Source organism: Podarcis erhardii (genome assembly GCF_964252035.2).
Source record: "Podarcis erhardii genome assembly, chromosome: 6".
NCBI classification, from domain to species: domain Eukaryota; kingdom Metazoa; phylum Chordata; class Lepidosauria; order Squamata; family Lacertidae; genus Podarcis; species Podarcis erhardii.
Window position 1 is genome coordinate 54,224,812 of NC_138510.1, and position 116,791 is coordinate 54,341,602.

General features: G+C 42.9%; 3 protein-coding genes and 2 long non-coding RNA genes across 8 annotated transcripts; 2 read left to right on the plus strand and 3 right to left on the minus strand.

Moving 5' to 3' along the window:
• Nucleotides 1-11,365: 11,365 nt before the first annotated feature.
• On the minus strand, nucleotides 11,366-53,296 carry MKNK1 (MAPK interacting serine/threonine kinase 1). Of its 2 annotated transcripts, none has more exons than XM_081868284.1 (13): nucleotides 49,553-53,296; nucleotides 38,002-38,098; nucleotides 31,388-31,486; nucleotides 30,015-30,112; nucleotides 27,847-27,926; nucleotides 27,475-27,548; nucleotides 23,767-23,871; nucleotides 18,233-18,288; nucleotides 18,044-18,139; nucleotides 15,304-15,498; nucleotides 14,771-14,935; nucleotides 14,253-14,296; nucleotides 11,366-13,955 (listed from the first exon to the last, which is right to left on the minus strand). In XM_081868284.1, the coding sequence occupies exons 3-13, from the start codon at nucleotides 31,482-31,484 to the stop codon at nucleotides 13,727-13,729; spliced, it is 1,239 nt and encodes a 412-aa protein (XP_081724410.1). In that variant the 5' UTR covers nucleotides 31,485-31,486; nucleotides 38,002-38,098; nucleotides 49,553-53,296; the 3' UTR covers nucleotides 11,366-13,726. The 2 variants fall into 2 exon arrangements, with proteins under 2 accessions (XP_081724410.1, XP_081724409.1); XM_081868283.1 differs by lacking the exon at nucleotides 49,553-53,296 and adding an exon at nucleotides 46,280-46,355.
• A 1,910-nt stretch (nucleotides 53,297-55,206) lies between these two features.
• Nucleotides 55,207-87,668, minus strand: MOB3C (MOB kinase activator 3C). 2 transcript variants are annotated; one of them, XM_081868310.1, is made up of 4 exons: nucleotides 87,559-87,668; nucleotides 69,045-69,546; nucleotides 62,925-63,127; nucleotides 55,207-56,710 (listed from the first exon to the last, which is right to left on the minus strand). In XM_081868310.1, exons 2-4 carry the CDS (start codon nucleotides 69,460-69,462, stop codon nucleotides 56,681-56,683), a joined length of 651 nt encoding a protein of 216 aa, XP_081724436.1. In that variant the 5' UTR covers nucleotides 69,463-69,546; nucleotides 87,559-87,668; the 3' UTR covers nucleotides 55,207-56,680. The 2 variants fall into 2 exon arrangements, with proteins under 2 accessions (XP_081724436.1, XP_081724435.1); XM_081868309.1 differs by lacking the exon at nucleotides 87,559-87,668 and adding an exon at nucleotides 80,492-80,911.
• Nucleotides 87,669-91,183: 3,515 nt separating this feature from the next.
• On the plus strand, nucleotides 91,184-95,212 carry LOC309344111. Its single transcript, XR_014157624.1, has 3 exons — nucleotides 91,184-92,229; nucleotides 93,290-93,510; nucleotides 94,295-95,212. It is a non-coding gene; the product is annotated as an uncharacterized lncRNA (long non-coding RNA).
• Nucleotides 95,213-98,712: 3,500 nt separating this feature from the next.
• On the minus strand, nucleotides 98,713-110,454 carry ATPAF1 (ATP synthase mitochondrial F1 complex assembly factor 1). The gene is made up of 9 exons (XM_081868296.1): nucleotides 110,213-110,454; nucleotides 109,329-109,437; nucleotides 108,318-108,353; nucleotides 107,675-107,737; nucleotides 105,570-105,620; nucleotides 104,531-104,578; nucleotides 104,180-104,275; nucleotides 102,431-102,538; nucleotides 98,713-100,935 (listed from the first exon to the last, which is right to left on the minus strand). The coding sequence occupies exons 1-9, from the start codon at nucleotides 110,437-110,439 to the stop codon at nucleotides 100,735-100,737; spliced, it is 939 nt and encodes a 312-aa protein (XP_081724422.1). The 5' UTR covers nucleotides 110,440-110,454; the 3' UTR covers nucleotides 98,713-100,734.
• A 1,346-nt stretch (nucleotides 110,455-111,800) lies between these two features.
• On the plus strand, nucleotides 111,801-113,404 carry LOC309345305. Of its 2 annotated transcripts, none has more exons than XR_014158167.1 (3): nucleotides 111,801-112,168; nucleotides 112,332-112,426; nucleotides 113,347-113,404. It is a non-coding gene; the product is annotated as an uncharacterized lncRNA (long non-coding RNA). The 2 variants fall into 2 exon arrangements; XR_014158168.1 differs by having other exon boundaries at nucleotides 112,332-112,436; nucleotides 113,347-113,398.
• Nucleotides 113,405-116,791: the final 3,387 nt, after the last annotated feature.

Genomic DNA, 116,791 nt, shown 5'->3' on the forward strand with positions numbered 1-116,791 from the left:
AAAATGAGTCCATAGAAAAGCAGCGGCTAAGGTGTATGGAGTTCGCACATGGATATTGACATCAAATGGTTATTTACACATTTGAACAAGCTGTCACAGATTTAATCACTACTGGGCATTTGTACCACCCAGTGTTAACTCAAAAACAACTGATGATGGACAGAAAGGTTGTCTTGCAGACCTCTCAAAACTGGTGGGGGCTGAGACTTCCCAAACAGGACTGAACTCCCTACACATTAGGTGATGTGCAGAGAGTTCAGTATTGCTTTGTGTAGGGTCCAGGCATGTCACTTCCCAGCAGTAACTGGCAGGCACCCACAGGCTAAACAGAGTTGAACTTCCCTTGTGGATAGGGGGCAATTCAGTCCTTCTTTCTGCCTGCCCCATACCTGACTTCCCATATTATGCCAGGTGGAGGCAGGTGGCTGTGGTTTCATGAAAATGGTCTGTCAGGCCAAATGCGGAAGCCTGGCAGGCCAGATCTGGTCCACAGCCTAGATTTTCCCTACCCCTGATCTAGACTTAATTAGCCATGAAATCAATGAGGCAAGTTACCCATGATTAACTTAAATCTCATTGATTTCAATGGGACCAAACATGGCTTGGTCTGGATTCAACCCTATGAATATAGTGAAGCAAAGAGAAACATCTGGTTTGCTTTGTTCTCCAAGGGTGAGCACAGCCTGAAATTTTCACACTAAATTACCAAGGTTTTGTGCAAATTAAATAGTACTCTGTTTTCTTTATTAAGACAGGAAGTTTGTTATGGAACCCAGTGTTCCTTACTGCTGTTATCAAGCCTAATTAATAGAATTAGTATGATAATTTTTTCCTGCTCCCACAGCTGTAACAACCAAGTGGCTGAGAATTAAAATCAAGACTCTGTGTCGCACATGCTGAGCTGATCTTACCCTGTTGCTGTTCTCCTTTCAAGTGTGAAAACAGTCGCAAGCATTTTGGGTGGGTTTGATATTCATTAGCGCTTGGGTTCTGAAACTCTGGGCTGGACCACCCTGAGAGGGCATAAGACCCATGGAAGTGGGGAGGCGGAGTAAGAATGCCAGGCACTCCCAGGCCATTGGAGCAATGCTGACTTAGTGTTTAGCATAAGTTCCTGCCCAAGGCAGCCTTTCTCATTTCTTCCTCTGTAGCTCAGCCTGGGAGGAGAGTAAGGGTAAAGAGTATGAATACAAGAGAGTGCAGGTGATGGTCAAAGAGGAGCTGCCCTTCTTGACACACTCTAGTATGCCTTCACCCCAACTAAATGATCTGCAAGAAAGGCCATCAATCACATGCCTTGCATGAGATGAAGGTGGTCTTGGGTTCAGTCCTTGGCATCTCCAGTTAGAGCTGGGGGAAATCCTGAAATCCTAGACATGTGCTGCCAGAAACTGTGGACTGTACTGAGCTAGATGGACCAATGATCTGACTCATTCTCCTCCTTACATGCAGCTGTCCATGTATGCGCACACATGCTCTCAGCAAGGACTTGCACGTACTCAGCCACTACACTAATAGATATGTTCATCTGGAGAAGGGCAGAAACAGAGCAATGTAAATATGGGTGAGAAGCCAAGTGCTACATGTTTAAGAAATGCTACTTCAGCAGCCTCAGGATTCTCTCATGCTGTTTGAAACAGCCATTTTTCATTTGGTTTTTAGTCCCTGAAAACATGGCTGTTTTGTTCTACAGTTCAGGAAGAAGCTAATCTTCCTGCTCTTGCAAATTGTTTCTCTGCCTCCTTTTTGAGAGGTGGGTTAAAGCAGTGGCGTAGCGTGGGGGGTGCAGGGGGGGGGCCGGCCGCACCAGGCACAACATCTGGGGGTTAGGGTTAGGGGGCGCAAATCCACGGGTTAGGGGGTGCAAATCCATGGGTTAGGTGGCGCAAATTACTTGCCTTGCCCCGGGTGCTGACAACCCACGCTACGCCACTGGGTTAAAGTGATACCCGTAATCTACCTACCACACATGGGGATGGGGGAAAAGCGAGAGCACTCTGTCAAACTCTTGTGAATGATATGGCACAATGCATTAGGCCATACGCTTTCATTGTGAATATAAATGCACAACATCTACAACAGTGCTGCATCCACAGTGCAACTGCAAATAAATATCTCTTGAAATATACAGAGTGAGGTCAACAATGTGTTGCCATAGTTCCTAGGTTAGCAATGGAGCAAACTGACAATATAAATCCAAAGTAGAGAATCAAATGGAAAGATGAAAGGTGCAGAAATGATTTTCATTCCTCAGAACACTCAGGTATTCCTCATACATTATGGTGGCAGTGTGGGAGCTGTTTGCATTTGGCTTCATTCCAGGATGCTGCCGTAAATTCAGACTGACATTGTGTGGGAAGATCCTCCGCAAGGACCCCACTCATACAATGTGGGGCCTTTGGTTTCCATAATATATGAAGGATACCCTCACCTTTTCCAGATGCTGAGACATAAACTTTGTCAATAGCTTACCTAAAATGCTTCAGTGCAATGTGCTGAAAATCTTCTAAACAATTCTCAATTCTCAATGGGGTACAGGTCAGTAGTGATGCTGTGGTTTAAGCCACTGAACCTCTTGGGCTTGCCGATCAGAAGGTTGACAGTTTGAATCCCCACGCCGGGGCGAGCTCCCATTGCTCTGTCCCAGCTTCTGGCAACCTAGCAGTTTGAAAGCACACCAAAGTGAGTAGATAAATAGGTACTGCTGTGGCGGGAATCGCCATTTCCATGAGCTCTTGTTTCTGTCACAGTGTCCCGTTGCACCCAAAGCAGTTTAGTCATGCTGGCCACTTGACCTGGAAAGCTGTCTGTGGACAAATGCCGGCTCCCTCGGCCTGAAAGCAAGATGAGAGTTGCACCCCAAAGTCGCCTTTTACTGGACTTAACTGTCCAGGGGTCCTTTACCTTTACCTTACAGGTCCGCATATCCTAGAATAATAGAATCTTAGAATTGTAGAGTTGGAAGGGACCACAAGGGTCATCTAGAACAACCCCCAGCAATGCATGGGACATACAGTTACTGTGGCATAAACCTACCCCAGCCCATATAAGATGATGTCACATGTTGGTTGGTTGTTAGTTAGAATAGCCTTAATAGAAAGAAGTGCAGTCCCCAAACTCCTGTAATACATTCTGGTGGAATGTAATCCTATACATGGCTGCTCAGAATTAGGTTTCATTGAGTTAAATGGGTAGGTATATTAGATTGCAGATTAGATTCTGAAAGTAATTGATTTTGGCAGATTAGATTCTACCTCTGCCATGAGTACACTGTCAGACACAGAATTTAAGAGACATATAGTTTTCTGGACATTCTGAACCAACAGATGAAGTGAGGGAATTAAGTGTTAATCAAATCTGATTGTTTTTAAGGTTTTGCAAATAACTTTTCTTCTTTTTCCCAACCCATAGAAATGAAACTATCTTTCTAATGTCAGGAAAGGGCAGGACTAAAAACTGATAGTTTGGTTCTGATATGTGCCTTTTTTGTTTACTTCCAGTTTATATGTCTGACAGTGCAATCCTACATACACGTCTACTCAGAAGTAAACCCCAATGAGTTCAATGAGGCTTACTCAAAGGTGCACAGAACAGATGGTTAAAAATTACCTCTTAAATTATATTGTTGACCCCCAAAAAATTGTTTGCAAATATTTGTGTCCAAATGCTCAAGTGAGGAGAAAAGTAGATCTCTCTGGCCCTCCCTGTGTGACCCCCCCCCCCCAAAGCAGTCCTACCAGGTTCAGGGATCACCAATCTCCACTGCCCCCGCTATTGCTTGAGATCAAAGTAGTGCAGGGGCTACCTCCCAGTGATTCTATTTGACGCAGAGGTCAGTGTTGCTGTGGCAACACATCTAATGCAACTTTAATTCAGTTTGTAGTGTCAAATGCTACAATAAATAAAAGAAACAGCTCTGACTGCAGCCATTTTTCCCCTGCCTCTCTTTCAGAAACCCATTTCCACTGATTAAAGATACATACACCAGTTTTGTAACATGCAATATACAAAACTTGGGGGTGGGGGTGGGGAGAGAAAAGGGAAACGCACATACAGACAGATCCTACTCAGGGTATCCAGGCCATTATTTCCACATTCCTATTCAGGAAAGCAGTGGGAGATTTGGGGGGGGGGGGAGGGCGTCTTGCAAGCATTTTATACCAGTGTGTTGATCTAGTTGCTGGTTATCATCTAGGCACAATTCAAGGGTTCTCTGATCAACGGTGCTAAAGATGGTGGAATTTTAAGTTACTCTTGGGAACAATCATGCAAAGTATTTAGATAAACATTTAGCATTTTGTACAAATACCCTATCATTAAATACACGTGTCATTTGTGCAGCAGCTGTGAAAAAGAGACATTTCATATTGGGGAATATTAGGAAAGGAATTGAAAATAAAAGTGCCAGTATCCTAAACACTGTAAATGCAATAGTTTCTTTATCAAAAGATTTAATGGATTAATCTAATGAGTTGACTAAACACTGCAGTACAAGGAGCAGAGAGACCTGGTTTCAAATATACCCATGGCCATGGAGTCTATTGGGCAACTTTGGGATAATTAGACAGTGGGAATATAAATATAACCACTGCCTCTGAACTTGCCCTAGGCAGCACTGCTATCAGCTTGCAATTGTTTTAGTAACCCACAATGGAAGCAAAAGTATGAAAATGCTTTTGAATACATGATCCCATACCAAATCTGTGTGTTTTCCCCCAGCCATTCTCAAGAGCATGAACATTACCATGTTTTATTTAACTCCTCTCCCTCATCTCTTAGGATTTTGTGCCAAGCACCTGACCCAACTTTCCTCCAGAGTGAGGTCTTAATGAGGCTCATTTGCAGTCAAGTGTCTGCAGAGTAGGAAGTTGGCAAACAATTCCCCTTGTTAAGCAGCCTGGCTCATGATTGTCTTAATGATGCAGCTAACATGATGATGTGAATGCATTGCCGAGACTGAACACAAAAGGGGGAGCCATCACAAAGAAAAAAGGGAAAGAGAGAAAGATTCACCAAACATTGAAATGAGGGGGGGGGGTCCTTTTCTTTATTTTAGGGGATTATTATCTTCATTAACTCCACCAACCGAGTACCCTGGGCAATTCATAGAAGGAAAAAATTACAGTGTTTACAAATAACTATACAAGAGTTGTTTTGTGTTCTCGCAGCAAAAGACTGCAGTGAGGAAAAAGAAACACAGAAGGGCAACTAATCCTACAAGAAAATTAAGGGAGCCATTTAGAAGATTTCTTTAAGCCATTTTAATTAAAGTTTCAACCCACCCAGCTCTTTCACCACCAATGTTGAGCTCCATTTAGGAACTTTTTTTTTAATCTAAGAGCCACATTCCCTCTTGGCCAACCCTTTGAGGGCCACATGACAGTGACAGGTGTGGCCCTCCATCCAAAGCACATCCATACTCACAGCACACAAACCGACTCCTCCCTGCCCCAGGTATTAGCTTTAAAAAAACCTTTTATAACATTTGAGAGTTTTACTAGGTAGTAAGTATAAACTATCAGTTTCTTCAAAGTTTGGACTGAGCTCATGCTTGAAGAAGAGTGGGACAAAAAGTGTTCAGGATCATCACTTCAAGTCCTGCTGAGAGGCTTTTCCTCCCAAATATTTGTCCCAAATATTTGCACTTTTCTCTGTGACATTTCGCAGTCATAAACTCAGTCATTACAAACTCAAAAAGAAAAAGGAGGGTAGTAGATGCCTTTGGAAATATTGACAGGTCCCTATGCTCAGCTGACAATGCACAAATGACCCTTGAAGTGTTATTGGAAGAATTTTTTATACATCAGACATATGTCTTTTCTTTCCATGATGCACCTGTTTCATTCTTTAGAGTGATTGCCTTCTGCAACAAGCCAGTCTCAAAACAAAATTGAGTGTTTGTGACCCTGACCAGAATCTCATTAACATTTTCTTCAGGCAGCTTTAATGCAATGAACACTTTTACATAGGTAACACACCCAATCTTATAGACTTATCATTATATCGAAGATATTGGCATGGCTGCTGGAGTCCAGCAACTTATACAGGGCAACAGGTCCCCCATCCCTGGAGTAAATGTTGGCATTTAAAAGCACTGCCCTCTGTATAGTTCAGGTTCATTTATATGCAGGGCACTGTAGAAAACTGAGTCATTATAAATCAGGGACAAGTGGAACATGCAGCTGTGGAGTGCTCCTATTCAGAGACCCAAGCATTGAATCAGCCTACCTTTTCCAGGAAACTCCATTCCATTAGACTCTCAGTTGCTCCATTCACAAATAAAGATGGAAATCTGTGACCAAATAGGGCTGCTCCATAGGCCTTTGGGGAGTTCAGGAAGGGCTATGCTGAAGAAGGAGCCTTTAAGACAGAGAGACTGGAAGGAGGCGAAGAAACAGCTTGGCTGATGAAGTGGAAGGCAGTTTTAGATGTAACCAGAAACATAACACAAGGCACCATTGGGAAGTGATAGTTTCACCTCTTGACTACTCCCATCACAGTGATAGTTTCACCTCTTGACTACTCCCATCATAGAATCCAAATACTGAATGAAAGTGTTTTTCTTAGTACCAGAATGCTGAGCTCCTTCACCCACTATATTATGGTCCTACAAAACAGACAATTTCTATAATCAAGTCTTTAAATGAAGTCACACAAGTCTTCAGACAACTGCATCTAAAAATAGTCTCCCATGACTCAAAGCAGTGGGCCTGCAAGTCTTATGTGTTACATGAAGTTAGGGAGGATTACTAGGCTAATTCCACCAGACCTCCTACAACGGATGCTTATTACTACCCTCTGACACCTAAGAGGTCAGAAACCTTTTCCTAGATGATGGATATGAAATAGCAGAGGGACAAAATAACTTGCACTGGTTATACAAGTTGATACCGTAGCCTACTGATGATCTGTAGGGTACTGTGTGATGTTTATGGCAGTGAAGCCTCACCATCAAAAGCGCCTATTTGACATTGGTTAGGAGGGATTTCTGTGCACACCCTCCCTCTAAGAGCAATGCTAGTCTGGGCAGAGAATAATCCCTGCCGCCTTCCTTGAAGTTTGGTTCCATGGTCCTTGGCTTGGATTCCAGGCGGCACTCGCTCCAGACAGGGACAGCAGAAATGGCCAGGCATCATTCCTAGGCTGGCTGGCAGCATCCCCCCCACCTACACCCTGCTGACTCTCCTATCAGATGCCCAGGATCCACGATGAATAATCACAGAGGAGAAGGAACGCCAAGAGTGTGAGTGGCTGAAGCAGCAAATAGCACATGTTTTGAGAAAGTGAGGCATTGGGAGGGGGTGGCTAATGAATGATCTGCACATAGCCAGTCTGGCAAACTACACAGGTTATCTATAAAATCGGATGGTTTGGGCAGAGTTTCATTGAAGCTTGTGCACAGACTGATTGGCCGCAGGGCCGTGCAAACTGAGGCTACCTGGTGGAGTCATTTCGCTACTTCTTGAGGGCTTCCAAGTGGCGGATTGAAGTGCTTGCTTGGTGTGTATACATTGCTTACTGTTTGTGTATTTTGTATCGCTTCTGAATCTCATTTTAAAAGAACCACCTTTCCTTTGGCAAGACACGTGGGAAAGGAGATTGTTGCAGCAGGAGTGGGAGACACCCATGACTCTTCACCAGCCTGACTCAACCCTGGCTCCCTCCTCCCGCTCACTGGTTGGGGCTTCTGCCTCTGATTCTGGCCTTCTCTCTGTCACAGACTCTTCCAGCTCCCTAAGCCCTGTTACTCCTTCAGCTTCCAACACCTCCTCTTCCCAGTCCTCTCCCTCTCACTACTCATCATCATTCCACCACCACTCCCAGGGCTCTGGGCTTCTTCCCCCGGACGTTCCCCAGCTGGTTTCTCCCACCATTCCTCTGCATCCAACCAGTCCACAACACCCACTAAGAATTAATAAATCCTCTTATTTTGGTAGAAGGGTCACATCCTCAATAGGATTTGCTTGTTGCTGCCCAAGAAGCAGGGCATTAAGGGGAGCTTACATGGAGAAGGAAGGAGCTTCTGAGAAGAGGAACTTGTACAATGGAAGTGGAGCTGAAAGAGAATCTCTTGCATGCAGCCCAGGGAAAGGAACCATGGAATGGAGGTACGAAGGAAATTATGGAGGTTGGGAGGTCTATGGGCCAGGGAATCTAAGGAGTAGATTGTAGCTGAATGCAGCAAAGTTTCATAAACTGATGGAAATTTACCAGCCACATCTCTAGCTGCCAGTCTCTACTCCATTTGTGTTTCGGCACATAATACTTCTCTCCCTCCTGGATGCTTAATCCTGCTCAAGCCGTGGCTAGAAAAAGGAAGCTACTTCAATCGAGCAGGAGAACCATAACCTGCACAAATCACCAAATTCCATCCTGAAGGAGAAACCGGTGTTGCAATTATTGAAATTTTAAAGTTCAAACTTGAATTCAGCAGTGACCTCTTTTGACGGATTTATGGTAGTTTTAGCACAGCCTAATTAGAAACAGGTTGGAGGCTATGTGACTTGATTAGCAACAATTCCAGCTATGTCACATCACTTTCTACCCAGTCCCCCTAGGAAAAAAATTGAATCCTCTTTGTCTCTAGGAGAAAAATGCATAAACATAACATGCACGCTTCTTCCACCGGGAGAGAACTGGTTGATTGGCACCAGCACTTTTGAAAGAAAAAAGGTTAAGTACCTTATTCTCAAACAGCCACTCTTTTTATTCACATACCATTACTTGTTTTAAACAGATTTCTCTATGACTTTCAAAGTGAACTGATCTCTCTTTCTGCCTCCATGAGGATTTTAGCTGAATAGGACAATGTATTTTTGCACCTTTCCTGTCCCTACAGATTAGAAGGGGTTCATTTGTTGCCATTGAGTGAACCAAACATATGCATATCCTTCACAATGCTGTATCAACAAAGTGCCCTTACATTCCATATTTGGGTGTATATTGTTCCCAGCTGAACTGGTTAAATGTAATAGTGCTTGAGGACTAAGGCATACTTTACATTGCAAATGTGTAAAACCGTTGGTTCTCTTTGTGAGAAAAATAGAAGAGTTTGAAATCAGCAGGTGATCCGTGGTTATGAGGATGTGGTTAACCATTTTCCCTGCATTTTTAACCTGTAGACCCATGATTACTTTATTCCAATGGTTCACCATGCAGCTATGAACTCATGGACAGAAAAACACATAGACTTGTGAAGTGCTGCAATACTTGAGGGTATTGGAATCTGAGAAAGAGGCTTGATATGAGATAGGAAGCTGCCTTATACTGAAGCAAACCCTTCGACCATCTAGTCTAGCTCGATAACGACAACACTGTTATACTGAATCTGATCAATTGGTCCGTCTAGTTCAGTAATGACTACCTGAAGATGCCAGAGATTAAACCTGGAATTCCCTGTATGCAAAGCAGATGCTCTTCCATTGAGCTACAAGCCTTCCCCATAGCTAAAGTTCAAGAATGCCTTTTACAAGATTAAAAAAGCAAAGCAAAACTCAACAACTCTTGCTACAAGCTGCAGTGGTAGGGAAAATAAACCCCACCAAGGTCCACCATTCAGTGTGACCCAATGATCATGCAGTCAAACTTCCACTGTATAGGCAAGAACACTCCAGGCTTCCTTCTCCCCTTTCCACCTTAGCAAGTACCATAAATACATGCTTACTACTTTTACACCAATCCAATACTGAGCAAGTACCAGATAAAGTGGCTATCACTGATGAGCAACTCTCCTGCTCCCCAAAGCAGTAGGTGTGTGTATTATAAACTGTTAAAACAATAGATCCATGCTGCTGGAGGGGTTTAGTGGATGTCCCTGAGATCCCACTACAGAAGTGTGGCACGGGAAGTGATGTTGCTGGTGGTAGATCCTGAAATGTGTCGTGAGGGGGGTAGAGCAGGGCTGGCCATAGATCTTCTAGATCAGGGTTTCCCAAACTTGGGTCTCCAGTTGTTTTTGGACTACAACTCACATCATCCCTAGCTAGTAGGACCAGTGGTCAGGCATGATAGAAATTGTAGACCAAAACCACCTGGAGGCCCAAGTTTGAGAAACCCTATGCTAGATCCTAGGTTGATCCACACGCTTTTGCTGCTAGCCTGGAAGCTAGTGCAGCAAAAAAGTAAACACTGCCTCTTCTGTCCTGGTCAGCAGGGTTGTGGATGCTGTGGTCCTCGACCCCACTCAAGATTGCTCTGTCATCTGTGAATAATTTATTGTTGTGTTGTTGCTTCTATTGGCAGAAGAGGTAATGCCAAGAGATGGAAGGCTACTCATTTCTAAGGCTGAGCCTTCTTAATCATATACCCAGAACTGCAGTCTCTATTATTGGATTAGTAGCAAATAATAAATGAAAGGAATAAATGAAATAGTAAGCAGTAAAGTGGAAGCTCTGAGAGTGGGCACCAACATATGCTTCTTCAGAATTGTCAAGCCTTCAGTTGCCATGGTAGCAGGTTCCTAAAGAAACCAAAGATGTTTTGTGCCTTACCACAGCAATGGTCCAAAAGAAAAGCCTTGAGAATTAAATAGGCAGATCTTTTCTAAAAAAACTAATTTGCAAAACAGCCCCTTTTCTAATGATCATACACAAAATTAGTGTCTCTGGGGGAAATATACCCACATGGGTCTAAGATCAATAGATTATTTTTATACCAGCAATAGGGGAGAGGAGGAAAGAGAGTTTTCTTAGAGCTTTGTTTAAGCTAAAGGATGAATTATCCAGTTTAAGAATACCGATAGTAAAGAACCCATGCAGACACACTGCAGAATTCTTGCACTGCAGGAATACAAACTCCAATATTTATTTGCTGGATTATTTGCACTTGCTTTCTCTCTCTCACACACAGCAAGAAATGTTTTAGTGGGTGAGTTAGGCAAGAAGAAAGCAATATATAATCAAGTTATTAATTTCATCTGCAGGGCTGAAAATAGTGTTTGAAACTAACAGAAACAGCAGCAAAGTGTTGCAGTGTATCCTCACCTCCTGTTGCTCAAGCTTCTGGCCAGCCAGCCACAACATGCTCCAGGATAGCTTAAAATATAAGGGGTCCAAGGAGGTCAATTCACTCGCAGAGTTTTCCATTTTTCTTTTCCAAATGGCCCATGGTTCCAGGTTGTCACTTAGCATGTTCAGTGCTCCTTGGGCTGCTTGTGAGGAGGTATTATTCCCTTTGTTTAGGCCTCTACTCTACTGTGAGAGAATCTCTGCATTTCTAAGGCAACGTTTCTACACCTAGGATTAAGCTCCACTGAACTAAATGGGGCATACTTCTGTATAGGACTGCAATGTTACATCCAGTTTGAGAAAAGGGGATCTGTAGAGTAATTCAAATAGTAAAAAGGAAACAAACCACAGCAACCCAGTTTAGAGATGAGGTAAGTTTAATTCTCAGTACGCTATTAATTAATGTGTCACATACATAGGGAGATTTCTTCCTGAGTTTTCCAATGCCTTTTAAAAACCATTAGCTATGGAGCACGTTAAAACTGTAACAGCCTAAAGTACATTTAAAAACCACAGTATATAATAATATAATTAATAACCTTCACTAGTGATACAATGTATAAAAGACCTTAAGTGTAGCCATTCTTCATAGGCAGTAATAATAAAAGCATATAAATACATAAATTTTATTTAAAGGCAAAACGTGAAGATAGGCAGGCTGAGTTAGGATAACTGTGATTCAGATCCTTCTAGCATGTTGACTTTGTTTCATCTCCTGCTTCTTCAACATGAACACTGATCGTTTAAAAGTTAGATTCCTCCCACTTTTCACAATTCACTGGCCTAAATTTTCAGCAGCTACAAGCAAATTTAAATAATCTTCTTGAATTTCCTGAGGTGAACAGCCTTAGCACTTCCAATAAAGCAAGGCTTCTTAAGATACTGAAGATGAAATCACTAGCTTTCTGTTAAAATAAGACTACTGTGGAACCGCAGATGATTTTCAAACCACGAACTTAATCCTCAGTGGTATACTTAATTTAAAAAAACAATCTGATGTTACTCCCATCACTTATATTGCCACAAACCCACTCAAAAGCTCATTGCACTGGAGCCTGAAAGGCTTGAGATGATCCAAGCCTATTCCAAACAAATTGTCTTGTCTGAGATAATATGGGAAGGGATGCAGACAGAGCAACAGCTGGCTAAGAAGTCACAGATGACCATGAGAAAATGTGTGCTACAAAAAATGGCATATACAAACCCTGCAGACTCCCCTGCTCCACCTTCAACTATATATCCTTAAATAATTATGGAATGTATATTTCAACAGTGAGAACCCACCATGACCCAAATTAAGGGCAGCCCCATGTTGGTTTACCCATCTCAATGGTATATCTTTCTGCTTGCTAAAAAAAGAATTTTCACCAAAATTGCACTTAGAAATTACGTTGCTAACCTGAAGGACCACTGTCCAAGCAAACAATTAAGTGCTTCTAAGGTGGTTGGAGATGGTGAAAACAATTATGCAAAAAAGGAAGATGACGAAGTTTAAAATCAGAGCATGCTACAACACAAAGCTCATTTGAAACAAACAATCATGGGATTAGTTTAGCCAGCCAGGAGAAATATCTAAGCAAGGAGCTAGGGGAATACCTCATCACTCCCCAAATCAGGACCAGTCCAAATTACGGTCATGATGTGGGCACTGTGAAGGAAGCTCTTCCTAGTGGGGGCACTGCACATAGAAGCTTTGACATCACTACTAACACCTGTCACAAGCAGTGCACTGCCACGGTGCTACATGCCACTAGAGTGCACATGATTACAAGCTTTCAGACATTCCCATTTCTGTGTAGACCACCACCACAGGAAGCTTTGCAGTAGTGCTCACACAGGGGTAGTAACAATTTGATCTTTTCTGTAGGTCATAATGAAAAGGTACATGCCTTGTGGAAATGGTTTATAAAGAATTAAACCCATCGCTTCAAGCAATTGCAAAAGTAGATCACCTGGAAGTAGATCACAACGAAACAGGAAGGAAGGTGTTACTAAGGATAGGAAGTATTTACATCCCGAGGGCTGGTTTCAAAATTCATTTTTGACAACAGTTTTTAAGATGTAACCTGTAACAGGTCAAAACGTTATTTTGATGTGAAATGAAATGACCCAGTTCTGATGATATTATCTCTGCATGAAATAAACATGCTTTGAACCTTCTGAATGTCACATGGACAGACATCCAGGCAAGTATAAGGCCCCTAATAAGTTACAAGTACTACAGAAAGCGACCACCAAAGATAAGTAGTTTGTACATTTAGTTCAAACTCAAAACTTATAGCAAAGAAAGCTAAAAATGCAGATAAGCAAAGCTTCCTAAAGGATGGTCCACATAATTATTTGGTGACTGCAGGTAGAGATCTGGTGTCGTGCAACTATTTTAAGCTCATTCGAGAGCCTGTGAACTCCAAGCCCTATTTCCACTATTCACAGGGCTGGTGGCAAGGATTTATCTTCTGGTTACAGAACACTGTGTGCAAACATTGCCCTATGTGGTTTGTTATGTCAGTAACACAGCAGCAATGTCATTTAAGAACATCATATAATTCAACACATTCATTAAAAAATAAAAATAAAATCCCAACGAAATAGTCCCTTAAATCACTTCATCATAAACTTTGTTGGGAAAAAAGTCTTTTTAAAACACTGATGCACCCATGAGTTCTTTAAAATGACCATACAAAAGCTGACCCCCAACTCTGGCAAGCAGGAAATGTACATCAAAGGGCTGCATGAGGGGCAGGCTGGAAGTCACTGCTTTTCGTGGCCTGAGCCATGGCTCTGCGTTTGGCAAGGCGGGATTTGGAGGGGGGAGAAAGCTTCATGGAGCAGAGGGCCTGGGTGATACTCTCTTGCTCTTCACTGAGCTGATTTTCGTGCTGGGAGAGCTGACGGTTCAGGGCAATGGCCTCAGCTGCAAAGAGAGTCAGCTCTTTTGTGCTGCTGTTCCTGTAGGTGGGGAAGGAAAATTTCAGTTGAGACCTTAAAGCTGGCAGAAAGGTACAGGTTGTCTCTTCACTGCCTCTCTTATACATAACTAAGTTAAGTTCTCTGATTAATTTCCAAATAAAGTAAGAATCACAGTAAGCGGTAGTCCTTCAGACAATGGAAGTCACGTGCTCTTGGCAAAGAGCTCTTCTGACTAATGCAGCCCACTACTTTGTCCCTAAACTCCCCTGATTTGATTGGATCCACCCGACAACCACCCTTTCATCTAGTTGTGTGAGAAGCTCAGGAAAAGGTTACCTTTGGAGGACCTGTGGCGTAGGCAGTCCTCTTTCAGAAGCATGCTGCACACAATGGAAATGATACAAGATTAGTTGAGGAGCCTTAGCAGAAAAATGGATCCTTACGGAGTTCACTATGTGGAATGACCATTTATAAACAGATTAAATTTCAGGGGAATTAGATAGTCAGATACAGGCAATGAACATAGAAATAGAGAGATCACAAGAACAAAATACATAAGACTTTGCATTTTGCCCATATCAACATAAGGAGAACCTGATTCTTCCTAAATTGAACGTAGAATTAGTCTCTCGCTAAAATCCCCGTTCAGGCTATGGTGGAGATATTGAGGATGCATGGAAATAATTTAGGCCTTTACTAGCAGCTGCTAATGAAAAACATGAGCCACATGGCTCAAGGCTCAACCACTATTCACTTTTATAGCCTAGTACATGACAAAGATATATCCTGTGCAGAAACCTGTGCTTATTACTGATGCTATATAAATAAATGTTGAAAGGCACCACTGTACTTACACCTTGTACCCATGGATGCTGCAGCACCTGAGCGGCACTAAGCCTCTCCTTGGCATCCCGGACCAGTAACTTTGAGATGAGATCCTTAGCATCACTGGAAATATGAGACCAGTCCTTTTCCGGAAACTCATACTTGCCTTCCTGGATACTCTCAAACAGCTTGCTCTGTAATAAACATACACACACGTATATAAATATACTATGTTGACAGAAGTTGACTTAAAACTGTCATTTCCAACCTTTTACAGAATGACCCAAGTCACCTTAAAATCCTTACAGCCCTATATTCCTGAATTTTGATGGAAGACTAGCATCGCTAGTCTTTATTAATTGAATCCATATCCCACCCCTTTGCGACAAAGGAGTTATGGGCAGCAAACAGTATTCGCTAACACAGCTTTAGAATGGAACTCTGCATGTCTCGAGGGCAACAACATATAGCTGTTCTCCAATCAAATCACTTCTGAAGATGTGCAGGGGTGGAAATTGCTGCTACCTTCCTCCACACATGCCCAACATACTCCTCTAGTTACCTGGCAAGTTTTGCAGGCTTCTCCCCTGTCCCAGCCGCAGTCTGCGCCACAGTTCCCCACAAACGGCGGGTACCCGCTGAGCATGATATACAAGATCACACCCAAGCTCCACAAATCACAGCGCTTGTCGTAGAATGTGGCTTCTTCTGTGAAGACTTCCACCACCTCGGGGGCCATGTACTCTGCAGAACCACACTAGCAAAGCACATATGAGAGAGTTAAGACGAAAACCAAAACCAAGCCAAATGAAAGTGACAGAGAAACCTCTGCTAACTGCCCCAGGTCTTTTGTTTTCAAAGGAGCATCTAAAACATACTGGTCAATAGATGCTCCTCTGCTTGGTGGTTGCTGTTTTTAGACCATTTTAATACATTTTTTTTTTAATGTTACCACATCAGATTATTATTTTTCACAAAACTGTTGAAACCTCATGGCTCTTTGAATATCCAACCTTTTCATACAAAGCTGGCAGAGTATAAACCCAGTGCAGGGAGTTCTTCTACTGATACTTTTGAACACATGGTTGAGGAAATCCAAGGCAAGATAATGGCCAGGTGATAGGTGGATGTTAGGATAGTGGTCAGGAGGGAACTAAGTACTCAGTACTTGCCTTGTTAACCACCTACTTTACCACAGATGCAGATGGTTAACAATCTGGAAATTCAACCTACTGCAAATCATTCACTCCAAGGCAGGCAAATGCAGACTCCGAAACACCAGGAACAAATCTGTAGCGTAAGTCTAATTCACACTCATAACACAATACCAAGCCAACACATTTAAAACCAATGATTTTCACTCATTGCAAATTTCACACTCCTTGCAAATAAGCATGAGATTGCTGGTTTGCCGCCCACAACTCTGGCAATAAAATACCAAACAGTTGCTGGGCAACAGCAAGACTTATGCAGAAGCAAATGATATCATGAAGGATTTTAATTCTTAGCTATTTCAGTAATTATTAATTAAAAATATTGCTTAACTGCCCTTTATCAACAGATTCCAGGGCAGTGTACAAAAGTGTGAATACAATTATTTCACATTACATTGGTATTTGAAAAAAGCACAATTTTAGACTATTTCTGCACAGTAAGAAATTGTTAATGTGGTGACATAATTCATTCTTGCAATACTTTGGACTTGCAAATATGAAGCGTGTATATATTTGCTTCCGCAATTCTACATTTTTTTCAGGTTTCCTGCTCCCTTAAATCATTCCACTCATTCTTCTTTCATGCCCATTATGTCTGGAACAACCTCCCCAAACAGCTTGCTCGTTCTCTCTCTCTCTCTCTCTCTCTCTCTCTCTCTCTCTCTCTCTCTCTCTCATATTCAATACCACTGATGCTGTGAAGCCATAAGCTGAAATGTAATTGAATGCATATTCACTGCCCCCCATGTTTACCCAAATTTATAACTTTCTCCCTTTCCCTCTATTTTATCCCATATCAAACTTTAGATTGCAAGTTCCTCAAGGCCTTTCTTTTTGTTAAAACACCCAACACATTGGTGGTGCTATATTAACACATATATTATTTAATACTAACGAAGTTAATGCCTTTCAGATCAAACACGTTCATTTTGCAGCTGGTTCTCTTTAAACCCTTAAAATCAATATTCCCCTAAAAGGATGGTGAAATATTAGCATTATCAATATAATGTTAATGATTGGTTAACTTGCCTCCAGTAAAACTGTGTTATGCTGCAGCAGAAACTTCCCACATGCCCATGTCTACCAATTAAATACAGCCCTGAGCGTTGGCTTGAGGAAGAGCCATAGTCTCCATGGTACAGCACACAGGTTACATATGCAAATTTGATCCCTGGCATCACCAGGTGAGGCTGCAAAAAGTCTCCATCCTGAATTCTGAAGAACTGCTGCCAGTGAGTGCAGACCAGGGGTAGCCAATACAGTGCCTTCCAGATGTTATTGAACTACAATTCCCATGAGCCTTGGCCACCGCGACTAAAGATCAAGTATGATGGATGTTGTAGTCCAACAGCATCTGGAGGGGCACCGTTGTTGGCTACTTCTTGTGAGGGCAAGACTGAGCTAGATAGGCCAAAAGTCTGACTTTTGCAGCTTCCTATTCTTCTATGCAGCATTTAAGTCCTTCCCCACAATGTGTCATTTTTGCATGCTACCAGCCACATACGCCAGTCTTGTGACCCAGAGGCCCTCACGCAAATGGCTGGGCGGCAGTTTGGTCCCATAAACTGGAAGCAGATCTCATGAATGTGATGTCACATTTCTTTGCAGAGATTGGAGGGAAAGGGAGAGAGGAAACACATGTAAGACACCTCTCAAGCACCTCTTTGAAGTCAGACTTTGTGCAACATCATACATACTAGAACTAGGGCTGGAGCACTATTACTATGTAGGAAATTGTCTCCTTTAGCTGCAAAAATTGAGCATGCAGATTTGAAGGTTGGGTGAGGTCTGCTATACACACTTCACATAACTTAAGAACATTTGCCCTGCAAAAGACTAGTTTACTTTGAGTGCCCTTTAAAAAATATGAAGTTGTCGGGGCACCAACCATATGATATCTGCAAGAGACTGGAGTACACTCAACCAACATGTCTGAAGTTCCACCTTTGGCAATACTACTGAACTGCAACTTGATTACTATGCACATTTGTGCAACTCTGAGGCACAAAAGATTAAGTGTCGCAGATAAGATGCCCATCCTTCTCCCTGCATTTCAAGCGTATAGCTAATACATAGTAGTCTACATACTGGAGTGGTCAACTCAGGAGTAGTGATTGGAGTACATGCGCTGTTGAGTTTCACCCCACTTCCAAGGTCAAAGTCACAAATTCTCACTGGCGACACCTGAAACGAGGGAAGGAGAAAAACCAGAAACTAATTCACTCAACCCTGAAATCCACCTAACAACAACCAAAAGAGTATCACAAAAGGATGTACCTTACTAGGAGATTCGCACAATATGTTTTCAGGTTTTAGGTCTCGGTGAGCAATACCTAACATATAAAACAATAAGAAGTGAGTTGTGTCAAACTTAAAAGAAAAGAACGGTATTTGCTTCTTGGTGTTAACATACAGGCTGAAGCTGTAATCAAGCAGGTTGCAAGCTGCACTGTGTACCCAACCAGGATACTAGGGTACAGTCAACCAGGTTGAGCAGCCCTAAATGGCCACAGTCACATGGGGATGGAGCCCACACCATGCCTCCTTCCCCTGCCAGTACTGATCATATTTCTGAGAAGGGCAGTGCCAATGTAAGATGAGGACAGGGCATCATCTCCTTCCATGTGACCAGAGGCTTCTGACATTTCCAAGCAGCATGGAAAAGAGCCACGCTGCAGTAGTTTTCATGACACTAAATTAAATAGAAAGGGGCTTTTGCTGGGAGGCTTGAACCCACCACAGGAAATCCTCATATTGTATAAAGTATGTAGCACTGTTCAGATGTTTAAGAAAAATATGTACTGAAAAAAAAGTTTATTTTGGAACTTTCTGCACAACACTAATACAGTATCTTACATTTAAATAGCAGCAAGGAAAAAAAAAACAAGCATTCTACTGCAGCAAGGTGATGAAAAACAAGCCTCTCTCACCTTCTGAGATTTCTATAATTTTAAACAGCAAAATGATTAAGTGCTAAACTGCAACAATTGCTTCAGTTTCCTGTTTAATATTGTGCATGCTATTGTTTAATAAAGATGTTAATAGTACACAGTGGAACCATAAACTAAATGACAAAAATCAAGAGAAATGGCAGTAGATGATTCCAGAAACACGTATTCCCACTGCATGGCTTCTTTCCCAAAACATAATTTTAACAGCTCTGCGTGTTAAGTCTTTTGCAGGGCATCACTGCTCTTGCCATTTCTCTCCTCTAGTGAGCAGCAAGCTCCATGGACAGTTTAAAAAGAAGCAAGCCACAGAATTCGCGATCAGCAAGCATTCATACTACTCCTAGCTCACTATTTGGTTTATATAAAATATTTATACCCTACATCTTCCACTGAAATCACAGCCTCTCTATGGCTTAGTATCGATTTAAGAATAAAACACAATAAAACTACAAAACATTGAACAGCACCATAAAATATTGAAATGTAATCTTTTTAACCAGCTATCTCTACATGCTGAAAGAAGTGGAGAAGCATGCCTGGAACAGTGAATTCCGTACTCTGAATGCTCCTAATGAGAAGATCCAATACAGCAGAGGTATGGGAGAAAGCCTCTTTTAATGACCTCAGTGTGGAATCATGTACACAATCCCTCAAACATCCGAGTCTAAAACCATTTAGGGCAATGATATGGGACCTGTGCTTCCTCCCTGCAACCCTGGATGTTGTTAAGACTCCTATTGGTGCAATACTTTAATAGGACTGAACTCCCAATAACATTTTGTTTCAACTGAAATTTCTGGACCCTTTCGAAAGGTAAACCCAAAAAGTGTATGTCTAATTTCAAAGCAACCAATGAATGTGTAACTGTGGCAAGGTCAGCCTTTTCTAGGAAAAGCTGCAGTTGATACACCAGTTGAAGATGAGCAGAAGTGCCCCTGGCCCCAGCCACCCTCCTGTCTAGTTCACAAAAGCTTTTACATCATATGGAATCTGTTAGTCTTTAAGGTACCCTAAGACTCTTTGCTCTTTTTGCAGACTAAACACAGTTCCCTCAAACACCTAGAACATGTCAAACGCTTTCTTCCAGATTGACTTCACAGTATTTCCACCTCCATCTCATCTGGATGGAGCTTCAGTCTGAAGATTAAGCTTCAACTTGCTGGATGAGAACGTAAGAACCTAAGAGCCTGCTGGGTCAGGCCAAAGGAGCATGTAGTGCAACACTCTGTTCTCACAGTGGACAACAAGATGCCTGTGGGAAGGCTGCAATCAAGACACAGGGGCAACAGCCCTCTCCTGTTCATGACCCCAGCAAGTGGTACTCAGAGGCACACTGCCTCCAATTCTGGAGGTTGTACAGAACCACTGGAAGTCTTATCCTTCATGAATTTGTCCAATCCCCTTTCAAAGCTGTCTGAATCAGTGGCTATCACGGCATCTTGTGGTAGCTAATTCCACAGTTTAATTGCATGTGGTGTGCAATACTTCCTTTTGTCTTTCTTGAATTCTCCAACATTCCGCTTCCTTGGGTGGCCCCGGGATCTTATGAGACAGAAAAACACCTCTCTGCCCACTTTCTTCACATCATACCTGATCTTATGCATATCATCTCTCCCCCATAGTCAACTTTCCCCCCTAAACGATAATGCACCAAACACTGTAATATTTCCTTATAGGTGAGTTGCTCAAACCCTTTTATCATCTTGGTTGCCCTCTCCTGAACCCTTTCCAGCTCTGCAGTATTCATTCAGAACTATACAAAGCACTCCAAGTGGCTTCACCACAGGTTCACATAATATAATATAGTACTGGCAGCTTTATTTTCAATCCATTTCCTAATGGTCCCTAACATAAATTTCTCTGTTTTCACAGCTGCCACACACTGGACCAGCATTGTCACCGAGTCATTCCTTGTGACCTTGGGACTGCTTCCTGGTTGTCACCACCAAGTTAAACCCTCCGTGGTGTTTAGGTCAGCCCAGAGCGTTTAAAGATATCATGCACTGATTTAGAACTTCCACTGCTTCCCTGGATTCAAATAGAAAGGAGAACTAGAGCTATATATGTCATCAACATTCTGGGGATAGCACGCCAGTGCCAAAATGCCAGTGACCTCTCAGTGGTTTCAGATACAAGCTAATAATACAAATTTATTTTGCATAGGCAGGCAGACATCCCCCCTCTATTTACTTCAAGAAACAAAGGATGTCCTCATAGGCCTGTTACACCTCATTAAGTCATTACTAACGATTATTCAGTGCAGATTATAACTAATAGCTTCATCTTCTGTTTTCACCTCAAGTCCACCCAACTTGTGTTTGACTCCAAGCTTCAGTCCTTAGCCTTAACTCTAAACAAAACATCTCTGCTTCAGTATTTGTTTTCACTTTCTCCATCTCAAGTCAAGCTATTCAACTCAGCAATGCTATTTCCACAAATCAATTTCTCTAGCAGACTAGCCACTCAAGCCCCTCCAATTCTAAGCCCTCAAATGGAATTCTGTACCTTCAAAGCACACTGGTAAGCTGTTGCAATGGTGGTACCAGAAAACAACATACGAAAGTAGTTACATCAGTTTTTAATCAAATTATGAGTAAGAAAACTCCCTCAATCTTTCTTTTAGCTTTTACTTGGCTTTTAACTTTTAATTTAGCATAAAAAGAATATTCTGGAGATCTAAAAGAGCAAAATTAAAATTTCTGGCATGAATGTCTGGCTGGAGATGGTTTCTCACACCAGTTTCTCTGAAATTAAACTGCTTGCCTGGAAATTAACAGCTGCTCATTTGTGACGTAATGTCAGATTTCTTAAAAGAAAAAAATGCATAATAATAATAATTTATTATTTATACCCCGCCCATCTGGCTGAGTTTCCCCAGCCACTCTGGGCGGCTTCCAATCGAGCGTTAAAAACAATACAGCATTAAATATTAAAAACTTCTCTAAACAGGGCTGCTTTTAGATGTCTTTTAAAGATAAGATAGCTGCTTAATTCCTTCACATTTGAAGGGAGGGTGTTCCACGGGGCAGGTGCCACTACTGAGAAGGCCCTCTGTCGGGGGCCGCTAGGGGCGCCTTGGAAGATGGCCAACAATACCATCTACCCAGCTCGCACGAGGTAATTAGAGGCTGATTATGGGGAGTAAATCAGTCTCCCTCGTCTTCCCAGGGGGTGGGAAGATGCTGCCTCGCCCGCTGTGCCCATAAATCACCCCCGAGTTTGAAAGAAGCAGTTGTAAGATTTGTAGTCTTAGGGAGGATGAGCCACTGATTTGGTATTAGGTTTGGATCGTAAATTCAAAAGGGCGATAATCCTCCTGGAAAGGCTGATTTATGATACAACAGGTCGGAGAAAATTAACGAGTGGACATTTAGAATGTATTTCATCAGAAATGAATAAGATGGCGATGGCTGCTCGACTATTGGATCTATGTGAGATAAATTACGGGAGATTACGGGATCTATGTGAGATGAATTACGGGAATTACGGGAGAGCATTACAAAGTTCACACGGAAATATAAACAAGACTGTTTCTTTTAACCCACTTGTGGAAACAACTCGGAGGTGACTGAGAAGAAAAAGGGTAATGACAAGGAGATGAGAAGATGGGACTGTGAACATCAAAGCAGCAGAAATAGAAGTTGATTGGACGCCTACCGATCTCGAAGCATGGGTACCCCCCACAAAATTTATAATTTGGCAAAATATTTGGATTTTATGATTTGTATTGGTATAATTTGGAATAATTAATATGATATGATTGGTTTGGTAAATGGAAATTAAATAAAAAATTTTTTTTTTAAAAAAAGAGAAGGCCCTCTGTCTGGTTCCCTGTAGCTTTGCTTCTCGCAGTTAGGGAACCGCCAGTAGACCCTCGGTGCTGGATCTCAGTGTCCAGGCTGAACGATGGGGGTGGAGACGCTCCTTCAGGTATACAGGACCGAGGCCGTTTAGGGCTTTAAAGGTCAGCACCAACACTTTGAATTGTGCTCGGAAATGTACTGGGAGCCAATGCAGATCACACCCAAATAATATCAGTATAGCAAAACCAAACTACTATTACTAAGGGATGAATCCAGACAGTTACTTCTACTTAAGTTTCCATTCAAATCAATGGGAACTAAATCTAACCCTGGTAAGATCCAATCCTAATAAAATGCAGGAATCTGAAAACCATGCTTAAAATTGTAGAAAAATGTATAATTTGCTTTATGATTCCTGACGCAACACTCTCATTGACACTTATTTTACACGGGCAAAATGATAGCAAAGTGATTTTGGGGGCACTGCAGGCAGTTCCCACAACAAATGAACATGGCAGGTCCTCTGCCACTCCAGAACCAGATGAATATAGCTTACATTTATCACTAAACCCTTGATACCTGCTCTCAGGAACATTTGTAGTAATGAACTGGAGCCTTAAACTTTTAAAAGCCTACTGCAAAAAAAGCAGTTAGCTTGCAGAAGTATTTATCAACCTGAATTTGCTCATTATCCCTAACTCAAGAGCTTGATCAAACAACCAGCTTCCTTCATAAAGCCCAAACCTATTTGGCTACCAGACACAATAGTTACCTTTAAGTGCAGCATGAATACTAGTCATCATCTCCAAATACCAGTAGGCTTTTGCAAATGACATGTACCCTGAATCACCGTGTCAACCAATTCTTGCTAATCACAGACACTGTGGCACAAAGCCAATGGCCAGCGCTAGTTGGCATGCCATATGTGGGGAGAAAGGGAGTAAATCACAGAAATGCCCTGCTTTTCATGCTGATCTTGTATTTATGTTAGCAGACCTTGTCTGGCTTGAACACTGCTGGCTAATGAGCCTGTAAAATGGAGGAAACGCATTTTCACCTTTTGTGTGGAGGAAATCCAGAGCACAGGCAATGTCTCTCACCACCCTGCTGGCTTCTCTCTCATTAAAGTGTTTTTGCTTTTGTATGTGGGCCAGGATAGAACCTGTGGAGAAAAAGGCAAGCAGGTGCTTTGAAAAATACAGTGTGACTTGAAAGCAAACTATGCTAGACTCAAAGCATCCAACAGACTATGTAGTGTGAACACACATGCTAAGATTCAAGTTGAATAGCACGGTTCTCCTCTCAACATGAACAAGGCCAAAGGTAACTATGGTAAAGTATTTGCTTTTAGCAGCCAACAATTCCACAGCTCTATAATAGAGAACACACGGCTCGACCTATGCATGATTTTTTCAGAAGCAAATCCTAAATTCAATAGGACTTATTCCAAATCTAAGTGCATATACTACAGGGGCAAGGAGCCTGTTGCCCTCAAGATGTTGCTAGAGCACAATTCCCATCATCCCTGGGAGAGGGCCTGGCTGGAATTTAGGAAAAGCCCTCTCATGCATTTGGGGCATACTCAAAACTGAATGATGTGAAGTTCTTTATGATCCTTGTCACAGCACAGAAGCAGCAGATTCCCCACTCCCTTTGTCTCTACCCCTCTGTCCATTTCCCAAAACCAAAGGCTCGACAAATCCTGAGCATGTTACTATCGTTTAACTGTTCTAGCTGCCAGAATGCACCAAACTCTTCTTATAAGAAGAAATCCAATCTGACTTTAGGTGTGTATCACCCTGGTACGTGTGCACCATAAGAAGAAACCCAACTTTTCCTAGAAGTGCTTTGCGGGGTGAAAAGGCCACAACCACATCTGCTGCCAGGGTTGGCTCGAGACATTGTGCCACTGTAGACAGAACACCCCTCCACACCCCTCCACACCCCACCACACCACACCCCACCACACCACACCACACCACACCACACCACAGATCTAGTTCCCCACCCTGCTGTCTCTCTGCCCCCACACTGCTGTCAGCCCCATAACCACAACTGTACCCTCACCTGCAGCTGCACCTGCGCTGCCACCACAGCATGGTGGCAAGGGCACAGTAGCAGTGATGAGAGTAACAGGGTTGTGTTGGCAGCATGGGGGTGGGGGGGCGGGTGTTGGATCCGCCACCTGAAGCAAATGGCTGCACCTTGCCTAAAGCTGTGCACAGCAGCCAGGGTGAAGTTGTGGGGGGTGGCATTCAGCAATTGGCACATCTCGGGAGAGCCAACTCAGGACCCAATGGATTCTGGTTTGGCTCAGCCCTGCCCTCTGCCTGGAAAGGCCCACTTTGCAGTTTCTGATGTCTGGTACCAGTGGCACTTCTGTCTGCTTGCATGTTTGGTGGGTGGGTGGAAAGGGAGCTCTGGGTCTGCAGTGATGCTGGCATCACTCCCCAGGTGGCAGCAGGCCAACAGGGGCCAGCAGGGCTGGGAGGAACGAATCCTCTTCCCAATACAGCCCCCCAAGCCTGGCACAAAAAGGGCTTGGATTATCTCTGCCAAAGTGGCCTTGAAGTAGAGGGAGGATACGATCCATAAAGTGATAAATCTAGTTATAGAATTTGCCAAAGCAATCCATTTTTAAAAATAGTAATGTAGAATAGACTTCACTGAGTTTTGCAACATGCTAACTTCAGAGAGGCACAAGGCCAAGAGCTCATATGTTTGTTCCTGCGATTTTGAAATTCATGCATTCAAGTTCTTTCCCCCTGCCTGTTCCCTGCAAGTAAACACACATCTAACCGGCAAATAACATAAAATAGTCTGGGTTTTTGAGGGCCTCTCCATTAGGCCCACCTAGTTCTGTGCACTTAACATCCTATCGGCATTAATGGAAAACTGGCAAAATGCCAACTGCTATCCGTAAGCACAGAAAATAATTTTCAGAGGTGATGTCGCAGACATCCAGTGTGAAACAAGCATCCAAAGGACCCAAGAACTAACCACCAGGACCAGTGACATTTTGTGGACTTCCAGCTATTTGCAGGGGGAAGCAATGGTTCATTAATTAATCTATTTTAATGGCTAAGTACAGCAGCTTGCTCTAGTGCTCAAAAGCAACGTCTCCCTCCCCAGAGTGCTATACGATAATATTCAAATTTTCACTATGAGTTGTGAGCACAATTTCCTGAATGAGTTCAAGATCCTGCCAACAAACATTCCAGACTTGAAGCTTCCTGGAACAGAGCATGGGCTTTTATTGATAGATTATCAGCATGTTAAGAAAATCAGACAAAGCCTCTGTAGGTGGTGACAGAATAAGATGTTCTTATGAATCAAGTTCTCAGATTTGTCCTATACACTTGTCTATTCATTTATCCACAGAGAAGACTGTAACAACTTGTAATTATACAAGTGACTATTATGATCTCATTTGATGGGTAAAGCTTTACATACCTGTTAAAAGTTTCAATATGAAAAAATAGTTATTTAAAAACCAGATTTACATCCAAGTTGTCCAATGACTAAACAGGGGGAAATACTAACTACTCATCATTATCACCATCATTCCTACTACTACTATTGAGAAGCTTGCGTCAATGTATATTGCAGTTAGAATTCTGAAACCATTTACACGTTCTTTTAATAGGTTTCCAGTAACATGAATACTAAGACTATGTGCTCATCCTCCCTTTAAAATAACTGCCCCCAAAGGTCACATGTGACACACACACACACACAAGCTATGTAGATACTATCTAGCTTCAACATGTCAAAAAATAATTGAAGAGGTTTTTTCTTTTAATAGATTATTAAAATTTGGGGGGAAATACAAAGATGAATATCAGATATCTTTTAATCAAAACTAAAAAGCTAATCTTGATAAGAACACATAAAGAGAGGGGGGGAGAAAAAGATGAAGGAAAAAGAAAAAATGGAAAGAAAAAGAAAAGAGAACCTCCAATTCTTCATCTGTCAGCTATATATAGAAAATTACTCAACATAACACCCAGCAAATTCACTTTATATAAACCAACATTATCTTCAGTTCCCAAACCCAGATATTGTGAGTTCATTTTCTTTAATAAATGTTAACAATGATACCTCTGAAGAAGTATTTTTAAAATAATTTCTACCCCAGCTTCTGTGCTGAGGTACACTCAATATATGCAATCGAAAGAATTGTAGATAATAAAATACAAGATCTCTTTTACAAGCAAAGAAGTAATCAGAACATCCAAGAGCTCAAATCAGGATAATGTCCAATGGAATAAAATTGTCTTTACACAAGCATGTGCCAAACACATCAGTATCCACTGTCTTTTAAGATGCCTTGGCTTGTTTCTAATGCAGTGCTAAGTAATTATCCCATCGGCACAAAGATTTCTGCTTGTGCCATGGGACTCCCCACTCCACACATGTGCTGCACCATCCCCAAATCTACTCTGGAGTGTTGGGGGGGGGATGCATAACATATTTAGGGGGAACACAAGGGGAGAAGGAGGAAGTCCCATTACACAAGCGGCAGTGATGGGACAGTTATAGCATGCATTATCACAGGAAACACATTTCCCAAGTCTCAGTTCTGACCAGTAGCAGCTTTCCAGAGTTTCAGTTAGCTGTCCTTCCTAGCCTTAGCTGGAAATGCCAGGGAATGAACCTGAACCCTTTTCCACACAAAATAGCCCACCCACATTGGGGGGGGAATTCTATCTTTATCTAGCTAACTTATTACAAGAAAATTAAAAAAAATCATGTACATACATACCTCCATGCAGTTTTTCAAAGACAAGGTAGTACCTTGCATTATCTTCAAAAAATTCTATTAATTCCAAAATGTTCCTTTAAAAAAAAAAAAGGGGGCATCTGTGTTAAATTTGTTGTTCTGTATAAATAAAGCCAAAATATTTATGGGGTACCCAACGAAAAGGTATCATTGTTTAATATTTGGGTAGTGTTTTCTGCTAAACATGGAGGAGTGCTCTAATCAACATAAAAACAGCGTAACTGTTCTCATTTCCAAGTTTCACTGAGCAAACTACACTGTTTTGGGTTCAAAGCAATGTCACATCCAATACATGATTACACTAAAGACTTAAAACTCGTAATTGTATTGTTAAATGCTGTAACAATTACTTACTTGTTACCTTGACACTGATACAATGTCTCCACTTCCCGAAATACCCGACTACGACTATGCCCAGCGTTCTTCTCAATTATCTGTTATAAAAACAAAAGCCAGGTTTTTTTTAAAAAAAAGCAAGAAACATCATGCTGAGCAGCTACTGTTACTATCTGTCACCTTTCAAAAAAACTGTCCATATAAATATTAGCCACTCTTTGCTTTGTGTTTGATAATAGATGTTTACTGGCATGATACAGATTTTGCATGTTCCACATCCACCAAGCCCCCATAATGCCCTGTTTCCATTTCAAGATCTTACAATGGCTACCACTGCAGGAAACACTGCTGGCAGTAGCATGTAGCCTACTGCACATTTGCTGGGCACAGTGGGAAGATCCACAGCAGTAGAACACAGCCAAGAAACACCTCTGTCTCATCCTAAACCAGCCTTTCTCAACCTTGGGTCCCCAGATGTTTTGGCCTACAACTCCCATGATCCCTAGCTCACAGGACCCGTGGTCAGGGATGATGGGAGTTGTAGGCCAAAAACATCTGGGGACCCAAGGTTGAGAAAGGCTGTAACCCTTCCAGTAGCACTGACTGGGAACTAGGATTGCTCTGCCCATCTCTCACTGAAAATCGACAAGACTTCTGCATTGGTAATTCTAATGCAACCCATCTCCCTTCTTGAGTCATGGCCAAAGGTTAAAGAATAAAATTAGTGACGTTGAATAAAGTTGTTCCTATTTCAACATTTTTATTTCCCAACAAGAAATGAAGACAAGTAAATGAAGACATTTAGAACCCTCTCAAAATCAAATTTCGACCTAGAAAGAGGAGCAGAGGAAGTGGGAGATAATATCATGGGAGATAAGGCATGGGGCATAGTCCTGGCAGTCACAAACACTGCAGTCTCATGTGATATGCATGGCTGTAGATTTAAAAAGTAATGTGCCTATATTAGTGCAAATGTTTGGGATAAGACTTTCTGAATGATTATTTAATATTTAGTTAACATAGGATAGAAAGCAAGCTTTATTTTAAACTGGAAATTGGCAACTGTTTTCTCAAAGATTTGTAGATTGTTTTGGATGAGCATATACACTACAACCAGCTTTCCCTCTTTCAGTTTTGTCCTTGGTGAGCAGGCTTCTGTATTGTTTGGAAAACTAGCACAGCCTATTTGATTGGACAAAATAAATGTATTTTCACAATGGAAAATATGCCTCTCTGAAGCCGCTTCCATCTGTTAATAATTTACTGGGATGAATCAGACAATTCCAATCCTCAAAACCATGGTCTAACAAGAGGGGAAGAGTTTTGTTCTTGCATGCTCCCTCCTCACACATTCAGCTAAAAGACAATCTTCCTTGTTTGACCAAACCATAGTTTTCCCAGTACGTTTCCGAGCACAATTCAAAGTGCTGACCTTTAAAGCCCTAAACAGCCTCGGTCCAGTATATCTGAAGGAGCGTCTCCACCCCCATCGTTCTGCCCGGACGCTGAGGTCCACTGCCGAGGGCCTTCTGGCGGTTCCCTCCCTGCGAGAAGCCAAGTTACAGGGAACCAGGCAGAGGGCCTTCTCGGTAGTGGCACCCACCCTGTGGAACGCCCTCCCACCAGACTTTTAGAAGACATCTGAAGGCAGCCCTGTTTAGGGAAGCTTTTAATGTTTGATGCATTACTGTATCTTAATATTTTGTTGGAAGCTGCCCAGATGGGCAGGGTATAAATAATTTATTATTATTATTATTATTATTATTATTATTATTATTATTATTATTATTTCCAAGCTAGGACAATACTCATTAAACTAAGCAAAGTAGGCAAAGTAGGAAGATGTATTGCACAAGCACAGGGCTCATTCAAAATCCCACATACCACGGTTTAAAGAATCAGAAATCGAAAAACTAAATTCAGTGAAGAAATGTGCATGCACACGAAAGCTTATACCAGAACAAACTTAGCTGGTCTATAAAGTGCTACTGGACAATTTTATTTATTTATTTTTTATTTCTACTGTGTCAGACCAACACGGCTACCTACCTGAATCTAAATTCCATGATGTTAGCAATATCAATGATTTATGACAGAATACATTAGTACAGCAGCATCTGTGAAGAACATTTTTAGGCAGCAAAGACCTTTAATGAATGAAAATAATACTGGAGTACTTTACTTACCTTAACTGCATATTCTTTCCCATTCTGCAAGCTAACTGCTCCCTGAACCTTGGCATATGATCCTTCACCAAGTAACTCTGCAGTGAGTTTGTACAGATCTGCCAAAGAATTCCAGTATACAGAAATCATTATCAGAAAACATTTTTATGAACTGCACGTATAAACAACTGAGCTAATCACTACACCTGATAATAAAACAAGAACAGGTGCTCCCTTGGTAATTAACTGAGTTGAAACAGCAGCTTTAGTTTTATGATCAATCTGTTCTCAGTTAGACAAAAGCAAAGGAGTGAAGTTGAGAGCTTCTTACCATAAAAATATTAGACTATGCCCAGGAAGGCTGTGATCCTATGTTTTCTGTCTTATAAAACAAACAGAATAAAATATAAAATAGAGATAAGATAACTTAACTTAACTAATATAAGCCAAGATATTTCAAGATTGCTTTGAAATGGGGAGCAGGGTGTCTCCAGAGGAAATCTGAATCATTAGAGTAGTTTTGTGATAACATCTTACAGTAACTACAATAAGAACATCCTGCACCAAGGAAATAACTCAGTAAATGAAGGTGTTTAACAGATGGGTCACAGTCTAGAGCAGGGGTAGGCAACCTAAGGCCCATGGGCCGGATGCGGACCAATCGCCTTTTCAATCCGGCCCACGGACAGTCTGGGAATCAGCATGTTTTTACATGAGTAGAATGTGTCCTTTTATTTAAAATGCATCTCTGGGTTATTTGTGGGGCCTGCCTGGTGTTTTTACATTAGTAGAATGTGTTCTTTTATTTAAAATGCATCTCTGGGGTATTTGTGGGGCATAGGAATTCATTCATTTTTTTCTTCAAAATATAGTCTAGCCCCCAACAAGGTTTGAGGGACGGTGAACGGGCCCACGGCTGAAAAAGGTTGCTCACCCTGATCTAGAGTGCCCATTAAGCCTCAATGAATTCAACATGCTCAGTGCAACCTAATCCAATGCACATTTATACAGAAATAAGCCCTGAAGAACTCAAGGGAGCATACCCTCATACACATGTTCATAGGACTGCAGGCTCAAGTGATAACTTTTCCTTCTCTAAAAATTGTTTTGAAATAATCCTATGACAGCAGAAGAAAGACTACTCCCCATGAAATGAAACTATACAATCACATATAATTTCAACACGTTGCTACCTTTCAAAGAAAGCAAAGCACTAAGAGGGAAGCCACACAACAAAACCACAAAGGCATAATGCAGCCCCCACAAAAGGGGCTATAGAAATGCAATGGCTCAACAGAGTTTTTGCCATGAAGCAAACAGCAACCCTGAAGCAACTGCTTAACTACTGTGAAAGATCAGGAGGAAACAAAAGGAAAGCAGAACATGGGACCAACCTTCAAACCTTCCAGGGACATGGTCTGTAGCTCTGGTTCTTTTTTTCTTTTTTCTTTTCCCATTGTCTGATATGGGAACAGGCTGGCTAATGACCATCTCTACATGGCAGAAGAAAGCTAGAGTTAACGTATGTATATGTAGAGGGAGATAATATGTCATTGTGCTCTTAAAGATTCCAGTGTTCAGATTTTTAAAAAATCATTCTGTGTTTGAGTCTTTAAAACCCAACAATTTTTGGTTACACCAAAGGAACAATGCTGTTTTCCAAATCATAAAAAGAAAAGAAAAGCTAAGAAGTAGTTATAGAGAATCTACTCTGAAAAGCAGCACTGTCTTTTTATACTATGGCAATTACCGCATTTTTCTCTCTATAACACGCACATTTTTTCTCCTAAAAAGTAAGGGGAAATGTCTGTGCGTGTTATTGAGCGAATGTGTGGTCCCTGGAGCTGACTGGCCCGAGTGCAGGGGCAAAAATCAGATCGCGCGCTGCAGAGAGGAGGCTGCTGCTTTCCTGCATTCTGCCTCAGGGTTTTACTGCCCCCCCCTTCTGTTTTTGGTTGCTGTGTTTGCTCAAACGCAACAAAGAGAAGGGAAATCCCCTGCCCTCCTGGCAAGCAGAGGGGAAAGGAAAGGATTGCGTCCTTCCTTCTAATTCCTTCCTAGTCACACTGCGCGCAGGCTTCAGCCCACCCGGCTCACGTTCCGTCGGCTAGGAGCACAGCCGACAGCCACCACCTCCTCCTCTCCATGCTCCGGTGCTGCTGCTGCGTTCAGCATTCTAGGGACTCGCAGGCAGCCGGAAAACATGCAGGTGGGAGAGAGAGAGGGGGGGGAGGGCTGGTTTGGGTGGGTGGAGGGAAACTTTTGCCTTCCTTTCCTCCCTCCCGTTAAACCCCTCTCCTGCACTGTTAGCCAGTTGCTTCTCCGCACACCCCTCTCGTGCTCCTTGTCCCTTCTGTGTTTTTCCTTCCCTTCCCACTTAAAACGTGGTTACAAAGCACGGATCCACATGGATCCTCAGGATCTTTGCATTGGGTCACCCCAAATTCACCATCAGATCACATAGCACGTCCATGTGACTACAGCCTGCACCAAAAAAATCACGCACCCACTGTTGCCTGGGGCTGCAATGGTGCAAAAACGTGGTTAGAAAGCACGGATCCACATGGATCCTCAGGATCTTTGCATTGGGTCATCCCAAATTCACCATCAGATCACATAGCATGTCCATGGCTACAGGATCCACATGGATTCTCAGGATTTTTGCATTGGGCTACCCCAAACTCACTGTAAAATCACATGTCTGTGGCCACAGCATGAAGCACAAAAATGATACATCCGCTGTTTCATTTATTTATTTTTCTTGTTTTCCTCCTCTAAAAACTATGTGCGTGTTATGGTCAGATGCGTGTTATAGAGTGAAAAATACGGTAGTTTATGTACCAAGCTGGCTCAGCAGAACCACCAATGCTGTTTTAAGAGTGCCCAGTTGCAGGATCTCCATACCACAGGTTACTGGTCTGTTCTTACTAGGAACAGTATTATTTCTTCACCATTTCAGTTTTCCAAACTAAAGTAGAATCATCTTTGTTATGCTTGAAACAAAACAATAAGGGTGGAGAGAAGAATGGGAAATGATATTAAACAAGGTATTAAACAAGAGGCAGCAGAATTCAGGCCAAATCTACTAACAAGAAATCACTATACTAGGGCCTATGACGCCTTACTATAGTGCCCTGGCCTTTTTTTGGCTTAAACACCTTGGGCTGAATCCAGAGTTCTTGTGAGCAGAACCAATCACTGTGAATTGGGTTCAGAAATGTGTAAGTGGTTGGAACAGAACTGGTGGTACAGAATCTGTTTGTCTTGATCCTGTCAACAGTGAGGCAACCACATTTTGCACTAGCTGAAGCCTCCAAACAGTTTTCCAACAGCCCCATATAAAATGCATTGAAATGATTCAACCTTGAGGTTCCAGAGCATAGATAACTGCAGCCAAGTTATCCCTGTCTAGATAGGGTCATAGTTAGGTAACCAGCGTAAGATGATGCCGCCAAGGCCACCTGTGCCTCAAGTGACAGCAATGGAGTTATTAGTATGAACACTTATATTTGACCGAGTGTACTTTGGGGGCAATTTGTTCCTGCAAAGATTTAAGAGAACTGCAAAGATTTCCCCTTTATTTCCTATGAACCGTAACAAATAAATAATATTTCCAATATATATTTAAGTATTATCTTCCATCACCCTCACAAATACTAGCAGACTATTTCATCTTCATTTATTTGTAGAAAAACAGAGTAATTAAGAATTATTTGTATGTTTCCAAACAACAAATGCTCAAGGAAAATGCACCATCATGTATGGGCAGAAATGAAGAGAGAGACTAGAAGCAACAGTGTCAGTCTGACTTCTCTACTGCTTTTGCTAAGACTTCCAAATAAATCCATTCTACAGGGCTGCAATATTATCCTTTTTATTAAAAAAAAAACACAGGTTTTTTTTATTCCTACTAACAGCCTCTGAATCTGTACTTACAATGGTACTATGTTGTAGAAACCATGCTAGTGTCTAAAGGTTTCTATTTGCAGAAGGCGACAGAACTTTCCTGGAATGAACCGAACTATGTAAATAAAATTAATAGAATCACAGAATTGTAGAGTTGCAAGGGATCCTGAGGGTCCTCGGGTCTAATCCAACCCCCTGCAATGCAGAAATCTCAACCAGATCATGACAGACAACCATCCAACCTCAGCTTTGAAGCCTCCCAAGGAACCACTTATCATGGGAGTCTGTTCCACTGTCGAATGGCTCTTAATGTCAGAAAGTTCCTCCTGACGTTTTGCCAGAACCTCCTTTCTTGCAACTTGAATCCATTGGTTTGGGTCCTAGCCTCCAGGCCAAGAGAAAACAAGCTTGCTCCATCCTTCATGTGACAGCCCTTTAGATATTTAAGGATGGCTATCATATCTCCGCTCAGTCTCCTCTTTACCAGGTTAAACATACCCAGTTCCCTCAACTGTTAATGGATGAATTGTCATCCATCAACTCAACAGAAAACATACCATGGTTCATTTTTTTGTTATTGTTTTAGAGGTTAAAGAGTTTTCTTTCACACCAGAAAATAACTGGGCTTGTTGATATCTCCAACTTGTGTTCAGGCAGGCGTACAAGAGGTGTTAGTTTGGCAGGTTATTCAGCCTGAGGTATACAATCAGAAATGCATGACATATCCTTGCATGACCTCAGGCTGTCTAAGGATACTTTCTTTGCAAGAATGAAACACACATTGCTCGTTTTAATGTCATTTTGTATGTGTGCATATGCATACAAATGATCTCTGAAAGTCCTCTTAGCCAATCCACAGTTCACTGTTTTATAAAGGGTGTAGTCTGCTGCAGCAAAAATAAAGAGCCCTATGGCACCTTAAAAACAAACACTCATTACACTCTAGAACAGCTTTCTTCATGATAGTGCCTTTCCTATGTAGGGCCTACAAGTCCCATCATTCATGTCCATTGGCCAGGCTCCCTGGAACTGATGGGAGTTGTAGTCCAAAACACCTGGAAGACACCCGCTTGGGGAAGGCTGGTTTAAAGTCCACTTTAGTAAAACAGTTACAGTTAAAAGCGATCCCACTCATCTACTTTTAATGAGCAAATCTTCCAGTGCCCAAGATTGTCAAGAGTGTCTCACACTCTTTGCTAATCACTTTCTTAATTAACCTTGAGAAAAGTTTATGTTTGTAAGACATGCTAACATATCGTGTGGACATGCAAAAAAACTCAGCCTTGGCATTAATAAACAGCATCCTGGGGTAAGCAATACTGCTTGGCTATCTTAAATATATTGTACAAAAGGAAGGTATGGAAATGACGGTTCATCGGTTAACTGCAGCAAGGATGACAGTTTGCCAAAATTGGAAAAAATACTAATTGTCCCTCTTTAGATGTCTGGTTAACAAAGGTTTAGGACTTCACATGCATGGGAAAGCTGACAAACTTAATTAGAGGTGCACAGGTCAGACAATTTGGAAATGTAATTATAGAGAAGCCGAGGCTTTTCGTTCAATATGGGAATAATATAGTGCAGGACTCATCAAATCCATCTACTTTGCTAGGGAAAGTTAAGCAATTTAAATAATTAAGGATTATAAATTTCAACACTAATAAAATTGAGTGACGATCACTGTTACTTATTTGTTAGTCTGTTTTATAATACTGCCATCTATTAGATGCATCAAATTTATGTGAAAAAGAAGAAGAGGTGAAATTCTCTAGATTAGATCATTGGCTGCACTGGAACTGTGTTGGTGATTTTTCTGTTTGTAAAGCATACAAATATATATTTAAAAATAAAAAGAGAGAAATGATGAAAGTTCAGCTTTGTAAAATGATTAATTATGAGACATTGGCTCAGTCTAAACAACTTCAGTGATACAAATGCAGAGATAGGGGAGGGCTGTAGCTTATCTGCTTCGCTGGAGGTCCCAGGCTCAATCCCTGTCATCTCCATGTGGAGCTGGGAAAGACATCTGCCAGGAACCCAGGAGAGCCCCTGATAGCCAGTGTAGACAAAAGTGAACTAGATTGTCCTATGATCTGTTTCATTAAAAGGTGCCTTTTTATGTTTTCAAACTAGATTTATTGATAATCAATGACATTTGGATTTTCAGTTTGAACACTTGTTTGGGGTAACGTTCAACTAAGGTCAAGGTAATGGTACCCCTGACCATTAGGTCCAGTCGCGGATGACTCTGGGGTTGCACGCTCATCTTGCTCTATAGACCGAGGGAGCCGGTGTTTGGCCAGCGAACCAGAGCAGTGCACAGAAACGCCATTTACCTTCCCACCGGAGCAGTACCTATTTATCTACTTGCACTTTGACGTGCTTTCGAACTGCTAGGTGGGCAGGAACTGAGACTGAACAATGGGAGCTCACCCCGTCACGGGGATTCAAGCCGCCAACCTTCTGATCGGCAAGCCCTAGGTTCTGTGGTTTAGATCACAGCACCACCCGTGTCCCACAGTGCCACCCACGTTCAATTAAATGTGTTTTAATACAACTATAAGCTTTGTTTGGTCAACTAGAAGAAATCACGAGAAATTTGGAGTAGAAAAAAGAAGATTGTAATTTTGGAAACATCAGAAAGAAGAGACTTTGAAGTCCTGCTAGCCTCTTGCAGCCAAATTTGACAAACTTCAAGAAGATTTCTCCCTTCTAGTTTTTATTGAAAGCGAGCAGTTTTCTGTCCATTCATGGTACAACGACCACAGGTTCCAGTGCCACTAATGACAGTGTGCACTGAAATCAACATTGATGTGCCTTCTAAATCTGGGCCTTCCACTTTTCAGCAATGGGTCTCAGGCCTTCATTTTTGAAACAGTATTTACAGTATTTTTCGCTCTATAAGACGCCCCAGACCACAAGATGCACCTAGTTTTTGGAGGAGGAAAACAAGAAAAAAATAATTCTGAATCTCAGAAGCCAGAACAGCAAGAGGGATTGCTGCGCAGTGAAAGCAGCAATCCCTCTTGCTGTTCTGGCTTCTGTGATAGCCGTGCAGCCTGCATTTGCTCCATAAGACGCACACACATTTCCCCTTACTTTTTAGGAGGGAAAAAGTGAGTCTTATAGAGCAAATAATATGGTAGCTCTGGTATATAATCTGACAAGAAAACAAATATTAAAGGCAGCATTTCTCAAGATGAATAGCAGATGTATTCAAGTATTAAAAGGATGTATTTGCAGGAAAGCGTTCTATTTATTTAAGAATGTCAAAATGTTTAGCAATGTTTATATTTAATTAACTGGCTAAAGAAAGCTATGAGCAATCTAGACTGCACTGTCCAATAAGATACCAATATTTAGGGAGTAAAACAAAGAATTGGAAAACTGTAAACTGCAAATTCAGTGAAGAAGTTCAAAGTCCTCCATGATATTCTTGCAGAAAAACTGGTAAAATGTGTGTTGGATGAGGTAACTGTTAGGTGGATTTGTAGCTGATTGACTGAATGAACCCAAGGAGTGCTCATTAATGGTTCCTCGTCTTCCTGGAAATAGGTGACGGGTGGGGTGCCACTGGGTTCTGTCCTGGGCCCACAGTTTTTCAATGTTTTTTATAAACAACCTGTATGAAGGAATTGAGTTACCAGAAAGGAGAACTAAACATCAGGAAGAGCTTTCCAACAGCAAGAGCTGTCTGGCCGTGGAACGGACTCCCCCAGGAGATGGTGGACACTACTTACTTGGAGGTTTTTCAGCAGAGGTTGGGTGGCCATCTGTCATGGATGCTTTAGTTGAGATTCCTGCATTGCAGGGGGTTGGACTAGATGACCCTTGGTGTCCCTTCCAACTCTACAATTCCAATAATCTATGAATTATTGCTTAACTGCTAATGCTCAGTTAAGGAGGCCAGCCGTAGATACGTAGCTAGCCTATATTTATCCATATAGATAAGCGAGTCTACAACGGTCAGAGCAAAGGGTATCTTGCCACCCACCTGCTCGGTAGGCAACCATGGATAATTTTGTCCTTTTGGATATTCTAAGGACAAGTGTACCACAGGGATAAATATAAGCACAGCGGTTTAATATTCAAAGCAAGATACCTGGTTTATGCTGGATTGGTTTCGCTGAAAAGATGGTTGGTGTAGCCAGGCAACACGTTTCACCCACAAGCGAGCTCAGTGAAGGTTGGCTTTGTGACTGAAAGTAACAAAACCCTATTTAGTTTTGCAGGTTAGCACCTAGAAAATACCCACTATGCACTATACAGTACAGGGAGATTTAACAAAAGGCAAACCCTCAGCAACAGAGGTTACCCATTTGCACATACAAAAGAAAGCTTATCCCTTATTTGCAGCTGCAGAATTAATACATGCATATACACGCTAAGCAAACTCAGAAGACAGAATTAACACTTCTCTCTTGATGCCCAATCATTTGCATTTGTGCATATTCCTTACTCCTCCCCTTTGTTTTCCCCATTGTGTATCTTAAGCCAAATTCCTAGGAGAGAAGTATCTGTTTTTCTACAAGAAACTCTGCATGGCACTATAAATAAAATAAATAGGGCAACCGGAGACATTTACTACCTCCTAGTCCTAGTTCTAATCCAGCTTCTTAATAAACTAGTTCACCAGAGGCACATTTGCCAAAGTTGCATGTTTCCAGGAGGGCAAACTGAACTCAGGGAAGGTTCATTAATTGGGAACACTAACTCCTAGCAGTCCATTAAAGAGACTCTTCATTTGGTGAAGATTATATAAGGGCATGGGGTGGATAATGTTTATGGGGGTAGCACTCAGGGTTTCCCAAGGACAGAAAGTAAATGATGCCATTTGATCTTGACTGGGCAGACTTTATGTTCTGAGAAGTAAACCTTTCCATTCTCTCTCTGTTTCTCAATTCCCTAAAGCAGAGTACTTCTCATGAACAACTGTGCACTGCAACTAAAATTCTCAAGGAAGCTGCGGGTTCCTGCAGACAAAAAACTCATACTTCCCCATACACATGTGGTTCTCAGCAGATTGCAGAACTAGATGTACATATGCATGCCATGCAGTCTTGCACGCCCACAGAATTTAGTTTTCATCAAAAGAGCAATCTTTCTCTTGGTATGGTTCTGAAGTCTGTTTGCAGTGCTCGGTAACATCCAAGAGCTGCTGACTATATTTTCTAGTAGTCCGATGCCCACCCCCAAAACAAGGAGGATAATGCATTACATGAAATAGTAAGAATGGAAGAATTGTGCCAAATATCGCAAATTACACACATTTGCTTAATTTATATATGCTGATTTTGATTTTGTGGAACTTGAGATCTCGTGGTGCAGGGAGTACACTCAGGCAAAAGGGATCTCTGGGCAGACTAAGTGGTGACTCTGCTGTCTCCGCAAAACACAGAGAAACACAAGGCAATCATTCCAAAGCCGACCCCTGGATAAGCCAAGATTTATGGAACAAACAAAGGGCGTATTCAAGCACTCTTCTGCACGTTTTAAAAAAGCACAATTGTTCTCAGCATGTAATGCACAATCAATACTACTAGAAAAAGACAACCACTTGTACTTTTGCCTGTAAGAATCTCACCATTTAGCAGGTTCTGCACCAATTTTGTAAGTTAAGTTCCTCTTGTCTCCTGAGCACAGGTCCAGAGGAATCATCACCAGCACACTTGCAATTAAGTTCTGCTCCTCACCGATCCCAATCTACCCTGCCCTACCTATTTATTAAACAGACTTTTAAAAGGTGCCTGCCTTCAAAAAGCACAGTCCTTTGGATGGCTTTTCAAACTGCGTTGTTGCACTGGTGCTATGAGTTTGGTTAGTTTCTTAACAGACAGTATATTTGCAATGCAGTTTCAATGAACCTGGGATCTTCTGCATGCCAAGCCATGTTCTTTGCTACTGAGCTATGGATGATGACTCCAAGCATTGCTTCATTAGGAACAGCAAAAGATGAAAACATAGCTCAAGACAGACAGACTAGACTATTCATGTTTATAAAGAGAATAATGTCATTGAGAAGTGGACACCATATTCCCCCGGTCTCAAATTTCTAATGGGAGAGTGCACACACAGCAAAGATGAGTGATACTACAGGTCAAATGCAACAACTTCCTTAAACAGAAAGTTATTTTCCTCCCCTACATTTAGTGTATATAGCATGTGAATCAACATTTTACAATTCCCCAAGCGAGAACAGTTATTTCAGACATTAAAGGATCTATGAATAAGCTTCCCAATCTCATTTCAAAAACTTGGGGTTTGTCTCCTTACCTAATATAAAGATGGAATTTTTCTAGGGAAAGTATGCTTTGATTATACACATTTGTAGGCATCTCTTTTCTCAAGAGAACCCACAAATTATTTGGCAGTGTGACATTATATTTGTTATATCTTGTTATATATATGTCACATTCTCTTCCTCCTCATCTACCCTCCAAGCAACCATTCACTCATACATGTATCATATTTAATCACTACAATCCCTGATTGAAGATTTACTCACCAGCATGAACCATTTTTCTTTGCACACATTGTCCCGAAAACCAAAAAGACTAATTCCCAGGGAAGTTTAGTCGAAGAATGACAGTCTGAATTTGCTATGTAGTCAACAAAAAGAAGCTCCTAGCCCGCTTCTCACACTACATATACCTTTGAGGTCCAGGAAAAGAGAGTGACAGAGTCTACAACTGCAAAACCTCACACTGCCTGGAGATTTGTGTTCAACATAAGGAATGAGCTATTTAGTTTATAAACCTCATTTTAGATTTACTATATATCCTCCCAGTAAGGGTGGAGTACAAACTGTCAACATGCTCCTAGAAATAAACAGAAATAAAGCAAAAAATAAATAATCAAGAAAAATGCAGCATGTCAGTAGGAACAAAGTAGACCAATACAACAAAATTCACAAAAACAAGCTGGGTTACTTTTGTATTCTTAGTACTAAAACTCAGAGAGATAACAGTGAAAGTGAATGAATATATTTCTTTCTATATAGAGAGCCTAGAACTGTGACTGGGCTGAATCACCAACTATTATTTAATAGAAGCAGTCTATCTGTTTAATGCATTTGCTTCCATACAGTCTTAGCTAATAAATTAATATATATATATATAACGTGTAATCTGTGCTTATTATTTTATAATTATTGACAGCTTTGTCTGTTGAGATTTAAGTGAAGCTTTTATAAAAGTTACGGTACATTGGGCAAGATCCAATGTTGTGCAAATGGATTTTTTTCTTCCTCCTCCCAGAAGACTCCCAAGTGCTCTCCAAATATCCTGTGGAGGGTTAGGAAGGAAATGACTCTAAAAGGTCCTCTCTCTCTCTCTCAGGAGTAAGCAAGGAGGGAGGAAATAAAAATGATAGGTTGGGGGCAGGGTAAAAAACTGCTCTATACCACCCAATAAAATCTCCCTAACTTCTGAGAAGGACAAAGCTTGTCTTCCCTGAAACTCTATTGGACTCCTCCTGCGATTCTGTGAGTCACTCTCTCACTCAGCTGGTAAGGGGCAAGTTCACCTTTTCTAAGCTGCTCACAGTGTTGCATACAATGCAAAATGGAACCAGTACTTCCAGTACTTGCATCTAAAGTGCAGCCACTGATTATCTACGCCTCTTCTTGGAAAAGCAGCCTCTGCCATCAGGCTCAGAGTTACCCCGCTGCAAGGCATTTTGGTCAACGGATCTGACTGTCTGGCAATCTGAAAAGCATTTTGTGGATTATTCCCCAATTACCAAACCTATGGAAGAGATAAGCAGATTGGAAATTTTGGTTACATGTCCCATCCACACAATTAAAACAATATTATACCCCTTTAAACAGTCAAGGCTTCCCCCAATGACTCCTCAGAACTGAAGCTTGTTACGGGTGCTGTGAGGTGTTACGAAGCCCCATTTCCCCTCACAGGCCTACAATTCCCAACATTCCCCAGAAAGAGAGATTGACTGTTAAATCACTCTAGGAACAAGTTTGGTGAGGGAAATAGGGAACTCCCAACACCCTTAACAAACTACAGTTCCCAGGATCCTTTAGGGGAAGCTATGACTGCTCATGATACTGCTTTAAATGTATGGTGCTGATGGAGACACAGTGTAGCACTAAGATGGTATAAGTTTCAAGAGTCTAGAATTGAGAATTGTAGCTAATGAAAAGATAAATATGACTCAGCAATGTACTGTAGTGCCACTGCAAAGAAAAGCAATGCCATGTTGGATTGCAATGATACGGTACTATGTATGACGCTGGAATTTAGGTATTTTGCATTGGCAAGGCAACAGCAAGAGGAGTACATTCAGTTCTGGTCAACATGCTTAAAGATATGAAGCAGCTGGATGTAAGAATAACAAACATGAAAAATTAAGACATGCAGAGAACTACCAAAAGAGCTAAGAATGGAGAAAATACAACTAAGAGTCTTCAGAAGCATTTTTTGCCTTGAGAAGCGTGGGAATTGGTTTCATTGGTTAAAACAGATGACAAGAAAGAATGTGTTCAAACTGCATCCAAAGATTTAGGCAGGGTATTAGGAACAACTTTCTAAATGTAGGAATGCTGGAGTACAGCAACAGGCTGCATTATTTATGCTGCAATCCAAACTCCTTTTGCACTGGGCTAGAGGGCAGGGAAAGAGGGTTTGGATTGGGCGAATGTTCCCCACTCTGTCCACCAAACAGGCAGATGGAAGGACCACTATCAGAATACCCCACTGGTGCTAGCCTGCAAGAACCCTCAAACCAGGACATTCTGGGAGCAGGGAGGGAAAAGAGCTGAGCCAGGATCTTCTGGATCTGAACTCAGTTTCACTGCAGTCACTCTGCAGTCATTTGCCTGCTGCCACTGCCTTTTGGCAGCACGAGCAATGGGGCTGCAAATGCAGAACTGCCTCCGTTGCTGCCTATCCAGGGTTTGGACTGTCCTGCCAGTTATTAATTATATTTATAGGCTGCCTTTTAGCCATTGCATCTGCCTACGGAATCCAGAATAAAAAGATTTTTAAAAAGAATTCTTAGTGGATTTTCCAACATGGGTGGTTTTAAAAGCATGTTATAGACAGATTCAGTACTCAGAATAGAAGCGCTGAACAATGGCTCACTAAGGAGGTAGTCCATCCCTGCAGGTGTCAACTTGAAGCCCTTTGGGGGGAAAGACAGGTTTGGTTAGGAACCCAGTTTCTAAACCTCCGCAATATGTTAGGATTCTTCCAACTTTGGAGACCTCATTTCTAGAAAGATGAAATAGTCAGCGGCATGTTTAAGACAAAACCTCCTCCTAAAGCCATATCATAGCTAGTTTTAAATATATAATATATACATGAATGGACATGAATGTATCAAGAAATCTAGAGTCCCTTTGGGAGGAAGTGCAGGATACACATTTTAATTAATTAATTAACAGCTCATGAACATGAAGAATTAACCAGAGGCTCTTCACATTTTACCTCAACAGAACAAGGGAAGATCTTCCATTCCAAAATATTATTGCGACTCATCATGTGTGGAAAGACTGAAAGTAGCAAAATTATCCCTGACCTGCAAAACAGGCATAATATTGCTGAGATTCTCAGAGTTCTGTACACCATCTCTTTATGTGACAATCACAGGACTTGCAAGTCGATCCACGAGCCATTTTAAAGTAACACTCACCACCTACCTGATTTAAATGTCCAAGCTACAAAGGGTAATAACTTCTCATGAGAGGCACTGACAGGATCTCATCAGAACCCGCTCAAGACTGACTTAAAATATTAGATGGGTTGCATCATAAGATCAGAAATAACTGGTTTATTGTTACAGAGCAAATAGAGGTAGCCAAATTTATACAAGATAAGGTCCTATACTTCAATCATTAAGATGTCCACAGCATATGTTTCACTCCCAGCACTTTATCATTATACTACCTTTGAGTCCCCATTAACCCTCTAAACACATTAAAATCCCAGGCCTAAAAAAAGAAAATCCAGTCCTGGGGTAAGAGAAGTCTTCTATGCAATCCTTCTGAAATTAATTAGGACTGTTTTAACACAAGCTTTTTTTTTTTTTAACTATGCTTTAAGGTTCTTATTTATTTATTTATTGAATTTATATATCCCACCCTTCCTCCCCAAAGGAGTCCAAGGCAGCAAACAGATACACAATTTCAAAACAAAAACAAATACTTTGCCCTTCAATATCAATAATCCTGTGCATGTTCACTCTGAAGTAAGTCCCACTATGTTCAATGGAGCTTAGTACTTGAAAAGGCATTGCCCCCAAATAAGGATTCGAGTATGCACCCTAGAAAATAAGAATATCCCACAATATCTGTCAACATTAGTTGGCCATGTAGTCAGTGCTGGATTTACATATAAGCAAAACAAGCTATAGCTTAGGGCCCTACTCTCTTGGGAGGCCCCCAAAAATTGAAAGAAAAAAACACCTGGATGTACATTTCCAAAATATAAGATAAAAAACAAATAAAATAAAAGCTACATACAGCAACAGTGTTATGTGTTGTGTAGGCTCCTATGATGTAAGTAATGGGCCCCACCCATATCACTGGTTTGCTCATTTCTATATCAATTACTTTGATAAAATACATATTTTGTTATGTGCAAATGGCTTTAGGTACCTATTAGGTCCATAAATTACCATATAGCATATAATCAACACAAAAACAGTGGCAATTTGTTGTTGACAAAGGACAGCTGGACATATAAAGGCCTCATTACCTTCAGTAGCTTAGGGCCTCTTCAAACCTAAATCCGGCCCTGTGTGTAGTGCAGAACAAATGCACAACTACAAGGAGCTATGCCATTTCCAGGACCATATACTGAACTATCTCCAAGAACGTCTACTGTAGTTTCATTGACAAGAAAAGGAGGGCCTTGACTACATCAATTGATGTGTTATTTTCAGGCAATGGACGAGATGTTATTGCATGTCAGGCAATTTTTTTCTGTTTAAGAAATACACAGAGGGCCTGGTATTAATAGTAGTAGTAGTAGTAGTAGTAATAAATACATGCATACGAAGTATAAAACAGCATTTGAATGTAAACATAGGAATGCACAGCATCACCACTATTCGGAAGGTGAAAAAAATTATAACCCCAGCAAAGGCACTGAGTGATTGTGTAAAGAAATTGTGTGAATTGGAAGTTAATCTCCACAGGACTATTTTCTCAAAGAACAAAACAAAACCCCAAGATCTGTTGAATCCAATTTTCATAGAGTCTCCGTTCAGAGGAATGAGCAGGTGAACTCCTATGAGAGCAGGATGGAAAATATGTGGCTCTCCAGATGTTGTTGTGGACTCCACCAGCCCCACCAGCATTGTAAATGGTCTGGCATGATGGGAATTATAGTCCAACATTTGGAGTACTGCAGGTTCCCTATCACTGTCCTAAGGAGAGGACACACCTACAGCTGCTAGCTGTAGCAATATACAGGGAAGGCCAACACTTACTTTCACATCTTCCTGGCAAGATTTCAGAAGCAACAGATTGCAGAACTAGAGGGACCATGATGTAACCCAGTGAGGCAATTCTTACATCCTAAACTTTGAGGGCAAAGGAACCATGACTTAGTGCTCCCAATACCTGTGTGCAGGGTGCTTCAGCTCTCTAGCATGGCTGCTGCTCCTAGGCTGCAACAACCCTAGGCTGCAACAAAGCTTACATACAACCCTTGACAAATTCCTGTACTCCCAGAAGAGCACTACAAAGCAGACTCTACCGGCTAGAAAAGACTTTCTGTAAAAACCTCAAATATTCTTATTTTCTCAGCTCAATGTGTTAGTCCACTAAATAGATACTCTTTTATCTCCTTGTACCTTATCTAGTATTATTCAGCTTAGCGCAGGCACAGTAACAGCCGCCTACAAAACCAAACCTCAAATCTCATTGTGAGTTTGACAAGTTGGAAATGACTTGTCTTTCTGATGCCTCGAGTTCAAAAGTCCTTCCAGCTCCTGCATTAACTTACAACTCATAAAGGGAAGTCACACATTCTACCACTCCAAAAGGAAACTGGGGACGTGCAGAGTGCACTGCTAACCACAAAACCAACATGGTGGGGGGGGGGGAGCACCTCTACTCTATCCAATTACTCCTCCTATTTGTTGTGCCACTTTACGTATCGCCTCATCAGGGAGGACTCCTCCCCTCCCACTTTCCCCATTCCTGGAAGAAAGAAGGAAAGAAAACAATTCTCTGCTCTATGGACGGTCCCTATCCCTGCGCCCACCCTGTTTCCCACGCTCATCCCCGGGGAGGTCCAGAAAGTACTTTCTGGCAGAGCTCAGGTGAAACCCCCAGGACACAGGAGCATCATTGCAGAAGCCTCTGAGCATGTGAAGAGTTCCTTTCCTCCACCAATAACGAGCGGCTCTTAACTTACCCATCCCTTCGGGCTCCGAAGAAGCTGGGAGGCCCCCCGAGGGACAGGGCTTCCCCCCAGCAGGCTTCCCCGCTCCGCCCGCCTCCGCGCTTGCCAGGCCGCGGCCCTCTCCCGCCCGGTCGCACGGGGCTCCCGCTTAGCCACGGGGAGGAAGGGCGAGCGAGGGAGCGCGGAGAAGAAGCTCGCCGGCCAGCTGCCGCCCCTCAAGGGTTAAAGACTTGAAAAGGCCGGGCCAGCGCATGCCCAAGGAATGCCCTGCCGGTCGCGGGAGGAAACGGCGCACGCGCGCAAGGGCAGGCCCGGTGGGGAGAAGTCTGTGCACATGCGCAAAACCTTCTGAAACGGGCTGGCTCCCTCTTTTTTGTGTGGCGTTTTTTTTCTCTCGATTCCGGATGGCAGACGCAATAGGAAGGCTGCGTTGCGTTGGGAGTGTGATAGGAAAGCAGGCGAGCTCTCCATGGCAGCGGGGATGCCAGAAACACGGCTTAGGCCGTTGGTTACTCATAGTCCAAAAGATAAATTCCTTCCAGTAGCACCTTAAAGACCAACTAAGTCAGTTCTTGGTATGAGCTTTCGTGTGCATGCACACTTCTTCAGATACTTCTTCAGATCTGAAGAAGTGTGCATGCACACGAAAGCTCATACCAAGAACTGACTTAGTTGGTCTTTAAGGTGCTACTGGAAGGAATTTGTTTTGTTTTGACTATGGCAGACCAACACGGCTACCTATCTGTAACTAGTCCAAAAGATGCTATACATAAACACTAATCCCACGCATCCTAATTTGGATCCCCGCTTGCTTCTCAAGCTCTGGCCTGTGAAGTCATGGGAAAGCTAAAAATTAGTTCAAAGGCTGTGCTTAATTGTCATGACAAAAATCACACCCATGCAGAAGAATCCAGAAACCGCCTAAATCAGGGAACTTGGGCATCTAGGGTGTGGCTAAGAAGGCCAGTGTAAATTGTCTATGAATTGTCTCTTGAGCAAGCCATGAGCTTAATTAAGGTAAACCCATTGCAAAGAGTAAGGGAACAGAGCAAGGCAAAAGTTGGGACCATGAGGTATTGCATTGCATTGCAGGCCAGAGTTGAACTCGGTGACCCTTGTGGTACCTTCCAACTCTACAGTTCTGTTATGTACTAAGCTTGGTTCCTAGAATAATAGGCAAGTAGGATCCTAAAATGCAACAACGGGTTTGGCTTGCAGGAAAAGACCAATCAGGCTCCAGGAGGAAGTTAATCAGCCTATTAGGCTGGTAGGATGTAGAATGCAACAACTGATTGGCCTGCAGGAAAAGACAAATCAGGCTCCAGGAGGGAAGCAGAATCAGCCAATCAGACGGGACTCATTGTGTAAATAATGTATATAAAAGCCTGAGGTTTGGGGGCCAATTCAATCACTGTTTTACAAGCTGCGATAAAGAGCGTGAAAGCACTACAGGACTTGGAGTATATTTCAAGTAATATGATCCTACCTTTGGAAATGTGATTATCCTAGATGTGAAATGACATCCATTCTAGTTACGAGTCAAGACCACAAACTTTTACACCCACAACCTCACCCTTGAAAATTTATCATACCATGCTCATGCTACTTTTTTTTTCCTCCAAAAAGCAATATGTGCTATATTTTATGCCCCTCAGCAATGTTTAGTTTTCATATTGCTGACAGCTTGCATTTTGAAAATTTCTTCACCTCCCTGCTTACTTTCTCTTCTCTTCTTGATTCACTTAATCAAGGTTGATACATTGCATAACACATTGATTTCTTAGAGATTTGCAAGCCAGGAAGAAAAACAAAATCAGCAAGGGGCTCCAGGATTTCAGCTGCCTACTAGCCTATCATGCAAATGGAAGTTTTCACTGTTGGTTTTTGACCTCACAGGAAATTTTGTCTTCAGCCAAGTCTCCATATAAGCAATTTTTGTTTTTCATTGGGCAAGACTAACAACTAGCAGAGTGGGATGTAATGTAATGTAACACTCTATGCTACTGCAAGTTAAAGGGGGGTGGGTCAGGATGCTAACAGGTTAAGCCTTGATCTGAATAAACAGTGAAATATACACTGCAAGTTTTTGTTATTGAAAGGACTTTACTTGGGTGGGTATGTTATTGTACTTTCTTTCAAAGCGAGGCTCTGATGCTACAGTTTGCCATGCTTTACTCAAGGATAGTTGAAATGCAGGGGAGACCTTGTGACAAACTGTTAACATCCCTTCCTTCCCTACCTCTACCCCTAAGTGCCAGTCGACTGACTTTTACCTTGATGCCTAGAGGGCAACCTGTGTGCATCTAAATGCTGTCCAAGAAAAGGCAACAAATCAGTACGACATCAAAATATGAGCATAGCCAGATGGGGACAGGGGGCAGCTGCCCCCATCAAGGAAATAAATAAAAATACCTTTTTTTAGGTTCTGTCCCCATCCCCAACATAAATCCTGGCTATGCCCATGACACAGTTGGATCCATTTTGTTTCTGACCACAATTAAATAATAGTGACAGCAGACTAACCCAGCCAAGTGCTTGAGTGGAGTTAAGCAATCAAGGCTAGGAGGTTGTATCAAGAAAAAGCCTATGGTATATTAAACCTCACAGGACCTCTTGTTTGTTTGGGATAGAAGAGTGTTATTTATTACTGTAGGAGACTGTGATTCTCTCCTGATTTGAAGCCAGCTTACCTAGTTCCAGGCTTCATTCTGGATCATGTGAGGAAGCAAAAATTCTGAATCATTTTTATTGATTTTTCCAATTTTTTACCAAATCAGCCACATTAAAACAAATTTAATACAAATTTTCCAAAAAGTGGTTTCCCATGTTCCGTTCTTGATGTGTCCAAAGGTTCTTCTTGTTGCTGCCCTATTTATTTCTAATTCACATTCCATCCCTTACAATTAACCTTATATTACAATAGTGTTTTTTAAAAAACATATTATCCTTAACCATCAGCTATCCACTTACCAAGTCCTGCATGTACAATATTTAACATTTACAATATCTACAAGTGAGGTTAGTCAACTAATTGTCATTAATTATCCATTTGGAAATTATCATTTCTAAAATAATTTCTTTTCCTTCATTCTGCTTGTATGAAAGCCTAATAGTTCGCATTCACTAGATGTTTCCCTCTTCTTAATAGTACAGTCCACACCAAAGATTCCAAATTTGAATCCTGCATTTCATCTTGTTATAACCCGTTCCTCTCTTTTGGCAAGCCCTGTAACCACAGATCATATTCTACTCATCTCCTCCTGATAACAATAACTTTGAACTTACTGTAGCAAAATAATATACAAGGACATCTTCACTGGAAAAGCATCACATCCCAAGAACCTGGAGCAAGTGCATACTCACTCTGTCAGCTTTCCCAGAGCACCTGGGAAAGGAATAACCATCCAACTTAGCCAGATGTAATTTGATTCCAGTTAGGAGTAAGGGGTTTATAAATAAGCTCCCGCTAATTTGACTAGAAATCAGACTGGTACGCTGTCTTCAACTTTGTTTGCTGTGTCACAACCCCTGACTGCTGCAGAATTCCTTTTTCTCAATTCACTCTCTGAAATATACACATGTATCACTTTTGGAACATGACCCAAAGCCTGTCTTGATCCAAGGAAAGATAGCATCTCTTCCATCAGGGTGTATGTGACCAGATCACTTCCAGAAATAGCTGCTATGAACTAAAGAGGATGAAATGTAATCGACAGACTTGTGACTCTAGTGTCAAGATCCTGTGTAATAAATCGCTTGATACTATATGTGTTCTTACTTTATTTGACACAAAGACAACTGGCTTTGCTGAAGGCAGTAACCAATTCCAAAGTGGCTTTCCAATAAATGTGGGGGGGGGGGGGTTTAACTTTAAAAAAAATAAGGAGGAGGAAATCCAAGCCTGTGTTATTATCCTTGGTCAGCTATGATCTCACTAGCTCTATTGACTTAAATCCTCATACTACAAAGGAAACCTGAAGTTCATCATGAGTGTTTACCTAAGGAGGAAGCAAGAATGTGCCTCTTGTTTCATTGCAACTAACGCCAAGAAAAGACGTAAGGTTGCACCCAACATTAGCTCTGCTCAAGGAAGCACAGTGAAATAAATGGCATTGACTCACTTAGGTCCATTGATTTCAATGGGTCTAATCTGAATAGAACTTAGTTGGCTATAACCCATAAATTGCACAAGAGTTTGATTTTCCTTTCTCCCCATTCTCCTCCCCACAAATCTGCTCTGGAATCCCTTAATGGTGAGGAGGAGAGGTAGAAGCAGCCTAGCTGTGCAGAAGGATGCCTGCCCATTCTAAGGTATCTCGTCCATGGGCAAAAATGGGTCATAGTTTTATGGATTGTGACCATTATTCAGCCAGATCAGAGCAAGTCAGACCTCTCTGAGGATTCATTGTTCTTTACCTCATGGACTTGTCCTGGGCAATCTTTCTGAAAAGGTCTGCAGTATTTTCCAGAAGCCATCTGTGTAACCACTCAATTTTAGCCATGAACAGCCTCTATCAGACGCATGTGTGTACATGTACACACAAGTGCTCAAAAGCCGATTCCAAGAATGTCTGTACAGTATTAAGAAACTTTAGACTGATTTTATATTTTGCAGCATTAATCTAGCCTAGTTCTGATGTTAAAAACATTTCCTTATTGCAATCTTAATATAACACATTAGAAAAAGTAGTAATATGGAAATAGTGCTTAATGCCGTCCACAACCAGTCACCTGCAGTCTAAAAGGAACCTTCTGCAAGTCTCAAGTTGTTGTATTGTGTATCCAAAAGACTAAAGGCACAAAGCAGCGCTACTTAAGTTCCATACATTCTTTGCATATGGTGGCCCAGGTTTTAAATTGGCTACTTAAACTGACACTATTATTTACAGTATTATCCAGGTGTGGTGATGCCAGAGGGCAAAAGCGCTCAAGAAACTGCAAAGAAATAGAAACACATGATTCGGAGCCAGCATAAATGAACGCTGAAAGTTTTTTGAAAGGTGTGGCGTAAAGCTTCATATGCAGAGTTTAGCAGAAAACACTCTAAGGCAGTGTTCCGCCGTGATTTGACCTGTACAACAGTGTTTTCCCCACTCAGCATAGAGCTCCCCAACCTGCAATAGCGCATTTCTCCCTAAAACATTTCCAACTGACTCCACCAGAGAGAAAGTGGCAATTGCCCTTTTTTATTTGAAGAAGGGTATGGACAAAGGTGGGGTGTTGCTAAAGTGACCTGGTTAAAGGCAGAAGGGAGGAAGTTAAACGGGAAGTGGATGATGCTGAGGCAGGAGTGGAAGCACAAAGAAATGTGAAGCAGGGTCTGTTGTGTAAGCACATCCTGCAAACAACAGAATGCGCTCACTCCCAGACTCTTACCTAGCTTTATGAATGGAGTGACATGCAGTTAGATAAGAAAATTCAGAAGGAGGAAGCATTCAGAGCTTTAGAAGACAAGGTACAGAAAAACGTTTCTCAGACACAGGAATTTATTGGGACAAAAATAGAAATATATGGTTATGTATATGGTAATATAATGTATAGTCCCAAATAAGTTCTGCTGGTGTCACAGAATGAGAGAGACTCAAGGAAACATATAGGCTAGGTGTGAGCAGATTTCAGGCTTTAGGGAATCTACTTTGGGTTTTTCCAAGAACTGCAAAGTCTACTAATGGGAGAGTCACCCATCACAAAATAGGGAGTGGGGTCACCTGGAAAATGGTAGCATAGAGACTAGAGCCAATTACTTTCATGAGACAAACACTGGAACGGCCTACATCTGAGTTGCTATAGATAGGAGAGTCTAACAGCCTACATTGTAGGCTAAAGAGGCTTTTGTTGCTGCTGTTACTAGACCACTGGGAGTCCAGATCCCTTGCTCATCTACTTCAAATCATCCAGCAATCTACAAGCAGATTCTTTTTATCTTCTATCCATGCTACCTGCTGCAGGGATAGGGAGCCTGTGGTTCTCCAAATGTTGCTGGGGGTCTGACTCCCATCAATCCCAGTCAGCATACCCAAGTGACAGAGATAATGGGAATTGTAGTTGTGGTCAGGGTGTGTGGGTGATGTTTCTATGGAGACCTAAAAACCAAGTCAGAACTTTTCCAGTTGCTCAAATAGAAGCTTCCTTGCTTAAAATCTACATGTCAGCTTTCCCCTTTGCGTCAAAGCACTTCTGTCAAGATATACACAGAAATTAATAACACTATATTATCTGTAGTTGCTGATAAATGGTGCAAGAAAAATGATCGTATCAGCATCCAAGCCTCATAAACAAAGTCTCAGTGGGAAGGCACAGAACATGAAGAGGGAAAAATGGTTCCCAATCAATATAACCATAGACGTCCAATGCAATTCAGGATGACACATTTTGAGTTAAGGACTGAGTCAATTATGCTGAAACATGTCTGTACCAAGGGAAAGTATGATACGTTTTCAAAAAAAGCATTTCACTTTTCTCTCACTCCCACTGATAAACAGACTTATGGAATGGTAGAGCTGGAAAAACCAGGAAGTCAGGTAATCTAGCTTGTATATAATGAATCAGAATTGTCCTCCTACAGCAACACCCAGGTCTAGTAGTTTAGTTCATCCAATGTGAATACCTTTGGATTGCTGTAACTAGGTCATAAAACACTAACGGTTAAAGTCAGGGTTCTGTAAAACACACCCACACAACACTGTTGTTGTCTACACATTGCTGGCTTAAAATGCAGTTAGGTCATTCTTTTCCCTAACTTGGATTAAAGCTGGTTTTGGGGAAAACACATCAAACCACACTATTCCACAAGAAACAACAGGGCAGATACAAGCAGTGGATGCTGGTCCACTAGGGCATTGTCATGACAAGAAATGTTTTTTAAAATCCCCCATAAAATCTCAAAGCTACACACTATTTATTGTGTCACACACATTTTATAATTCTATTTGAGCTCAGAGAAGTTTTGCAAACATTTCTGTCAATCTACTATTCTCTGTTCAATCAGCTCTCTTCACAGCCAATCCTAATCCCAAAGCATATTATGACAAAGAGGTTCCTTCCACGTGTCTCTAAGCAGAAAAACCCATATGACTGACTGGGCTGCCAGAAAGTCAAGCCCAGTAGGGAAACTCTTACTCTAGCTTTTCTTAGGAGGCCTGTCCAGCACAACTACTATAGCAGGTATGGGAAGAGTCAGGACTGTTTCAAAAACAGTCCACTGTAGTAGCATCAGCCCATCAGAAGCATGAGTTAGTTCTGAGAATGCTCAGAGCTGTTTCTCTGAAGGTCAGAGAAGCAACATGGTGTGTTTTCTACTTTGAGGAGCTTTTTTCGTTTTATTTCATATTTCTTTTGCGACCTTACTAGAGAAAGAGCAAGCAAGCGAGAGTGATTCTCTTCCTGTAATAAAGGTAAAGGGACCCCTGACCGTTAGGTCCAGTCGCGGACGACTCTGGGGTTGTGGCGCTCATCTCGCTTTATTGGCTGAGGGAGCCGACGTACAGCTTCCGGGTCATGTGGCCAGCATGACTAAGCCGCTTCTGGCGAACCAGAGCAACTCATGGAAACGCCGTTTACCTTCCCACCAGAGTGGTACCTATTTATCTACTTGCACTTTGACGTGCTTTCAAACTGCTAGGTTGGCAGGAGCAGGGACCGAGCAACGGAAGCACACCCCGTCGTGGGGATTTGAACCACCTACCTTCTGATCGGCAAGCCCTAGGCTCTGTGGTTTAGACCACAGTGCCACCCGTGTCCTCTTCCTGTAATAGTATCTGTTAATTGGGAGAAGAGTTGGTGGGTTGTGTATGTGTTGCAACAAACTCTGTATTAGCCATTTCCCTGTTTGAAACAAACCACTGATCAACTCAGATTTCAACAGGTGTGGCAAGTCCACAGCCTATAGGCTAGCTCAGACCTGCCAAGCGCCCTCAAATTGCCCACTAATGCCCCAGCCAAGTGGGTATCTTCCAAAGGAGTGGTCCTTCCTGTTTCCTGAGCAGCCATATACTAGGCATGCAAGAGGAAGAATAGGTGCCTTTGAAAGGTCAGGAAGAGGCACCGCTGGAAAGCATCTCACTTCTTGCTGTAGTGAAAAAGATAGTGTCCCCCTCCTCACCACAGTGCTGCAGTTGGTGGTGCTGGTAAGCTCTGTCTTACTGAAATACCTTTCTCAGCATTTGAGAGAGAAAGTGAACAGTGCATGTTGAGTGTATTTCTTTGTGGTCTAAATATGTTCTGTATATGTGGTGAGGGCACATGCATACACACGTAATATATGTTTGCCACACCCTCCACTGCCTTGTGGCCCTTGGTGAAGTGGCTGATTTCCAGTAATGCCATCATACCAATAACACCTTCAGGCTGAAAAAGAATAACCACCCCTGTCTATGGGAAATGACATTGTCAAGAGAAACCCATGATGCCATTTTGGGTGGCTTATCAAGAATCCGTAGCAAGAATCAGTGAATCCCTAGAGAACAGAAGATTTATGATTGCTTCAGAACATGTCTCCCAAAAGCATGTTGAAGGGTTGCACAACAAATAACCACATTATCACTAAGCCGATTGGGTTATGTCAGTTTCGGCACAGATATTTTTAAGCATCTCAGCGCTCTCATGAAAGAAGGAAGGCTGAAATGCAGTCGACAAAAAAGTTGACAATGACCTTTGGGTGGTGAAGCTGTTGAAAAAATTAAAGCAAGGGAAAATACCAAAGAACTATGAATAAGAACATCTAACACTTTAGTTTTTCTTTTCTTAGCAGAAATTATTGTGGTAGCACTGGTATGCATTGGTCTTTATCTCCTTGCATCCCTTTCTTTTCTTATTAGGAGAAGACGCATATAAGATACAGGTTTTTCATGACACAAATAAGTAATGATTTTCTTTATCTGCTTGCTTACCTGGAGAAAATATAGCATAAGGATTTTAAATGTCACAATAAGTGCTGTCAGTTCAAAAAAAAAATCTGTGCAATTTTAATATTTAAACTTCACTGACAGAAAAAGTAGGACAACCCAAGATATAAATATTGTTGTAGAAAGTATAAAATCTTGACTAGTAAAACTCATCGATGCATGTGGCTCAGGTCACTTAAGGAAAAAAGTGAAGAAAAAATATTGTTCCCTCCCTTCTCAAAAGAAGAGAGTCGCAGTCAATGGGGAAATGATCACTGGGTTTTATGGGGAAGGAAGACTCATGGCTCAGTGGTAGACCACACATTTTGAATGTAGGAAAATCCCAGGTTCAATTCTTGGCACCTCTAGTTAAATAGCATAGCTCTATACATGCTTATTCAGAAATAATGCCCCCTGTGTTCAAGGGAGGCTATCTTCTAGAAAGTGTGTTTAAGGTTGCAGCTAAAGTATCGTAAATAGCTGTCGAGTCACCACCAGCTGGGGTTGGGAGTCTCGGACTAGAGGAACCATTAATTTGACTCCTTCTAAAGCAGTCCGTATTTTCTATAGTTAAAAGAAAAATGCATCAAAGTTCCTCAAAAGTACAAGATCTGCATGCTCCATGCTCCATAACTTCAATTCTCTTTAGCAACTGTTGATTGTTTTATGGCACTGATTCCATTTCTGGGATTGGTATCAGTCTTCATAGGGCTTGTGTTTTCCCCTCAGCACACACAGTGGCTCATTTACTTGTGCAACCTGAAGAGATGTGTTCTGCTGGCACCTTACTGGGATGCTCCTGCCTTCTGTTTTTGATGTACTGGACTGCAAATATTTGCATGTGGGCTGTTGTGTGGATGCTCTGTAAGCTGAGGAAAAACTGAAGCAAATTGTTGTTTCATTCCACTCAGTTCTAATACTAATATTATTTTCTACAAATGACATCTTACTGGGGGGAAATGTTCTTCCAATCCAGCATTCCTAGTGGTCTGGTATCTTCCTAGCATCTCTGGTTCTCCTGACGGAAGCATATAGAGAGAGGAATAATCAGTAGCTCATTAAAAATAATAATGGAGGCGGGTAGGGTGATAGTGAACCATTTCCCCCCAATCCAGTACAAGGCAGGGCATGTTGCTTGAGAACCTTCTGCACTTTGATAGACTAAAGGGGATGAACGTAGTCTTCTGTGTGGAATACATTCATCATTTTTCTTCGGGTCTCGGTGGAGGAATTCTCAGGTTATTTCCCCCTTTGCGCTTCAAAAAAGTGCGAAACAACTTAGGAGGAGGAGGGTCTCTGGAGGACAAAATGAAAACAAAATGACACACAGCTACAGCCACTAGGGCAGAGTACAAGAGGCAGGAACATAATGTTATTGGGTCCATATGTCTACTGGACGTACTGGGGTCCACTCTTTCGAAACGTTTCAGTCCCTGGAACACAAAGTTCCTCATATTCCCAGCAGTGTTCAGATCACCATGTGAGGCCCTCATGAGGACAGTTTGTCCATTCAAATGATGCCCGAATGATCTTAATGGCAAATCCTTTCTGTCATTTCTTTCTGTGAGGGGGGAAAAGAAAAGAAATGTAATTTTTTTTGAAGAAGAAGAAGTCTGTGTCCACAAAACCTTTAGGAAAACAACTGTATGATTCAACATGGTATACAAAGGACCTTGAATCTCTCATAGGGTTGGGACCTTTGAAAGTGATTACGGATGGTCTAGCCACTCATCCCATCAGTGACGCAGAATGGGTACGGTATCAAGAGGCTTTCTGTTACCGTGTTATAATCCAGGGTATTTAATCATTGCATACAAAAATGGAAAATAGCCTACTAATGCATAGTAATAGCTATATCCTTTTATTATTCCACACAGTAATTTTAGCTTTCATAGCAGATAGGACCAAAAAAAATAAAAATGTGCCAGGTGTTATACCATCTTCCAGGCAATAAGTCTTAAAATTTATCTGAATATGCTGCATTTCTACAACCAAAAAAAGAATCTGTTTTGTAGTCCAACTTTATAGGGGTCCATTTGAAAAGAATAGTTACTGGCACACTTTGCTGCCTACAGGAGCCTACTCCCACCCACACCCCCAACATATTTTTTACCCCAAACTGAAGCAATATTTAATTGGTCAGACAGCTAGGACTTCTCCCCAAAATATGTTCTGATGGAGAGGGGATTCAAAAATGTGAACAGTCTATAAACATTATCAATGAATGACCACCCCTTCCACTGAGGGTCCCCTGTGCAGTATGTATGTATGTATGTATGTATGTATGTATGTATGTATGTATGTTTATTTATTTATTACATTTTTATACCCCTGAATTATTCTCATTTCTAACTGGTATAAAACAGTGCCTCTGATACTCAACCCACAAAGCACGTCTTAGGAGGATACCTTGCTCAACTGTATTAAAAGCTGCCAACAGAATAAGAAGCCAGAGCAGACTCACAGACCCCTGCTCTGCATTTTCTCAGTGCAGGTGATCCATTAGCCAAAGCTAATTCAGTCTCAAAACCATGGCTGAACCTGGAGAGTCCGTACCATTTAAGAACTGGTGCAACTGCTCTGCCACCACATTATCTAATACCATACTCAAGATAAATGGATAGCAGTTATTGCCAGCTGCAGGGTCCCAGGGTGGGAAGTCAACACACTGCTGTTAAGGACAGCCTATGCTGCTTCAGCATATAGCATGAATTAGATGCAAAGGTTCCCTTCCCCCAACAGACTGTTCCTTTGATAGAAGGGTTCCTTTCGTATCCCCATACTGCACATAGGAGGGAAAGGGACTTGCCCTTTACCACCTAAATAAATTCATGATTTCAACCAATGCACAATATTCCAGACTGATTAAATTAAATTAGTTTGAACTGATGGATGTTTGCAATATTTCATTGAATGTGTCAGTTAATCCAGGGGAAATATATGACTCAAGACTCTGGATTAATCTGTTGCATAAAAAATAAAATAAAATAAATCCCCCTTCACTTATTTCACAATAAACTCTTAACGTTTTGTAAGAAATCTGAGACAATGCAGTGATTTTTTTTTTCTTGGTAGACATTATTACATTTCTAAATTGATTTCAACTTAAAACAGCCTAAAGCATTTAGGTTTGAAAGAAATAAGATTCTGAAGCAAGACACGGGAAGCAAAAAATAGGACAGAATTTCAGTGTCTCTTTGAGTTGCCTTGGTGATAACCAAAAGGGTCAACAGAAGCTGATAATCCACAAAGGGTTGTGTTGGGTCTGAAAAGAATCCAATTTCGACATCTTCGCTGTTTTCCTTTAATACCATGAAGAAAGCATAGGTAACAAAAGGAAATATGCACAATATGTGTAAAAGGGAGTTAAAAACAACATCCTATCAAATATCACTTGGCAAGAAGAAAAGAGGTTGAACTGGTGAGTGACATTTACATATAAAAAGCTCCTGAGTTTGGATTTATATAGCCATGTGTTTTATGTGCAAAGGATTGAGGAGCATGGGAAGAAACGTCATTTATGAATGACAATGGAAAGAATCTCTTTATGATATTTGAACAGTACAGTATTGAAAGAGAAGCTTACACAACTCAATGAAAGCTTATCATCTGATAATCACCAGGTGAACTGCTCATGTGAATTCACCAGACGCAAATCCATAGTAATAGAGGCACCAATATAAATGCATTATTGTGGCATGTGATCAGTCACTTGTCTAAATCAGGAGTGAGGAACCTTCAACCTCTTGGCCTGACAGGGGGTCAAATTTGGCTTGTAAGGTCATTTTTAAAGAAACCACACCCACCTGCCAGTCAGCTGATTTCACTCCAAGGGTGGGTGACCTCAGTGGCTAGCAGGCTGGTAGCAGTTGATTCTCTTCCCTTTCTGGTAAATCATGCATGCAGCCAAAGCAGTAGGATTTAACTCCAGCTCATCAGCTGATGGGCAGGGGTTAAATCCTGCTCAGTTTGGCTGTGCATGCCTGTTTCATGTTGGGAACAGGCTCGCAGAGCCAAATCTCAGCGCGGGTCTCTTTGAAAGCCATTTTGCCAACAGACCTGAACTGCTTTTTAGACCTCCAGGTTTCAGTCCTGTTCCTGGGGCATCCATGGTCATGACAAACCAGTTTCCTGGGTTTTCTGCCATGCTCATATGCTGGCATTTTCTTTGTTGTCACAAACATTCCAAATACCGGTGGAAGTGGGAATGAGCAAATCTGAACCTCACAGTCTTTGGGTTGCATTCGACACTGCACAAGCAGAAGTCCACATGTGCAACAGTGTTTCCCCCATGCTCCCACAAGACCCACTCCGGCGGGTCCCCCAACTCTCTGGTGCAGATTTTGAGCATGTGCATAGGGCTGCAGGGGACAGGAGGGGGAAGTTCAATTGCACAAACAGAATTCTGCTGCGTGAGTGGAACAGTAGTGTTGGATACAACACTTTGAAAATACGTCAGACCATCTATGGATTGCCACAATAGAGTTAGTAAGGGCAGGAGGAGGGGTGGAGAGAGGACCAACCACATACGAAGAGGCGATGTCAGCTGGTGCCAAATAGATTCTTTTGAAGAAGGCTTCGATCTGAGGACAAAGGGTTAAGCCCTGGAAGCAGAAGCCCACAGCATGAGATGCTGGAAAAGACAAGTCGCTAACATCTTGAATGCACTTGGTTTGTATTAGTCCCATTCTAGCTAGTGGGCTTATTCTTGTTTTAAGCTAAATGAAAACTGAAAACATGTTCTATTATGTAACATTTGCCTGTGCAGTCCAAACATTCATGACCATCTTCAAGTTCTGAAGAATAACAAAAAAACAGAAACGTCAATTCCAGGATTCTGTCTGCCTGGGGAACACAGTTAGAGTTTCTGCTTTTCCAATCAAGATCTCTTAACGCCTCTGTTAAAACAATATTTCCCACCCCCACAGCCTAGTCATTCCACCCACAGATCTGAAAACTTAAAAAATGAGTTGAAGTATATTATTTGCAAGTATTCATCTCCCACTCATTTTTTAGTGAGGAATATGTGTAAGTGAGTGTGTACGCATGAAGCTCTCTCTCTCTGTGTGTGTGTGTGTGTGTGTGTGGCAAAGACTAAATAATCTCCTAAACAAAAGCAACAGATTTGTGCCGAGGAAAGCAAGGGGATATCTAGGGATTGGCTAGATTGGCCCCAACTAAGGGCACAGGCCTGGCAGGGTGGGTGTGTGAAAATCATGCCTCTCTACTCTGGCTCAGAAGCAGCTGAATTTTCAGACTGGTTTTCACTTTAAGCCAATAATAATTATTTAAGCAAATTGTTGTTGTTGTTGTTGTTGTTGTTGTTGTTGTTGTTCTTGGCTTAAAGTGAAAGCCAGTCTGAAAATTCAGTTGCTTCTGATGCTGCTTCATTTTCTACCTTTATTTTCACACTTCAGATTTCCAATTTCCCCACCTTTTGTTCACACTTTCTCCTACCTTCTGGGTACCACCTCCACATCAGCTTGTTTAAGTCCTTTGATTTTTCTTCCTGACACAAACAGTGACCCATCTCTACATCAGACAACATTTGTTATGCTGAGAAGGTCCCCACAGCAGCTCCTGTCTTTCCCAGAAATAATCCAAGGCTTTGCCAATGTTATTACTTGTTGCAACAAATCTGTTTTACCCTAGCAAAACAAATTATTGTTTCCTTAGGAGACACATCTCTAAAATTAGTCTCAGGCCAAGAGAGTAAAGCCATTCATTTTATACAACCAAGTAGAATGAAGGAAATTATCTAGAGGCTCACTTCTGAAAAAGAAGCCCAGAATGTTTAATTTAAAGTATTCCAAAGCTGGTAAATTGATGGGGGGGAATCTAGCCATGAAACAAACAAACACACACACACACACACAGAGAGAGAGAGAGAGAGAGATTTCAAGAGGTCACTTTATCTCAACTCTCCCTTCTGTGAAATGGAGAAATAATGACATAATTTGAGGTTATTACCAGCTGAATTGCATCTGTTATTTCCCCTTTCCTTAAAGAATGCATGACATGAGATATTGAGGGGAAAGGATTGCAGAGACATGGAGTTAGGTTGATGCCCAGATTTCAGAAGTCTTCCAATCTCTTGAAGTCTAACCTACACTCTGGGATGTGGTGCTTCCATTTCATGCTGATCTAGCATTTCACCCACAGCCACCAGGGCCAGGAAGAATTTCGGATTTCAAAAAAAGAAAATCTTTTATCTGCCTTTGTGAAATGCAGTGAAGTTTGATGCTAAAAACAAGGATTCACTTTTCTTCCTCTTATTCATAAGCTCACGTGGTTCCTCAAGGTCATAAGAGGCCATAAGCTCTGTCTCCATGCTGCAATATCATTTAGAGACATAGCTATGCCTATAGGTTTGTCAGTTCAGAGAGCACCTGAAACCATAGTTAGGAAAACCATGGTTTGCACTACCATGGTTTATTATTCTGGTTTACATTCCTGACTTAGTGATGATAGTACATTTCATGTCAATACCATATTGGATGGTTACTTGTTAGTTGAGGACATTTCAGTATTCTTGCTCACTAGCATACATAATAATATAATCATGACTCAAGACAGAGGGGAAATGATTTTTTGTGATTGTGTTACACGACTGCGATAGCTCAGCTGGTACAGCATGAGACTCTTAATCTCAGGGTTGGACTACACTGGGCATAAGCTTCCTGCATTGCAGAGGGTTGGACTAGATGACTCTTGTGGTCCCTTCCAGCTCTACAATTCTAGGATTCTATTAATTTCATTGTGAATGTGTTAGACAATGCTTGCTGCACATGGATCACTTTGAAAGTGGGAATCAGCTGTGCATGTTATAATATCCCAGTACTAGAAATTAAGATAAATCCATATATTCTTTCTAGAATATATGGTTGGAAAAGACGGTACAAGGTCAGAGGCATATAAATTCACACTCGGAAACACGGCCAGCAAGCAACACTAACTGGGAGTTATTGTCATTTTGCAAGGACAATTGGGGAGAAACTTCCTCTTATTATGTCTTAAGGGAAGCAGCAGGAAGGAGGGAAGTGGATTAGAATCGATTTTGTTTTTTGTTCTTTTCAGCCTCTTCGGTTTCCTGATCTCTAATTACCTTTTAGGGTCAGCTGAAATATAGCTGCTCTTATGGATGTGAAACATTGTACCCATTCCCTCATCTGTTGAGAAGTGACTAATTTTGACTATATTGCCAAAGTTTAGAGAGATCAGAATTTTGGCTGTAGCAATCATGGGGCTTGTGAATACCATTTATTTATTACAATTTATTACCCACCCTCACCCTAAGGTCTCAGGGTAGGTTACAACAATTAAAACACACCATTAAAAACAGTTCAAAACGCTAACCATCGTCATCAGTTCATCCATCCTAGCTGATTCTTAAATGGAGCCTTCTAAGAATAATTCCTAGACAGTGAAAAATTTGTGTTTATAGTGTGAAATAGTTGATGTGATGCACATACGCATATGGCATTCTTCTTAAAGTTGCCTGGCCAGCACTCTGCTCTGAACTCTGTTAAAAAACAACAACAGGGCAGTCTCCTGACAGCTGGGAATCTCTTTCAAGCCTTTGGAATGTGATCTCCATAAGAGCTTGGAGATACTGACAGCCCTCCTGGTGACCTAAAGTAGCGCTAACGTGTAGTTTGCAGTGCAAACTTTAAGAGTTTTTGGAACACTTTAAGTCTCCAGTGCTCTTCCCTCATCCAAAAGGTGTCCCTGCCAATCAGAAGCAGGGTGCATAATAACAGTACCTATGTTCTTACCAGAGGCTCTAATTCCCTTTGGTCAACCAAACTGAACTCGCTGATAAAGTAGTAAAAGTGCTTGTAGCAGGTGTTGACGTGAGCTTCGGCACCCATGCTGATGATGCTGTCAAAATGGTGGATGTAGACATGGACAAAGACTCTGAAGAGGCGGGTGAGGATCTTGGTGCAGACCTGCTGGAAGTTCTTGGGGAAAGGAACACCTGCAAGACACAAGGGGGGGGGGGAGTGTTTAGAGCTTTCATCACTACTGTGGGACATTAGGCTCTATTTAGGGCCTTGCATATGTGCATCCTTCCTTTTATTCTTATTTATTTATTTTTACATTTAGGCCTCAAGGTGCTCAAGGCAGCATGCATGATTATCCCCCTCCCCATTTAACCTCACAACAGCCCTGTGAGGTAGGCTAGGCTGAGAGATGATGATTGGCATAAGGTCATCCAATGCACTTCATGGCTGAGTGGCGGGTTTGAACCCTAATCTCCCAGGTCCTAGTTCAACACTCTAACCACTCCAATGCCCTGGCTTTCTTAAGGACAACAGCTATTGTGTTCTGGTGTGCACAATAGGGTTAGCTCAGTGGTAGACCTCCAGATATTGGTAGACTACAGCTCCCTTCATTCCTGGCCATTGGTCATGCTGGCTGGGGCTGATGGGAGCTACAATCCAACAGCATCTGGAAACTACCATGTTGGCTACCCCTGGGAGGTAGCATGGCCCAGAGATGATTCCTCAAATAGTACAGAGATAACTTATTTGGTTTGTTACCCACTTCCCTAAATTCCCTGGTACAGGCACATGTTTGTAGTTTTTCAATTCTGAAAAAATATATTATACAGTGGTACCTCTGGTTACAAACGCTTCGGGTTACAAACACTTCGGGTTAAAAACTCCACTAACCTGGAAGTAGAGGGACACGGGTGGCGCTGTGGGTTAAACCACAGAGCCTAGGACTTGCCGATCAGAAGGTCGGCGGTTCGAATCCCCGCAATGGAGTGAGCTCCCGTTGCTCGGTCCCTGCTCCTGCCAACCTAGCAGTTTGAAAGCACGTCAAAGTGCAAGTAGGTAAATAGGTACCGCTCCAGCGGGAAGGTAAACGGCATTTCCATGTGCTGCTCTGTTCGCCAGAAGCGGCTTTGTCATGCTGGCCACATGACTCAGAAGTTGTACGCCGGCTCCCTCAGCCAATAAAGCGAGATGAGCGTCGCAACCCCAGAGTCGGCCATGACTGGACCTAATGGGCAGGGGTCCCTTTACCTTTACCTTAACCTGGAAGTAGTACCTTGGGTTGAGTACTTTGCCCTAGGATGAGAGTGGAAATTGTGTGTTGGCGGTGCGGCAGCAGCAGGAGGCCCCATTAGCGAAAGCGCGCTTCAGGTTAAGAACGGTTTCAGTTTAAGAACGGACCTCCGGAACAAATTAAGTTCGTAACCTGAGGTACCAATTTATAGGGCTTCAAAAACATCAGTAAGTGGTCCACCAAGACCCACAGCAATTTTATAGTGGTCCATAGAAGGGGACAAGGGGAGTTTGGAAACCGCTGCTTGAGTGTTTACTGAATACATGAAACCACACTAGACCTGCAGGGGGAGCTAGAGGATATTCTTAGCACTGAATGGAGCGGCACTCTGTTACCACTCTCATAAAAACAACTATGGTACAGTATATACAACTTGATCACAGTAATGGGAAACAGATGAAACAGCCCCCTAAATGATCCACCACATGTGTTCCATTGCCATGCACACTGCACAGATGAAAAGAGGAATAACCACAAACAATTAAGGGGTCTGGCAGTTACATTTTATTTTCAAGCAGGTATCAGCTCGTCCGTGTTTCCCACAAATGCATTCCAGAGTCTGAAGACAAGCCTAATGAACCAATTATGCACCTGATTTTAATGAAGTCTGGAGTTGCTGGCAGGATTCATAAACACAAAGTTGCACCTGCAATAAGACATGCAGGTTTCAGATGCGCTAATGACTGGGAAGTCAACAAGTGCTGTTGTCGTGCTGTCTGGAGCTTAAAAGCTCTTTTTGCTGTGACTTGTAGAGTGGAAATAACTACAGCAGAATCACAGAACTTCAAAAACCTTGAGACGGCTGCTCCAGGACACTCACGGATTGTTCTTCCTCTTGAGAGTACAAACTGAAAGCACTTAGAATTAAAAGTGGAGAGTGCAAATGCTCATTTAAAGAATCAGAAAGGCTTCTTTTCATGCATCCACAGACCTCTTGTGAACGATGGAAAGCAGTCATTCTGATGCTCTAGTTGCACAAGAATTTCAGCCAAGTATAGCCATGAAAAAAGTCTAGTCAGGCTCTGTTGGAGTCCAGACGGTTTTCGCATGTGCATATGCTGCTATAGGCACTAGATTTGAATACCAGACTAGTCTTGTCAAATTGTGGGCTCATAAAGTCCATATTACATCCTGGGGGATCAGTTTCTGGACAGTGTCTCTTTAAAATAGGCACATGTCCCCACATGCATGTGCCACTGCTACATGTCCTGCGGTCCCCAGCTTAATTTCTCTTACACTGTACAGTGTAAAGATGAAATAACAGCTGAACAGCACTTTGTATGCTGAAAATACACTGACGTGAGTAGCAGTCTGGAAACCTGACTTCTCAATGCTGCATGTCACTGCCATGGGGAGGGGCAAGGCAGCTCTGGCCACCCTCCCCTGATGGCCACTATTGATTAACTCTATAGCCCCAAATGAATGAATAATTATGCACAGTTGTGAAAAGTTATTCAAGTTTCAGAACTTTATAGTGAGCTTTGGTACATCATTCTAGACTTCTCTGTTCCAGTGAGAGCCCTTTCTGCCGTACATTGTGAACGCAAGAAGCAAACTACCAACAGTACACGAGCAGGCAGGAAGTGCCTGGCATGGTGGCTTGGATGCAGATAAAGGCTTCCCTTGAGCCAGGAAGTGTGGTGGAAATCTGATAAGCAAGACATCCTTTTTGATGTATGATGGCTCAAACCTCTTGATGGCTTGCTGGCCACCTACAACCATTCTGCTCAGGAAATTCAGCTAGTGGTTGACCAGCAAACTCCAGGTTCACCTGGAAGTTAATAGGTTTCATAGATCCTGCCTGGTTGTTTGGCTAGATGTCCTACTGAGATTGTGTTTTGGGGCGATGATTTCCATCATGAAATGAAGTTTCCCATAAGGGCAAAAAAAAAAAGGTGTGTTGTTTTTTTAACTTGTTGAATTTCCTGCGGTGGTCCATCTAGCCCAGCACTCTGTTCTCACAGTGGACAGCCAGATGTCCGTGGGTAACCTGCAAGCACAGGAACATTCTCTCTTCCTGTGGTTTCCATCACCTGGCTATTCAGAAGCATTACTGCCTCCTACCAGCGAATCAGAGCAGTCATTATGGCCTAGTAGCCACTGAGGACCTTATTCTCTGCGAAAGCCGGTTCTGTCTCACTCTGGTCATCTCTGGTCAATCAGATTTTGTATACTTTTTTTAAAGCACTTGCAAAGAAAGATGATAATTGGATGAGTGTGCCTACAATAGGGAGCAATGCCTCCATCATATCATCCTCTGAAAGAAACTATTGTCCGTCTATCACCACGTTCGCACATGGAACAGGGTAACAGAATGGTACTGGTTGGATGGGGAGTTCTCTTTCGGAGACAGATGCTTTCACACAGCATCACTTAACCCAACAAGGAAATAATGAGAAGTGGTGTATTAATGCATTATAAATGAGAGGCATTAAGAGCAAATAAATTACAGGACAGAATGTTAAAGGAATTGTCTCTCCAAGCCAAGATTTTGTCCCCCCAATGCGCTCAAATGAAGCCTGGTAATGGGATTCCTTATTATTAATCACTACAAAGTAATTGTAGGAATTAGCAATTATCCAAAACAACGGCACATATACAGTGAATTTTTTTTCCAAACCCCATGAGACATGGGCATTGTTAACAGCCTCTCCTTATGAGTGTGTGTGTGTGTGTGTGTGTGTGTGTTTTAAACCAGCACTTAATGGGAATGGTACAAGAACAGCTGCACATTGTTGCACGGCATTAATTCTGAAAGGAGACGGGGTGGCAATAACACAAACAAGCCTTGACGAAACCAGCCAGCTGCAAAAACAACTAGAAACATGCTGTGTCGAAGTGGTTACAACGGGAGAATAACCAAAAATGCATCATATTATCCTTCCCCCACACCACACACAAATCCTTTGCCTTCTTTGCAAAAGGGCCTTGGGGACTGAAAATGGAAAGTGCAAATAGTCAACAGTACAATGCAATCCTAGGCAGGTGGATTCAAAAGTAAGGATGGTATTCAACTAAGTTTTACTCACAGTAAGTAAAGGTAAAGGGACCCCTGACCGTTCGCGGACGACCCTGGGGTTGCGGCGCTCATCTCGCTTTACTGGCCGAGGGAGCAGGGACCGAACAAGGGGAGCTCACCCTGCCGCGGGGATTTGAACCGCCGACCTTCTGATCGGCAAGCCCTAGGTTCTGTGCCACCCACGTCCCTTACTCACAGTAGGCCCATTTAAATTAATGAATATGACTAAGCTACGTAGGTCCATTCATTTCAATAGTATGGGATTTAACATCATGTTTCTGTGGAAACCATCACATAGTCACATCCCACACCGTGCAGGAGGATTACAACAATGCAGATGAGCCCTGCACAGTTGCTTCATTTTAGGATGACCCATAGCAACACCTTGCTATTATTTGAAAAACGCCTGTTCCCACAGCTTGCAGCAGGCAGAGCAAAATTTCCCTACACTATCACTTCACCTTACAATGACCATATGGGCAATATTGTATTAATATTTGAAAAAATGAGATTGCACATGGGCCAATACTAGATTAATAGTTCCACTATTCAAGGAACTTTCCTATTTATGTATTTATTCACTGCTTGAGTGTATATCCCATCTTTTTCTCCAAGGAGCTCAAGGTGACATATGTGGTACTCCCCCACCTCATTTGATCCCCACAAGAACCCTGCAAGGTAGGCTGAGAGACAATGACTGGCCCAAGGTCATCCAATGAGCTTCATGGCTGAGTGGAGATTTGAACCCTGGCCTCCGGGGTCCTACCAAATAAGTGAACACAGGACTGTAGCCTTAAGGGCAGTAGGGAGTGCAGTACAGGCTCTTGGTGACAGCAGCAAGCCTTGCACCTGCCTTGTATCTTTAGAAAGAATTACCGGTAATAGGGGCCCTGGCTCAATTGGCAGATCATATGCTTTGCGTGCAGAAGGCTCAATCTCTGGCATCTCCAGTTAAAAGGATCAGTTGCATATATGGGAAAGACTAGTAGGAGACAGTGTGGTGGGGACACCACTGCCCTCACCTGACCGCTGGTTGGTTGTGCTGGTCTGCTAGGAGGTAAAGGGGGAGGTGGCAGTTAAGGTCAGTGAATTGAGAACATACCAACAGAGCCAATCACACCAGTGCATTTGCACTGTGCCACTGACCTCACTGCCCCCCCTGCCCCTCCCAGTCCTGGTGAGCAGCAGCAATGTGACCAACCAGAGGCCGGATGAGCAGCAACACCTGAGAGCCATGGCCAATTGACAGTACAGTGGTATCCTGGTTTTCAAACTTAATCCATTCCAGAAGTCCGTTCCAAAACCAAAGCGTTCCAAAGCCAAGGCGCACTTTCCCATAGAAAGTAATGCAAAATGGATTAATCCATTCCAGACTTTTAAAAACAACGCCTAAAACAGCAACTTAACACGAATTTTACTATTTAACGAGACCATTGATCCATAAATTGAAAGCAATAAACAATGTACTGCAGTCACTCAATCACTCAGTCAGTAGCTGAACTGGGTTCCACACAGTCACAAAAACAAACAAAAAAGAGCCGCAAAAACAAAAAACGCAAAATAAATAGAAAAAAACCAGACAGACCTCAGCTTAACACTCAAAATGGAAGTGTGGCACTCAAAATGGAGCATGTTCGGCTTCCGAAAAAAGTTTGCAAACCAGAACACTTACTTCCGGGTTTGCAGTGTTTGAGTACCAAGGTGTTTGAGAACCAAGGTACCACTTTATTTTGAACTGGATGGACAAAGAGTCTGACCCTGAATATGGCAGCTTCCTATGCAGCACCTATTGCCTACTCACCTATCCTGGTAGGAAATATGTCCTCGTTATTAATTAAGGTCTCAATCCAGTCCATCAGCATGCACATATACTGGGGTGCCGACAGCTTGGTGGGCCTCTTGTAGCGGTAGTCATCCTGCCACCGGTACTCATACTTGAGGCCACCCGACATGATGGGGCAGCTCTTCTCGGTACAGAATTCTGACATGGTCCCATAGATGAGATTTATCCTGTTGAAGAAGTCCACAAGGTGCACCGCGATCCAGTCGTTGATGTTCTCCCCCGGGGGAAGCTGGACCACAGCTTTCAGGTCGAGTCCCGATTTCAGAGAGGCTTGAGCTTTCTTGTGCAGCTCAAAACGCTGGGTCCCCGGCTCAAATTTCTTCCGGGGGCGGAAGGTTTTGTCTTTGTTGAAAACTTGCTTAAGGCACAAAGCCATTCTGAGCTGGAACCAGCCAGGGTGATGACAAGGAGGACCAGTCTTTCCAAAGGACAAAAATAAAAATAATAATCAGGATGGTTCCTAAAAGATAAAATGGACACGAAGTATTTAAGTCAGTTGTTTTACAATGTACACCTTGGTTACAGTGTTCAAAACTTCCATTGTTCCAGGCACATTTTGCAACAGGGGATTTCATAAATGCAAGCAGTTTCTAAGCTCTGGGCACAGTACTGTGCCTAAAACTGCAGAGTGGAAGAAAAGGAGGACCTTTTCCTGCCTCCCCACTTTCAGCTATTCTCTGAAGTCTGGAGAAGAGACCCACTTAGGGTGGGCAGGTGAAAGACTAGACCATGTGAAAAATGAACATAATATTTTAGCTGAATTACATTCATTTTCAGCTTTGTATTCTTGTTATAAAAAGTATGCACCCATAACCTAGGTTTAAGGTGCCATTTAGCTCCTAACTTTCATAACTCAGTTTCTAACACTGCTTAGTTAGGTCAGGTCTTCAATTCAGGCAAAAACAACCACCACCAGATGCATTCCGGAATATATTTGCATCCTCACAAAAATGACCTGTAGCATCTACACCAGGTTTCAGAAACTTTTATGGGCCTCTGGACACATTTGAAAACTGGATTATGGGTATCACTCTCCCTCCCCCCCCCCACACATTATGGGTATCACTCTCCCTCCCCCCCCCCCCACAACAGACAAGCCACTCAAAAGAACTATTCTATTTGATACAGCACACTGCTTCTTTCCAGCCTAATTTCAGTGTGTGCTCATGGACTGCACATTGGCAGCCCCTGGTCTACACAATCTCTCAGTGCCCACCATTTTGCCCATCTCTATCTACCGTTTTCATCACTCTGGAAAAATGATTGGCAGAAGTGCTCTAGCCTGATGTAAAATCCTTCTAAAGGAATAATAAGGAAGGATGCCGTATAGATAACTTGTGGACAACCATGGGCATTATTTATTTCATAAATAGTTTCCAACGAGGTATCAATTCACAATACGAACGTACATGCTTTATAACTCTGATGCTTGTAAAACGATCAAGCCCCAGTGCTATTGGCAACTCAGGCCATCAAGCCAAGCAGGTTGTACAACACCATTCTTAGTGAGACTTTCTGAAACTGTGCAGAGATTAATAAATAAATAAAAATTCCAGCCATAAAAATGGCAAGGCAAACTACCACTCAAGGGGGCTACTAATGGGGTCAACATTGCAGTCCTTTTCATAAAATTCACACTTCTCCCAGATTCTCTGGGTTGTGTTTCTGAACCAAATATTTGCCCTGCCCCAGCCCTTGCCTCACCAGAAACGGAATCCTTACTCTTCAGTGATTTGTGCTCCATGATGATTAGAGAATGAAAACTGGAAAAGGCTCTTATTATTTCTACGGCATTGCCAAGAAGTTCTTTTAAAGAAGAAAAGAATATCAAAGTGACACCTCAAGGCATATTCTAAAAATACATCTGTCCTTCTGGAGGGGGGGGGCAGTTTCCTCAGCAGCTGTGCCATTTCCAGCCCTAGAAGAAAACATTCCTTTTGCTTTGTCACTGGTGTGGCCGTTCATTCCACATCTACTGGGAATACAGATGTTTGGCAGTTCACATCGTTTTGTGGCTCATTTCATAATGCTCCTTTTGCAATCAAGGATATTTAAAAAGACCCTGGGGCTTCAGCTTCAAGTTCAATGGTGTCCCAGGGGAGGAAGCAAAAAAGTTCTGAGCCATGGGAAGACTCTTAAGCATAAAGGCCAGCAGGTACTGCATTTGTGCAGCTGCCATTCAGCTGTGAAGAAGCCACTACACTTAGGCACACCACAGACTCCACGCTCAAAATGACGCAGTACATGCCTAATACTGGCAGCATTGCACAGTCATCTGGGGGAAAGGATCCATCTCTTCTTTAAAAATTTTTTAAAAAATTACAGTGGTACCTTGGTTGTCAAATGGCTTGGCTCCCAAACAAATTGGCTCCTGAATGCCACAAACCCGGAAATGAGTTAGCGAATCAGAAGCCATGTCTTGGTTTTCGAACAGTTCCGGGAGTCGAATAGGCTCCCAGAATGGATTAAGTTTGACAAGCAAGGTACCACTTTGAGACAAGTATCAAAACACACAGAAGTTGAAACATATGCTCTGTGGGTTGTATCTAACAAAGCTGTACAACAGAACTTCCCCTCCCTTTTCCCTCTTCACAACACCGCAGGTCCTCAAAGAAAGTACCACACGGGGCACGGAGGATGGAACTAGCTCCCACCAGAGGCCGTGATGGCCACCAACATGGATGGCTTTAACACAGAATTAGCTAAAATCATGGAGGACAAGGCTACTGGCCCTGAAGGCTGAGTTCTACTTCCACTGTTTCTGAATGCCAGTTGCTGATAACTGCAGGAGGGGAGAATGCAGTTGTGATCGGGTCTTGCTGGCTGGCTGTTCATGGACATCTGCTTCAGTGCTGTGACAACACGATGCTGGACGAGATGCCTTACTGGCTTGAACCAGCAAGCTCTTCTTAAATCTGCTCTGGGGGTCCTCCTCAGCCCTCTGGAGCAGATTTGGTGTGTGCAGAGGGCACACAGGGGGAAGGAGAGGAATTTCCACTGCTCAATTGGATGCCGTTCTGCTCATGAAATTACTTTGTTGAATTCATCCCTATATAAAAGCCACCTTCCTGTAAGATCAAACCCATCTACAAAAGACCGAAAAAATATTCCTTGTATCAGGGTTTAACCATTCAACTAGTGTCACAGAGTTCTTTATAAAAAACAACTACTGGGCTCCATTTTTTGCCAATGCTTTCAAATGCATTTGAAGGTTTATGGAACACTGTCCATTTGACTAATAAAAGGACATTCCATAATTTCCCCCACCATTCTGGTTTCGGAGGTACCACCACGCAGGACTCCTCTTGTGATCATATGCTGACAACCATGTGCATGCTGTTAATCTTAGGTTTCCCCTTAAAAATGATAACAGAGGCCTGATGCTTTCCTGGCTGCTACCCATAGATCATTTGAAGGGAAAGCCATTTCAGCATGTAGACCCTGTTTACGATGTGCGTGTGTTATGTATCTTGTACCTGAGGGATAAGCCTCTCCTCAAGTTCTGTCATTCCGCAGAAGATTTTCATTGTGTTTCAGTAACAAAACCTCAGGTCCTCTTCAGTTCAGGCATTATCTTGTGCACGCAGATCTGCATCCAGCACATCAGCACAGCGGAGAGCTGTCAAGCATCAGCTAAGGCATTTATCTGGGGGAAGCACATGGGCCCCAAACACTTGCTTCCCTGCCGCTGCTTCGCGACTGTTCTTCATTCTGTGCACATTTCGAACACTATTTTTAGCATTGTTTTGGTGGGGAAATAAGTTCTGCATTCCCACAGTTTCTCAGATTCAGTAAAGGCAAAAGTTATGTAGGATACTTTCACAAGCTGCTTTTAAAGAATGCAAAGGTTTCGTAAGCCTTAGTGGTGCTTCACACACGACACTGTTCTTACATTAAGGGTAGGGAAACTGTGACCCTAAAGATATTTAAGTCCAGAGTCTAAAATTAACTTAACTTGCACTCCTATATGCTACTTCAAAACAGAATGAGGTAGAAAGGGTGATCCTGGACACAGTCTACAGCTTCTTGAGTCTCTGCCAAAGAGCTGCAAGACAAAATGAGCTTGTCCTCTCGGCCCTGCCTTTTCAGGTTTGCTTCCCAGCCAGCCAAGTGCTGGATGACATTTTGGTCCTGTCATATAACACTATGGCTACCAAACCTGGAATGTTTTGCTTTGGAAGCTGATAATCATGATGCCAGCACCAAATCTTTATACTCCCAAAATCTCCACATTGATTTACTGTTTCCCCAAAAAAGCAGCGATATCTTTACTCTAAATCCTCAACTGACTCGAGTTAAGCCTCTACTCCCTCATTAAAATGCCACTAGAGCCTCAAAGTGTATATTATGCACATGCACAGAACAACATATGTTTTCAGAAAGACACAAATTTAATGGAACTTGGACAGAGAAATCCTATACTTAGGTCCTGCTGTGTTCATGCCCTGCTTGTAGGCTTCCCAAAGGAATTTGATTGGCCACTGTGGATACAGGATCTGGTCTGATCCAGCCAGCTATTCTTATGCTCTTAGATGTGCCCTACTATGGTGTGATAATAGCCACTGTATCCAATGTGTTCTCAGTATGAGAGGCGGGAAATACAAAACCAGAAAATACAAAGAAGAAAAATGTAAAAATGACCATGGGATATCTTGTGTTCTGCCAGCACAGTGGGGTTTCTGGCAGATCCTGAAGCCCTTCAAGTGTCTCAAATCTATATTTGTACCCTAAATGTGTCATTTTGGTGAATTCATTAAGCACTTACTACTATACAATACTAGCCTTTTTTTTAAAAAAAAAAAAGTCACTTGGAAATTTCTCCTTTGATCTTTTCTGCAGCTGCCAGATAATGAGAATGAATTTAAGAATAAAAATATATTCTCATGTGGGGTGGACAATGCAGCCAGCTGAGCCCTTTGAAAACCCCAACATCTGAAGACTGAATCACACAATTTATTTCCTTCCCACTTTGTAACAATCTCTGCAATCCTTCATGCTGAGGGCCAGAACAGATGCAAGATGTGTGGAGGTGGTTGTTTTCTAAAACAGAAACTTTAAAGCATCCATTGGAGGCTCTGGTATTGACCAGAACAATGGCCCTGGGAGTGCTTAACCCCTTCTGTGCTTTCAAAGCTGTTATTAACCCCACTGGGGACAAATCCAGTTACATGAACTCAACTTTATTGTTAAAGGTACCAGCATGCTTTTGAATCATGAGTTGCTGTGTAAAGAGCCATTGCCGTCTGTCTTGCTATTCTGTGGTGGGGTCTGAGTGCAACAAATATTGTTCCCTTCCACACTGACTCTCCACCAACTGAGTCAATACAGTTCAAAGTGAAGATAGCTTGCTTGATTGTGTTCTTTCTTGTTCTGAGACCAGCAACCACAGTAAACAGAGGTACCATGGTTACATATAGCCCATACACTTTAAGATTCTCTGACTGGGCCTTAGCACTCCTGTAAATCTTAGAGTTGTGCACCAGCTCCATACACCATACATTTCTCCATCCAGGCAGGCAAGAAGCATTATCAGAGCTCAATAACATTTTCCAAGAAGGCATAGGGCTGTGGCCTGAGGAGAGTTCAGAGGGCCAAAGAGAGGCATTTCTCGTATGGATACATCTCACATCCCCTAAAATTCCAAGCCATTACAGTCCACACAAGGTAGCTGAACTCCATTGCCTTTCATGCTGCCCAAATGTGGCCTCCAAGCAGCGTTTGAAATTCGCCAGGCGAATTTTGCACCTGGTTATCAGCCACTTGCAACCAAGTGAAGATGCCTGGGTACCAGGATGGCCCCTGATGGCTCCACCATCTGGAGGTGTATGCCTGGGGATCATTGGATCTTGACTGTTTTCTCACACTAGCAACACATCCTGTAGAATTTATCCCCTGTATTTTATCTGCACAATCAGAATGAACTTCAGTAACCAAAAAGTTGTATTGAAAAATATGACTTTCAAGCCATCTGCCCCCAAAATGGCAATGAGGCATTCCATTTTGGCAACTGTAACTCTGGTTTAATAATATTATTATTATAATAATATAATATTTTTTTATTTATACCCCACCCATCTGGCTGGGTTTCCCCAGCCACTCTGGGCGGCTTCCAACAAAATATTAAAATACAGTAGTCCATCAAACATTAAAAGCTTCCCTAAACAGGGTTGCCTTCAGATGTCTTCTAAAAATCTGGTAGTTGTTGTTCACTTTGACATCTGGTGGGAGGGCGTTCCACTGGGTGGGTGCCACTACCAAGAAGGCCCTCTGCCTGGTTCCCTGTAACTTGGCTTCTCGCAGTGAGGGAACCGCCAGAAGGCCCTCGGAGCTGGACCTCCATGTCCAGGTAGAATTATGGGGGTGGAGAACCTCCTTAAAGAGCCATTTGGTGCTTAGCTTATATATGTGAATTTCTAACCCTGCCCCCAACCCAATTTCAGATGAACTGTGCCTTGCAGCTGAAGCTAAAAGTGAAACCAGGGCCTTGGCTGTCAAGAGCCATGATCAGAGAGCAGGAAGAGGCAGACTCAGTAGTTGTCTCAGAACTGAGCCTCTGGCTAGCAGGACACTCATCTCCATAGCTGCACTGCAGACGGAGAGCCACAGATGCCTGTGATTCACTTCCCCTTCCTCTCTGAAACCTCCATGCCCAGGGCCACCTCTTCCATGTTAACTGTCCACTTCCCTTGTAATTTCTCAGATGCGCACTCTCAATCCCCTTTCCAGTCATCACCGTAACATTCCAAACTCTGCAGAAAGTAGAAGTAGATTAACTCTTTGAATGAGTAGCCGTAAGTAAGTCGTTCAGCCTTCAGTGGAGCTTACTTCCTGGTAAATGTGACTAGGAGCGCTGTCTTAGAATGGCAGACCCAGATAAAATTAGGCACGCTCATCACATTTCACTATCCATCACAGTACTTCAGAACACAGCCAGTCAGACGATTCTTCCATCTAGCTCAGGATTGTCTCAATCAGAAACAGACAACTTCTAGATGTTGTTCGACTAGAACACCCATCATCTCTCCTGGGGCTGAAGGAAGTTGTACAGCAACAACCTCTGGAGGGTACCACATTGCGTAACCCTGGTCTGCACGGACTGGCAGTGTCTCTCAAGGGTTTTAGAGAAGGTGTTTTTTGTTGTTGTTGTTTGCTATCTGGAGATTCCAGACAGGGCTGACTCTGGGCTGGATAGTGCCCAGTTGTGGGCCTTGTGGCATGGTTCTGTTCTACAGCCAGCCTGTAGGACCTAAAGACCTATCACTTGGCTTCCATATCACAGAGGTGGACAAACCATGTTGCTCCCAGCAAGTCTGAATTCACAAGGTCAGTAAAGAAGGTTGTCAATCAGTAAAGCTGGACCATGCTTTGACAGCCCCCATCTCCTTGACATTGAAACACCAATTGCTTCATTTCCTACCCCAACACACACAAAAAGGTGTTACTTGGTATAATAGCAATTGATTAATGTTAATAAAATTTCAATATGAGTATGCATTTAAGCAATACCTGATTGTTTCCAACAATTCTAGACATCCAAAAATATAAAATACTGGGGAACCTGAATTCATCTTTGCCATCTGATGAAGCAAGAATAGTGATTAATAGGATGTAATCATATCAGACTACTCATTGTAATGATATACAGAGTTGGTATAGTCAAGGCCCATGCATACCTGTGCATCCATTTTAATCGTTAGGATTTGCCTTGTACTTGAACCCCATAGCAGGATGGGAGCAGGCAGCAAAAAACGAGTATACCAATACAGTATGGTGTAAAAACAATTTGAAACCTGTTTGGGGCACTGCAGTTACTCTGTAGTAAAACAAGTTGAGACATTAAGTTTGGGCTACTTTCAGCACAAGCTACTGGGGAAATGATAGACTGCTAATCTGACGGGTGATTCCCATCTCCTGACCTTATCCTTGACTTTATCAAGTATTTAAATATTTGCATGAAGACTGAAGAAAATGCCCCCAATGCCTATGGCAAGCTGCTGTTGAGAAACTGGCTCTGCCTTCACTTTATCTGCCAGGCAGATAGCAGCACATTGTTCATGGTCATTGCACTGCACATCCATCTCTTTTACAGATATTTGCTGAGGTGTACACTTTATCTAGTTCACAAACCTTATGTGCAGCTCTCCCTTCCACAAACATCTGGCTGACATGGGAGCATTTAGATGGATTTTTCTAGATTCCGGGCAAGCGGCTTAAGGGCAGAATTCACACAGCCATCTTTTATCATACACCAACTTCCATCCAATTGGACTGAGTAAAAAACTGCTAATACAAGTGAGCTGCAATGGTTTTCTTCTCACGTTAATTCTGTTCCCATGAATAGAGAAAAGGCATGTCAAATTATAAAAGCTTATCACTTGGTAACTGCTCCCTTAAGAAGAACAGGCCTTCTGTGTAATCAGGAATGGCAAGGCTGGGAGAAGGTCCATAGCTCAGTGATAAAACATCTGCTTTGCATGCCAAAGGTCCCAGGTTCAATCCCTGGCATCTCCAGGTAAAGTTGGGAAAGACTCTTAGTCTGAAACCCTGGAGAGCCACTGCCAGCCAGTGTCAGCAATACTAAGCTAGATAGGCCAAAGGTCCTACTCAGTATTAGACAAATTTTTAAAATTGTAAATATAAAAACAGTTGGAAGCAACAGCACACACACAAATCAATTCAAATTCAACTGGGATATAGATTTTAGAAGGCTTGTTGGAAGATTAATGCCTTTAGCAGTAAAGGTCCAAGGCATGAAAGATTCCAGAAGACAAATATCAAGTCCTAAGAGCATAATATCAAATAGAGTTGCTGATCAAATACTGTCCAGTTCCAAAGATCAAACGACATCTGTGGAATACCAAGCTCCAAAAAGTTCTCAGATACTGTATTAACATCAGCTATTTAATATGACTACGCGTTAACTATTCTGCTATTTAAATATCAATTGCCAATGGCTCTCAAATGTTGAAACTGACTATTCCATACAGAAATAAAATATATTAACGCTGAATATTTAGCAAATCTTCGATATAAATATTGACAAATGAGGATGTAGCAGAGGATTGAGGGATTCCAAGTGTTCCCCTGAACTCTTATTAATTAATTTTGTATACTGCTCTTCACCTGAAGATCACAGGGCAGTTCAGAACTATTCATGATGTAAAACTCACTCTCAAGTATTTGCTTTCCAGAGACTACCTTTTCAGCTATCTAAATATTATGGAAAATTCCAGAGTTTGATTCCAAGGAAATGGCTGTAAAAAGAGGTCATTGGCTGGTGTGTGTGTGTGTGTGTGGAGGGAGGGAGGGAGGGAGGGAGAAAAACAGAGACATAGAGAGATTGCAGAGTATAGGCTAGTCTACTTGCCTGACAGGAAGTCTTGAAAAAGGAACTGCAGGAAAATGCAGTTATTCATGGCAAAGAGCAAAGCTGCGAGAGAGCCCTACAGCAAATGGACAGAGAGTGTTGAAAACACCTTTGTTGTGGCCTTCATGTTTGGATTTGGTTCCCAGATGGTTCTGACACTGGAACTAACGCGGAGCTGTTCACAATCAGCTGTCCTGGGAAAACTTGGTTTCATGTGTGCTTTCCCTAACAAGCAAATAGCCGCTTTGGGTTATCAGCAGGAAAATGATAAGGGGGGTGGCACTGAAGTCCCCCCCCCCAGTGTAACAGTTCTAAAACAGTTGGATGGTGTCTTGTACACTTCCTTCCGCCAAGCTGATGTCAAAAGTATTGCACTGCTTTCCTATGGACCACATCAGTGAGGCTGGGGGGGGGGGGGAGTCTTCTCATCCAGGCAGCCCATGACCTCCATGCACACTGCCCAGGCTTGCACCCTAAATAGGTCACTTCGGTGCTAGTAACTCAGCAAAAACAACACAGGAGGCAGCAGTTGTGAGTTACTGGTCTTTGCAGCTACCGCAGGCGCTGTGATTCTCCAGAGGGTTGACTTGAGCCCCAAAGCTGCACTCTATTTTTTCTGAAAACAGACAGATGCCAAGAGTGGGCTCTGATTCCTCAATAGTAAGAAATTCTGCACATGACCAGAGGCACTGTTATGGTAGGTCTTAGCCACGGTATGCAAAAAAGATTCAGGGATTGAGCCCTGGCATACAGGAGCAGTAGGTCAGCGAAAGGTAGAAGAACCTTTGCTAGGATAGATTTTTGCCACCTTCACCAGCCTCACAATTATAAGGCACGGACAACGCACTTCCCCTCCCAGGTGTGGCCTACCTTTGCTTTGCCCAACCTGATGCCCTCAAGATGTTGTTGGACTACACTTGCCACCCCTGATTATTGGCCATGCTGACTGGGACTGATGGGAACTGTAGTGTGAAACATCCGGTTGGCACCAGGTTAGGGAAGACCGTTTGAAGTGTCTGCTGCAACACTTCAGCAAATTCATGAATTTTATTATTTTAGTGGGGCAGCAACAACACTATTCATATCAGGCAGGTGTCTTTGCTGAATTCTTGTTTTTGTCTAAACATTTTTGTTTAGCCAAGCCTACCGGTTGTTTAGAAAATAATTTTCTTACTGTTAACTTTTCTAAAGTCTTAAATTATTGCAGTTACCTTTCCTTACTGATAATTTTTGTTTTGAAATCAAGCAGTGTACAGATAACTTGCAACTTGCACACATTAAACTTGTGTGCGTTCAGCTTCATGCCCTTGGATAAATATATGGTGGCAAAAAGAGGACAGACATGGGGGGGGGGCTTTGGCAATCCCAGCTACCTAATGTGTTTTGACTATACACGATTTTGGCTTTATGCCCTATCTCTGGAAAGCAACCCTGGCATAAGTTGAGAGTTGCTTGCATAACTTCCATGAAATAAAATAATTAAAAGAAAACCTTGAGAATAGTGACTGGCGATTAGGAAATTATAAATCCAGGGGGCACACAGACATAGCGTGCCATCTCAGCCAGCCTATTCTCTGCTTCAAACACAGAGGCACCAGTTCTCAGTCCACACCATTACGCGCTGATTCAGCCCGTCTACCTACCAGGATAGTCTGGCACTGCGCTCTCCCGTTTCCTTGGTGCCGTTGCCAAGCGGCAACTGGCAGGCCTCCAGCGCCAACAAGCGCCCCCCAGCCCGCCCGCCCCCAGCCCGGAATAGCGCTGACAAACTCGCTCCTGGATGTTTTCTGCTCCAGAAAACCGCTCTGCTCCCATTTGTTTCTCTCGCCAGCAACCAGCTCCTCCGGCAGCCGCGCGCCTCTCTTGCAAATATTTGCAAACGCCTTCTCGAGCCATTTCCCCCACTCACCGGGGTTGAAAAGTTCAGAAACTCCAGGGCTGCGAAAGGTTCCAAGAGAGAGGCTTGGCCTGGAGATTTGCCACGCTCCGATCAAACTTCTTTGTGAAACGGGGCAGAGGGGGAGGGAGAGATACTCACCGCCTCCTGCGCAGCCGAGCCGAAGAAAAGTTGCTCCCTCTGGAGCCAAGGAGAAGGATCCCTGCCGCCCTCCTTAAAAGTGCCCGCGGCTTACCAAGAGCGCTGCAGTGAAGGATCCCACGCAAGGAACCTTGGCTGGAGGAGTTTTCATTAAAGAAACTTCGGGGCTTTTTCTCTCTCCGCGATAGTGATGTCACATCCTGACGGTGTCCATAGAAGAGTACAGCTGTCCTTGCAAGCAGCAGCGTGCCAACCCTTTCTTTCAGCCTCCCGGGCTACGCCTCCCTAACTCACTCCGGGAGTGGGGGCTGCTACTCGCTCTCCCTCTCTCTGAGTGCAATCAAAACTTTTTCTTTTCTTTTTCTTTCTTTTTAATTTTCTCCATTTTCTCTCCCCCTTATCCTTTCTTTCTCTTTCTCTTTCTCCGTTTTCTTCTTCTTTCTCTCTCCCCCCCCCTTTCTTGGCTCCCGATTAAACGGGAGTTTTAGGTCCCATGAAAATTCCCCGTAGCAAAAGATTGGGGGTGGGGGTGGGAAGACGCCGCAACGTAATTCAGATTTCTGCCCCGACTCCTCCTGCTCTTCACAAGTGCCAGCCCAAGAATTTAGCCTTCCCTGGACACTTGAAAAATAGCCAGTGTTATCTGGCAGCCAAAGAAAGCAAATAAATGACCCCAGTCCAAATTTTTCTGCCATCTCAGGAGACGAGAGCATTCCTTGCAAGGCGGGGTTGGGGGGAGAGAATCATGTGGAGGAGTTGGCAAAAGGCATGTGCTGAGCTCACTGGATGTGCAGGCATTTAAAATGCAGCTAAGTCACTCTTTTCTCAATTTGAACTACAACTGGTTTTGAAGGAAATGCAGTATTTCACAACAGAAGAGATATGAATTACAGCTAACAGTATGTGTACACCACTTACCAAAGGAGTAGCAGGAGCACACTGGATTCAAAGTCCATAGGACTTTGGACACAGCCACCGATAACAGAGTGAAGGATTGAGGATATGAATGAATTTGTCACATATAAAAGTGACTTTGATTCTCCCTTGTGATGCTTCTGTGCACGCTCATATAGTTTAAATATATAAAGGTGCTGCTGTGTACAGTAGTCATACAACTGGTATTCTGAAGTATGCCACCTCTAACCATGGAGGAAGAGCACAGCCATTATGTCTAGTAGCCACAGATAGCCTTATCCACGAATTTGTCTAATCCTCTTTTAAAGGCATCTAAGTTGGTGGCCAGGGACGCGGGTGGCGCTGTGGGTTAAACCACAGAGCCTAGGGCTTGCCAATCAGAAGGTCGGCGGTTCGAATCCCAGTGACGACGGGGTGAGCTCCCGTTGCTCAGTCCCTGCTCCTGCCAACCTAGCAGTTCAAAAGCACATCAAAGTGGAAGGTAAACGGCATTTCCATGCGCTGCTCTGGTTCGCCAGAAGCGGCTTAGTCATGCTGACCACATGACCCGGAAGCTGTATGCCGGTTCCCTCAGCTAATAAAGCGAGATGAGCACCGCAACCCCAGAGTCAGCCACAACTGGACCTAATGGTCAGGGGTCCCTTTACCTTTACTAAGTTGGTGGCCATCATTGGAAGCAAGTTCCACAGTTTAAGTCTGCTCTGTGTGAAGAAGGTAAAGGTAAAGGTAAATGACCCCTGGACTGTTAAGTCCAGTAATAGGTGACTATGGGGTTGCGGCACTCATTTTGCTTTCAGGCCGAGGGAGCCGGGGTTTGTCCACAGACAGCTTTCCAGGTCATATGGCCAACATGACTAAACTGCTTCTGGCACAACAGAACACCATGACGGAAGCCAGAGTACATGGAAATGCTGTTTACCTTTCGCCGCAGCAGTACCTATTTATTTACTTGCATTGGTGTGCTTTCGAACTGCTAAGTTGGCAGGAGCTGGGACAGAGCAACGGGAGCTCACCCATCGCAGGATTTGAACTGCCGACCTTCTGATCGGCAAGCCCAAGAAGCTCAGTGGTTTCTCAGTCCTGAATGCTCCAACATTCCATTTCATTGGATGTCCATGGGTTCTAGTGTTATGAGAGGAGAAAAATGTTTCCCCACCCACTTTATCCACACTGTGCATAATTTTATACACTTCTATCATGTCTCCACTTGCTTGCTTTTAATTTAAAATTTAATTTAATTTTTAAAGTGCCAAATGCTGCAACTGACAATGCTGAACTATACAGTTGTTGGACTACAACTTCCATCATCCCATTGGTCATGTTGGCTGGCGGTGGAAGGAGATAGAGCCCAGAGGGATTCAGGTTCCCCATCCCTGGGCGACACAGAGCGTCGGCTGCTCCTCACTTCACACGGGAGTGAATCCTAGTTTATCTTGGAAGTGTCAAAGACTGAAGCTGGGGCATTCTGCATCCAAAGCAGGTGTCCTACAACTCTGCTACAGCCCTTTCCTCCATATGGAACAAAAAGTCAAAAAATCAAATGCACATTCTACACAAAATGAGGTTGCGTGTGTATGTGTGAAAATAAGACACACCAGAGACTTGCAACTAGTATTCCTCTAAAAACAACCTTTGAGCTGTCTTTCATTAGGTGTATCCAGCTCGAAAGGACTGTGGCACCAGGGACTTGTATGTGTGAAAGAGCATGGAGCTGGTCCACCCCTCTTTATCATAATGCATGCCACAACCCATGCCATGTATGGAGTGATCACACTGCAGCACACATTGTGTTGCAGAACATGCTACCAGAAAGCAAAGGAAAGAGCCTTGCGGTCACTCCCAGGCATTCTACTCATTGAGCATTTATCTTGAAGAGTTTGCACAAAGTTTATAGGGAGGCTACACAGTGTTAGCTGTTTGCCGAGAATTCATTCTGAAATGCTATATTATTTGTTTGCAGAGAGGTGCTATGGCATTGGACTGGGCAATTGTTATCTCCTAATTTCCAAGGCCTTTCTCCATCACTGTCCTTACTGTCAAAAGTCTGGTTTTGTTTTGCTTTTGTTGTTTGGAGGTTTTATTGTGCAAGAGCTCCAAGTCCACTTTAACTGCACAACCTGAATTTACAGGGATGTAACCCGATCTCAGGGGACGCGGGTGGCGCTGTGGGTAAAACCTCAGTGCCTAGGACTTGCCGACCGTATGGTCGGCGGTTCGAATACCTGCAGTGGGGTGAGCTCCCGTCATTCGGTCCCAGCTCCTGCCCACCTAGCAGTTCGAAAGCACCTTTAAGTGCAAGTAGATAAATAGGTACTGCTTTATAGTGGGAAGGTAAACGGCGTTTCCGTGTGCTGCGCTGGTGCAGGCTCGCCAGAGCAGCTTCTTCACGCTGGCCACATGACCCGGAAGTGTCTCCAGACAGCGCTGGCCCACGGCCTCTTAAGTGAGATGGGCGCGCAACCCTAGAGTCGGACACGACTGGCCCGTATGGGCAGGGGTACCTTTACCTTTTTTTAACCGGATCTCACTTACGAAAGAGCGGCAGCCTGGAAGCATCTTTAGCCAAGCAACACCTGTGTGCCTTTCAGTGCCAAACGACAAATTCCTTGACTTAAACTACTCCCAAATGCATTCACCGCCTGCCCCTATAAAAAATCAGCTGAATAGGACAGGGAGTGAGGGAGGATTTAGACTGGGGCTCTGGTGCAGAGGAAAGGAAAGCCCAATCCTTGTCTCCATACCTGAGCCTTATACCAAATCCTCCACCCGTCAGGAGTTCCAATCCCAGAACTCCAATGGAATGTGTGGTTTGACCCTAAGCATGCCTGATTCTGCTGAGCCATCAAGACTGCAGAGAGAGCGTAGCCCTAATTTCTGCCATAGGGTTTCTCTACACACTTAGGTATTGTGGATTACAAATGGGACCTGCAACAAAACACTGCTCTGTGGGGTGCTCCTGTTCTTGTTTCCAGCCATCCAGGCGTGCCCTCTTCCAGGACACTCCATTCCACTCCCCCTCAACAGAGCACGCTCAGTCCTCATCTTCATACCTAACTTGTTTTGTCTTTTGAGTCCATAAAGAGATGCAAATCAGGCCTATTGAAAGCAGCCAGTCAACTCATGCACTGGCCAAGGTCCCCAGGAGCTCAGAAGGGCCCAGCGCTGACTGACCCAATCATATTGCCACCCAAGCATTGGGACCCAGGCTGGCCATTTTAGTGGGAGGTGGGCTTTACTTTGCATTCTTACTAAGTCTTTTGGTAGTGGTTTCCCCAGGGAGATGGCTTTGGAGTCTTCCTTTTTATTTTTTTATTTTTATTGCTTGCTTTTTCTTGCCAAAGGCAAGAAATTTCCACACACCTCATTTGCGTTTGTAGCAAAAATGAGGCCAGGAGGCACAATTGGATGTACAGATAAATCTAATAAACAGAAATATGGCTGTACCCCCCCCCCAGCAGAATGAATTCTTTTTTCTTGTTTGTATACTTAGCTTGACTTTATCTCCAGTGCAGTCAGGCAGAAACAACAGCTGTATTCGTAACATGCTGTTTATTTGTATCAGAACTCAATGTCCTGTCTGAACCCAACACCCCAATGTTTGGCCTAAAAACACTGCAAAGGGTACAAAAGCAGTCTTGCTTTGTGACTAGCTTGAAAGGAAGCCTGATAAGATTTTGATATTTCTTTGAAAATCATGTACTTTGAAAAACCACAAGCAACACATGGTGAGGAAGAGTGACTTGGATCCGGTGTTTACATGAAGAATGCCCTTGATACTGAAAAGGATATTGGGAACCACAACCAAAAGCGCAAATAAATCTGAAACCTCTACTAACAATAATTTTGGAGAGCAACGGGAGAAATAGGAATGCTTGAATTCTTGCATGGCAGCCTTCAGATATTTGAAGACAGCTATCACGTCTCCCCTTAAACTTCCCTTCTCCAAGCTAAACATACCCAGCTTTTTCAGTTGGTCCTCAGGATTCGGTTCCCAGACTACACCCTCCTCTAAATCCTCTCTAGTTTGTCCAAACCTTTCTTAAAATGTGGCTTCCACAACCAAACACACTACTCCAGCACAGATCAGGTGGACAGGTTACATTTGTACACATTTAACATAGCTAAACATGCAATAGTCAAGAAGAGAGAACTGCCACAATCTGGAGCAATCCTATGCATATTTGCTAGGAATAAAGTCCCACTGATAAAGCTGCAATAAGTCCCATGAAAACACAACGCTGCTGACTTCAGAGTAAACATGCACAGGATCACTTCCTGCATGATACTTTTTCTGCATGGGGAATCCCATCGAGTGTTCCTCTTGGAGAATCTGTGTGCAAAATGTGCACTCCGGCAGGCATGAAAATTACATGGATATCTCCTGCTCTGTGGTTTCCAAACCCTTGTACTGCAGTAAAATAATAATAATAATAATAATAATAATAATAATAATAATAATAATAATAATAATTTATTATTTGTACCCCGCCCATCTGGCTGGGTTTCCCCAGCCACTCTGGGCGGCTTCCATAAAAACCAGAAATACATTAAAATATCACAGATTAAAAACTTCCCTGAACAGGGCTGCCTTAAGATGTCTTCTGAATGTCAGATAGTTATTTATCGCTTTGACATCTGATGGGAGGGCGTTCCACAAGGCGGGTGCCACTACCGAGAAGGCCCTCTGCCTGGTTCCCTGTAGCTTTGCTTCTCGTAATGAGGGAACCGCCAGAAGGCCCTCGGCGCTGGACCTCAGCGTCCGGGCAGAACGATGGGGGTGGAGACGCTCCTTCAGGTATACTGGGCCGAGGCCGTTTAGGGCTTTAAAGGTCAACACCAGCACTTTGAATTGTGCTCGGAAACGTACTGGGAGCCAATGTAGGTCTTTCAAGACCGGTGTTATGTGGTCTCGGCGGCTGCCCCCAGTCACCAGTCTAGCTGCCGCATTCTGGATTAGTTGTAGTTTCCGAGTCACCTTCAAAGGTAGCCCCACGTAGAGCGCATTGCAGTAGTCCAAGCGGGAGATAACTAGAGCATGCACCACTCTGGCGAGACAGTCCGCGGGCAGGTAGGGTCTCAGCCTGCGTACCAGGTGGAGTTGGTAGACAGCTGCCCTGGATACAGAATTGACCTGCGCCTCCATGGACAGCTGTGAGTCCAAAATGACTCCCAGGCTGCGCACCTGGTCCTTCAGGGGCACAGTTACCACATTCAGGACCAGGGAGTCCTCCACACCAGCCCGCCCCCTGTCCCCCAAAAACAGTACTTCTGTCTTGTCAGGATTCAACCTCAATCCATTAGCCGCCATCCATCCTCCAACCGCCTCCAGGCACTCACACAGGACCTTCACCGCCTTCACTGGTTCTGATTTGAAAGAGAGGTAGAGCTGGGTATCATCTGCATATTGATGGACACCCAGTCCAAACCCCCTGATGATCTCTCCCAGCGGCTTCATATAGATGTTAAAAAGCATGGGGGAGAGGACGGTACCCTGAGGCACCCCACAAGTGAGGGCCCAGGGGTCTGAACACTCATCCCCCCCCACCACTTTCTGAACACGGCCCAGGAGGAAGGAGCGAAACCACTGTATGACAGTGCCCCCAGCTCCCAGCCCCTCTAGACGGTCCATAATAGACGGTAATAATAATAATAATAATAATAATAATAATAATAATAATAATAATAATGCCCCCATTTCCCATGGTGCATACAAGTTTTGTGCAAGGCTTTTCCTACAACCATGTAGCAAAAACATACATCCTCTACAAAGAGAACCTGAAGCAGCAAAAGCAGAGGAAAATCCCACTGGCTTAAGGCAGTCAGTGAATGAAAACAAAGAGGAAAGATCTGGTTTCATATCTCCCTGCCCTCTCGCTCTAGTCAGAGGCCCCATGTACCTGTAGCGAGTTTGCCATCCCACCCCCCACCCCGGTTCATGCCAAATCTGTACAGAGGCAAAGAAGGTGTCTTTTCTCACTAGCTGCCATAATACCCTCTCCGGTGCAAAGTGGGCAAGGCAGAACACTCTTATAAGTCGACCTTCTTTTCCCCATTACAACCAAACTGAACTGTGACAAACATTTCCTCTTTGGGTGACGTGAAGCAGATAAACAACCAAGCACTACAAAAAGGACAAAAAACTACAAACCTACCAGTGAAAAGATCCCCCACACTTTCCTTTGCATTCCAGCACAGCATAGGGCTGACTCCTGATCTGCAGATCAAGCAATTTGAGAGGCAGGAGGAGGAAGAAACCTAGAGGAAGGTTGAGTATTCTTCACTTCCTTGAGGCACTAGTGAGCTTGTGGGGGAAGGGACATTGACAGTCCCACTGGGCTCATCTGCTGCTCTGCATCGCGCTAACATGCTGTTCCCACCTCCAAGAGGTCTCTTCTCAGGCTAGATCTTCAGCTTGATGCCCACCAGCAGAGCTTACAAAGACAATTTGTACTATCTGAGCATTTATTCCGAATCCTCCTTGGAACTAATAAACTAATGTGTCACTATGTTTTATATTTACTTAGTTACTTTACCGTATTTACAGATCTCCAGACAACAAAGTTATCTGGATGACTTACAATGGCAAGTAGCACAATAAAATTCAGCAGAGAGTAAAGTCAACAAAGCAGCAACAAAGTATCTCTGAAAGACCAATATTCAAATAGTTTTAAAGGTTAAAGGCCCAATCCATGGGTAGGCAAACTAAGGCACGGGGGCCGGATCCAGCCCAATCGCCTTCTAAATTCAGCCAGCGAACGGTCCAGGAATCAGCGTGTTTTTACATGAGTAGAATGTGTCCTTTTATTTAAAATGCATCTCTGGGTTATTTGTGGGGCCTGCCTGGTGTTTTTACATGAGTAGAATGTGTGCTTTTATTTGTGAGGCATAGGAATTGGTTCATTTCCCCCCCAAAATATAGTCAAGCCCCCCACAAAGTCTGAAGGACAGTGGACTGGCCCCCTGCTGAAAAAGTTTGCTGACCCCTGGCCCAATCTTCTTTGAAGGTGTGATGGGGCCATAGGAGTTCGTGTATCTGTCTTCACCAGCAGAGGAGGAACTCTGCTCATCCTGGCTTTTCTCCCATTCCCTTAGCGTGTCCCTGGAATGTGGGAGGGGAGTATGCCGGTCCCGGACCTTACCATATTGCTTCTCCTTCCCATTGGGATCAATGGGAATGAAAATCCTTTTTGACAAAAAAACAAACAAACCAAGCATGACCCATCTTTGGATTTGGTGGTTCCTCTGCCACAACCATTCCTCCCTCCCATCCAACCCCGTAGGATTTCTCTGCAAACTTTTAAAAGGTCTTCACCAGGCACTGGAAAGAGTACAAAGTGGGTGCCCTGTGAACATCTCTAGAGAGTGTGTTCAACCCAATGTGTCCCACGTGGCTGGGACACTGAGAGAAGATCTTCTGGCTTCACAGTGAAATGAATACATGTTTGATATCAGCACATAACACTGAAATGGCTTATCTACATAAGACTGATCCGATATGCAGAAGCCTGTTTTCCTATGGGTGGGCAGACGTCTAGCTGCTCATTCTCCAGAATCAGAACTTGCTGCCTCCACCATATGTCTGGATGTGCCCCCCGAAGGGTAGACTACTGATCTGTCTGTCCTGTCCCATCCCCCCCACCAGACAGCTGATGCAATACGGACAATCTGCCCAGGAGACTCCTGGAAAAGATCCTGCATATTATACAAGCTGCTGAAAGCAAGAATTGGAAAGCAACTGAATCACATTGCCAAGATTGAGCAAACTGAGAGAAGTATTACTCATAGGTTCCTGTAACATTGTGCATATGGGGGAAACTACAAAGGACAATGATAAGTCACAAAGGACACCTGTGAGCAAAGTCCATCAGGTTCACCTGCATTCCAGAGAAAATACTTTGCTCTGAAGCAGGACTGGTCTGGCTGTTTCCATTCTTCTGGATGTGCAGGCATGGGGTGCATCAGCATGACTTACAGGTTTTAGGACTGACTACTGCAGGGGCAGGGAACTTTTACCCCCCCCCCACTAGGGTGAATGCCAACTTCCCTCCTCCTTTCTCCTTTCCAGCTCTCTAATTCCTTCCCTAGGCTCCTTTCCCACCTGCCTGGGTTCTAGATCCTTGCTTACCTCGCATTGGGAATCCCACTGAGGAAAGAGAACAAGACTTTTAATTTCAGGGTCGTGGGTTCAATAGTAATAATAATAATAATAATTTATTATTTGTACCCCACCCATCTGGCTGGGTTTCCCCAGCCACTGGGCGGCTTCCAAAAAAAATATTAAAATACTCTAATACATCAAACATTAAAAGCTTCCCTAAACAGGGCTGCCTTCAGATGTCTTCTAAAAGTCTGGTAGTTGTTGTTCTCTTTGACATCTGGTGGGAGGGCGTTCCACAGGGCGGGCACCACTACCGAGAAGGCCCTCTGCCTGGTTCCCCGTAACTTGGCTTCTCGCAGTGAGGGAACCGCCAGAAGGTCCTCGGTGCTGGACCTCAAGCCCCACACTGGGTTAAATATTGCAGCATTTCAGGGGCTGGACTAGATGACCCCCGTGGTCCCTTCCAACTCTACAATGCAATGATTCAAAAGCAGGGAGCCAAGTGGGGATTTTGTCATATAAAGGAGAAAACTACTGCTTCCCAAGGATGTTCAGCAATGGAAAGCAGCCCATCCGGGTACCAGGGCTCCATTGTAACATGTAGTCTTGTACGAGGCAAGATTTGTTTAGGTGCAAATCAGGGATGTCTCAGGAAATGGGCACTCTATGCAGGGCTGCCCTTGGGCCTGCTTCAGAAGCTCCAGCTGAGGGAGAATGTGGAGGCCAGGCAATGATGGGGCCATGGGGCCAATAACATGTGGTGCCATTGTTAAAACATCTGCATTGGCTGCCCATCTGCTACCCAGCCAGGTTCAAGGTCCTTGTGTTAATTTACAAAGCCCTGAACAATGAAATCTAGGGTATTTAGGGATCTCCTAAATGCTTATATTCCAACTCAGTCACTGAGATCATCTGCACAAGTAACGTTGCTTAACCCCCCAAGCTGGTGAGGCTCATCTGACAGCAACAAGAAACCAAGCCTTTAGTGTCACCCACCCAGTCCTGTGTAATCTTCTGCCAATAGAAATTCAGCAGATGCCTTCTGTTTCAACCTTCAAATACCTGCTGAAAACTTTGCTATGCTGCCAGGCTTATGTAGGTAATTAAGAAAACATCCTTCCGTAATGCTCTCCAATTTTGAATGCTTACTTTTTTTTTTTTAATTGAAACCATAATGGACCCTGTTTAGCTTTGCAAGCGTGCTAGCAGTTTTATTGTGGCATCACTGGTATATAGACAGTGTTTTAAACTGCTTTGATATTGTTTATGATATAATGGTACACACACACACCCTAATTTTTGGGTAGCCTTGTTCTATTTCCTAACTGACAGACACTCAATTACCCAAGTTTGCTATTACAAGTTAATCTGCCATCAATAAACAACAAGAATAAAAGTGGCACCAAGCAGAACAGTAACTGGCTGAAAGCCAATGCATAGTTGATTAGCAGACTTTGAAGCTGCTATTAATAGATCTCTACAGGATATACCCAATATGCAAAGTTTTAGGGGAAGTCAAGTTATAGAATCAACAATGCATAGATTGTCTGCTAGCAAAGTTCGGCAGAAAAAATGTGTGAGAAAAAGTTCCAGACTTCTTGGGAAGAAGAATGAGTTTCTAAAGGTTTAGGAAGTAATTAATAACTTAGGACACAAATACTTATCAAACATTTCCTCTCCATTTTAAATAAAATCTAATAGCAAATAATGTTCAACTCTAGGTTGGTCACCTTTATGCTTTTGTCCAGGAAGCTTATTTAGCATAATTTCAATGATGCATAAATACCTGGTTACTAGTTAAAAGAAAATCAGTTAAAAGTTCTAGAAGGAAATGGCAGGTGGATGTAATATATGATCTTAAGGTTAATCATGCCAGATAAATGAGATCAAGTTTTGAGACTAGTGTCAGAGGGAAGCACAGCTGGATATTTTCAAACCCCCAAACTGAGTTTCACTAGGATATTTGATGCAATACCACAATGGAAATAACGTTTCTTACATTATTCTTATTTGTCATGTATATAGTACATTCAGTGAGCAGGGTGCTCTACTGAGGTGACATGATGCCCTCAAGGTGTTTTGGACTACATATCCCATAATCCATGTTGGCGGAGGCTGAGAGGAGCAGTAGTCCAGAACACAGGGAGGACACCATGTTGCCTGCCCCTGCTCTATCAAGTACAAGAGGCCTGGTCCCTGCCCAGAGGAGCTTTCAGTCTGAAATTCAACACATGTAAAACAATAAAGGAAGGGTGTGGCAGAGGTAAACAAGTAAAGCAACATGCAATTAAATTTCAGTTGTGTGTGCTTAGCCTTAATTACAGGTCTAGCTGCAGAAGGGAATGGAAACAAAGACGTTTTGTCAAGGGCTTCATAGATAAGGTGGGTTTTGAAGGAAGGAAGACAGCTGGCATCTCAAATGTGTTCTAGGAGACAGTACCAAGCCTACAGGGCAGCGAAGGGAAAAGGGCAAAACCTCCTGAGGTCCTCAGTATTGATGTTCATTTTTTCTTATTTCAGTGATCAGTCCATGAAAGCAAAAGTATCCACAAGTTGAAAGAAGGAAGCAGCCGTAGTGGGGGGATGAAAAGTAATGAACACACCAAGGACATTATGCTGTATGAACTGCTTGACCTCGTGATCTAAGGGAGCATCTTCCATTTCTACAATCACTCCAGCTGCAGTTCCCAGCATCTGATCCAATTTCAATTTTGCCTTATTGAAGGCAGGTGAAAATTCTAAATAGTAATTCAAACAGGGCCATAACCATTTGCTGAATATCATTATTAATATTCAGTGCTTTTTTTCTTTTAAAAATGTTTAGGGGTACTCTCATTTTCCTATTCATATTGAAATACTGCCCCTCAATGAGCCCATTCACAAAATGTTTAGGGGTATGTGTCCCCCTATGCCCCCCCCCAGAAAAAAAGCACTAAACCTTACTGGAAACACTGTCCTTCACTGAGCTGCTACAATCCTAAGCATACTTGCTAGAAAGTCTGTCACAAAGAACTCAGAAGCCCCTTTATAAGAAAACCATAAACAGGATTGAGCTGTGGTTGCATTTCTCTCCCCCAAAGCTGGTTGCCTTTGTGGCTCCTGTGGTTGTCCCAACCCCTCCTCCTTCCTACTCCTCCTGTGTCACTCTGTCATTTCCTGGAAGGGGAAAATATATATATATATGTGCTTATTCATTTCCTAAGGGCATATCTTGTGCCATTGTGCAATTGAAGATCTATTTTATGAGAGGTGTCTGGAAGCATCAGGTCTAAGCAAAACCAAACTGGTCACAGAGGGAATAAAACTGCATTCTAAAAATAAAGATTAATACCAGGGCTCCCCACCCCCCAGCTAGAACTCAATCCTGGCCCCTCTCAGGTGGTGCCATTGCCATTCTAAGAGAACGAGGGAGGTGTTCATGGTATGCTCCAGCACTTTTATAGAAGAATAGCACTGATTAATACTATGCACATAGAGAGGTTATTCAAATTATATGAAAAAGAGAAAGATTACACAAATTATCAGGGCTAAATTTACACTGGAGCCCAGAATCAGCTTTCAGTACCCAGGGTATGTCATGGAACTAGAAAAATCACAAATATGAAAAGTGCCTCAAAACTTGTACCCCTTCTAGATTTGCACTTTTATGTCTGTAAAAGAAAAGTGTCACTTCATCACTGATTTATTCCATCATTTAAGTACATGCACCAGGAAAGTCATGGTGAACTTCACTGATTTTTAGCCAATGGCAACCTAGATTTATTATTATTCCTTTGATTTCCAAGGTTCAGGCTGTGTCATTGTTTATGTAGCTAAAACAGTAGCATCCCCACACAAGAGGGAGATATCAACAGACTTCTGAAGACCCAAGGCTGGAAGAAGTACCCCCCCCCCAAAAAAAAACCCTCACACCTTTGGTGTGAAAAATCCTAAAAGGGAGGCCCCAAAACAGCCCAAGGTGGACTGAGCATACCAAGTGATCATGGAATGCTGACCAACTTTGGAGGTAGGTGGAATACGAGAATGGGATGGCACTGATGCCATCATCATCATCATCATCATCAAAATTTGTATACAAAATGAAAACACTAAATACGTAACAACAAAACTGTATGAATGTTCTGCCATATGATATATATACATTTTTTAAAAAACCCTCTGCACATAGCAAAGTAAATGTCAAAGTGAGAGCTTCTTGCTAATTATGCTATGGGGGGGGGGGTCTGTGCAGGGAAATTTTTGTATAGCAGAGCATTCCATTGTGTAAGCCTTCACCTACGGTCTGAAGTGGTACAACCCAGAAACAGATCTGCAACCTCATCACAAGTAGGCCTGGTGAAGCTTCACTTTTGCTATTCAGCAGAATGGGCTTTCCTGTTTAAAGAGGAAAGGGGGTGTTTTCTTATAGCGTGTAAAAACAAAGAGGATTCGTAATCAATTGTTGCTCTTTTAAACTAACAAACTTTTCACCTCCCTGTTTCAGGAAAATGAATTATCAGACTGGATTAGAAAAATGTAGAATCACATAAGGATTTTTACCCACTTCGATATCCAGATGGTGGGAAGTTGGGGATGGGGGGGGGGGGAGAGCTTTTAACAAGTAACTCTTAAAATGGTACAAAATTAAGCTCATCTGCTTTTTATGGCTTCAAAATTAGATTCGTGTTGCCTTTTGAGAAAAATCAAAGCCAGCAAACCTCTTCATCAGGCAGCATTTTCTTTCAGATCTGGCATTAGTTGAGCCTTTGCTTCATTCATTTCCATTCAAATGAATATTTTTTTTCCTTCAGGGAGAAGAAGGAATACATCATCTCTTCAGTTTTAATACAGTCAGCTGAGCTAAGAATTTCTGACCAGAAATGCTGATGGCACAAGGACATCCTAGGGATATTTATTAACACACTCCCCATGAAATAGATGTGAGCATTAAGATAGAACAAAAGCAATTTATTTCTATAGAATCTCCAGGTCATCTTTTTGCCACATGGCACCCTTGGCAGCTTAAAGATGATAAAGGTACACACCACACTTCATACATTATTAAGCATTAAGATTCACTTGCTTTCACCTTAAATGACAAAAAGCTTAGATACTTTGGGTACAGCACCTGCTAGCCACACTCACTCAACCTAGTGACAAAATAATGAAGGTCATTGGACAAATGTGGTCAGCACACCACAAATCAAAGTTTGGCATTGCCCAACATCCAACCAACCTTCTCACATTTATTTAACTTACATGCCACTTTATATTTCCACAGAAATCTCTAAGCAGTTTACACACTCCTACAAAAACTGTTTGAAACATGAGCCAATAGAGCTTCATGTATTAGGGCAGGCATCCCCAAACTCGGCCCACCAGATGTTTTGGGACTACAATTCCCATCATCCCTGACCACTGGTCCTGTTAGCTAAGGATGATGGGAGTTGCAGTCCCAAAACATCTGGAGGGCCAAGTTTGGGGGTGTCTGTACAGTGGTACCTCTGGTTACGTACTTAATTCATTCTGGAGGTCCATTCTTAACCTGAAACTGTTCTTAACCTGAAGCACCACTTTAGCTAATGGGGCCTCCCGCTGCGCCGCCAGAGCACGATTTCTGTTCTCATCCTGAAGCAATGTTCTTAACCCGAGGTACTATTTCTGGGTTAGCGGAGTGTGTAACCTGAAGCATATGTAACCTGAAGCGTATGTAACCCAAGGTACCACTGTATTAGGGCAAATGCAGACTGCCCCACCAACTACAGTTGGCCTTCATTCTGCCTATCATTGGCTGTGGTGCAATCTACTGTTGATCTCCCTGGTTTCTGCCCAACCCATCCCAGTGGGCACTAGGCAGCACTGCATATGACTTCTGTTTTGGTCTGGCTAAGAACAAGATGAGTGCCTGAGTCATTATCACATCTTAACTTTTCTGCATCTCGTTTCCGTCTGACCTCACCGTTTACAACTGCCTCTTTCTGGCCCAACCAAATCCCCCCCCCAAAAAAAACCCCCTGCTTCTATATACATGCAACTCAGGATAATGCTTCATGCATCTGATGGACTGCAGTACGCAAAAGCTTATTCCATTATCAACCTGTAGGTCAGTGCCACAAAACTCTTTTTCCTGAAAAAGATCTGCCTGACTACCTGTCTGGAAAGAGTGACTTGTGTTTAGCTCATATATTCAAACACAGAGCAAGATGGGATGGTCATTATGCTATAAAGGTCTTCATTGCCTTGTCATGTTTCTTAGGAAGCCAGGCAGCAAGTGCTCTCTCTCTCTCTCTCTCTCTCTCTCAGGTCTACTTGCAAGGAAGGTCCCTTGCTGCCTATTGTTATGTCCCTCACTGCATATCTTGTTCTTTATTTATTCCAGTGTTGATAGTTGTACATTTGCAATGCAACACACACACAAAAGGGGGGGACGGGACGACCCACCAGCATTAGAAGAAAAGACTGCAAACAAGTCAGAGCAATGAAAAGTGGCGTGGGAGACTGGCTGAAGAGCATGTAAAAAGAAGTGGCCAATTTTGCCCTCTTGTGGCTGTCTGTGTGATGAGCATTTGTTTCTCCAGCTTTCAAATGATTGTGCTGGAAGCATATACATTTTGCAATGATATGGTAGAGCAGGGGCAGAGAACCTGCAGGCCTCCAGACATTGATGCACTACCACTCCCAACAACCCGGACTGGCTGGAGCTGATAGGAGCTGGAGTCTAGCAACATCTAGGCTACAGGTTCGCAACCCTATCGTTGACATATGGCTAGAAAAGACAAGTTCCATATTCTGTGATTAATAACTCTTGTTGAAATCAGACAAAGAGAAGCTGGGTTCTTGTACCCCGATTTCTAAAAAATTCCAACTACCAAGCATACACCTTGATGCTGACGAGGAATGTAACATTAAATGAAACAGAAACCAATGTTTGCAAGAGTCTACTAATCGAATAAGCTGCATACTGAGTGTATATCCTTAATAACTTGCTTTTACCAGATTGAACATTTTATAACCAGAGTAACTGTCATAGTTCCTAGGAGGGAAGTTTATTTTTTATTTATTTGATTTCATAAGAAGAAAATATGCTAGGATCAGAATCACACAAATTTCCAAAGTCAGGGTGCCACCACTAAAAAGGCTGTCTCACTCTGGTCAGCACCTGTAGGACCCAGAGAAGGACCTCCAAGGAAAATCTCTATATGAAAGGCAGGGTCTTCTGTGAGTAGGCCACCCAGGTGTGCGCACACGCACACACACGCAGAGGGAGGGGAAGAGAGATAGAACTGGTATCTTGAATAGGTTACTGGTTTCAAATCTTGCCTCACCCATGGACTCAGCCAACGTAGCTCCCTCTCAGCCTCAGTTACACATTTCAACACGGGGATAAAAATGCTGATCTACTTCACAGGGTTAAGGTTACTGTACTAATGTTTGCAAACCATTCTGGACAGCTGAAAGTGCTGGAAATGCTGAGTGTTAACAGTTACTTATCTTTGCCCTGAATAACTGAAAAACACAAAGACCGCAAAACGTTTAAAGCAGGGCTGGCTAACCTGTGGCTGCCCGTATGTTGTTGGTCTACAACTCTCATCAGCTCTGACCACTGGCCCTGCTGGCTGAGGCTAATGGGAGGAAGGCTCCAACAAGATCTGGAGGGCCATGGCTAGCTGCCCTGCTTTCACAATGTCATTTAAATGAAGGCCTGCAGCTCTTTCATAGTTTAAAGGCTCCCAAAAGAAGTCAGCAAAATTGCACTTCCCACACCCAACCCACCACTCTTTTTTGATAAAGATGCAGTTGCCCACCCACAGTCTTGTCAATAGTGCATTCCACTCTGCTTCTCTAGGCCTCTCCAGGTCACAGTGATTCACTGTTCCCATGGCGACAAGCGGAGCAACAGGTCTGAGGAGGAGGAATGGGGACAGCCTAATGTGTAAGATCTAACATGCTTCCTCCCCTGGAGCCAAAGCCAGGAGTAATGAATGAAACATTCCGGTCTATGCACAACAGCACCTCACCTTCCCTCATCTAAGCCGGCACAACATTGCTTCAGAGGGTAACTTTTGAGACTTGAATTCTATAGGTAAACATATGGCAGAGAATTTGGTTCGTAACACTCCAGATTAAGTTCCAACCTTAATATTTGTGGGACTGTGCACAAGTGAAAGTTTGGAAACAAGGCTTCCCCTCTAATTGCCCCTCTGTGGCTGAAGGATCCTCTAAGACAGGGGTGGGAACCCTTGATCTGTCATGAACCTCCTTCCCTTGAGGGTAATCAGATGAGGCCCACACACCAGTGATGGGCAAGGCTACTGCTAAAGGTGGGTAGGACCACACCCTTCTTCCTCTCTCCCCTCATCGCCAGTAAGAACTAAAGGGCGACATTTAATTAAGCTGAGGGCCACATGCAGCACTACTCTTAAGATCTTGTCTCTAGGTTGGCAGGCCCATCATACACTATTACAGTATACCTCGGGTTACAGATGCTTCAGGTTACAGATGCTTCAGGTTACAGACTCTGCTAACCCAGAAATAGTACCTCAGGTTAAGAACTTTGCTTCAGGATGAGAACAGAAATCGTGCAGCAGTGGCAGCACAGAGGCAGCGGGAGGCCCCATTAGCTAAAGTGGTACCTCAGGTTAAGAACAGTTTCAGGTTAAGAAAAGACCTCCAGAACGAATTAAGTTCTTAACCCAAGGTACCACTGTTTAACTTTTTTAAGAGTCATAGCTTTTCCCCAAAAAATCCTGGGAACTGTCATTTATTAAGGGTGCCGGGAGTTGGAGTTGTTAAGAGACACGTATTCTCTTCAAGGAGCTACAATTCTGAGTTCTCTGGGAAACAGGACTCATTGTTAAACCGCTTTGGGAACTGTAGTTCTGTGAAAGGAAAGGGGTCTCCTAAGAACCTGCAGTGCAAAAGTTCCCAGGGTCTTTGAGGAAAGTTATGGCTGTAAAAAGTGGTATAATAGTGCTTTAAAACGTGTGGTATAGATGTGGCCTCAGTTTGATTAATCCCTTTTCATTGACCAAAAAGGTATCCTCATTATTTGGGAACAGACTACTACTATTTTTTAAGATGAATTGTTTTCAATACAAGTACTTAGAAAAAATTACCAGTGGCAGATCCCATAATAGAAGAGGCACAAGAAGTTTAGTCCTCTGAACAAATGTTCCCAACAGGTGCCTGGTGTAACATGTGCATATAATCTAAAAAAAAAGTAGTATGCTTTTTCAGAATATTGTTTTTATTCATATGCAAAGGTATACAGATTCATTCAATCAACACACATGGTTAATCAAGCAATTTCTTGGAATCAGGTAGCAATCCTGCTTCTCTCCCTTTCTTTCTTGCCCATTTCACCTGTTTTCCAAGGTACTGCAAAGCTTTGGTTTTCAAATAACGGAGTATTCAACAATATGCAAATTAGCCCATGATATGCAAAGCAGCAGGTCTTGAATCATTTCAACTAAGGGGGGGGGACACTGGGGTTTTCTCAGCAGGCAGCACATCACAGAACAGAGAAGACAGGCTGAGGCACAAAATAGAAAGATTCAAACTTGCAATTTCAAAAATATTCTCAAAATTGCAAGTTCTCTCCTTGCTCCCCTTATTTGACCACAGTGAGCCTACTAGTTGCCACTGCCCCTTTACTGTAGATTGAAGGGACTGACAGATACTCATTTCTGATCCCAGCCTGTGAGCTAATTAGGCTCACAAATATGTCTTATGCCTTCCTTCTTTCCTGCTGTCTATGGAGGGTATGCAGCTAAGTCATGGTATGAGCACAATTTGCCCCCTTCCCCAAAAGAAATGCTATTGAAGGTTCCCCCAACCCGCTGGAGCAGGGGAAGGAGAAGTTGTCCTACTCTTGCTATGACTTAGGGATGCATCAAATGATGTGCATATGGGAGGTCTACTTCTGAAACATGACCTTCTCTTCTTCTCTTCTCTGTGTGCCCTTGCCCCTGCTTCCCAAATCTGCTCCTGAGGATCCTACAACCCTCAGGAGATTTTGAGGATGTGGGGTTGCAAGAGAGAGGAGAGCATCGGAAAGCTACGTTGTGTAAGCGGAACAGTAGTGTTGGATGCAACCCAGAGATGGATACAACTCTGTGGGTTGAGAGTCATGCCTAGCACTTGAGAGACCAGATGCATCTGCACCTGGGCTTTCCTGAACCTGCCACTCGTCCCCCTTCTCACTCCATCCCTGTCAGGTTCAGAAACAAATATGTGGGCCAAATAAGGTTCTGAACCCGTTACAGAAAAGCGGCAAGAAAGAGGGGAAACACAAGATAACAAAGCATTATCTCCACTTCACAGATTAATGACGAGTAAAATTGCGCATGGCCCAGTTCCTCAACATCTATGGGGCTAGGAATAGCTTAAGATCCTTCTCATTTCTAAAAATATGTAGTTCTATCTCATAAAGGCGCTTTTAGAGGATGAAGGCAATAGGGCATTTCCTCAGCTCTAGTCAGTGTTGGTGAAATTGACTCAACACCTTTCCAGTACTAAGAATTGCCAGCAGCATCATGGAAAACATTCAACCATCTTTCATGGAGGACAGCCTCAGATGAAATTTATTTATTCATTTATTTTTTAAAAAAATGTTTTTTGGTTTTATGTACCAGACGACTGCAAAATTTGGTCGCCCTAAACAGATTTCCATTTTGTGCTTATTCACTTCCTACTGTCAGATTTTTAAGGTCTCTGGGGCTGGGAATTGTCCTTTTTGCTTGGGCCATAGTTTCCTGTATGTCAAGGGTGTTTTAGTGTAAATAATAAAAATATATATTTTGTCTAAGAACGTAGCACATTATGATGTAAATAATGGTATTTTTTGTCAGGAAACTTACCGCATCCATCTACAGTAGTGTCTCCTAGCTCCCCCCCCCGTCCAATTACATTCCCTTGATGAATGAAGAGATTTAAATAAACCTTCATAAATGCTGAAATTTGCTGGTCTGTGTGCGTTTTTTGGGTGGGGGGAAAGCAAATGCCAAACACCATCAAGTGGATATCAAGGTTATGCTTTCCTTCTTGCTCCTACCAGCCAGAAACAAAGGCTGTGCAAGTACCTCCATGCTCCCAGATGTATAGGTCACTTGGTAAGATATTCTTCTCCCCATCAGATGTCAATGTCACCCCTTTCCCATCAAGATTATTTCAGTCGGAAGCAGCAGCTCCAGAACTCAAGGCAAGAGCGCTTCCGATACCCGTCATGTCTCTTCAAGGCTTCTCCCACCACTCAAGCAGAGGACGATGGTGGGTCTTGCTGAGGCCTGAGTTCTTCCCCCAGCCTGCTCTGTTCAAGCTCACCTATTACAGACATGTACTTAAACTCATTTGGCCGGTGGTTAAACTCTTCCACTAAACGGTAGGTCTCTTCACGGTCCGTGGCATAAAAAAGCTGCACCTGGCTGGCTAGGCACTGGGCTTCTGTGACAGTCTGTAAGATGTAAAACAGAAAGACACACAATTAAAGTTGTCAGGTCAGTGACAGCCCTTCTTCAGTCCAAAGACCACCCTGCTTTCACCAGCTGACCCAAGTCCAGGAATGGACTGTGGATCCATGTTTTGTGACTATCCTGTTCTGTGTCATAGGGATGGCTAATCCAGCTGCAATGTAAAAGCCCAGTGCTTGTGGTGCAGAGTCAATCAGGTTCCTGGCCCCACGGCAACACTGGTTATGAAACTGAATGTCGCACCACCGTGATACTGCTCTCCCCCAACACTACACCACCTCACAATTGAAGGAGAGCAGGAATTTCAAGATTGAATGCTCATTCATGTCAAAAATCAAATCCAAATAACTCCCAGTGCATTGAAAAACAAAGATGTAAAAGAGAACGGTTCGAGGAGACTCTCAGCTGCAAAAACAAATCCCAACAAGAATGTAAAAAGGAGGGAACAACATGCTGCTTGTGTTCTGGACACTATAAACCAGGCATGGCCAAACCTGGTCCTCCAGCTGTTTTGGGACTACAATTACCATCATCCCTGACCACTGGTCCTGTTAGCTGGGGATGATGGGAGTTGTAGTCCAAAAACAACTGGAGGGCCAAGTTTGGCCATGCCTGCTATAAACTATAGCTTATGATAGTGGGAATGAACCTGTGCTAGCAACCTGGTGTCTTACCTATGTTCTGATCTGATTTACATTTTAAAGCCTTTGGCAGAAACAGAGCTGGGAGTTCAAGTTTTTCATCCGTGTCCAGGGCAGCTGTGTACCAGCTCCATCTGGTACGCAGGCTGAGACCCTATCTGCCTGTGGACTGCCTCGCCAGAGTGGTGCATGCTCTGGTTATCTCCCGCTTGGACTACTGCAATGCACTCTACGTGGGGCTACCTTTGAAGGTGACCCGGAAACTACAACTAATCCAGAACGCAGCAGCCAGACTGGTGACAGGGAGCGGCCGCCGAGACCATATAACACCGGTCTTGAAAGACCTACATTGGCTCCCAGTACGTTTCCGAGCACAATTCAAAGTGTTGGTGCTGACCTTTAAAGCCCTAAACGGCCTCGGTCCAGTATACCTGAAGGAGCGTCTCCACCCCCATCGTTCTACCCGGACACTGAGGTCCAGCACCGAGGGCCTTCTGGCGGTTCCCTCACTGCGAGAAGCCAAGTTACAGGGAACCAGGCAGAGGGCCTTCTCGGTAGTGGCGCCCTCCCTGTGGAATGCCCTCCCACCAGATGTCAAAGAGAACAACAACTACCAGACTTTTAGAAGACATCTGAAGGCAGCCCTGTTTAGGGATGCTTTTAATGTTTGATGTATCATAGTATTTTAATATTCTTTTGGAAGCCGCCCAGAGTGGCTGGGGAGGCCCAGCCAGATGGGCGGGGTATAAATAATAAATTATTATTATTATTATTATTATTATTATTATTATTATTATTATTATTATTATTATCTGGCCGTGAGAACCAAGATGCTTACCAGAAATCTAGGATCCATTTCACCTGTCATCAGTACAATGCCCTTTTCCTCTTGTAGCTCAGGATAATGATACAGGACCAACTGGGTGGGTGCAGATTCCCCTCGAGACTAAAGGAAATAAAATATATATTATATGCAAGTATATGCAATGTGGTCCTTCAAGCAAAAGATCAGAAGCCAGAACTTTCAATAATGAACTAATCATTTCAAAACTTAATTCAATGCATCTTAAACCTTCCAGGCCCAAAAAGTCACCCACCAGATATAGGAAATCAAAACATTAATAGTCCTAATGAACATTCTAGGTTTGCATGTGAAAAATATGCTGATATTTAGGAATCTGAAGCCTCTGCAACAGATCTTTCCATGTTAGTGTCACACGTCGTGACACGTTAGTGTGGCAGCTGCAATGTGTAGGTGTGTCATGCGAATCCTGCACGTGCTCCACCCAGGGCTGGAAAGGGGTTAATTTAACCTTCGGTTTGCTAGTGAAACTGAATCACGAAATGATGCATGTCTAAAAAGTGACACCAACATGAAAAGTTTGGAAACCTCTGCTCAATAACAATATGAAACTATTTTAGAATGGGTCATATAGAAGCCTAAAGTTGAAAAACTCTGAACTACTTTATTTTTCCAGGCAAGGTTTTCTCACAATTATTTTAGCGAGACCAATGTGTTAACATCTATGAAGATATGCTTGCTTGTCAGCCTCTCAAAACCCTTGTTCAACCAGTAGGAACACAAATATTCCAACTCTCAATCTTCCAAAGTTAAAAACAGTTTCTCTTAAAACAGAGGATAGCTGCCATCCAGAGAAAAAGGGGGGGGGGGAGAGAGATCCAACCAGGACATGCCATAGGACTTTTGCATTCTGGGCCATAACTGTGTCCTTCTCACCATGTTAAATTTTAAAGGTAGCTTGAAATGTTAGCACAGTATGTGGGCAACCTTACTCTTCATAGGCAGTCCCTTGAATTAAAGGACTCCCTGAATTCTGGACTACAAAGTCAAGAGAGCACAGAAAAGACACATGGGAATGCAAAGAATAGGGAAACTTAAACAAAGAAAACAGGAGAAAGTTGTGATGGGATGTTGAATTTCTCTAAAAGAAGCCAAATGAACTTTCAACAGGAAAAGACAAGGAAGTATTTTAATACAGGACACAGTTAGCTCCAACAACTGTTTAACTTCCCATGTCTGTACTGTACACACCTCTGTACCGAGAGACTTTGAACAATGGTATCTCAGCTTAATAAACTGAGATAAGAATGAACCTTATGGCCATGCATGGCAAGCCCTTCACAACCGGAGCAAACCAAACCAGGTAAGTATTCAATTAACTAGGGATTCCTGTTTCATCCAAACCCAGAATCTTTGACGAACAGTTTAGAACAAGCTAAGCATGAAGCTGACTTTGAAACGTGGCTGAGTATCTTGTCTTGCTCTGAAGTGGTTAGACACTTTTATAACGCTAACAGTAAGGACAAATGAACAACCGTATCTGCAAATATCTGCCTTAGCCTCCATTTTAGAGGAATCTTCTGAAAGCCTCATAACAGAAAAGGCACCCCTTGAAATCCTACAGCTCAAGTAATACTGCATTAGCAGTGTCCACATGAAACAAGGAATTGCCTGCCATGTGTTTTATGAAATGTTTTACACAGGACAAATGTAATTAAAAAAACCACATTCAGTTTCTACTTCCAAGTCTGTTTCTGGCAATCAGTTTTGCCAAAGTTCACCTACCTGAACGTTTATCAGAGAAGTGAAGTGGAGTTCTGGTCCTGACCAATGTCCCACAAAAAATTCATAGCCCTCCTTTCTTGGCAGTGGATATAGAAACTGGTAGGGAAATCAAATAGGTTTATTAAATTTAATTAATTTCTTTATCTTTCTTTATTGGATATATACACTGCCCTTCATCGTAAGATCTCTGGGCGGTTAACAAATCCCAGCTCAGGATGAAATCAGAAACATAGAAGCTTCAAGAATAAAATTTTGCAGCCACAATAAATCAAGGTGGGTAGGAAGCATGATAACCTTGATAAAAAGCTTCATTCCAAAATAAATCAATCAAGACACATGTGCTATACTTACAGATGGGCAGTCCTGAACTCGTTTCCATATCAGATCAAAAGTCTTTCCCTGTAGAAAGAAGGGGGTGGGGGGAAGGATATTTAACTAACTCTCAGTGCTAGTAAAGAAAGCTTAGGGGTTTGGGGTTTGCTTTTGTTTATTTAAAACATTTATTTACATCCCATCATTCCAATTGCTTGCAGTGGTTTGCAAATAACAAAGCATTAAGAATGGTTAACTCAAAAAAATCAAATATTAAAAATGACAGTAAACCACAGTACATATCAACATTAAAACACCTCCTTTTAACTTCTGAAGGCCTATAAAATCAATAAGACTGATTTTCATTGTGTGAAAATTCAGCAAAAATAATAATACAATGCCATACTTTTTGAAGAATTCCAACACCTTCTAGTCAGTACTAAGAATATTCAATTTTGCTGCAGGTTTAGTTCAATCCATCAGAGGTGCTTGAGTGTTCTTGTCTGAATAGCTAATTGCCACTTACAATATCTAGGGACTTTATAAGAAGATTCCATATGCAGATGGACTCTGTATATGTAGGCAACCGCAAGTAGAAAACATTCTTCATTATTTGTTACATTGCCTATTATACACAGAACCTAAGAGACACTGTTTTAATCCCATTTCTTCAAGAAATCAGTCCCTTCTTGGAGGAGAGGGTTCTGTGGCTGCTGAATAACTCAAAACACCTCAGTGACTCATAAAGTGGCCCTTTTTGCACTGGCAGCAAAAAAGAAGGATTTGGACAAAAGAGCAGTAAATTGCAAGGAAGATTAGGATATATAATTTGAAATACACTGTATTTCATGGTGGCTTCCCATTTATAGTCTCGCTTCCATTGCACGGTTCTGTTGGTTTAAGCAGAGGATTTGTTCTATATTTTTATAGTGTTTGTATGGTTTGTCATGGCCTTCAGCTAGCACAATAAACTTACTAACTTAACTGTAACTGCTAAGAGCAAAATATATCCTGCTTAGCAGACCTGTGTGCCCTGAACTCGACAGCGCTCACACTGTTGTGTATTGACTGTACTTACAGGAATAACTGCATAAACTGTGTCTTCTCCAGAATAATACTGCTTCCATATCTGAAAGAAAAGGATGGATGGATGGATGGATGGAAGGAAGGAAGGAAGGAAGGAGTACATTAACTTCATAGACCATCACCTAAGATGACTTAGTGATAGCTAACTAAGTCATACTTGGTGTGGACCCACTGAAATCAATGAACTTATGTTATTTACCATGAATTTCAATCGGTCTACCCTGAGGGTGTCTAACACTACAATCCTATCCATGTCTACACAAAGGTAAGTCCAACTGAATGCAGCAGAATTTACTTACAAGTAAGTAGGTTTAGAATTGCAGCCTTTGTTGGAAACCACCCAAATGCAACAATCCTATATTCACATTACTACTTATATGATTAGTCAATACTAATGGAAGCTTGGCCTTGACTGTTGCATTTTTCAGCCCTGATGGATTCTATCTGCTTGGAATAAACAGAGGATTTATTTATTTATTTAATTAATTTATTTACTGCCTAGGTAGCTAACCTTCCCCCCCCCCCAGCCACATTCACCTTAGGCCAAGCATCTGGGGTCACATGCTAGGGGTGGGTGCAGCCACCCAACACTATTGCACATATTTTTGCATGCCCACACATAGCCTCCCTCTCCTCAGGTAATGTGCTAAGGAGTGGAAATTATGGCCCACTCTCTGCTCATCACTGACTGATCAGACACTCTAGGAGGGGCTAAGTTGAATCCTCAACAGGGTGCTGGGCTACAACCATCCCAGCACAGTATCTGATGTTTTTAATTTTTACTGCCATCAAATAAATCCATTGAGTCTAAGGGCATAGGAAAAAATTGATGGGGGGAGGCTGGATCAAGCTTCTGAATGGGGAGTTAGCCATTCACGGATGTCTATCCTATCCATCAGCAGGGCTTTAAGGGCAGCTAACAATTCAAACATATGCACACCATAAAAGAAATAATAATAAAATAGCATGCAGAAGTATAAAACAACAACAACAAAAATCTTTAGGTTGACAAGATACCCTTTGGAATATCTGAAAATGTCATCGATCAGTGTGTATGCATCTTATCTCCTTCCCCCATGCACACTCCCTTTCTTCTTGCTTGTTTTCTCTGGGTTATACCCAGTGGTAGTCATACTTTGAACATACCGTATTTTTTGCTCTATAAGACTCACTTTTTCCGTCCTAAAAAGTAAGGGGAAATGTGTGTGCGTCTTATGGAGCGAATGCAGGCTGCGCAGCTATCCCAGACTGCGCAGTGATCCCTCTTGCTGTTCTGGCTTCTGAGATTCAGAATTTTTTTTTTTCTTGTTTTCCTCCTCCAAAAACTAGGTGCGTCTTGTGGTCTGGTGCGTCTTATAGAGCGAAAAATACGGTACTTATTGAAATTAATGGGGATGACAAACTTAAGTACATTAATTTTAATGGGCTTAACTGAGTAGAACTTAGCTGGATACAATCCAGCCATCAGAATGGGCGGGGTGTGTGTGTGGCAGTTTTATTCTATTTACATAAATAAGCATCAGCTGATGTTTAAAAGGGGAAAACAAAAAGGTCTCCATCTGATATTAAAAATACACCAAGGTGGGTGCTAAGTGACCCTTCTTCCAGAGAGTATTCTAAAAGTGGGCTACCACTACAAAAAAGACCCTATCCTTGGTAGGGACCCATCACACCACACGATGAAAGAAAGGGGCACCCAAACAGCATCTGATGAAGATCTCAGTGAACAGGCAAGCAATATATGGGAACAGACTTCTGCCCATTACTGTTCTCACAAGGAAAATATCTATTTGCATAACAACCATGAGTTTATCATTATGAGTGAAGTGTAGTGAATAGCAGCTGCCTGATCCATAACAGACACTTCCCTGTATTTCACACCTGATAGCAGTCTCCTATTTTTATTCACAGCTGGTGTCTCCATGTAAAAGAAACAGGCATTTGTGAAATGGCCCAGAGTGTCTTATGAGCCCTTGGATATATATCTATAGCTACATATCTACTTTCACAAGTTAACATGAAGAAATACTTTCTGTTGAGATAAAAGATTTACAAAAGCTAAATGGAAAATGTTTCTACCACTTCAGTTTGGGTCACCTGTTTTATTTCGTCGGGCTTCTTTCGTTTCATCATTTCCACATTAAGGATAGAATCAAGTGTCTGCAACAAATGACAACAGTTAACGACATAAACTGAAACATATGATATGAGGAAAAGAAACAAAAAGTCTGAATTATTGCACATACAAACATGGACAAATCCATCGTGAAAGACAAAAATGCAGCAATGCCCAATAAGAAGGTATAATAGCAATTATAAGACTTCTGTGAAACCTAATGGGCTGGCAGGGGAGAAGGGGGGGGGGGGGAGGCAGGAAACAGAGCACAAAATCTGACAGCTCATGAGAGGCAATCAAACACAGCTTCTGCCTGCCTGGTGGCCTCTGGCTGTTTTGGATGACAACTCCCATCAGCACCAGCCAGCACAAGAAGCTGTAGTCCAAATAGATTGAAGGCAACTGGCTGGTGGTCGCAGAACTAGACTCTGCTGGTTCCTCACAAGACTTTATGTAGAAGATCTCATTTAAAAAAACAGCTGCCTGTCTGCATCCTCAGAAGGAGAACTTTGCTGACAGTCACACATAAGCCAAAGGCTGAACATGAACTGAAAGTCCTTCATACATAATCCCAAGTAAGATAAATAAGAAAAGAAAGGCTACTTTACAAAAATACCAGCTTACCTTATTTTTTGTGAACCCATGAAGTGATTCTTTGAACTAAGATTAAACATAAAAATACTTATTTTAAATAGATACCCTTCATGCCATCATAACCTTATTAAAGAAAAAATTGTTAAAGCTATTTATCCAGGAAGGAGAGCAATCTAGACACATACACTCATACCCAGATAGTTAAAAATAATACATAGGCCAAGGCATTGTGTGGAAAACATTGCAATTAATGGTAGCGTAGAACACAGATTTCCTGATGATATAATGTGAAATTGCAGATTTGGAGGGTGGGGGGATGCCGAAATAAAAAAACTTCCAATCCTTTATAGGGAAAACCTTTTTTGATATTATTGAGAGTTTTTCTGATAAAAATATACATTGTTACAAAAACAACTGGGCAGCAATGTCAGTTTATTGGATAATAAAGTCCTTTTAAAAACTTTTACAGGGCAACCCTATACACACCAACCTAAGACTGTCTCATTCAACTTAATGGGGCTACCTCTAAGTAGACATGCACTGGATTGTATTATCGAAGTATATTTTTTTAACCACCAAATTAAGGAGATAGGGGGTTCCCCCCACCCCGTCCCGCCAATTGCTAATCATTTTAACACAAGCATTTACAAAAACTGTTGGTGGCTTTTACAACGTATAAAAATCATCTGACAACATTGAATACCTACTTTTTTACTTCAGAAACAGTGTTTTATTGATATGCCAACATATGCAGATTCAGATATACAGGAAAGAAGTGGCCAACCTGCACTAGTTACATTTTCTGTGTGGTCATGTAAAATGTGTGTGTATACCGAAACAAACACGTTTTGTTAAGCTAACTGGAATGCAAAATCTAGCAAACATCACAAAGGCTTTCATCAATTTGTTTGAAAAGCATTTAGCATAAAATAAACAAGACAGGAACCCATCTGTGCACAGCTACACACATTCACACACATGTAAACAGAAGTCAGGAATAAATAAAATATCTGACAAATGGAGTTTGGATATTGGCCTTGCCTTTTCCTCCATCAGTCTGACAAACTCTGCTTGCTTCGAATCTCCCACCGGCTGCTTTTTCACTTCGCTCCTTTGATCCAGTCGGGATTCAAAAATTTCTGGATTGGATCTGAATCAAAGTTCGAACTGATTATATAGCTGCCAGGCACTCGCGGGTGTTTCATTTCCAGCTCATTCCCGCCCGATCCCAAGCAGCTCAGGGTGGGCCAAAAACATATCCCTTTAGCTTTCCTTTCAATCCCCGCGAGCCAAACAACAGGATGGCAGGAGAGCAGCCACCCATAAGCGCAGGGCTAAGTCTTGCAAGAGCAAAACTACAAGCAGCAACTCTTTCTGATTGATAGCAGCTCCTAAATCAGGGGACCTTGAATCCACACAAGGTTAGGGCGGAGAGTAAACAACCATAAGAGGAGGTGTGGCAAAGCAAAGTTTTTAAAATACGGGAGAGGCGGGTGAGAGCCTGATCCTGAAGCGAGTCCCACTGCGAGTCCAATGGAGATACAAGTGTACCCAGGGTTGCATACATACCCTTGTCTAGTGCTTTTTTTTCTGGGGGAGGGGGATGCCGCTAAACCTTTTGTGAATCTTTGTACTTTTCTCCATTTACTGCCTTTATTTTCCAGGATTTGAACTACAAAATGGTGATTTTCTTGAGTCAAAATGAGAGTACCCCTAAACATATTTTTTAAAGGGGGGGGAGCACTGCCCTTGCCTAAGCGAAGCAGGGGAGAGGGCACCCTTGCTCACTTTGGGACTTGGAGGTTGCTATCAGATCCCCGCTTCTTCCCACCCCACCCCCCTCAAAATAATAGTAACTCAGGAGGGATTCGGGCCCATCGTGTTCCCCGATCCTCTGCCCGGGACATCTCTGCTTCCTCTGTTACCTGCGGAGCTCCTGGATCTTGCCTTGGTACTTGGCGAAGAAGGGGTTCGCCTCCAGGCCGCCGCCGCCGCCCGCCGCCCCGCTAACCGAGACCGCCAGAAGTCGAGGCTGCGGGGGCAGCAGCAGGCCCAGAGGCCGCAGGGCGGCGAAGCGCCCCACCAGCGCCCCTCGGGACAGCCCCAGCCCCGCCGCCCCCCACCACAGCTGCTGCAGGTGCCCCGCCGCCATCCCGCTCCTGTCGGCCCACAGCCGCGGAGAGCAACGCGGAACACCGCCCTCCTCGCCGCCGCGGCCCGGCACAAAAGTTCCGGCGGAGGAAGAAACAGCAGGCGGCGGGAGGGCCCGCTGCAGCGACTCCTTTTGAATGGGCGGCGGCGGCGGACGCCGGGAAGGAGGGCACAGGAAGCCCCCTAATCTCTGAGGGTGCGCTGCTGCTGCTGCTGCTACAGGTCGATCCTGTGCAGTTTGGGTACGGAGGAAGCTCCCCCAGACCGGCTCCGACGGCTAAATCCTTTCTCCACGGCAAAGGTGTAGAGCACGGGATGGTCTATACGTGCCAGATTTACGTATAAGCTAAACAAGCTATAGCTTAGGGCCCCACTCTCTTGGGGCCCCCCAAAAGATTTAAAGGAAAAAACTACTGGATGTACATTTCCAATATATAAGATAAAAAAAATAAAACCTACATGCATCAACAGTGTTTTGTGTTGTGTAGGCTCCTCTGATGTAAGTAATGAGCCCCGCCTGCTCGCCAAAATATCACTGGTTTGCTTATTTCTATATATAGGGTGCCTACATTCTGCATGGACTGGTTGCATGGCAACATGTGCAAATGGCTTCAGATACCTATTAGGTCCATAAATTACCACATATTCAACACAAAAAACAGCAACAATTTGTTGTTGACAAAGGACAGCTGGACATATAAAGGGCCTCACTTCCTTCAGTACCTTACGGCCTCATCAAATCTAAATCCAGCTCTGTCCTTACCACACCTCAGGAGATGCTATGAGGCAAGGACACATTCACAACCTGCCTTATTTCTTTCACTGTCCCAGGGAGATGGGAGATTGGGGGTGTCATGGGGAACTATAAGGGTACCCTAGATCCAGCTGCCTTGCCCTCCTGGGACTAGGAATTAAGGGGTGAGCCAAGGCCTCGAGGGCTGCCTTAAGATATCCAGTAGCGACAGCAGGCCTGGGAGAGAATCTTCAGTTCACTTGAAAGTGTGAACAACTGTTCAGTTGGAAGTGCAGGCAACTGTCTTATTCCTCCTGTGTTGCATAACGAGGAGCTGTTTCTCCTATTTCCACAGGCAAAGTCAGGGCAGAGAGGGGAACCATCCTGAAGATGGATGCCCCACTCCCACCTGACAAGTTTTTTAAGATGCTCCTTGATTGTCTTTCCAGTCCAATTCACTCGCTGGATGGGAGCCAATGTTACTTGTAGTTCAGCAACAACTGGAGGGCACCAGTTTGAAGAAGGCCATTTATATGGAGTGGTCAGGCACACAAGAAGCTGCTTTATTCCAGGGCAGACACTTTGTGCAGCCAGCCAAGCCTTGCCTATCCTCCTCCTTTGAGGTAGATTTAAAATTCAAAACAGTGAAAATCAAATCAATCAAATCAAAAACCTCACCCATTAAGTAGGGCACACTTTTCTTCAGCTCAGTGGAAAGTACAGAGGACAGTTGTTTGTGCATTCAGTTGGACTGAAGATGGCAGTTAACTGCACTTTGAAACTGAGCTGAAGGTGGCAGTTGCCCACGCTTTCAACTGAACCAAGGATTCTCTGTCCCAGGGCTACTGTTGCCACTGGGCATCTTCAGGCAGACCCCCAGATCTTGGCCCTCCCCTAAATTCCCACCCACAAAACTTGCCGCCTCAATTTCCATTTTGGAGACCCCAATGTGATGCTGGAATTCCCCTTCCAGAGGCAGTATATTGCTTTTTGACAGGTAACAAAATACAGAGGATTATTACACTATCCACAAGTGGTCATATTGCCTTTGGGGTGGTCTTTAATTTTCTGGAATATTTGTGCATGTGATAAAGTTTCACCATTATTCCTTTTGCTAATTTTGGTTTTTGTGCTAATTTTTTCATAATTTTTTCACAAAGACAGCTATCTACCACACTCTCTTGTTTGAAGTTGCTATGGTGGCAGCATGAAGGTCCTTCCAAAATTTGGTGATGATACGTTCCATGGATTAAGGGTTTGTTAAGGTCCTGGTTTTCTTTCAAATACAAATTCAGTGAAGCCAGCTCAAGGGTTCTGGTGACACGTACAATTTTATTGATGCCATCCATCATCTGTTCCCAAAACCTTGCCACCATAGGGCATGCCTGCTCCCCACTTCCTCCTGCCAGCCCTTTAGGTTTGGCAGAAGTCTCATGCTATTGTAGTACTGCTCTCTTGGAGGTTGCTCAGGGTTCCCATCAACTACCGCTGGCCCAAAATGATGAAGAGGGAAGGGAGGAAGAGATATATTACTGATGATGACATTAACAGATTTATAAACAGTTTTACAGCCAGAATCTATTGATGTGGCGTATTTGAAGATGAAAAAACAAGAGAAAACTAAAGATATAGGTTCCAAAAATAATAAGACAAAACAATTACAATTGTATTACAATTACAAAGGATAACAATGATGATTATTTAACCAAGGATCTAAACTAGGATGATTATCTAACCAAGTCCTACTCAAACCCACTAGGGCCCATCTATTTCAATTGAAATACTTCTGAGTAGGACTAATATGGGGTACAGCCCTGACTACTAGTACCAATAATAAACAAAATCCAGAATCTAATCCTAGGGACACGTCCTTATGAGTAAGCAGGTAGAAGAGGAGGAAGAAAGCCAGGCTGGAGCAGACTGTGGCCAAGAGCCTGCAAAGGGAAGCCCAGGATGGGAAGGAAGGCCTTCTCCACCTGAGGAGGAGGTCATCCTCCTTTTCTCCTGCTTGTCTGCCTGGCTGTCCTGTGTTTTGAGGCCCCCCCAGAATGGTATCCTAGCTGCCATTGTCTCATGATAAGGCTTTGGAGTGTTCAGCTCTTTGCAGTTCTATTCCAATGACACCAATCACTTCATCCATATACTCTCTTAGTTCGTTTTTCCTTCCTTCCATAGAATTGGAAAAACAAATAGCCTAACATTGTGAAGACAGTTTTTACATATTCCCAAGTGTTTGTGGATCAATAATGATTATCTCCAGTGGTAAGTCTAGTTTCTAACGCATTAAGCAAGCTTAACTTTTTCTTCTGCAGGTGGTACAAGCAGCAGTTCTGTGCATGGCATTGCTCTAGGGCATGTTCATGGGCAGACTGGTTGGCTACAGCTGTATCTGGCGCATTAGGATGTGTGTGTGTGTATATATATATATGAGGAAGAGAATGATGATGCCAGTTTCTACTCCAGAATCACAAAGCAGAGTTATGTCATTCTGGCACCTGCTTGCCAATGCTTGTTGAACTCTGTGGAAACTCTCCCCTTTAAATAGTAACTGTTAAAACTTTTGGAATTATGGTGTAGCACTTAGAGGCATGGACAGAGAAGCAGACCCATTTCATCCTCCATGCAGAATCCACAAGACTGAATTTGGTAGGTGAGATATAGCAAACATAGTGCGCTCTCAAACTCTCATAGTGTAGACTCAAACTCTCATCACCCCTGACCATGGGCCCTGCTGGCTGGGAATGATGGGAGCTGTAGTCCAAAACATTTGGAGGGCATAAATTGGCAAGCATCTTAAAAAGTAGAGACAACACCTTGCCAACAAAGGTCCGTATAGTAAAAGCTATGGTTTTTCCAGTAGCAATGTATGGAAGTGAGTGCTGGACCGTAAAGAAGGCTGATCGCCGAAGAATTGATGCTTTTGAATTATGGTGCTGGAGGAGACTCTTGAGAGTCCCATGGACTGCAAGATCAAACCTATCCATTCTTAAGGAAATCAGCCCCGAGTGCTCACTGGAAGGACAAATCCTGAAGCTGAGGCTCCAATACTTTAGTCACCTCATGAGAAGAGAAGACTCCCTGGAAAAGACCCTGATGCTGGGAAAGATGGAGGGCACAAGGAGAAGGGACGACAGAGGACAAGATGGTTGGATAGTGTTCTCGAGGCTACCGGCATGAGTTTAACTAAACTGCAGGAGGCAGTGGAAGACAGAAGTGCCTGGCGTGCTCTAGTCCATGGGGTCACAAAGAGTCAGACATGACTAAATGACTAAACAACAACAACAGATGTTTTCATCTCCGCCAAGCTAAGCAGTTGGCCCCTTATCTCTCTCGCCCTGACCTAGCCACTGTGATCCATGCGACGGTCACCTCCAGACTGGATTATTGTAACTCGCTCTACGTGGGGCTGCCCTTAAGACTGACCCAGAAACTCCAGCGGGTGCAGAATGCCGCGGCGAGACTCCTTATGGGGTCTTCGCTGAGAGATCACATTCATCCGGTACTATATCAGCTGCACTGGCTCCCGGTGGAGTACAGGATCAGGTTTAAGGTGCTGGTTTTAACCTTTAAAGCCCTATACGGCCTAGGACCCTCGTACCTACGGGACCGCCTCTCCTGGTATGCCCCACAGAGAAACCTATGGTCTGCAAATAATAACATCCTCAAGGTCCCAGGCCTCAGAGAGGTTAGGCTGGCCTCAACTAGAGCCAGGGCCTTCTCGGCTGCAGCTCCAATCTGGTGGAACGCTCTGTCACAAGAGACTAGGGCCCTGCGGGACCTGACATCCTTCCGCAGGGCCTGCAAGACAGAGTTGTTCCACCAGGCCTTTGGTCAGGGCGCAGCTGACTCCCTCCTCTGGCAACCTGCTTAGAATCTTGCTTAATTAGTTGCCATTAATTTGATTTTAATTGATTTTTATAATGAAATATTTTTAGAATGTGTGAATATCTGATTGTTTGATTGTTGATTGTTGTTAGCCGCCCTGAGCCCGGCTTCGGCTGGGGAGGGCGGGATATAAATAAAATTTATTATTATTATTATTAACAACAAAATTGGCAAGCCCCGTGGTGGCTACACAACATCACATTTCCTTAGCAGGTGGCAGGATGACCTTGCTACCATTTGGTCCCCATTTTCTTAACTGAGATATATATGATCCATACATATCCAGTACAACCTCCAAATATCCCCCCCCCCATGCTCACAACAGATAATGTGAAATGTCTTGGGAAACTATTGGACATTAATTCTACTATAAACTTGATAACATAGTATTCTGCTATCTTATAATGGAAGTAGATAAAAAATGAGGAACTCATAACATAACTTCTTTTAATGTGTTTATCAGTTTCCACAGTTGAAGGCTTAACCAAGTAGTCAGGATTGACATATTTGTTTCTTCAGCTGCTGAAGAAGTTCTGAAGAAGTTCAATAGTCATTCTAATCCTCTTTAACCCTTTTTGGATCACAACCCATAGTTGCATAGCTTTGATTGTCATAACTCAGAATCAGCTCTATAAAAATTAGGGAAAACATAACGCAGAATTTCCAAAAGCTCTCTGCAAACACCACCTTCACTTTTCTCCAAAACCACACAAACTATACCCCTCCCCACCTTCTCACTATATAGAAAGGTCCGGTGACTTCTGTTTCAGTGTATCTGAAGAAGTGTGCATGCACACGAAAGCTCATACCTATAACTAACTCAGTTGGTCTTTAAGGTGCTACTGGAAGGAATTTTTTTATTTTGTTTTGACCATGGCAGACCAACACGGCTACCTATCTGTAACTTGAAAAAGTTACATCCCCAAAAGCCTAAATTCCATGTCAGAGGCCAAAAGTTGGTGCACTGTAGTGAAACAAACTATGGACTGCTATGCCCCTATTTTGATGGAAATGTATTAAAAAAACAGCCCATACTGAGTGGGGTTGTGAGCTAGCTGTTTAAACACTAACATGCACACAAATACACACGTTTCCCAAGGTAAAATGTGGACAAACCTTTCAATCAAAACAGAATTTTGGAATCATTTTTGTAATATTACATACTAGAAGTGTGTTTGTTTGTTTTTTAAGTATATGCCTTTGCCATGTGTTTTAGTCTTACAAGACTAGATTATAGTACACATTACTCTTCTGACTATCTGCAGGTCTGCTGCCCATCTACTTTGGAAGTCTAGGATTTTGTTACATGCTGGTATTCATTTGTATGCTATTTCTTCAATGGAGGAAAGGAATCCAGCAGAAGCGACGTGCAAAAGCCTGGGTGAAACAGCTGAAAACGGAATCGTATTTCCAGCGCGCATTGGCTCACAAGGAAGCTGAACCTGGAAATAAAGCAGAAGCCTGCAGTCCCGAGTCTGATAGCATCCAAAAACCACAAGACAGCTTCTCGGCCAGTGAGATCACCATAGATAGCAGTGGCGATTCCATCCCATCAGCTCAAGAGCCGTACAAGCCAGTGTTTCAGGAAATACCATGCACCTGCGTGCTCTCTCACATGCCACCACTGCTTGAGCATTCAGCTTCTTACCCTTGCTCGAGTATCCGAACCAAAAGCATGCCATTCAACTCACCTCTGAAATCTGCCACGTTGACAAAGGAGGCATACAATCTCTGT

Coding starts and splice junctions, on each gene's coding strand:
- MKNK1 (XM_081868284.1), bottom strand. CDS start 31,484: ATGGTCATTAGCCAGCCTGTTCCCATATCAGACAATGGGAAAAGAAAA. Junction 18,140..18,232: donor TGTGCGAATCTCCTAGTAAG/GTACATCCTTTT, acceptor CCCTCGTTTCAG/GTGTCGCCAGTGAGAATTTG. Junction 14,936..15,303: donor AAGCCTGCAAAACTTGCCAG/GTAACTAGAGGA, acceptor TGTTTATTACAG/AGCAAGCTGTTTGAGAGTAT.
- MOB3C (XM_081868310.1), bottom strand. CDS start 69,462: ATGGCTTTGTGCCTTAAGCAAGTTTTCAACAAAGACAAAACCTTCCGC. Junction 63,128..69,044: donor CATATTTCCTACCAGGATAG/GTGAGTAGGCAA, acceptor TGTGTCTTGCAG/GTGTTCCTTTCCCCAAGAAC. Junction 56,711..62,924: donor AAAGGGAATTAGAGCCTCTG/GTAAGAACATAG, acceptor CCCCCCTCACAG/AAAGAAATGACAGAAAGGAT.
- ATPAF1 (XM_081868296.1), bottom strand. CDS start 110,439: ATGGCGGCGGGGCACCTGCAGCAGCTGTGGTGGGGGGCGGCGGGGCTG. Junction 109,438..110,212: donor AAGATCCAGGAGCTCCGCAG/GTAACAGAGGAA, acceptor ACTTTGATTCAG/ATCCAATCCAGAAATTTTTG. Junction 104,276..104,530: donor GAGTTCAGGACTGCCCATCT/GTAAGTATAGCA, acceptor TTTCCCTACCAG/TTTCTATATCCACTGCCAAG.